A 114,861-nucleotide genomic window follows, 5' to 3' on the forward strand; every position below is an offset into this window, starting at 1 on the left:
CCATGTATTTAATTCCAAGTCCCCAGATGTGAGAGCGACCCTTTTTTTTTTTTTGTTACTTCCCCACCAGAACTCCTTGGACAGCAAACACTGCACAAACACACAATTTCTCCCATGTGCAGTAACTGATGTTTAGCATTGCACATTTTCTGCATGATCTGCTGCTATTTGTCACACTCTTGCTCTCTCCTCAGTCGCCTCTCACTTGTAGCACTTGTTAAACATACTGCAGTACGAGGTGCAGAAAAATGTAGAGATAAGATTTTTTTTTTAAACTGACTCTGGTCATTGGCTATATCTACTTACTTCTCGTAAGTCTTCCATGGCCCATGTAACCTCCCTGTCCTGAACAACAACTCTGATCTTATCTGATATTTTCACCATTTCCTCTGCTATTCGGTGACACTGCCTCTGAACTCCACTGGACAGTTGGCATTTTTTACTCAACACAGGAAACTTACTTCTAAATCCTGTGAATAGCATAGTTGCTTGCACATCAATATGCTGAAAGATTGAACGTCCAGGAGCGACCAGAACTTTCCAAGAACTGCAGCAGCTGGCCAGTGGTTATTACACATTTGAATGTTTTTCTAGTGTTATGTATGTGATGTTGAAAGATATACAAAGTACAGAAAGCAGACACAGTCTAGAGGGGATTCAAAGACAAAGAACATCTGATGTCCTCATTCACACTCGGGGGTCGTTAGCCCATTGACATATGTTTATGAAGAACTAAATGTACACAAAAACAATAGAGGAGACTTTCAAATTACTGGAACGAGTGTCCCCTTAGACCACAGACCTCAACTTCTCTGTTAGCACCTCTGCTATCATATCTGTTCCAGAAAATCCTTCTTGCACCATCTGGTGTGCAGTAAATGAGGAGAGAACAGGAGAGGAATTGGAAAAGAGTTAGAAAACAGTGGTCTGTATAGAGATATCCTGTCGATTGACACAACTGCTTCAGTTTGCAAGTAAAAAACTTACTTTCAGTAAGAAACTGCAAGTAAGAAACTGGAATAATACTAAAACCCCCATTCTCTATGCCTTGCTACGCTCGTTAAATGCCGACTGCCAGATGTTAGTCAGCCACAACAACTTATTTACCCTTTTTTTCTCTTTGTTATGGCCCATTTTGAGACAAAACCTCTGCCGTGATGACACCAACACAGCAGCTTTTAAATGAGGGTGGATGAAGATAAAGAGGGAAGGAAACTAAGAAATGTTGCACGATTCTTTATTACTGACAGAAAAACACCAGTAACAGTTGATGAGACACACCTAAACCACCCCAAAACTTCAGGCCTCTTCAGTTTGTCATTTGTGTTTGTTCATATTTTTTCCAAAACAATTTTGCTATTAACAGAATACCCCATAATAAAAAGGTAAAAGCCATATGACAGCCCACAAATAGCACTGAAATGGCTCTGAGAGCTAGAGGCAAAGAAGTCTTAAGTCTGATGAGACTTAAGAACAACTTCTAGCAAAAAAACAGTCACTCATCAGTTATTTAACACCACCGAGCATGAAGCATGTGGCGGCTGCATCGTGGTAGAATAGATTCTCAAGTTATATCTGCACTGTTAAATGACGGACCACTGTTTACATGTGAAAATCATTTTTGTGGGACAAGCATAGCCTGGTCATTCCATTGGGTTAAACAGGTTAAACCTTCATACTGTCGCCTTCTAGTCTGCATAATCACTCGTTTAACATGTCATTATAGTGCTACAAACTATTTAGTTTGCATTGTATGTAGGCAATTCATATTTGTATGATGTAAATTTATTGGGTCGAGTCTGAATAATTCTTTAAGAGATGGGTCACGTAAATGGTAATCCACAAAAATAAAACTATTCATTCATAACGCCTGCATTTAGAAATCGCTACACTGGCAGTCAAAATAAGTAAATGGCTGCATTTATATAGTACTTTTATCCAAAACAATATGCCTCCCATTCACATAACCACACACCGGTGGCAGCAAGCCACCATGCAACCATCAGAGACAATCTGCGGTTAAATGCCCAAGGGCACTTCAACATGTGAGCTGAAATTATAAAAAAAATGTGCTACCTTAGTGTGGACATGGTCTAGCAGGGAGTAGGGAGACTTGTCTGGATTAAGGGAAACCCACACAGACTCAAATACAGAGAGGTCCTTTGTGACAAGACTCTGAATGTCCAAACCCCACTGAAAATACCATACAAGAACCCCTCAAGAATGCCCTTCAATAACACTACCTATCCAATCATACGGCTGGGCTTTTCCATATACCGCCATACTGGTGCATAGCTCAAACAACTGCTTTAACTGCTGTAACTCAGGCAACAATATTGTTTGTGGCACAAAGAATGCTACGGTCGTAGTATTGAGAGAGGAGCCCTGTGACCTGCATACCCTTCTTACTAACTGTTATAACTTTATAACACAACCATTAATAACCTACAACTAACTTTCTTCTTTTTTTTTTTTTTTTTTTTGGCTTTTTATTGCCTTTATTTGATAGGACAGCTGAAGACAGACAGGAAAGGGGGGCAGAGAGAGAGAGGGGATAACACGCAGCAAAGGGCCGCAGGTCGGATTCGAACCCTGGGCCGCTGCAGGAAGGACTCAGCCTCGGTGCATCATGGGTCGCCAGCTCTACCCACTGAGCTAACCGGGCGCCCATAACTAACTTTCTTTAACAGAGCAAAACAACATGGCATACAACAATTTGTTGTCTGAATACCAGTGTAAACAAGACATTCCATCACAATGTCAGACAGATAAAAGTATAGATTTGAAAAAAGTACTTACAATTTATATAACCTAAAGCATGTGGGAGATCAACTTTTCTCTATCTCATCCCATCCCTTCTCTCATCCAATTCATTCCACTCTCTCTCTCTCTCCAACAATTTTTTATAGTACAGGTAAGACCAGCCTGACGGGCCTCTAAGTGACCCCACCACTTCCATCACGCCAACCCTTGTTCATACTGAGGTGTGTAAGGGGGGCACAGGACAGAACAAGCTTAAATCCCAGTGAAGATGTTTTTGGCCTTGATCACCGTGCCCATCGATCCCTGGCTGATTTCCACTCAGATACGTCTTATTTTATTAGTGGCTTCGGCCTTCTGCCGCCCCATTCCACTGTGATCAATACCAGCATGGGGATGGCCCATATTTTTCTCACTTTTAGTGCCTTAACGCTGTTTAACCGTGTCACCTGATAAACGACAGACCCTCCCCAAACACTGATTTCCTATTGATTTCTCCCTCATTCAGCCATCCCTCCCTTCGTCACTCTCCCATTGTTTTTATCTCCAGTTATCTCCTCACTCCTCCCCCTATACCTTCACCCCCACCAACTTAAATAGAGGATGGACTTGCCAGCCACCTTTACACCATTTCAACCACAGACACCCATTTTGTAATGAGTCAGCTTAGGTTAGGCAAAAGTGGGTCCCGGATCACCTCTTTTATTGTAAAATATTGTCCAAAAATACCTACCAGTTTACCTTCTTACCTACAGCATGTAAGATATAAAGTCGAACCTTAGGAGGGTTGGGCTGAAAGGTATGTTTGTATATCTTATTTTCCATCATTACCCACCAAACAGCCCGCACACAGTGGTGTGGGCAAGAGTGGCAGAGACCTATCTGTGTGCATGCAAGCATCAACAGAGCAGGATACAGTGAGAACCATGCAACAGATGCTATGACAACCTGGAGGGAGACAGCTCCATCCATCATCTGCTGAAGTCCTGATGATCGAAGCAGGGTTTGGACTACGGAGGGGGATGCACTGGGAGTTCCAGCAGGGCAACATACAATCCACTTAAAGGGCTTCTATTGGGCTTTAACTGTATAAACACATTTGATATGTGTACAGTAGATGGCAAGATTAATGTGGAAATAGATGAACAGCCGTGATGAGGAAACAGGATTATGACAAACAAAATGGGGGCAAAAAATGTTGTGGACATTTGAGATAAAATGAAATAAACTGCGTCTGAATATTGGAGAAAACAAATTACAAAAAAAGAAGGATCGAACTGGTATCTGGCTGCACTACCTCTATCTCCCTTTCTCTTCTCAGACTGTACATTATTTATGCAAAATTAAACCTGCTCCTATTCCTGCTTAGTCTGGCTCATCCACTCAGTTACCTCTTTATTGATCTCTCATCTAAGGCACTTCTGTAAATCCAGTCAGTTTCTCCCAGCCTTACTGCCATTAATGCCATTAAATATGGGTCCCTTATCACCACATACTCTGAAGATGTCTGGATCAGCTGTGGCTGGACGGGTCCAGGTCATGATAGTGATTTTATTTTCTATTTCACTGGATAATACAATTATGTTCTAGGTGTGAAACTCCTTTGTTTAGTTGAAGTTTATATCTTGTACAGATATAAGCTATTATCATTTTCTGTGTTGTTTAGTACTTTAACTTTACATTACAATACATACAACTTTGCTGTTAACATTTTTAAACTGCTTTAAGAGAAAACAGCTTTCAAAAGACAAATGATCCACTCTTGGAAATCTGGTATAATTTCAGGTCCACATATGAAGTCTGAATAAGTAAACTGACACTATGAGCATCTGTTAAGGAATCCGATAACATGAACTGGCATCTTTTATTAGGCCTCTCACCCTTTAACAATGGGTTAAGTGATAAATTGACATTTACAGCATGGCCTGCCAAGTACCACTGGGTACAGAGCACACTGAGAAACTGACCGTGAAGTAATAACGAGCGAGTGGGCAAGAGCAGAGATTTTCTATTAACACGAGGGGAGAGGAGTTGAAGGGGTTGTGGGCTATGAAAGGACCGGTTTCTTGAACAAAACTGCCCCGCTTTAACAACCACCCCCCCATCCCTCTGCAAAGTTATTAGGCTACAGCCATGGGAGAGCTTGAGCACCAGCTAGTGGTAGTGGAGTTTCACTGCCAAGACGCCCCACACCAAACACATTAATCATGACCAGGGGAGTGTAAAATTCAATCGGCTCCTTCCATCCATTTCATGTGAAGCAGACTGAAGGCCGGCCTTGTAGTGCCTGAGAAAGGAAGGATGAAAAAAGGGTGGAAAAAAGAAAGAGGAGCTCCCTACACTTCATCAGAACCCCTACTTCATAACAAATGGAGTGTCTCTCTGGCGGAGGAGTGCCATCAGAAACACGCGTTCTCTCTATCCATTTAATTCCGGCAGTGGAGGAAGGGTCAGGGAGGGAGCAGTGGGTGCGTGTTCTGCTCTCCGCTCGCCGCTTCCCCAGTCACACAGTAAACTACCTTTTAGGAATTGTTTCTCAATAAGAAATGATCAGTCCATTTATCTGCACCAGGCGGGCCTGTCTCCTCACCCAGACCTCCAATATTTTTCGTTTGACCTGATCAGGGCTATAAACTAGACCGAGACACTTTCAATTTGTCACCCGAGGAGGCCTCTGCGAGTCCCATGCTACTGATTGCATTCTCCCTCCCAAATGTAAAAATTCCTCCCATGCTTGAAATCTCTTAGATTTCAAGCATCTAAGAGATTTTTTTTTTTCCATGCATACAGCTACTTGGAAATGGAGCCTCTCGTTCATGCCATAAAAAGGTTTTGAGACATAATCATATCCACGCACCATATCCAGAACATGATATTATTTTGAGTTAATGAATAGTAGGCTGAAAAGAGGATTTAATTAATTTATCACTCATGATTTTGTAGGTGAATGCACACATAATTTTCTCTCTCCCTTCTGCAGAACAATCGCACACACTGACACTGAGTAACGACCATTTTAGCATATTTTTTCAATTAATTCCAAGTATTCTAAATAAAAGTATAACTCAACGTGTTATTAAATATAATAGCGTCCCTGCATGTTCATTTTTGAAAATATACTTATCACTGTCACCAGGTTGCAAGCCAGGAAATGTGTGCTTAACTGTCATTAAGTCAAAGCAGTGACTCCTAATGTTATGTCAATGGCTTGAATCTTGTGCATATAGTTATACTCATATCATGATTACACTAATGGATACAATCATTTATTTCAGCATATGTATTGTGATATGGTTCATTTTCTAGAAACTCAATCGAGAAACAGTTTAAGTATAAAATAACAAGACTGGAACGTCTTTGGCTACATTTAAATACCTGACAAATCAACATACCTCGGCACATTGATGCAAAACTCACGGACAAATCCTATATTACCATAAAGCAGCTCTGCTCATTGGCCTGCAACACTGCCCATTATGGCCTAACACGACCAAAGATGTAAAGGGACAGCAAAATTCAGTGGTCTCTTTGTAGGGTATCGCACAATTCTACACTTTTGGGATGAAGGAAACACAAATCTTCAACTCCTTCAACAAACAAGACCATCAGAAAACTGTGAGAAAGCACTTATTAATGGTTGTTCATTGAGGGGAGAAATATTAACCACATTGTTTTCTTTCAAAACATGTACAAACTTTGAACAGGGGGTAATTACAATTCACACATGACTTGCTTTCCCATCAAACCCCTTTAAAACAGTTAAACATTCTTTGAATTGGATGGAACATGTCAATGATTTTTTGACAGCACTGAATTATGGTGAGGAACACTCAACCACGTACACACAACCTGCTCAAACTGCTGCCTCGTCCGAGTCACATGCACGCGATTAATCACTGATACCTCCGGCTGTCACCTCGCATGTATGCGGTTACACAACACTAATGGGCAACTGAGCGGAACTGAAAAACACATGTAGAAATTTAGCCTTTTCCTTACTTGTTTCTGTCCTCCTTAAAGCCATCAGGCAGGGAAAAGGGGCTCCTTCCCGTCAGATGACACAGAGACAGATGCAGCACTGTTTAATTCATCATCATTTCCCAGGATCCCTAAAATACAGGACATACAAGACACATAAGACATAATGCCATATTGAGACAATGCAAATAAGCAAATGTTATAGGCCCCTTAACAGCTTGCATGCAGTTTGGGTCATATTTGTAAACAATAATCAACTGCATCAATGAATTACAGACATGGTCTAACAAGAGGATTTTGGTTGTATTAAGTGTTTAAATATTTGCAGTGTCAATGACACTGTGCAACTGCACTTCATATCTAATAATAAAAAAGTGATATCAAGAATGTTTAACTATATTTTCATAACATTAATGTCTGTTGGGTACACAAAAGGGATGTCATAAAGAACAAGGCTCAGCTTCACAAATAATGCAAATTAAAGTAAATTATAAAGTAAATGTATTCAAGGTAATTCAACAACAAATAATTTTTTAGCTCACTGCTGTTTATCCATATTTGTGTTTCTTTGATCCAGAAAACTCGTTATCTCACTGATGAAGGTGTGCGTCATACAGGCTTTGCAGTAAACATTTTCATAAGTTTCTATTTCTCATTTTTTGGAATTCAGCTGCCTCAGAAATTGCCACACACGCAAACATACTCGACATGATAAATCAATTGGACTGCTTTTTTTCCCGAACACAGTAAAAGTGGCTGCGAACAAGGGCAGCCTGAACACATACAATGGTTGACGGTGGCTCAAAAGTGGTTACCTGAGATAGCCGTAAAATAACTGTAAAGCTGTGAAAAGACAAGAATTGAAAGAACGTCCCTATTTGAATATCAGATTTAGTTAAGAGGGATATTCAGTCATGACTGACTCATTTTTGGACAGCTCTTTGCATTGCTTCTTAATTGATACAGTTAATGCCTGATTACTGCACTTAATTGAATAGTAACTAATAACCCTTATCAATTAACTTGCACTAAAAGCAAATCATTACTTCCTGTTATTTGACCGCTACAGATTGCCATACTCTGTTGATGAGAGATTAAGAGACGCTGTCTTGTAGTCGTGTAGACAGATTTGAACTGTAATGACCAAAGATTTCTTGAGGAATATGCTCTTCATTACAAGGCTCTAGATGTACCAATATGATTTACACTTAACCGTCGTACTCTTTGATACCCAGAAGCCATCTTCATTTGTTGTGTATGTCTCAGATAACTGGCCCAAAGACTCAAAGTCCACACTCCCCCTTTTGTCATCACTGTAATGATAAGCACTGCTTTTCTTGTCCTATACTGTCTCCTTTCTTTCTTTCTTTCGTTCTTTCCTTTCTTTCTTGTAGTGTTCTTTCCCTGACGAACCTGAAGAAGAACAATGCATATATGTTCTGCCCACAACAACTACCTTGTTTTTTTTTCCTTCCTTTCATGAATGCTCTGTGCCTCCTCTTCCTCTCGTTTAGCTTAAATTCAGTGAGAGTCAGTCCCTCTACTGCCCTCCACTGGCTGGCTGCAGAATTACTTAACTTGCACTGTCTTCAATAATGTTTACTGATAGCCAATACTCTAAAGGCTAATTATTATTATTTAAAAGACAGTATATAAATGTATGCACCATAAAAGAGTCTGCAGAAATAGTAAGCTCAAAGTCACTTGGCACAAACAAACTAAGTGCACCCAGGTGAAACTACCATTGTGTTGTAACTGATGGTAACTGTCTCTTAAAAGTGTAGCAACAAAACAAACCAACAGATATCTGGGGATGACCACTAAATTTGGCTTACATACCGTACACTCTGTACATTTACAGATGGATAGAGTCGGGGATTCAGGTTTTTTGCAGTCAGTGCTCCACTGGTGTGGAGATAAAACACCTCCTGTAACTGTGGGTACCCTAAAAAGTTTTTGTTCATTTTTTGTCTTTTCCTTTTTCTTGTTTTGAGCCATAAAGCAAACCAGTGCTCAAAACTATTAAGAAATTTGACCCAGTGCCACACTATCAATTGTACAAACAGTTACATTTCATTATTTGTTCGAGAGAGTCATTGTTTTCTTTTATTACTAAAAAGTAAATATACTGAACAAAATATTGGACAGTAATGTTAACATTATCACATGAAACAGCAAGAGTTGTCATGTTTAATCATATTTAGCTAAGTTAGTTAAATGCAGACAAACAGCAGCAACATTACCAGTTTAGCTAACTACAAAATAATGGCTAGCTAGATATCAAACTTAGAGGGACCATTAGCACTGACATTAACTTCCACACAGGGCTAGTAGCTAGCGAGCCAGTTACTACAGTGCACCTTAAGACAGTCAGGTAGATACATTGTTAGTATACACACCTTATAGACTTCCTATAACACATTAGGTAAGATTAACCTCAGTGTGCGGTTGCTAACTTTACTAACCGTCGAATGTTCCATGGAGTCACTGCGCATTCTCTTTTAGAACGCAGGTCAAATTGGCGCGTATTTTTTTTTGTTTTTCTTCTTTAGTTCGGTGCTGCTTAGCAACGAGGTGCTCAGTGCTTCCACTGGTGGCTGAAAGTTGTATTGCAGCAGCCTGCAGCGGTATCCAGAACGGATGCTGAGAACTTCACCTGCCCCCCCGGTGGGAATTACCCCCTTGGGGCCGCCCTAGGGATCAGTTTTTCTATAGTAAATATATTGTATAATATTGAGCTTCCCAACACCCCAATTCCCAATCTCATTTTTGCCAACCAGTAGTTCTACACTGGAATACAACTACATGTCCCAGGTTTGCCAGTTAGTTTGTGATAATTTGCTTTGTCCCATCTAGGCATAATATAATTTGAAATATTATAAAGACTAGACTTTGACACAGGGCCTCTCTTTAAGACTCAAGGTTGGGACCCTTAAACTTTTTAGTTCTGAATTGTGCTTTTGTAGTGCTTACACAAATTTGTATGTGCAATTTGATTAAACATGTCAATTTAGAAATATGCAACTTTTGAGCACAAAGCTAAAATAATATGTCTAGATTTTGACTCAAAAGTGGGCCAAAGATCCCATCCACCTACCCTCTTTACGGCCCTTATGATGTCAGTTGATGTAATACTTGCATAATAGCAAACAAAACTCACACACAGCAACCCTGGAGCGCTTGACCTGCACATCAACCTTGCACCTGACAGGAACACATCATAAATACAAATAAATGTGGATCTCTATAAATATATTCTTAAATATTTGCTTGTGCAGTGTTTTTTTTTTTTTCCTACTGCATATAATAAATAGATCACTGCAGGTACTCACCATACTGCTTCTCTAAATGGATTAATGGCTCATAAATCAAAGTAATTCTTTGTGCCCATGGTGTGTCAAAAGCAAAATCAACCATTTTGAAGCTACACACTGCATCACAAGGGGAATTATTACATACAGACTCATAAATGCACACAGTCTCACTGATGAACTTCTGAATCGTTTGGGGTAGGCACTGTTTGTGGTACAACAGTGACACCTCCTGGCAAAGTTGTACACAGCATAAAAAAGGTACAGTAACAGTACAATGAATAAAATAAATCAAAAGCTAACTCAGTGCATGACAATAAGGCTTTATTTAAGGATGTGAGGAAGGAATGGCAGGTGACAGTTTTCATCTCAGAGGTGAGCAATTACACAGGTCTACAGATTACTGCTTTGGCTGCATACATACTCAAGAGTATCAGCACAAATGAGGATAAACAAGTCATCTCGCAAATGTTTTCATTTGCAATAAGTCTACGAGGTGATCTTAAAGTGTATAGCTCTACATCAGAGTACCATTTAACATGCAAAGGTGTCTCATTTGTATATCCATCTAATTGGAGTTGGCTTACCTATCTACGGTGTGGTGTGTTGTTCTGTGGTTTGATTACAGTTTCACTGAATCTACAGTAGTAACCTCAAGAACAAGATCTACGAAAAAAACATGCAGGCAGAAGTAAAATTTGGTGACCTTACTGGTAAAATGACAAACCTTTAATATACTGCTCACTGACGCTTTCAGGGCCAAATACCGCTGAAGAAATCAAAACCATAAAAGGTACAAATAAAAACAAAAGCAGAAATGTAGAACGCATGCAGTCAATGTGGGATGGATTGCGGAAATCACAAATAACTGGCCATTTTACTGAACACCTGGTAGACGAGGTTGATGGTAACAAAAAGAACAATAAGGCCCTAAGAAGAAAGGCAGTTACGATGGCCAAAAAGATGGCTGAAATCGAATAAATGCTACTGTTTCTTTGAGGCTTTAGATGCATGTCTGAATGCACTGTATGTCATCACAGGAACAAATGGCACTTTTTAGTTTTGATTTCACAGCTTTTCATTTACAATGCTTGGGCGCATTTACACATTCCATCTGAAAATGAAATGTGAAATAGGCTGATAAAGAAAATTGGCACAGTGTGGTGACAAGGCCACTATGTCTGAGTTAGACTGTAGTTAAGTGGCAATACAGAGTGGAAAGCAAGGATCAAAAAATAAAGCAGTCTTTTCACAGTATCATTATAGGACGTAGGATCTGAGGTTGGCTGAAAAAGATAAAGAAATGTATTTCCTTCTGCAGTAAATTCCTGAAAATATATATATACCAGTACATTCTGTATGAAGGTACAGAAACTACAGAAATTAAAAAATAAACTGGAGATAAAGTGGAAAAAAATGAAAAACATAAAAGGCACCCAGGCTATGGGAGAAGAAAAATAAAAATAACAATGTGATAAGTCTCTCAAAGGGAAACATCCTCACATTCCAGTGTCTTCCATTATTTATCATGCAACAGGAAAATACAGCAATTAAAAAAATAATGAAGCCAAGAACCAGGTGTAGACGGGCCTGTGGCGCAGGAGCCGTTCCCTGGACCTGAGCCTGCTCTGACTATATACAAGTATGAATGAAAGTGAACTAAATGACCACACTTGAATGCGCACTGGTCAGGCACAGCCCGATCTCATCTCACAGTCAGCACCATTTACTCTCACAGATCAAATATAAACTACATCCTTGCCAAAAAAGCAAGACGGACGCTTTCAAATGAAGTCACACGTGTTAACATCAGCGCTAAAAATGGATCCACTTAATCCCATTCTAGCATGGCCACGTAGTGTGGTGGGGTTGTGCTGGTGGACATGGACAACAAATATATATTACATCTTTATATACAATGAAATGGGGAGGGGCACAGTGGCAACTTGAGAGGGGGTTTCTCCTTGTAGTTCAATGAGTCTTCCTGTCTTAACGTGGGGAAATGATGGTGAGATTTAGAGGACCCGGGACCTCTTGCTGGCCAGTGAACCATGCTGAAACAGAGAAGAGACAGGACACGGTTAATGTTAAAGCAGAGTAATCCTGTTAGCAGACTGTGAGAGCAGTCAATACATTGTGGTGTCAGGAGCGCAGAAATTATTATGAAATAAACACAGAAATTATTTAAAATACAACTGGGGCTCCAGCCGCAGTGAAACGAACATTTCAGAACATTCATAACAGCCTTGGATACACTGTCCACAACTGCAGCACGTGTGCATTGTAGAATATCTTGCTTTTTAATTCACCGCCATGTTAACAGGTTTGGTCGAGGTTTCGCCTATTTTTTCCGCAAGCTGTATGCCGTTACCAGCAAGAATGCACAGTGAAAAGGATCCTTTTATAGTCATATCAACATTATACCTTCAACATGTCCATATATCTGTACAATATGTTTCAGACATGACATTTCTTTTTCTTTCTTTTTTTTTAACTCAACACTTCCTGTATCCATTTCAGATTAAAAGTCCTCCAGCATTTATGTGGATAGAATTTATTCATTTAAGGCTTTTATTCTATTGTATTTATCAAAGGCAAACTCAATGTGGAGAGGCAGGCAGTGTGTCCATGCTGTTACGGTCAAATAATAATAAGCTTGTTTCTTTGACCTACCTTTGCCTGCTTGTAAAAGTGAGGGGCCAACTCAACCAACCAGGAAGACTCAACAGCAGTCACATCACGCATGTAGTATTTCGACGTCTGCACCACTTCATTGAAAACGACCCTGGAAAGCAAACAATGGAAATGGTTTTAAGTAGAAATAGGGTGAGGGTAGGAGTATAAATATATAAGATATTGAATGTACGAGAATAACGGAGCTAAAGGAAATTACTTTTATTGTACAAGACACCACATTAGGAACATGTAAAAGAAAATGTACTGACCATTTTGGAGGTTTCTCTCCAAAAAGCACAGAGTTGGGGTGGATGTGAAGCTCGCGATCGTCTCGTAAAGTCCTGGTGGAGCGAATGAATATGAGAGTGTGTCATGTCATTTAACAGCATATGAAAACATAAAAGACTAATTGGCTGGGAAAAGTTTGACATCTAACTCTCACCGATAGGAACCAGAATGGTGAATGCGGGCTGCGTTAGCGAAAAATCCAAACACAATGCACTTCAAGATCACATCAGGATCACCTGTGCAAAAGAAGAAAAAGCAATGAACATGTTAAATTACTATTTTGCTTTAGTTATGTGTAAGACAGATATCCACAGGGCAGAAATGAACTATTTTCCACATTCAAAACATGGTTATTGCAATATGTTGTCATACTAAGAACAAGTTTCTTCAAAGTAGCACGCAAGATTAAAAACAAAAAAAAGAAGGGAGGTCACCAGCTACTTTCGCCACCTCGTCTGAACACATCACTCCATCTACTTGGCGGATACAAACCCGCATACTATAAAGATGACACATACCTTCACTGGAAGTCCGTGGCACCTTAAACTTGTTCATGAGACGGCGGAGTTGTTCTCGTACGGTCACAGCCCGCAGCAGACCCTTATAATTGAGGAAGTGTTCCTGACACCACTGGGAGCTCTTCTGGTGCTGCAGGAAAGATGAAAAAGGTTTCACAGTCTTGATCAGAGTCAACTTTCCCCCTGACTTTTGCTGAGTTCCCATGCCCCTAGTGTTTCCGTGTGTGTCCGCTGTCACCAGGCTGAGCTTTATGCTGTACGTATACACACAGACTATACCTTAATGAATGCTTCATACACATTCAGCATGGTGAGGTGGTCTCCCTCAGCCACTGCAAATTTCCTGTGCTCTCGGGCCTGCAGGGTGAGATAGCAAAAATGGGCTAATTGTTATGCTGACATACCATTTCTGCACGCTACTTTTGAAAAGCCTGTTTTCACTTACAGCAGCTTTCTTCTGATTGGGTGGCACAACAAATAGATTCTGAATCTGCATCATTGCTGCAATGGTAACAATCTCTTTGGAGCAGCCAAAGTTTCCTGACTCTAGGAGCATCTTGGCAAACATGGGGCTGAGAGGAAATTCTGCCATCCGCACACCCATGGGATCAGTCAAACGGCCGTAATGGTCCAGACCTGCCAACAGACGCACAGCTGGTTAAGATTCTGCATCATGTGCAAGGACACCTTAGTGTTTAGATGCCTGCCAGCACAGAATTCTGAACACTGGTCTTGCAGTTGAAAGACAGTTTTCTTTTTTACTTTACCACCCTGCTGACAGCCTTGTTTCTTACCTCCAAGAGCGTAGAGCAGCTCTAGAGCCTGAACCATGGTCTGAGCTGGAGGAGGCTGAAATATTATAGAAAAATGTAAATGCATCTTAACTCCAACATTTACAACGTGTACTCTGTAAGACAGAATTAAAGGAGAAGCTTGTGTACTTGGGAAGTTTGTCATTACATCTTTGAAAGCACAAATACACAATGACAGCATTCATTTTATGGTTTCTATGCATTCTTCCCCAGAGACCAGGGGCCATTCTTGCTAATTAAAATGTAAAGTACAATTCCTTTCACAGTGGGTGAACACAACCTAGCCACCCTGTGGATGCAAAGTGAACTACTTACCGAAAGGAAACTGAACCGCAGCACGTTGTCAATGCCTAATGCTTTGAGCTGCAGGATGACAGGAGCCAAATTGGTGCGCTGCATCTCTGGCACAGTAGAGGCAGGCAGTTTCTCAAAGTCCTCCTCTGATAAAAGGAACAGAAGCAATAAGAAACACAAGGAGGGAACGACAAAGAAAGACAGAAAAACAGGCAGAGGGGGAGGAGGGAGGAGGATAACACTTTGCCACAAATGATAATGAACAATTCCTCTAACAGACGATATTCTACAGCACTTTTCATTATTTTCTGTTCCTGCAAAACTCAAACATACCCGTGTATAGCCTAAAGCATTTCCCAGGGCGGTTTCGTCCGGCTCTCCCAGCCCTCTGGCTGGCTGAAGCCTTGGAGATGGGAGTGACCACCAGAGATTCAATGGCAGTGCGAGGATTATAGGCTCGAAGCTTCACAAACGCGCAGTCAATGACAAATACAACTCCGTTTATAGTGATCGAGGTCTCAGCTATGTTAGTGGCCACCACAACCTGAAAGAAACAGAAGACACAAATAAATTACGTTTTGTAAATTATAGCATTTTTACCAGCTATTGTCTCCTTCAGAATGGCGTCTTCACTTCCTTGATTCTAACATAATATGGTTGATTTACCTGTAAGAGAGGCCATATATGGAAGTCAAAACTTTATGGCACAAATTATGAAATCACCTGTTTTCCTAATCTCAATCACTACAAATACATGGGCAGAACCATTTACCTTGCGAACAGAGGAGGGTGCCCTCTCAAAGACCTTCATCTGTTCTGCGTAAGGTAGACCTGAGTACATGGGCAGAATTCTCAGGTGTTTCTTCATGCCATATCTTGACAGAGTCCTGGCCTGGTCCTGCAGAAGGGACACCACTTTCTCCACCTCTTCCTAAAGGGGAAACATATAAGGGATGATGATAAGAAGATAATTTAAAACAAGAAGGGGAAAAAAGATTGACCAGTCAGTAACAACATATCAAATGTGGGGCTAGCGTAATTAAACACAATCTACACCCAAGTTATTAAATAAAGGTTGAGTAGTATGAAAGATACGGCCACTAACCTGCCCAGTAAGAAAAGCCAAGACATCTCCGTCATCCTCCGTCTCATGGATCTTCAGCACCGTCTCCACTGTGGCTTTCACATAGTCTGGGACAGGACTGAGAACAAACAAAAGACACGTCAGAGTTAAAAACAAAATATGCTAATCATACATAATTTCCTCTGACTGGATTACGTATGATGACTACCTGACAGTGTAGAAGACGTCCACTGGAAATGTGCGTCCCTCCACTGTCAGAATTCCACACGTGTCCTTGTTGGGATCCCCGGACTCGTTCAGGTTGAAGAAATCATGGAATTTCTTCAGATGAAGGTGATATTGGTTAGTAAATGGAACGTTAATGAGAAATTTTAATCTGTATATGTATGTTATATGTTACACAAGCGCCAGTAAATAGTTGATTTGTGGTTATATTTAAAAATAAGGTTAATATTCTTTATATCAACTGTTATTTTTCCTGTTTTTTGCAGCAACAAAGCAAAGGAAATACTCTTGCTGCCCTCAATCTGACATTTTTCAAACTGCCGTATAACTAAATAATGTGCATGTGTAGATGAAAGCCTTTTTAAACAGAAAGTACAGTAGATGTCTGATATGGCATTTCAGCTGACTTGTTTAATACTGAGCACAGTCGTGGCCCGATTGTGTCTTTCTTTCATCAGTGTATCGCAGATGTCAGTACAATGTGATCTGACCTGACATCAACTTTTCCCTTCTGTCTGTCTTTGTTTTCTCTCTCCTCGCTAATCAAGCATATCTGCTCATCTTAATGATGCAGTCACCTTGGCATCCAGAGTGGCAGAGGCCACAATCAGCCTCAGGTCTCGCCGCTTTTTCTGAATCTAGAAGACGAATCGGAGAAGACAAAACAGTGTGAACAGAGAAGTAGTCAGGGTTAAAATGGGAAAAGACAACTTTCTAGGATTGTTTTCATGTTAGTAAAGTATAAATGACAGTGAAATAGTGAAGTTGAATTTCTTCCACTGACAAAACCAACAGGAATTACCTTCTTTAGTAGACCAATGGCTATGTCTGTATACAGGGTTCTCTCGTGTGCTTCATCTAGCATCAACACGCTGAGGATAACAGCACAACAACAAGAGATTGAGATAGATTGAATCCAATAAAGTCTTGATTACAAAAATAAGTCCAGTAAAAGTTTTTTAACAGGAGACATTTTGACATGTCAAAGCAGGAAAAGCACAGCCTGTAAATGACTAAATGAATGATGGCTGAATTCTTTTTAGCTGCCTCAGTTTCAAGGTCCTGGGATTGTTCATTCTGGCTCACTGTCACACTGTCATGGCGTACTGAGACAGCCTGTGATGCATTAATTAGTCACATACCTGTATTTTTTCAAGAGAGGATCAGCCATCATCTCCCGAACCAGCATGCCATCTGTAAGGAACTGAAGCGCACAGGCACAATTAAGTACTGAAAGGAACCAAACACAGGACAGCTCGTAACGAAGACTTCACACATCCGTATATAGGAGCACGTCCAGATGTTTTTTGACTTGGGTGGCACAAGTGGAGCATGGACTTGTGCAGGGGTGGCATGAAGTATGTGTCTCATCTTTCCAGTCCTTCCCAATTTATGCAATTCCAATACTGTTTAGGGACGCCGGTATAACACATTTATACCACACTGCGGGTCAGAGATCGAGGGACCTTTGAAATTGGCCATGCCGGTTTTTCCATCACCAAAATGTAGCCTTACTTTATCTAGCTTTGAAAACGGAACCCACTACAACCTCTGAAAGACAGTGCGAGTGGAAGAGGTGAGGATAATGGGGTGGCCCCTCTCTGTATACCTTGATCCTTGTGGCGTGGGGATCGGAGCAGTCGTCAAACCGGATGGTGTAGCCCACCTCATGTCCCAGCAGTGCCCCCCGCTCCTCTGCTACACGATTAGCTACCTATCAGCAAGAACAGAGGAAACAGGCGTGTGTCCTTCACCTTTCGCAGTGAAACGACATTGGCAAACATCGACTGAGCTGAGTAGTAACATCATCAACTACAGGTCTTACAGAGATAGCAGCCACACGTCGAGGTTGTGTCACTCCAATCACCTTCCCCTCCGCTGCCCATCCAGCCTCCAGCAGGTACTGAAAGGATTCAGAAGGTAGATCAAAAAAAAGGAGAGGAGTACAAAGCATGAGAGAGACACACTGATGTTGCAGAACAGCAGATTCTGCATAAATTAAACCCTAGCTGATGTGGCCCAAACTCTGCTTTAAAAAAAAGAGAGAGAAAGAGAAAAAGAGGCCACTAAGCATCAAGACAAGGTCGTGTAAAACCACGATGGGAGTTAAGCCACATGAAGGGTATCAGTCCACTGCGGTAATGTTGCACCTTTAGCTGGTAGATTTGGTGCATGTGTGACTTTGAGGGCATTTTTCCCCTTTTCAGAGGCAGAAAACAAATGCTACACGCCCGATCTGACTCATATTAAATGCTTTTTTTTTTTTAAGTTGCAAGGATTGTACTAACCTGAGGTATCTGTGTTGTCTTCCCACATCCTGTCTCACCAACTATGATGACAGTCTGAAAGCTCTCCACCAAGTATAAGATGTTGTTTCTGTGCTGAATAGGACACAATTAACCAAAACAAAGTTCATAATCAACAATTAAACACCACTGAGAGACACACAGACACACCACACCAACCCACTCCCCTACCCTTACTGTTACATGCATGTTTTAAAGTCATGTGAAAACCTTGAAAACGGGGAGTTTCTGTCGTTGTTTCTCTATGGAGAGGGCGGTGTGCGGGTTGAAGATGATGGGGGAGCCAGTGGTCTCTGTGTTGAGCTCCCGCTCCTCTGAGATCCCCGGTGCCTCAGACCCTGGAGCAAAACAGATGGTGAAGGGGAAGATAAGATGTTTTATTTAAATGTAAGCAGGTTGAGGATTTAAGAGGATGACAGCCAGGGTTTAGTGCAATGCCAAGACATGAAACGAAGGACCTATAAGCGATGAAAACCCTTCACCGGTGCAGTTTTGATCGAGTAAATTCATGCAGCTGTCGTACTTTCCTGCCTCACCGCTTGTATGTTTTTATTTTAGGCAGGTTATACTTTGATTCCGCAGAGCTATATTATCCGAGCTGAGCTGAACTGGGCTGCAGAGATCACGCAGCGTCCCTGAACGCCGCAGCAGCCAAACCGAGACCGACTCAACTACATCAGCAGCGGTGCGTTAATAAATAAAAACCCCAAAAACGTACAGAAAACGCCGCATTTAGACATTTTTTTCGCACTTACCCGGCTTCCAAAATTTCATCGTGGAAAGGGGAGCCGCCATCTTGGCTTTTACGTCTTTTTTTTTTTTTTTTTTTTTTTTAAACTTCTGTGTAGATGACGTCATGATCCGGGCTTTCTTCGGAGGTTTTTTTATGAATGATGTCAACGCGTTTGCAAAAACAGTCGGCTGAAATTCATTGTTCTCCAGCAGGTGCCGACAAGGTAAAAGTGCAGTAAAGGCCTCTGATAGACTCAAAGAAGGAGTACTGGTCTACCTGTGTGGGAAATAAACGTCTGCAGCAGTAAAACATGGCCAAAGATAAAGTTAGGACAAGGTTGTATTAAGTATTATTAAGGACCATTTGCATACTTAAAAAATCAGTGATATTAGATACTGACTCTAGGACCACCTAGAGCCGAGGGGTCTGTCCGAGGTTTCTGCCTCTTGCCGCCGTCGCCAAGTGCTTGCTCATGGTGGTACTGTTGGGTCTCTGTAAATCATTTTATAAGGAGTTCGGTCTAGACCTGCTCTATTTGAAAAGTGTCCCGAGATCACTTTTGTCACGAATTGGCGCTATACAGATAAAACTGAATTGAAATGAATTGAAAAAGTCAACATTTTGACTATTGACTTTGTACAGTATGTCAAGGTCTTGACCAGTAGCCAATGGTGAAAAGTAATAAAGTACATTCATTCAAGTACTTCTTCACAACATTAATGAGAGACATATTGTCCTTTATACTTCACTACATAAATCTGACTATCTGGCTATATTTACTGTAAAGATCAGGGTTTTACATACAAATCATATACACACACACACACACATCAGTAATACATAATTAATAATGATCTAGTAATATAACTCTTGACAGGAGCATTCCGCCATCCTATGAATACTTTTAATTCTTTAAGTGCATGTTGTCACACAGCCTGATCACCCTGCTGCCGTCTGGCAATCCATACAGAAATATCTGCCACCAGACTACAGAGCAGCTTCTTCCTTCAAGCTGTGAGACTCAACATTGCTCACACTGTACACACTTTATGGGTGTATATGTGTATGCAAGTAAATACTATTTATACTGTTCTAATTTATATATTTGTACATTCTCTGTCTATGTAGCATAAAGGGGCTGCAACTTACATTTCATTGTATAAAAGTAAAATTACAAATGCTCTTTTATTTGTAAGGGATTATTTTTATTGAGTGGTGTTTGATACTTTTCCCACCACAGCTCACAACTTTAATTTTGTATCTCATTGTTTAATAAAGAGTATTTTCATTTAATCGTTTCTATTTTCCCTTTATCTATTTTTGTTTTATTTGTTTTGACATGGGTTTTTATTGGGGTTTTATTTTAATATTTATATATAGTATAAATAGCAGTACAATGCAGTAATTCCACTTTGAAGGTACATGCCAATAAAAAAAACCCAAACTGAATAATCATCTGACAAAAAGTAATACACTAAAAGTTCGATAAAAAGATACCATCTCTTTGAAAATGGAGGCCAAATAAAGCCCATGTTTAATGATTCCCAAAAGATTTGATCAGAAAATACAATCCTTTCAAACACCAGCTGTGTATCTAATATAACAGTATCATTACAAGAACTTTGCCAGAACTGTTTTTAAAAGTTCTTCACTATAAAATACTGAGAAATATGTTACATCAAACAAGATATAACATAAGTACAAATAAATCTGTGTAATACAAGGTGGATTTGACAAAAGGGACATTGTACAGAATTTACATACAAGTTTAAATTAATTTCAAAAACAACAGGTAAGACTTTGATCTGGAAGCTACATGTGAGAAAATAATAAATTTAAATTATGTCTACCCTCCTAACTAATGCCATTATTAAATGACATCTAGATATACAAACAGCAAGTCATGGCAGTACACAGACCAGTTTTTAGCTTAAATCTGTGGACATTTGCATCTGAAACGGCATGCATTGTTCTTCCCTCTTTGCTTTGAGGAAATAATTGAAATGGACAGATAACTCGGTTGGTTATAAGTTCCTGACTGAAGTAACAGCGCTTTGATACTACTGGCAGATACCTGCATCACGATTGGAGAACAGCTGATATGTGTATCTTACCACCAGCATTTGTTTTTGATGTTAAAATTAGTACGAATGAGATCTTAGCTGCGGTTAGCTACATGTTTTTCACATTTGTTGGACACCAGACCCTTTAGAAGAAATAACAATTGACAGATTTTATTCAACAATGCTTTGTTTATATGCAGTGAGAGAAAAAAACAAATCAAAACCTGAGGCTCTGCGTCACCCATCACTATTTCAGGAAAACAGATGAGTCTGCAGACACATACTGTAGCTGGTAACATTAACAGTAACCTATAATGTGCTTACTGCTATGGCACTACTTAACTAAGTATTAATTTATAGTTAATATTTAAGTATTTTGTCAGATTTTCTTAAAAGGCAAACATATCATTTTGAAATTTCAGAGGGGTGATTTAACAGTGGCGCCACAGAATTAATAATTTACAGGTAGTTTTTATACATCCAACATGGTGCGTTTTGTCCCTAAATTAAAAAGGTAACACTTTACACTCATGGACTGATTGAACTCTAACGACTATACGGTGAGAATTTATTTTATTGCCCAGTTCCTGTTACTTAAGTGATGAGCTTATGAGCAGTAAGGATGAAAACACATACTGGTTGTTATTTTTAATTAATATCTGCATTCATGTCACTCTTCTAAAACTGAAGAAAGGCCTGTAGTAAACCAACAAAGACGAAAGAATCCTTATTCTGATTTACATAAAAAAGGTACTGTTCCATCATAAATTGAACTGCAACCAATCTCAGCCGAGCTATTTGCTTTGTGTATTTGTTAGTGTTTAGTCAGAGATGACGACAATGGAGTGAGGAAGGAAATATAACATATGGGAAGTGTAATGGAGGGTGCCTTAAAAAGGAAACCCCCAAATTAGAGAGATGTACAGTATTTGAACATGTTCATCACGGTGGTGTTGCAGGATCTTGTTAATCGAACTAGGATTCCCATGATGCACTGCACACTGAAAAGTCATACTGTATGTAGGAGTGTTGACACCCCTCAGGTCATGGAGTTCCTCTGTCTTGACAATTTACTTCAACAGAAATGTTTGTATTTAAGTGTCCAATGGATTCCTCTCAGTCATAATGTAGAGCTGTGTAAAAGATTATCCACACCACCTGGTGAAGAGACAAAAAGACAATGATTAGACACTAATGATCAAATCATATGATTCAAAAACAGCAGGTTGAGTCACTTCATAGCTGTAAGTGAACTCATTACAGACTGACTAATGATAGGCTAACAATAAACATCAACTAATCCCAAATTCTGATAAGCTCAAACACAAGAAAAAAATGAAAATGTATATCTAATGTAAGACAAAGACCTTACGGCACTTAAACACTGTACGATAACAATCTTGCATATTTTAACTTGTATTTCTAAAGAAACCCTAAACTAATCCACAATACTTCGCAAAAAGTATATATGTTGCCATAAATATTAGCATCCCCACCAGAAACAGAGCAAAAGATGTCATGAAGCCTTCTTTGGTGAGTTCCCACGTGCCACCATACTCTTCCTCATCAATCTGCTGAAAGCTGCTGAAGTATACATACAGGACGCCAGCGTTGATGATGCAGAATCTAAGAAGATAAAAGACAAGAAGATATTCACTTTTCTCTGTTTACTTTGGTGCAATCAGATGTGAGCAGGCCTCTCGGCTCAGTTAAAGGTGCAAGGTTGAGACAGGCTGTAAAGAATACTTACATGGCTATTCCGAGGAATCCTTTCAACGGTGCAACACCCCATATCACACCAAGGATTACTGCAATAATTTGCCGAAGCCAGTAAATCACATCTAAAAACTCGTCCTGTAAAAGAAAAACACAGAAAAATAACTTAATGATGTAACGCCAGTACTGAACAATACCACGACTGGAAGCATTATCTTTGTAAACTACCAATACCCATTTTACTTTTTCTGATTTTACCTATGTAGGAAATGTATTTTACATTGTGTGTAATAAAAAGGCATGTCAACATCTAGCCCTGATGCAGGTTATCAGGTCCAGCTATAGTTCCTTCAACAGAAAAAACCAACAAACTGTTCATACCAGGAGTGAATAATCTAATGTTTTGACTAAACAGCCAACGGTATGAACGGTCTTGTGTCACAGTCGGTTTCTCCTTCAAGGGTTAAGGCTTCACGTAGGGTTAACTCAGGTTATAATTAGGTGTTCCTGAGATGAGTGGTGGGGGTTTGGGGTTAAGGTACGGGGGGAAACAAATGGATGAAGAAACATATTTTGACATAAGCTGGGGAAAGTGATTATTAATCAATAAATGTAAACAAATTTTGATGATTGATGTATCATTTGCCATTTTTAAATGTTTAAAAAGTCAGACATTCTGTGCTTCCTTTCTCTTAAATGTGACATTTTACAGCCTGAAAAGTGAATCAATTAAAAACAAAAAAAACTAACTAATAGATAAATAATGTGAGAGAACATTAAGGAACATTTAAAAAAGGGATTTAAATGAATCCAGTGAAGGGGGGGGGGGGGTTTAAAAGCCAGCACCGTTTCCATATCGTCCACTTCCTTGTTTAGTATTAAACTAAACCCAAACCGCTGAGACAATGAACACCTTTCCTTTCCATTTGAATCCAAATCAGATTAAATCCTTAGCATGGCAGCTAGCTGCAGATAGCCTCCTTTATGAACACCTGCCAGCAAACTGGGTGCACTGGGAACTTTGGGGCAATTAATAGCGACAGCAGCAATGAAAGTGCCGGGCTGGTTTTTTTTTTTGTTTGTTTGTTTGTTTTAAAAAGGGCAACAGACTGACCTTCTCTTCCCAAACAGCATTACTGTTGAAGGCTTTGCTCCATGTGGACTGTTTTACACCCCCATTCAGCAGATGACTTTCTTCTTTCCGCTTTAAACTGCTCGTCATTCTTTGTTGTTTTCCTTCGGCCACACACGTCGAAAAGTTATAATCCAAAGCTGAAGACACCTCGGGTTAGATTTACGCCTCCAGCGCTGTCTAGGGGAAGAAAGTACTGTGAGATATTTGAAGGTATTAGGGGAATGTACGCTCCGCTGATCTGACAGATTTCAGTCGCTAGCCGAAAAAGGACATCTGAGCATGCGCAATGTCGTTTGACCCCAGCCGCCAAGAGCCAATGAGAGAGTGCGACGTTTCTGCGCCGCGGTTGCCGGGAGCTGCTTTAAAATCCACAGCGACCCCCAGTGGTCAGGATCTGTAAGTGCTTTTGGACTAACATTTAAACCATAATCGAGTATAGTATTGGCAAATCAGGCTGTATAAGGTTCACAATGGGTTTAATAAAGCAAAAACAAAATGAAAACAAATGGTTTTTACGACATAATATCTTAGAATGAAAGAAAAATAAAAATATATGTATGGATGAATGAATACTTAAATAAACATTTATTCCCTTGTTGTGGTAAGAACTTCTTTAATCTTTTAATCTTATAGTAGATACAGTTATACATAACACAGACATAAAGCATTTCTACGAAAATCACATTATATTAGGGCTGCAATTAATCATTATTTTCATTAGGGATTGATCTGCTGAATCAATGCTTTTGTCCACATGTGCAACTAAACAGAGATGTTTAATTTATAATAATAGAAGACAGAAAAATAACATAGAGTAATAACATTTGAGAAGCTCAAAGCAGAAAATGTTGGCTTGTTTTCTTGTTAAAAATGATTAATTAATCTAATAAGTTTCTGATCAATTTCCAGTCGATTAACTGATTAATTGTTGCAATAGATATCTAAAAGGATGACAATAAGTAACAGGTGTTCAGTTTTAAAGTCTATTGTCTACAACCCAGGCAACTATGTATTAAGATTTAGTGGACAATAAAGTCATCATCAGCCACAAGTGAAAACAACTAATATAAAACTAAGAATATATAATAAGTTATATATATTTTATCAATATAATTGCAGTTGGTAGTCATGTTGTATGATGATACAATGGTAATAATGAGCAGAGATAAAATCAAAATCAAAAAGAGGAGGCAGATTTTTAAGGAGCTCAGTATGCAACATGTTGCTCCAGGGTTTTCCCTCCGGCTGGGACATTCTCTGTCATAGTTATTTTCTCTCTTATTATTAGTATTATTATTATTAATTATTATAAAGTGGCTAATTTTCTCTCTTATTCTTATTATTAATTATTATTAAGTGGCTAATTTTGAATAGACGTAATATTTGGCAAAGATTATTATCAATACATTGATTAAATTGCTCTTTTTTTACAACCTTCCTTTCACGTGAAGCTGCTGTCATTAAATAAACGTGTAAACAGCATTACATGTCACAGTGGGATATCTTAAAAACTAAACATGGGCTGATCAAACATATACAGCTGTCAGCAGACGTAAAAGGCAGTTTCCAACCTCGGATCTGAAAGAGAGATAAATCTTAATGATCATGAGATTATTAATGGGACAGAAAAGAGTGACAATGTTGTTCCCTAACTAAAATTTGCTTACTTAAAATTTGCTTATTTCATGTGAAATACTGGAATGTTTTACTCCTTCAGGCCTCTAGAGGTTAAGCAAATGAGAAATTCAAAAAAGTTGAGAACCACTTCGTCTTTGCCACGTTACAAATATGCACATACGTTTTATTTTCTGACATCCATTTTTTTTTAATTGTAGCAGTTAAATAAACAAATCAAGTTTCATTAACGTTTTCATTAATGTTTCTCTTCTTGTTGCTACAGTTGAATGTTTACTGTGCAGAATGACGTATGTGCAGAGTTTGACACAGGATGGATGTTTTCACATTTATCTGCTAAAAGTGTAAAGTTTCTTTTGAAGATCTGATTTTTAAGGGGCGGGGCCTATGAGTATGATCTGTGACATTACAAATAGTTTTGGAAGTCAGTCTTGCTCCATTATGAAACTTATACAAGTGTGATGTAGAAGCTTGAATCCACCAGTACACAAACACTGAGAACGGACTTTACAGTGAAGCTAAGGAGACATCTTGTATCCAGATGGAAAACTTTAATCATTTACTAAACTTGCCTATTCATAGCTTTAGATTTGTAACGAGGTAGAAAGAGTAGATGCCTTTTTGTGGATTTTAAAGTGGAAATTAGAGATATCCAAGCACATATCCAAGAAGATGTTTATTTATTTATTTTTTTTATGTTTATGTCTTAATACATGTCTGTAGGTTAATGGTTTGGAATAATGGCATTAAATGATATGGCCATTTTTATTACTGACCCTTGATGGATAAATTGAACTCTAACCTATTTCAGTGAAATCTGTCTGTCGTTCTCTCTTCTGTCCAGCAGAGGGCTTCTTTTATGATGGTGAGCTTCACTACACTTAGTAAAAGTCTTATCTGGCTCCATCCTTTCTTGATCAACACTCTATTTGAGATAACCACAGTTCATATTATTTAATTAACTGGTGTAAGTTGAGTGATTAGGCCATTAATGTGATTAGAAATTGAGTCTTGAGTGATCAGATTTGATGGAAGAAGAGAGGCCTATGAGGTTAGAGTTTAAAACACTGGAAATGAACTGGCTTTGATACATACAGGTTAACAATCTGATCTCACGTGTGGAAAATAAAACTTGAATCAATTTAAATAAGGTCAGATGAATGGAAATACATCTTAAGACTTCTGCACATTGTTTTGAACCAGAATAAAATGGCAGTATTCTCTCATCTCAGAACGGATGATATTTTCATATATTTCTCAGGACATTAGTATCTGTATGTTGTGATATCAGATGCTGGAATCAAGGTGATTATAAATAAATTTGTAACCCCCTGCATATTAGAGAAGGAGGAGAATAAGTGTATTTCAGTTTTTATTTTCAATCTTAAAAATTGACCCACTAAGCATGAGTCATCCAGGAAGATGTGGGAGCTGTGTCGTCATCCTTAATTTGAGTCTAATAGCATACATGCATAATAAACACTGCTTAATGAAAAATCAATAATAGTCTTAGAATAGTCTTATATGATGTGAGTGCAACACTGTAAGTGTACAGTTAACCTGCTGTAACTAATATGTGAAAAGATTTTTTCTGCTATGGTAGTAAATAACCACATGTGCTACTGTAACTGAGTAACTTTTTCATTCACTTTTTTGAGGAGGTGCACAATTGAGTCTAAGACACTCAACACTACAACAGCCCTGCAAAACTAAACCTTAATGTTCAGGGTTTCTTTTATAAGCTGTTTTAGAGAGGTGCTCAACTTTATGGTCAATTTGGAGGGTTGTATTTTGTGCTGCTATACTGGGAGATGTTTATTTGAGCCACCATTAATATCAATGATGGAAAACTAAACATTAGAGATTAGTAGGTGTACCTAATAGTGGAAACAGGGGCTACACAAATGGATATGGTCAGGAGGACATATTAGCCCTTTCACAGGAAACAACAAAGTAAATTTGACTCTAAATTCAAGTCAGTCAGCTTTATTTATATAGCATCTTTCATACAAACAAGTGCTCCACACAGTAAAACTGAAACAACACAAATAAATATAAAACAATAAATACAACTGACTAAAAATCAATACAAAAGAAACAATAAAATGTAAAACATTGATAAATTAAATAGAAAAGCTGTTTAAAATAGCAATTTCAATTCAATTTCAAAGCAATTCAGCTTAATTTCAGCTTTAATTCACAGACACATTACTTGTACACCATTAAGTACAGTGAAAGTTATACATATTTTCTACTGCTATGCATAAGGATTTTAAATGTGTCTGTGCAAAGCTGCATTACCAGCCGAGCGAAGCAGGCAACTGCCCCGGTTCCCCAAAAGGGCCTCAGGTTGAGGTGTGTCAGCCTTTTTCCTTTTTTTTTATTTGTTATTATTGTAGTTTGATTAGTTGCAAATTTGTAAGGGAATTTGCATCTCTAAAGCACAATATCCACTGGATACTACATTCTTACACAGTTGGGGCCTCGTATGAAAATCTGGTCCTCACACCTTGATTTTTTAGAGTTAAATACTGTAGTCACATTATGCATGTCTCTAAATAAAGTTGCGTTTCATGAAATTACCAAGCGGACACACAGAAAATCAAATTGCAGTAGACTTTTGCTGTGTGTGTGTGTGTGTGTGTGTGTGTGTGTGTGTGTGTGCAAAATACAATGAAGCTGCCATCTATGGTGCTTGATGTGAACTTGGAGGCAACAAGGGCGAAATAGTAAAGTCCAATCCATAGTGATCATTATTGTGTATTTCATGTATTTTTAAATAATCGTGTAGCCTATATTAGTGTATGTGCACAGTAGGATACTTATGGGTAAGGCTGGGGTGGGGGGGGGGGGACTTATTGTTTGTACTATGTCTTTAAGAGAGGTCACCTGGGAAAGGGGACAGGTGTGAGCTGCTGTAACATCACGTTTAACAGAGACAGAGGATGCTTCCCCCCCCATCTAGAAACATGACCACGACCCCCCCACAAGCACCCTCCCTGGGTCAAAGTCAGGACGGGATGTCTGACTCACTTCTGCTCTCTGCACGGCGGAGCTCGAGCTCTCACGCCAACTCCACCGTCAGTGACGTCTGCGTCACGTGTCCGTCTCTTCCCTCGGTACGTCCGTCGTATTTTCCTCCCCTCCACTGCCTGCTTTAACACTGAGAGCCACTCGAAATAAACAAGCGCAGAAAAAAAGGGGGGCCGTTGTAAGGACCGGTCTGGCTCCAGTGTCACGTTTATCAGCAGCCGATGGACAGAGGGGGGCTTACACCTATAAGTTGCCATCAGTAAAGCCCAAAAAACCTCCCGTCAGTCTCTGGCTCCACTGAGCCCCATATCACTTTAAACTTTTTTTTTAAAACCCTGCGCTGCATACACTGAGCTCCGACAAAAAGCGAGGTGAGTGTGGTTTTATGATACACATTTATACAAGTATTTCACCTTCCCCCCAAAAAAAAAAAAAACTTGTGCGAGCTATTGTGAAAGCTTTACCTTTGCGGGCTTTTGCTGGCCAGCTGCATGTCGCCTGCTTAAAATGGCGACAGCCAACCGGGGGGGGAGAGAGAGAGAGAGAGAGAGAGAGACAGGGAGAGAGTAGTTTTTTGGGGCTGGGGGCTCGCCTTTCCTCCACTCTTGAATTGGTTACCGTTTTTTAAAAAACCTATAATGCAGTCAAGCCCATTAAGTTGGGGCTCACTCCGCCTAACTTGAGCGGAAGATGAACACGCATCATTTTCGGAAATGTTTGACGCTGCTGCGCTCGGGACTGAACGATACAGTCCGACCACTTCTCTGCTATTTCATTTAATAAAAATACCGCTACTTGCCATCATTTGTGGATACATTGTTGTCACGTTAGTAGCAATTTGATGTTGACGATTCATGATAGAGTCTGACCTGTTTGATTATCGCGTAAACAAAAAGGCAGGATTCCCACAATTCTCCAGGCTTGTGTTATGAATGAAGAAGTTAGAAATCACTTTGACCTCTCCTATGACTAATATTGTTTGTCAGAGTTGCTGCTATGATAATTCATAATGTAATTTACCATTTTATCCACAAGCTCATGTCGTTAGGCCTGTATTATTCTTTTTTATTTTTTATTTATGTCATGAGGTGATAAAAATGTTTGTGTTCATAGACTTTAAAAAATCACGGCTGCCACACTTTTTCATAAACTATAAGCAGAGTTCGTGCTTTTTATTCCATGTTGCCTAACAGCCAGTTATGAGTTGGCAAGCTGTTGTTGCCTTGGTTATTTATCATGTTAGTGTTGTCATGAGTGTGTGACTCCAGGGATTAGAGCGAAGCTTTCCCAGACAGCTAGTTTCTGTCTGATGTCCACGTGAGTCCCTGGCATATAGACAAGCAGCTTAGTCCACCTATCAACCCCGTTACACCTTTCCTAGTGGAATACACCAGTTTCCATACTATTGTTGATTTATTTAAAAAACAACAACAAAGAAAACACTCAATTTGTGTATGTTTTCCTTGGATATGAAGAATTGTCAATCTCTGATGTTCATAACAGCTGTGCAAAAGTTTTTTATTGTTACTGTTATTGTTGTTATTATCATTGTTGTGATGATGGTGATTATTATTATTATGCTGTATTGCTGTATTTCTTTGTGTTGCTTGAGCTTAATGACTGTACATCTAACAGTATCACTCACCCCTCCACCGCCATCTCCCACCCCTCTTTCTCCTCTTTTTCTTCCCCTCAGTTGTAGGTTTGCTGATGGCACAGGTTGAGTGGATTTGTATGTAAGGATTAATCCACCACTTAACTGAAATCATGTTTGCAGGTTGTTCATTTCACATCCTTGAGAATCTTTTTGTTTTGCTCTACTGGTTTCCCCCTTTTTTTTTAAGCATCAAATGATCAGCTGATTTTGTGTGTCAGTCCTTCAGTAATGACTCTTCATCAGTGAGTTTCGCCTCCTCTTACGTGTTGACCCATGTTAAGACAATTAACTTGCAGATCTCTACCAAGTATGACCACAAAAAAAAAACCAGACTCAGCTGCTTGCTCACTGCTGCTTACCCGCCTTTTCACGGTCTTTGGGGGGAGAGCAGTGCGATCCACTCTCACATCCAGAGAGCGAGCAGGTTTGGGTCAGCAGCAGTAGCAGCCTCTTGCTCTGCTTGGCTGGTTAACTGCTTGTGATGTCAGCCATTTTAGGTTGGACAGCACAGAGCATGGTGCTCCGCCATTTTTCTCTCCCTCCCCTCTCCCAACCCAGTTTTAACGCATGCACTGGCAGTGGCCACAGCAATGCAGCCGTTTGCAAGCCCACACAGCCATCCGCTCCCTGACCTGAGAGCAGCCCAAATGGGACTCCGGAGCAGATGGAGTGACACTGTAGGAACACTGTCGTTGAGGTTTTCTTATTGTTGCCAGTATTGTATAAGGTTTGAAATGTAGTGGAAAGAAGTTCCGACGCACAAAATGTGTAAATGTTTGTGGAGTGGTGAGCCACGTTTGTCAGCATGAGGTGTGAGTGTGTGAGACCCTGGAGTTGATTGACAGGAGGAGGTTAGTTGGAGCCATGTCTGTTTTTAAGGTGGTAGTAAATCAAGTAACTAGCAAGACGTTTGTGTTTTGGAACAGAAGGAAACATGGCGAAGGATGTCTGTTTTGGTACAGAGGCTCGTATATGGCGAAGGGTTTGTGTTTGGGTGCAGACTTGATAATTATCTTAAATACACTTGGGGATAGAGATGGTTCATCAGTCCTCTCTGGCAGAGATAGCGTCTGCCAGATTTTCAACCCCTGTTTTTGTGTCCTTGTCTGCATTGCCTACAGTTTGTGAATAGAGGAGCCCTGCATGCCTCAGGCCTCTGAGGCCAAACACAAGAGCCACAGAGAGCAAGGGACAGGGCAGTAGCCCAGGCAGATGTCTGGACAGGGACTCGGGCACTGAGTTAACAGGAAGAGACGGCAGCAGCTCTGGCCAATGGTGTGCCTTGGCGACGGCGACCGCACCTAGCTGGGAGACATCAACACCGCGTGAGGGAGGCACTGAAATAGGAGCAGGGCAGGGACTCTCCAAATACCACTCACAGGGGTGTGTGGAACAAACAAGCCCCGCTAGAGCCAGGGACTGGATGGCATAGGAGATGTGTGTGTGTGTGTGTGTGTGTGTGTGTGTGTGCGTGTGTGCGTGTGTGCGTGCAGGTCTGAGTAACCATGTGTGTGCATGTTTACCCCACATGCATGTGCTTTAGAGAAATGAGCTAGAGAGAGAGAGAGAGAGAGAGAGAGAGAGAGAGAGGAGAGGGGGGGGGTAGGAGGTGGTTGCCATGGGGACAGTAACACACCAGTGGCGCTGCCGACCTGTCTCCCTGGGCCAAACTTGCTCGGAGAGGGAGGAGGAGAAGGAATGGAGGGAGGGGAAGCAGAGGGTGCAGAGACTGTTGAAGAGGGAGGGGGAGTGAGGGTGAAGAGGGAGGAAAAATGACGAGTGAGGAAGCAAGAAATGGAGCAAACAAGGAAACTGCTGCTTGTGTTGTACACTTATTCTCTGTCCTGCTGAAGAGAGCATTTGTTACACACTCACAGATATCAACGTTACACCTGTATTCTCAGCTAGGTGAGGAGAGGAGTAGTTAGCATACAGCTACGCTATGCAGCCGAGCTGTAGGATCTCTAGTGTGTGTGTGTGTGTGTGTGTGTGTGTGTGTGTGTGTGTGTGTGTGTGTGTGAGCGCTATTATTGGCCTGTACTCAGAGGATATAGCCCAGGCCTAGACAAGAGTCAGGCCAGGGGATGAAAGGAGGTCATGCTGGGCTGAGCCATTGATGAGGCGTAGATAATATAGGTTACGAACCAAGAGGACAAAAACATTGTCTTTGTGTGTCACTGGGAGATCTCTGACTCTCGCAGACAGAAAAAATGGCAGCCTCACTACCTCAGTAAACAAGCCTCACACACAGGCATGCAGGCAGCCACCCCCGCACGCCACATACACACACACAAACGCGAGCACACATGCGCCCCCCGCCCACCCCACCCCACCTCCCTTCTCTCCATTCTCAATCTCACAGGAAACCCACACATGCAAATACTGATACATATAACAGACACAAACCCACCATCACCACATGGTCAGTTAACGTATGTGCGACATTCAAGTTAAAGTTACCGGCCGACGCACTCGTACCAGCAAGCAAACAGAACTCATGTGAGCCTGGCATTGCTGAGGCATGAGCTGCCAATTTCAACTCGCTCATAATAGCTCAGCTTGTACTGTGCATTGTTTCAGTCCTCACCTGTATGAGGTCTAGAGGTCTCCGCTGGTTACTCTCCTCGCTGAGGCGCAACTTTTTATCTGTAGATGTGTTTATACAGTTGCGTTTTTTTTTATATACAGGCATCAGTGTGCGATGTGAACTTTGTCAGCATTGTAGCGCTATCACTCAATCTTAATGGCTGTCAATATGTCAACGGGCCGGTTTAATTTTGTGACACCTTGTGTGTTTGCTGTTCGTTTTTTGGTTTGAACAATTATTTTGTATGAGGTACTCACATGCATGTGTGGGCACATACAGACACTGGAGCTGAACTTCAGGTTATGTCCACTGGCTGAAGAGCTCGGGTTGGAACATTCCAGGCTTTGCAGTGGAGAGAGGGAGGGAGGGAGGGAAGGACTGTGATTGTAGTTCGGAGCAAGAAGGGGGCGTTGAAGAGCGGGGGTTAGCAGGGTGGGGTGGTGTTGGCTGGTTGGAGGGGGGTATCGGAGGAAAATTCCTCACTGAAACACCTCTGTGCTTCCTCCACGACTGTTAACACCCCTCCTTCCCTTGCCTCCTCACCCCAAACTGGCTGCCCATCCCCCACCGGCCTCTCCCGTTCGCTCTCCCTCTCCTCTCTCCTCTCCTATCCTCTCGCCTACCCACCCACACCCAACAGAACCACGTGATGGATGGCTGAAGCTGCCCACCCATAAGTCTTTGTGTTGGTCATGTGACCAGCCTGCCTTGGCAGAGTGGTGCCCCCTGATGCAGAACTGAATGGCAGGGGAGTAGGAGGGGTGCACAACAGCACAAGCGAAGGGCAGTTACTCTCTCTGGGGGGTGCACAGGGGAACAAGGGGCATCACGTTCCCTCCACAGTAGCAAACTTCATTTGCCTGTTAACCCCTCACACTCAGACCCAAATAGAAGATCAGTGGAGAAAAACAGGCAAAGAGAACTAATCTGATGTGAGTCCAATTAAGTTTTCATCACAGGCTCAATAAAGTAGCTCATTATAGTTTTGATTATTTAAGATTTTGATATCAAAAATTCTAAATAGTAAAATGTGCAGACAGTAGATCTGTAGATTGAATGTGCCGTTCACATTAAGCTACCAAAAGTTTTACATTGACTCAAACTGAAACTGAGATTACAGGCTCTTGAATGCGGGTAAAGTGAACTCTTCGCTCAGATAATGTGTGCGAGGGCCTGGCCCTGTGAGGGTTAACTGGGCTTTGAGCTAATGTACCATGACCTTTCTGTTGCAAAGCAAGGGTGTGTGTGTGTGTGTGTGTGTGTGTGTGTGTGTGTGTGTGTGTGTGTGTGTGTGTGTGTGTGTGTGTGCGTGTGCGTGTGCGTGTGTGAGAGAATGTGAGAATGTGAGCATTTGCCATTGAACATGTTATATTTCATCGGAGAAGGGCTGGTTTTACTGTATGATGACACTGACTTGGAGTAAGCTGTTCGCCTGACAGAGATGTTGGTGGTGCTGCAGCGGCATTGTGCACAAAAAGGGTATGCTAAGTCTGAAACTAGTCCCACAAAAGTTTGACATTTGCATGGGACTGTTCTGGTTGTGCATAGGATGGGCAAGATTATTTTAGATATGGGCCGTCTACCAGAAAAGCTGCATTGGGTTTGGGTTTGTTAGTACAGTATCTTTGCACAGGGAGGGACTGGACTTCGAAAGGGTTTTGGCTTTTCCTGTTGAACTTCTTTGAGCTGTTGAACTTTGTGTGGGCTTTGCTGCTCTGTGCGTGAGGTGTCATGTCAGTGCAGAGTGACTGGGAGAGTAATTGCCCTAGAGCTGTCCTCCAATACTGCATCACTATCTCTCTGTCAGAGGGAGGGAGCGGAGGAAGGAAGGAGGGAGGGGAAAACTCCTCCACAGGAAGCTTCGCCATTTTGTATGGAGACGAGGGATCTAGGGATGAAGTGACAATTTTTTAGATTCATATTTTTATGCAGGTCTGTGTGTTTCTATCTGCACTTCTTTTGGCTGAGAACGCCACTTTCTCGAGGAACATCTGTTGAACCACCCACTTGCACGATTGTCAAGTACACCCTATCTTAAGCAACACATTCACAAGTGAATATTTCTGTGGAAATCTTTTATAAAGGTGTTTAGTGAAGCTACAGAGGCTCTGAATTAAAAAAAAAAAATACAGAATGTGCTCTCTCTGTGGGGGTGTGTCTGAAAGAGGGGAAGTGAGACAGAGTTGTGTGGGGGAGGGGAAAGAAGGGGGTAGGACAGGAGCTCTCCCAAAAAGCCTTCAGTGAAGAAGCAGACTGAGCTTGTTTGAATGCCCTCATAAAAGAGATAGCCTTCAGTTTCATGTAGGGGGATTTTTTTTTTGATCAAAGATTTACAAGCAACCCCTGATTTTAAAGGCTTAAGCTGAATCTTGTCACAAGACCTTACCTATGCTGTTGATATTTCACCTGGGAACATCCAGCCATGCGTGATTATCGTCCCGCTGAGGAAACTGGCTTGTACTGAATAGCGTAAGATATCCCATCTTATTTCTTTTCCTCTCAATCTGTTCTTTCTCTCCCATCTCCTCCCTCATTTGTACTTGAAATGTAACAGTTTACGCCACTAACCAAACCTATCCAACAGATTACAGGTGTACAATCGGTACTGTATGTGGTTGTGACTGACGACTTGAACTAAAACTTACTCCCTTCTCTCATTTCCAGGTTTTCCCTCAAAATTGCATTGAGAACCACAAGTGGACCTATGGACACGTCCCGCTGTCCTCCTTCCCCCATGCCTGGTCTATAGTCAACCAGAAACGACCCACACTCTCACTCACACCCCATTCTCAGCCATTTGACCAGCCCTCCCCACCCTGTGGTCACATCATGGCCAGCAAAAGGAAGTCTACTACTCCTTGTATGATCCCCAGCAAGATCATACGCCCAGCAGAGGAGGTTGAACAGGACTCTCCTGTTCAACTCCGTCAATCCAGGATTTCTGGAGGGGGCAGACATAGCCCCCTCGACCCAGGAGAGTCTTCCAAACCAGAGGCGGGGGACGCTGTCAAAGATGGTGCTGGCACTTATACCTGTAAGCCTTGTAACTTTGAAACCCATGACCTTAATTTGTTCCTGGATCATGTGTACTCCGGGCACCCGGACTTCCGTGCAGACCCCAGCTTCTTTTGCGTGAGCTGTGGGGTTTCAGCACCCAAGTTTGAGGGGCTGGCCCTGCATAATGCCAGGGTTCACCCGAGCACATTGAACACGACTCTGCAGCTGAGGAAGAGGGACAGGAGAGTAGTGGTGGAGCAGAATCTGGTGACTGGGTCAGAGACAGCTAAGGACAGTGAAATTTCCATCACCAAAACCCCAATTATGAGGATGCTGAAGGGCAAATCGGAGCCCAAACGGATAGTGGTGTCTCATTCAGTCTCTGACGAGTCTTCCTCAGACCCAGTGGCTATATCTGTCTCCAGAGAGACTGAGAGAAAAGAGACTGCTGCAGTGACAGTCACCCATGTTCCCACAATTGTCCACAATGGAACGACAAAGGTCACTCTGCCTTCAGCAATCCAGATAGTCAATGGCTCTGGAGCATTACCAATGTTGAAGACTCCCATCACACAGGTAGGTGGTTACTTTTCTCTTTGTTCTCCTAGGCTGTTTTGGAAAGGTCTGTTTTGATGTGACTTAGATTCTTTTTAAATTTGTTTCTATAGGTGGTCTCAGTGGTTCAAAACAGAGGCCTTCATCAATCTGCACCAATCACGGCCTCCTCAAATATTTCCTCCACTTCTTCGCATTCTTCCTCCAAAAATCTCCCCAAGGTAATTGTTTGGATTTAGTTTTTGTGTACTAGTATTATAAAGTTAATTGTGTATCAAATAACGCAATAGTCTCCCACTCTTGTTTTCTTATTTTTCCGTCCCAGGTGATGATTCCTTTGAGCAGCATCCCTACCTACAGTGCCTCCATGGACTCCTCTTCCTTCTTGAAGACCTCCTTCAGTAAGTTCCCGTACCCCACAAAGGCTGAGCTCTGCTACCTGACTGTGGTCACAAAGTTCCCCGAAGAGCAGATCAAGATCTGGTTCACAGCCCAGAGACTTAAACAAGGCATCAGCTGGTCTCCGGAGGAGATCGAGGAGGCCAGGAGGAAGATGTTCAACACCATCATCCAGACTGCACCCTCCAGCTCACAGAACCAGACCCACAGTCACCGTAGCCCAGCCCAACATACAATCACAGTCTTGCCTGCCTCACTGGGGGCTACTGGGATCCCTCACATCCTGCAGGGCTCTCTTGTCAGTCAAGGAGGGGTAATTGTCACACAGCCTGTAATGGCAAACGGTATCCAGGTTAGCAGTGCTCCTGTGGCCCTGGCTGTCACACCTAAGCCCCAGGCAGCAGCGCGCCCCATGATGCAGGCTCGACCTGCTGCAGCTTTGGTGGCAGACAAGGGCATTAGCATGGTGGTGGGGACAGTGGGCAGCAGCAGTACTGGGAGCAACATCATTAGCAGTAATAGTAGTAGGAGTGGGGGAGGAGGCACAAGCAGTATTATTACAAGCAGTCAAGCTAGTGTCATCAACCTTAGTCTAGGAAGCAGTAATCATAATAATACTAAGGGGAGCAGTGTCAATGGTAAACACAGCAGCTCTAATGCAGACTGCAAAGACAAAAGCAATAGTAATGTTACCAGCCACGTAAACGCTAAGAACACGGATATCAGCAAAGCCAACAACACCAGCATTGTGCAGAGTGACAACAAAGTAACCACAGAAAGCAGAAACACCCCAGACAGCTCGAACAGCAGTAACAGCAAAACGGGCAGCGATGGACAGAAGAGCAAAGATACCAACGGTAGCAGCAACAAAAATAACACAACCAGCACAAGCACAGACGATGTCGACCCCACCCGAAGTGACTCTCCAACCTTCAAGATGGAGGAGGCGTCTTCCCCTGCCTCAAAGTCTTCTTCCCCCACTCCTCATGGCAGCACGCCTGGCTCTCGGACACCTGTGAACGCATTCCTGGACCCCAGCTTTTACAAGGGCAAGAAGTCCCAAGAGCAGCTCAACGCTCTGAAGGACAGTTTTCTGGTCAGCCAGTTCCCCGACCAGGAGGAGGTGGACCGCCTCATCGCCCTGACCGGGCTCACAGTACGAGAAGTCCGCAAGTGGTTCAGCGACCGGCGCTACCACTTTCGCAACCTCAAAGGTACACGCTCCAGCACAGGTGGACAGAGTAAGTCTGGCGCTGCAACGGGAGCAGGGAGCGGTTCGAGTACGCCAGGGAGCGGCACCACTGGCAGTGCCAACCCTATTGATCTGTCCGAAAGTAGCAGCAACTCTGGTGCAAAAACACCCCAGCACAGCTCTGCACCCCTGAGCCCAACTGCATCACAGACTCCAACCTCTCCCACCACACCTTCCCGCCGACTCCCGAGACCTCCCTCTCCAGATTTTACAGCTATCCGCTACAAGGAGAGAGAACCTCATCAGGTAAGACTCCATCCTTGGTGTGTAACAAGCTAAGTGAGTAGGTTATTCAGGTTACATTACTCAGTTATAAGGCTGAGGCTTAAGATTGCTTTTATTATTAATTTAATAGGCCAATTATTTTCAATCAAAGGCGAATTCCACTAGTTTCAACACATCAAAGCCTACAAATGCATTATGTGAAAAAAGTTTTTTTTTTTAAGAGCTGTGCCAAATGTGATTCATTCAGCGTTGGAAAAAAAGCAGCAAATCCTCACATTGGAGAAGCTGGAAACAGAGAGTGTTTGGCTTTTGAGCTTGATAAATGACACAAATGAATAATGAAAATCAAAATTATTGCTGATTTAATGAACTTGATCAGTTCCTCCAGGTTTTTGACCCTGTCCATTCCTGTATGATGTTTAGGTGAAAGCTCTCGAGGCCAGTTTCGCCCAGGACCCTGACCCATCAGGAGAGGAAGTGGACAGACTGCGATCTGAGACCAAGATGACCAGAAGGGAGATCCACGGCTGGTTCGCCGACAGGAGGAAGAGAGCGGCAGCGGAGAAGAAGAAAGAGGAGGCAGAGCGGGTGTTGAGAGAGGAGGAGGAGGAGATGGAAGTTGATGGGGAGGAGAGACAGAAAGAAGACAGCTCAGGAGAACTGAAAGTCAACCCTATTAAAATAAATCTGAAGATGCTGAAGGTAACAGAGGCCAATGGCAGAGCAGAAGGTGAAGGGTTGAATAGCCCCACGCATCATAGCAGCAGCACACCTGTATCCTCCACAGGCCCCACCCCTAAACCATCCAAATCCTCCACCCCAACACCCAAACCATCCCACTCCCCCAAACCCACTGCCATACGAGGTAAGAAGACAGCAGAGCAGCTTCAGTTGCTCAAACAAGCCTACGCCCGTACCCAGTGGCCCAGCGCCACTCAGTACGATGAACTGATCTCAGCTACTGGACTTCCCAGACCTGAGGTAGTGCGCTGGTTTGGGGACAGCCGGTACGTGCAGAAGAACGGCCAGCTGAAGTGGCTGGAGGCCTACCAGAACGAGGCTCTGGAAGAGGACCTCCAGAAGGGGAACAAACAGATCCTGCAGGACCACCTTGACATCCACGGCAGGCTGGAGGAGTCGCAGGTATTTATGACAACAACTTGTTTAGAGCAGTTCAGTGGCTCTGAAAAACAAAAATCTTAGAGGCAGATGATACATTTGTGTTGCTAGGATATATATATATATAGGTTATAACATTCACTTTAGCTAACGGCTCTGTAGGAGAAAATGAATTCACATCCCTGAAATGAGTGGCTCCAGGAAGTGTCTCTTGTTCACACTGACACTTTTTCTTGGGCGGGGGGGATTTGAGAGGTGCACATTCTTAACAGCCTCAAAACCAGTGCAGTTATTTTTATTTGGGGGCTTAGATGTGAATTTCTGCTTAGACACGCCAATTAAATTTCACACATTTCAACCACATTGAATTTCACTTCCTAATTGTATGTGTAGCAGCAGCATGTTCAGCTCAGTAGGGTTGCAAAGGGGCGGAAACTTCCCGGAAACTTTCCATGGAAAGATAAGCTGGGGAATTTTGGAAACATTGAAATAGGCGAAAATGGCAAAATATTATTGAAATGTAAGACTTGCAATAACAGAATTACTTGAAATGTTAGTGTTTCTGTAGAAAAACATTATTATTTCACATTGAGCTTTGTTGAGCCACAAGCAATGACAACACAGCTGCTGCACTGGTGGCATTAATGTTCTTTCCAACTCGTAGTGCCCAAATACAAATGGAACGCTATAAGTGGTACAAGCCAGGCAATTACGTCACGTTCTCGCGTCCGAGCAACTCGGGCGGGGGATTTACAGGACAAATGGATAGCACCATAAGTAGTAGCCCAAACCATTGACCTTTAGCTTAACATTTGATGGTAGCTATCATGCTGCCTTTGATTTACTATTTGCTATGGTTATGGTTATATGCATACAATACAATTAACCCAAATAGGTTAATAGCAATGGGTTATGTATTTAAACCCCCCAAAAAAAAAAGAAAAGAACTCACATATTTAAAAAAATAAATGTTGGCAAGTATATAGTTGCTGATTACTGCGTGTGTGCATGTCATTGACGAATATAGGGAGGACATTCAACTGAAGTTGCATTAAATCAGGTTTTAAACAAGATTATCCTCCAAGATGTTTCTTTTCAACTACATGTAAGTTCCCTGTTATAGACTAACAGTATTATAACAAGCAATATTAAAAATATCCAGTTTATTCCCATTTATTCTCATTAATACCTTTTTATTCCCGTTTATTCCCTTTAATTCCCATGTGACTGATTTTCTCAATTTAAAACAAAGAAGGAGCATAATGTTTTCAAGACCCACAATTTATAATAAAATATTTCATCTACTATGTGCTGGGTTTAAGCTCTATACACCTTTTGTATATTTCCCTCACAATAATTGCTTAGAGGATTGTGTGCTGCGTCAGAAAGCTGCTTGGATATGAAAATACTTCAAATCTTCATCAGAATTTTTTTAATTTTAAGAATTGTAGTCTTGAACTTTTCCTGTTTGCCATTGTTGTGGCTCTTGGCTCCTGACTCAAAAGAGCTGCATTGTTGTTGAGTGTGACTTTTAAAAAAAATAAAAAAAACCCACTTATATCAGTATTTGTATTTTCACTTGAGTGAAAATATCTATTCAAGCTTCTGATATGCTTCCTGTGGAGAGGTACTGAGCTTAAAACCTAATACAGCTACTCTTCCATTCATTTTGTGCTCTATGTGGCACTCTTGTTGATTTGTGTTTACAGAAGCACAGAAAAAAAAAAATGGAATAAGGAGCTTTCACGTTTCTTTTCACTGGGGCACCTTTTTGAAGTTCATTTTCATTCTACTGTATTTGTACAGTACCTAGATAAGATAAGACATAATTGATCCCACACTGGCTAAATTAAAGTTACACAACAGCAAAGAAGACGTACAAAACAGATGAGTGGTATAGTTAAGTAAACCAAAGTCACAGATTATGAGCATTTACTATATAAAATGTGAAGAATGAAAGTAGAAAGAGGTACTAAAGACACTAAATAGAAATAGTCAATAAAGCATGGTCGCTCAATGTAGTGGGCAGATTATTCTTTTATCTGACTGTAAATAGATTTTCTCTCATTATTCCTTAGAGATAAACTATTTGTCTGAAAGCTGTGAAAAGGGTGTTTAATTATTATTTATATTTTTATTTGCAAAGTTACATTAGAGAAACATCTGAGCAATATAATCTCCTTGTGTTTGCTGGTTCGATGTTATTAGTATCAACATTACCATCCTTTAATGACTTATCCGAATGCCTCCAAGTGTCTTCAATGTTTGGATAATGAGATTATTACCATGTTGTTTTTAAAAAAACCTGCAATATGTGCACTGTTCGCTCTGTACTGTTTGAACTGTATATTCTTTTTTTATACCATTGCGCTGAATATGGTCTTATAGAAAGGTGTAAATATTTACATCCATCATAATGACTATATGAGAGCACATAAAACAGCTATAGCTATTGTGGGTGCTATTGTCAGTTTGCAGTGTGCAATTTTCCAAATTTATTTGAATCCATTATTATCTTGATAGTGTCTACACCTACACTTTTATAGAACTTTTGAAAGATGAAATAACACATTCTTCTCTAATTTTTATTGTTACACTTTGTTTTTACCATTATCCTGTAATTGTTGCTGATGGTCACAGTGGCTGCTCTTCAGCAGAAGTTACATTGACTCACTTTATTGACTCTGCAATGCCTGTCCTTTAACATGGAGCTAACACAGGTTATTCTTTATGCACAGTTGCAGGAACTGGCAGAGGCTAGTGGTTTAACAGCAGACTTGGTGCGACATTGGTTCTCCACGAAGGCGTCTTTGCCCCAAATGGAGCAAACTACTGCTGCTGCTGCTATTGTTCACGCGGCAGGACCAAGACCAGTTGCACCAGGTGCAGCAGCTGAGCCACGATCAACAGGATCCTCCCCTCTGGAACCGCAGCCAGGAGGAGGGACGGAGGAGAAAATGGAGCAGTCGGTGTGTGGTGTCACAACAGAAGCAGAGGAGGCCAACGCTGACGTGACTGTGAATCCTACTAAAGGTAGTCTGTGGTGTGACACGTACCATTAAAAAAAGTCAGGTATAACACATTGTAACCAGACCAGGGCTGCAACTATTTTCATTAGTTATCTGCCAGTTATTAAAAAAATTTTAAAATGGCAGTCACAAGCTGAAGGTGCAGGTTTTATCTGAGTAAAAATATTCAATTTGCTGTCATATACGACAACAGTATACTGTCACATTTGAGAAGCTAGTTGCAGATTAGGTTTCTTTAAAATAACCGATCAAAGCAGCTCTCAACCAGACCTGTTATTAAATAGAATATAGGTAACTATTTAGGCTTTAGTATGAGTGGTTCAGTTTTAATTAGGTTTTTGATTGTGATGAGGAAATTGGTTGTGAAATGGTGATAAATGATGATGAATCAGAGATGAATCATAATGTAAAATGGTCTCTCAGGTGAAACATGCAAACGCACAACAAGCACAATAGTAATGAGGCGTGTTGTGACAGGAAAACAAATACGTCTGATGCCAGTACATTGTGTATAATCATGTAGAAAATGCGTACTTCTGGAGTCTGTTGTCAGGGTGATGGATTTTTAATTTCTTCTTCTTAATTACTACAGGAACCGATTGAAGAGGCCTTTTCTCTGAGGATGGAGTTCACAACGCAGGTGGTCTTTGTGTTGGCAGTCTGAGGAAAAGACAGCAGATGTGGTTGTAACAGGATCACTGGATGGAAATGGACCTTGAAACAATTCTCACCCAAACACCTCTCTCTCTCTCTCCCCCTCTCCTTCTTGCTCACACCCCTAGAGGTAGGCCTGACCTCCCCCACTACGTGAGATGGACGCTAAAGCCACTAACACCCCCTCCACTCCCTTCCTCCCCATCCATATCCACCCAGTCCCTCCTTCTCCCGTCGTGTCACCCCCTCCGCTACACAGACTTCTCCAGTATCCTCCTGTTGGCCATTTTCCCATCAGAAGGAAGTTCCAGTAGAGCGGGAGGGGCAGGGCTGACCGCGTTTTTCTGCCGTGTTTGTTCCGCTTGCCTGCTGTGATGGGAGAAAGGAGGAGGAAAAAAAAAAACAAAAAAAAGATTTGGAGGAAGACAAGGAGGGGGAAAAAAGGGAGAAGTGTGGTCAAGAGTCAGACCTCAGCAGATGTTGATCAGGGGTTTGGACAGTTATCTACCAAAACAACCCTTAGACGAGGATCAGCGGAGTGTTGAGACTGTTCATAGTTTGTTTTGGGGTACGAAAAACTGCACAGCTCTTTGCTACAGGGTGCTTGCCTAGGCCTTAAAGTAAATCAAATTTTTTTTATTGTCATCTTCATACTCCCCTTACCAACTTGCACTCATACACTTTGACTTCATGCTTGCAGCTTACTTTAAATGTGCTTGCAAGGTTGTTCAGAGTCTTATGTGAAACACAGCACTGATTTTTTTATTTTTTTTTTGGAACGTCCCTTGATTTTCATTTCTTATCTGTACATATTGTTTGGTTCAATCAGACAAAAAAATAGTTCAGTTCTATCATCCAAAGAAGGCAAGCACCCTGTTGTGTTTAAAGAAAAAAGCAACACAATATAGTAGACTGTATGGAATCTGGTTTGTGTTGTAGCATCAAGTGCTTCTTTACGTCACTGACGTGTACGTACATTTGTTTTTATGGAACTTTCCTATGAAATAAATTTGACTGTAAAAGAACTGTGAACTTTTACCAGAGTTCCATACTTAGGCTTGATGTATAATTTTTACAGATGGTATTTGCAGAATAAACAAGAATGTAATAAATTTCTGGCTATGAGTGTCATTGGGCATCTTCCTCATGGTGTACAATTACAGAAAGGGTGGCGATACTCTAAGTATAACTTCTGCCTGACCTTCAACATAAACTGAAATAATGCTTGTGGTTCGCTGTTCACACATACAAGACTGAAACTTCAGTACTCTTCCTGTGGTGCAGCATCTGAAGATAACGAAACCAATTCTTTCTGTTGCAATTACAGTGTACATTCAAAGAAAAAATAAATCCAAACTAACATTTTAATGCAGTAAAAAATAAGACAAATTAGTATAAAGTAGTAAGTATTTTATTTACTTTTCAGGCTTGAATATGTTTCATATGAAAGGCAAAATTAAAATGAATACTTTTCCTCTCCATATAGTTTAGGCACATTACAGAAAGGCGATTTGTAAATGAGACCATCAGTAACAAAACAGACAAGATTGGAGGAGAAAAAAAAAAAAAGCGAAAACAAATGACACTTAAGGGCCCTGCACACCCACATAGGTCCTTAGTTAGTTATTCCGCTTGATTAGGCCTCTTTACAGGTTGGTGGGAGAGTTTACGTTGTCCCGCCATGACAACAGGTACAACAAACTCAACAGTAGAGTCAGGGACATAAACATGGTCTACACGTGCTCACACAGTGCTGAGGAGGTCCCCATCAGTCAAAATAAGTGACAACACCTGTGTGGGTGTACCATGGCTGTGCAGATGCTTCAAGCCCGGCAGGGGAGGTGAATGATGTGGCTTTAATGTGATGTGTATACAGACGGAGGCACATAAGACATTAGCGGACACGTCAGCAATTAGAGCAATGCAGCATTGGAGGGAGAGCTCTCCACAAAGACCATTCATCGACCACAGGAGGGGGAGAAAAAAAGTAAAATGGGGGAGCTTTGGGATTAATATTGGGGTGCAAACACAACAAGATAAAAAAAAATTTGTTGAGACCTCAAGTATTCACTCCTGTCCCTGCTTTTACCTTAACTTAAATCCTACCATATGGCTTTAGGTGTGTCTCAGTGGTCAAACACTGAGGGAGAATACTGAGTTTACATCATATAGTCATCACATAGGAGCAGAAGAAAACACTGTTTCTGATACAAACCTGGAAAGATAACACCGTTGGCTATATATGAGCTCTATCTGGGCTCACTGAAGGCCCAGACCAAAGATCTCTAACCCCCCCCCCGTACCCTCCCCTCCCGTCCCCAGGCACCTTTGTCCTCCATCAGCCACAGAAACACAGCTACAACAAAGTCTGAAGCTTAGACTCCGCCTCGCTCACACCACAAACGCAGGAAATGACAACTCTGTGCACATTTAAGCGCATCAACATCTACCTCGAGAAGTCCTACCTACCAAGTTAGACAAACATTAATGAATAGAAGACAGAATGACAGTCTATAGTTTTGGGAATGGTGAATGGTGACGTGCAGCGTTTTACATTCAGCCATCAGCCAGTTGTTTACACAAAGTCTGCAAATTTTGCACATTTCATCTCAAATTAATTAATGGGCAGTGGCGATTCGACTGTATATCACGGTAGTGTAACTTAAAATCCTCACTGCTTTCTGGGAAGCAGCTTGGTACTGTGACAAAACTCCCCAGAACACTGCAGCAGCACGAACACAAAAGCTGCCTTATGTCTTTGTGGTGCAGCAAAATGTACCAGCAGAGATCGTAGATCGTAGTTTTCTTTGTGCCTCACACTGGCAATGTGAACCTTCTCACTTGGTCACTGTTGGTCGACAATAACGGATTTCTTTTCAAACATTGGGGAACTATTATTGTACAAATGTAAAAAATATAAAACAAGCTAGTTGCCGCAAAACAACTTGTCAGAGACTTCTGTTGGAACTAAAACATACATATCACAAATACTGAATGAAAACAGTGACAGTTTTTATATTCACTGTAGTCAGAGAGCTGTGTCAGTTATGGGAGTAGTTCTGCTCAACTCATTCAAAACACAGAATTAAAGGGGCCATCATTTGTATTTCAGTAAAAATAACCACATTTGTGAAATATTCCATCATGAATCACGGAAACAGGGCTGCAAATCATGTAATCGCATTACAATCTTAATTTCCATAATTACAGTATAGTACACTGACAAATTTGAAACATTCACGATGTTCCCTGTAAATGAAAATGTGAGTACATAATTGTGTTCCTCAAACCACAGATTTCGGAAATTGATCTAATTATCCAGTTGGGTTATCCATATCGCCATTTCAGCTGTAACCTTGCAGCCTTACGAACTATCCCTTGACTGACAACTGTGCCACCATTAAAATGACCAATAAACATGTTAGTAGATGATACAAGCAAAAATCAACAGTTGTGATCACAATACCATTCACACTCAACATGTATCCCTGGTCCTGCTTTGTCACACAGTGTGGTGCCAGATCCCCTTCAGACATGATCATTGAGGAGTAAGACTATTGAGGGAGACAGAAGTTTGAGTGTGTGAGACTGGCTTTGTAAAGGCGCCTGGAAAATGGAATGATGTGCAGTTTTTAGGAATGTGAGTTAGAAATAATTTTAAAAAAGCCTGTGTGTGTATGTATGTGTGTGTGTTTGTGTATGCAGGCATAACATATGATGCTGCCTGCTCTCTCACTGCTTCCAACACAAACAGGCTATGACTTCTTCCTGTTGCCTTTGAAAAAAAAAAAAAGAATGACGTATTCCTCCAGGTTTAGGGTGTGAGTTAGACTGGAGGCGCATAATTTCCTCCACAAAGCAGAAAAGAGAGAGACATTAAAATTGCCGTAGAGAGCCCTCGTGTTTTACACATACATAAAAAAAAAAAGAAAAGTCACATTATGAATGTTTAAAGGTTTAAATAATTATAATAATTAAAAACATGGAGACAGGAGCTCTTTGAGAGCAGGTCAGCTGCTGCTGTTCTCTGGCCAACAGCACAGCAGGAATAAATACATATATTCATATACGCCAAATAGAGAAGAGCAAAGAAACTTAACCGGGAAACAGTTTCAAACTGATACCTTTTATAACTCTCTCTCTTTCCCTCCTCTTAGCCTCCAGACTAAGCAGCTGTTGTGCACACCTAAAACACAAGAGAGGACAACCTGCCCCAGAAACCACCAGTCCAGAGCTGGAACTTTTTCAGCCTTGTTTTTGTTCTCCTGTGAATGTCCGTTTCTTCTTCCTGTCCGCAGTGGTCAGCTTCCTCTCACCCTCCCCTCCTCCCCACGCCCCCCAAGTGGTGAGGAGGCTGGGTAGCAGGCAGGGGAGAGAGAGAGAGACAGAGAGAGGGAGCTAGAGAGAGAGAGAGGGGGGGGGCAGTTGGAGAATGAAGGGAGGGAGAGCTGCCTGAAATGTAGGCCAAAGCGGTGGTGGGCGTTTCCATGGAAACAGTGTTCACAGCAGTCAGTGACATCATCAGTACGGGGAGAGGCGACTGGGTGAGGAGGGGGTGAGGAGGGGTGCAACAGAAATGCGTCCTGATTGGCTTGGACTTAAACGCGGTTCTCTCCGCCCACTCTGGTCCTCCGCAACATCCTGAGGTAAAGACAAAGACAAGAGGATGTCTAGAATCTTCTCCGGCTTCGAAACTCACTGCACAGGCACGAAAAAACCAACACACCACACCTTTACCTTCTGTTCTGTGGGTCCATGTGGTCCAACAGTGCCTCCTGGGACACCCTGAAATCATCTAGAGGCGACTGGTAGCGGGATTCAAAGGAGCCCTCCCTCCCCCTGTAGGCCGTGGCCTGTGCCGGAGACTGTGGCAGAGGGGACATGTTGGAGGAAGTCGAAGACACTGTGGTCAACTCCCCCGAACGTTCCCGCCCTGCTTGGGCAGATGGTGAAACCGTAGTGGCCCCGGCTGCGAGGAACGGGCTCAGAACCTCTCCGTTTTCATCCTGAGAGAACAGGGGAGATTATTCACATACCAAAGTGTCAACTCCAGAGGCCTCCATTGTTCCGAGTGTTCATGATTTATAGTTAAATATACGCTTCTGATCTGCTCCCATAGAATTAACACACAGGCTCATTTTAAAGGAACAGTTTAACATTTTGGGAAATACGCTTATTAACTTTTTTGTCAAGCTTTACATGTCCGTACAGTAAATATAAAGCTACCGCCAGTAGAGGGTTAGCTTAGCATTAAGACCAGAAACGATAAAGAACAGCTAGCCTGGCCTCTGTCCGAAGGTAATAAAAACTGAAGTATAAACCGACACGTGTCAGATTATTACTTGGCAGATGCAGTATCGTCTTGGAAATGACCACGCCCAGCCAAGAAATGTGATGTGCATATGCTCTAATTACATAATGTATTATGAACTACATTTCAGGGATATGTGAGGACCACAAAAAAATTGTAATTCTGTATGTTTTCTCAGACGTGTTTTTTTTTTTATGCCTGTAGTGTTTTGTTAGTGGCAAAGACGTCATGAGGCGGGTTTAAGAAAGGCTGAGTAAAGAACAGGAGCTTACCCTGCCTCTGATGATGTCCATGTGGACTAACAGAGAAGCCAACTCCAGATCCTCATTGTAGCTGTTCTTCAGAGGTACTGACCGGTAACCTGTCGTCATGTAAAGAGACAGAGACAAATAGCTTTTACAGCTTTTTTTACAGCACTGATTTAAGGTCATTTGAGAGAGCACATTATTGAGCACATCATTGTTGTGTGTACCTGTTTTGAGGCTGTGAATGGGGAATGTGGCCTGAGCCAGGAAGTTTTGGTCATTGAACATGTCAATCTCATAAACCACAAAGCGCAGGAAGGCAAAGGCAGAGTTGCACACTGTGAACTGGAATGGCTTTCGTGGCCATGTGGGGTTCAGACCGTTGTCAGCTGGAGAGGAAAAAATAAAAAGAGGAAAGAGAAAGATGAGTGTACCATATGTATTCATCACAGCTGTTACTGTATAAATTTCAGATTAATTACACTACAGCACACAAAAAAAAAAATGGTGTCAAAGTCTATTATTTTGCCTTAGCTTATTGCTCCTTCTGCTGGAAGAACCAGAGTACAGAAGAGATAACCTTAAATGCACAGGGAAATCCTAATTACTCTGAATCTATGCTATATAAAAGTATTTCATTGTAAACAGGGTCAGAATCAGCTGTCAAACCCTGCAAGCAATCAATCTGTTGTATGAAAACATTCCCATCTCAAAGTGATTGTAAAAGAACCGCATCCCATTAAGGATAACGAAGAGAAAGCCTCAACTTCTGCAATACATGCTAAAACTACTTTACTTAGATCGATTTTCTTTCTTTTCATTCTACAACACATCTATGATACAATCACCATCTTTCTTAAAAAGATACAGTAGGTATACTAATAGATTAGTACACATTTTAGATGGTAAAATTAACAAAAGTAACAAAAGTATTCACTTTTTTTTTTTTATTACCGAGTACAGCAATATTAGAATAGAAGAGTAAAAGTGCAAATACAATTCCACAGCACTGTTATGTGGAAAACTAAATCTATATTATAAACCAACAAAACAAATATCCTTATATTGCAACGCGTCTTCTTTGGCTAAACCCAGAGCATAAAACCTGATGAGAGCTGTGCCAGAACAGACCAATGTTTTCTCTTTGTATTCCCACACATGGCTTAGTTGTTTGTACAACTTCCTGTTTTTCTAGGACCAGACAGGAAATTACACAAGGGTAATGCATCCAGTAAACAGTATCTCATTCCTTTGGTTTTGGCAGAGTATAATTTTACTGGCAGACATACCCATTGTTAAAATTAAAGCAGCACTTACCTTCTGAGTCAGTTTTTTGCTTGGCACTGTCATATTCTGCCCCGCACACCTCAATCTCTATCAGGGGGCAAACTATGCCACGTCCGTGTTTGGGCAGGTGCCGGGCGCCCAAAACCTTCAGAGGAGAAGAAGAGGAATACAGGTTATTCTAATCGATCTTCCCACTACACTTGTTTACATTTTGGCAACCCGGCAAAATTAAAAGCAAGAAGTAGCTATTTGCAGTTCCTGTTTGTAATGTAGCCATGGATGCACAGACACCTGTGACTGGATTACTTTGATACTAAAGAAAACTTTAACATTTTCTGGAGTTATAAGGAGCATCTTTTTCTATAATTTCCAAGCAGATTTATGGGTGTTTATTTGCATAATCATATCCTTGGGAAGAGCAAGTCATACTGAATCTAAAAATATGTGCATACTGTCTGTGTGTGCACATCTGGAGTAATGACTCCTAGAAGACACACATTTGCGGCAATCAGGAGCTAAGGGAGCTAAGTACCTTAATTGCCCTGCATGAATTGTGTCACAGTTGCCGCTGCCACTCCAGTCCGTGACGATAAATGGGTCAAACTACAATAATCATCTTAAGACACCGGCATGCACCTGTTCTTTTCACCTCATGCAGAATCTTTGCCTCACATCTCTCGCTTCACTCCCCCGCTTCAACTCTGGGGCACTACATCCTCACTTTACTGTACCTCTATCTCTAGGGAGACTTGTTCGAGGCCTCTTAGCGTATGTCGGTCAAAGGGATCAAAGCTGTCATCTCTCATGATAGGCGGCTGAAGGACGTAGCCGCTCCTTCCATTCAGCATGAACAGAGCCTGGTTCATCTGCATGGGCTTGTCTGCACGTGGGGAGGGAAGAGGAAGGTTAAAAAAAGAAAAGGAGTAAGGAAGAGTAAGACAACTATGATCTTCTGTGCTATTTTATCTGCTCTGACAAGGAGGTAGATACCCGCTGTCTGGAAGTTGAGTGCTACCAGCTGGGACCCACAGAGCCACATGGGCAGAGGGTCGTAGTTTGAGGAGTCCAGTCTCTGGCCTCTGGGGTAGATCCTGGACAGCTGCAGTCGATTGTACTGCAGAAACTTCTTCCCCTTGATCTTGTTGACGTACTTCTCTGCCTTGGTCTCGGGGAAAGATGACATGTCCCGGAAACAGGCCCGCTCCGTGCCAATCTCTACAGGAAGGAGGGAGAGAGAATACAGATCTCATCTACCTGTATTGATATTGGACATGTGCCTATTTGTATTAGGTCATAGGTATGAAATCAGTCACATCTCTATTCCGTGCATATTACACTGTGTGTTCACAGTCCAGAAAGTGTGTACAATCCTTACTGTCTTCATCAAACGGCACGGGCCTACAGTAGATGACCAGATCGGATAATTCCAGTGCAATCTTCTTCCTCCTCTCCATCATCTTCCCCTCCTCCAGCTGGGCACAGGGACACAAGCTTTAAGTACAGCTGCATCATACAGTCACACACACACACACACACACACACACACACACACACACACACACACACACACACACACACACACACACACACACACACACACACACACACACACACACACACACACACACACACACACAACTTCTCTGTTTGTATTTTCACAGAATTAAGTTTGACGCTAGCCTGAAGCTTTTTTCTTTTTTCCTCCATTCAACAACTACTGCTGCTCAGGAGGTTGTACTAAGCAAAGACAAGACAGCTTCCAGGTGTGAATGCGTGTAACTCTGTGAGTCTGCAGAATGGCATTCCTGATAGACACCATATGTGCTCAGTGCTCAGACAGTGTTTCCTAAATACAGGTTATGGGTATTATAGGGCAAACACAAGTCATGACTGGCCCTTTGAACCCACAATGTGGCATGAGTATGGTATGAGTCTTGGCCTGCATTTTATGTCAGCCATGTGATATATATATTTTACCTTGGCCTCTGAGGTCATGGTGACCTCACGGATCTTGAACACCCATTCTTTGAGTTCTTCTTGGCTATTGGCAGCGACGTCCAGCACTGGTCCCGTCCGCATGGAGGCATTTGGTACAAGGGAGAAGACATGAGGCCTGCTGCCCTTCCCATCAGTACGCACGACTGAAAATAAAATACAGAGAAGGGTTAGAAAAAGGGCATAAAAAATGGGAATGAGGAGGTTTCCTTTCCTATTAAAACTCAAACTGTTTTCCTCTCCTTCTCTGGGTTTAAACTTCTTAGTCGGCTGTAATCTGATTGAACGCACTTTAGAAAAAGGTCAGAGGTGAACAAGGTTAAAGTTTGATCTTTGAGCACAGTAGCATGGCGTTAAAGCCAAGTGATGTGCAACACAAACAACAGCCCTGCTTGAGGTTCAGCGTAATCACTTTCTCCATAGGAAAACAATGGCTTACACTGGTGTGATTCTGCCAGTGGTCACGTGAGGGAAGCCTTGGAACAAAGTGTTCAAGAAGCTCTAGTTAGATCTTTCCCAGATCACCACTAGATGGAGCCAAAGAGCCACCCAAAGACCGAGACAGGGATCAGGTATTAATTGTGTTTAGCAGAGGCCACAACAATGCGTGACAGCATGTGCCAACACAAATGGGTGTGTATTGACTAGACTGGAGGATGTCAATAAAATACCAGATCTGTGCATGTGTGTGTGAGTGAGCTGTGAGAAAAACAGTAATAATAAAACAAAAAAGGGAAAAAATTAAATGATAGAAGAGGCTGAAAATGGACAAGAATTACAGTAAAGAAAGTGGTGACTGTGTCCTTTTGCAGTTAAAAACAAAGAGGGCAGAGATTATGTGCATGCATATGACAGAGAAGGAGGTTGCCCTGTGGCAAGGTGACTGCCTGCTCTGCAGCCCCGCAGCACAGAGGCGAACAGGAAGTGGAGGGGCCACTCACCAATCTGACAGGAAGACACGTCCACACTTCCTCTCAGCATATCTCCCAGAGGGCTGTTTTCTGTCATCTCCTGCTTGACAGAGAAGAGAAGGATTAGGAAAGGAGTTGATGCTCATTTTGAAGCCACAATCCACATTACATACCCATGTGTATCTGTACCACAGTGGATGATTAACAGACGAGACCCAAACTTCCTGTGCAGGACTACAGGAATACTAATTACACTTCAAATATACAAATGTGTATTTGTAGCCCTCTTGGTTTGTGGGTTTGATCCTCACAGTTCTGTCAGGCTCTGCTGTTGATGGGCTGATCTCCTCCACGTAGTTAGCAGGAAACCACAGCTGCTTCTTCCCTCCACAGTCACCCTTCCACCTGATACAAAATAAAAAGAAGACAAATGATATGTTGGGAAGAAAAGGGGGTGTAGTTTTGTAAATATTTATAACACTGTGGCCTTAAAATGATGAACATTGGATCAATATTACAACATAGTCCCATCCTGTATAATTCACCCTGTCATAAGCCTTCGCTCTCTACCTGCACAAAATGGATTTGTCCAAAAGGATAATTAAGAGCTACTTCCTGAATTAATGTTATGCATGTCACTCACCATCCTCCTTCCTGTTTGTCCACATTAGAGATAATGGCGTTCTTAGTGAAGGAGAGCTCATCGTCCCTCTGGGCTTTATACTCGTACATGGCTCTCACTGTGCACTGAAAAGACAAGGCAGACACACATGTTCGTTCTTTGCTATATACAAGTCCAATGGTGTAATTCAAATACACATGAACACACTCACCTTAAATGTTGGCATTTGGTTGGCTTCCACATAAAAGCCAGGATTCCTGCCCTCGTACAGTGACCCGTAGTCTGGCTCCTATTGGACGACAGATTGTGTGTTAATAGGCCTTTTCGCAAGGCTGCAGGGGATTTTACTACAGAATGCAAATTACTGACTTTTACATGTCACATTTTTTCAGATTAGAAATTATCTAATCTGAGGCAGCAGTTCATTAATCTCTACTACATGTGCCATTGATTGCATAGTGGTACTCACAGCAGTGCCTATCTTCTCCAGTGTGTCCTCATTGATGGGATAGCGCAGTTTCATTTTGCGGTACAGAGGGTGCTTCTCATAGTAGCTGATGAGATCTACTAGGCTGTCAAATTCTGAGGTGCCCAGCACCACGGTCTGACCCTCCTGCTGAACGCGACAGTGCTTTATCTTTCCCTCGGCCCTGTGAAGAAACCACAGACATCATATTCATGACTTTGCATTCTTTTCAATTATTGTGTCCCAATCAAGTTTTTCTTTTGTCCCTGATCCCTATCAGTTTTTTAATATTGGGTACTGCAGATAGCGCGACCCAATCCAATACTTACATTTTACTTAATTTTCTTACATAATACAGTACATTAGTGATTTAAGTTATTAAAATCAATTCTATGTATATGCTTGACAATTTATTAGCTTTGCATTGTATTAAGAAAAAAAAAAAGCCTGCATCGAAGTTGTTCCTCAATGTTGTTGTTTTTTTTCTTCTCACAACATAAAGTATAAAAAAACAAAACCTCTCTGAAATCTGTTTGGCCTTGTGGCTGTCTCGATGGTATTTCTCTTTAAGTTACCTGAATGAACTGTATTGTGTTTATTTTCGTAGTTTGTACATCTTTTGTGTGGTTTACATTAATAAATTATTCGTATTGGCTTATTGCTTGTGGGGCTTTTTGTTGCACTTGCAGTGGTGTGGTGAGTGTGGTTGTCATCAGCTCTGTACCACTGTTTGTCTCCCTTCCGAGCACAGGCTGGGCCCCACCTGCAGCAAAATGCTGGTCGTTGGCGTGGAAGAATGGTGGAGAGACAGACAGCGGAGAGTTGACAACAGCTGCACCTGTGGCGTTGCTGTGGCTGAAAGCCTTGCAAGTAAAAACACCAGTGTGACAGCTGATGTAAAATAAAGGATCAAGTCAGGCTCACAATAGCCCAATGAAGATGAAATAAAAAATGCCTTGATCGGTCCTGATACCAATCTTTGAGATCATCCCTAATTTGAATATTAGTTACACTTGGAAACTTAACTGTGGTTTTAATGTAGAATTTCCTAAGACTTATAAGTCTTTGTCGTTCTCTTCAGTCATCCTTGTACACAAAAAATGAAGTTAGACGTACCTAAATGACTTAGCAGGAGGACTAAGTTACCTGAAAGAAATGGCAAACGAATTGGGTTCTGCTCTCTTCCTCACAAGGAAAGCCCCATCACGAGGAACCCTCATCAGCATGTTCTCTGCATGGCTCCTGGAGAGGTTGGCGTGGTACCACCTGGGATAAACAACAAAACATAAATAGACAGCAAATAACTTCAGGGAAGCAACTTTGTCACTTCATACCTCTTCTTCATTCTAGATGACAAAGTCAGCTATCAGTAGACATTGTGAACTGTGGTTATAAATTGTTATTTAGAATTGAAGCAAAAATGGGGACGAACATGAATTTCCAGTTTATTGAATGAGATGGTACACCTTAAAAAAAACCATACATCACTTAAGGTTCTCAGTGCTTTATAATTTTAAATTATTTCCAACCAGTGTGAATGCTGCTTGACTCACTCTTTGCTCTCGTGAGCATTGGTCTGAGGCACCGGCTCAGTCAGCTTCATCTCAAACTCGTTGCAGCGCAGCGCCACCTGCTGGTAGTGGGTGATGAGGGCAAAGAGCGTGTCGAACACCAGGTTGTCAGTCAGGTAGAACTTGGGGCTTCCTGCCTCCTGACGAGAGTGGATACGACAGTGCTGCACCCGCCCTGAACGCCTGACAACAACAAAAAAAAGGATGTGAGGTCAACATTTTAAAAAACATTTTAGTTTATTTACAGGTCATTATAATACTGGGTGGGGTATGGCCAAAGATGTGAGCAGCTAATTCTAAACAATAAAATCACTCTTTTTGAAACAAAATATTTCAAATAACTGTATAAACATTATAAACTGACATAAGATACTCCAAGTATTTAAGTATCCAAAGAGATATTTCTTAAATGTTCAATTGCAGTAAGAAACAAATGGTCAGAAGTTGTTTTGTGCCAGTGTTTTGCCCCCTTAAAGAGAGTTAGTATTAGGAAGGATATGCAGTTGTTAGGGCTCCCCTCTCAATACACCCTATATGCCGACCGTAGAGCTCTTCACAGCAAAAACAATATTGCTGCCTATTGAAAAGTTATAACAGTTGTTTCAACTATGCACCGGTATGGTGGTATATGAAAAATGTATATCATACAGGAAATTACAACCAGTGTACCGATTCATCCGGCACTAGCTCTATTAGTACGTATACACTTCACCATCCCCCTTGTTAACATTGAACATACCATCCTCTGTGTGTCTGAGCATTGTTTCCATACATTGTGTGCAAATCACATACACACAGATTGATTAGCTTTGAGGTACCTCCACTCATGCAGAGGATTTGCACTAAGAGACAGAAGGTAATGGATCACACTTCAGACCGTGACAACAACCTCTTTCAATTAATGATGGAGTGATTGACATTGACTGATCTGCCACTGAGTTGGCATGAGTTAACTCTACAGAACATACAGAGTACGGTCTATTGACACAAGGGAGAGTTTCCCACAACACATACAGCATGAGGCTACATCCAGTCAACATTTACTCAATGATAAAAACATGTATCTGTGATATTATCATCTGTTTCTTATTGTAAACAGCAAATACTATCTGTAAATTTCGAAATTATTATTATTTTTTTAATTATTCAGTTACATGCAGTAAGCAGCATTCACTGTCCATTTCCTATCATTACCATTAACCTTGTATATATTGTCTAAACAGTTCAATATTGCCAAACAAATGCTGTTGAAGTCTGTGTAAAATGTGTAGAAAGTTTGCAGATACTACAAATGCAATATTATGTACACCATACCAGAAAGACAGTGTGTAGTCTCCCACAAAGGTCTCGCTCTCTCGGACCAGGAAGGAGCCGTCAGGAGCGCCAGTCTCCAGGCAGTACTCTGACAGTAACCTCTCGGCTATCTGTCGCCCATCCCGGCCTGCACCCAACTTCCCATGGAACCATTTCTCCGTCACATGCTGGTCCATACCGTTGGACACCTGGATGATTAGAAAAGAGAGGGAGATGTTGGTCATCTGACATCTATAGTGTTTCACAAGCATATGTCTACATTCATTAAGCTGCACCAGCTTAAAATTGTTTCCACGTTTTTGAATATTTAAAAACAAAAATTGCCTGTAATCTCTACAGAAAATACTAATTATATATATATATATATATATAATAAAAATATGAAGTGCAATGTCTTGGGTAGCACATATCCTGTTACAAGTTCAAAATCAGGACTAGTGATTCTCATTTCTATGTATATCAACAACAGATCAGGCCTACTAACCTCTCTGTGCTCCTCCTCATCATCGTTGCCCTGGTTACTTGAGGTCTCTTCTGAGTAGTAGATCTTAGTGCTGGTCAGGACAAAGAAATGAGGGTACCACTCCTGGGGGGGGGGGAGAGAGTTAGTTTAAACGGTTTGATTAAATATTTAGAGGATCCATGTGTCGCACTGAAAAGTGGCTCATGTAGGAATTGAATCATCTAAAAGACTAAAAGACAGAGGAAAGCAGCTCATAAAGTCAAGACCTGGATCTAAAAACAAGTGGGTTCCAGTTATAAAATAAATGTTAAACAGAAAAGAGTGGTATTTAATTATAGCTAAAATCCAAACACGTAAAAAGGTCCAGAGTGTAACATTTAGGAGGATCTATTGGCAGAGATGGAATATAATAATCATACTATATATATATGTATAATCAACAGAAAATAAGAATAGATGCATTTTCATCAACTTAGAATTAGTTTTTTTTTTTTATGTACAGTTGGTGTACATCATGTTGAGCCATCATGTTTCTACAGTACAAACCAAACACTGGGTCTAGATAGGACCTTTTGCGTTTTTCGCAGACACTGTAGTATCTCTTACCCACTAGACTGAGCTGTATTAAAATGGTTGCAACTTCACCGCTAGATGCCACTGAATGCTACACACTGGTCCTTCAAGAATTGGTACAACATGCAAAACAGGTTTGGTATAGAAGCTACTTCAGTGCATCATATTTCGGGTGTCAGCGTCCGTCCTGATGCAGCATCCAGAGTCTATTTACACATGATGAATGTGCTTACATGGTTAATGGGGTCTTCCAGGTAGAGGATGCCATTTTTGATGGAGTTGCTGATATCGTTCTCTGAGTAGGGATTGGAGGTGGATACCTCCTCATAGGCACTGCCTTCTGCAAGCTTCTTATGCTGCAGCATATGAAGGGAGAGGAGGAGAGACAATCAGAAACATTATACCATCAGAACACTTTACAAAGCATTTGTTCATACTTTTTTCCTGCGGACACAAAATGGCACAAAAAGATGATGATTTCTCCGGGTGGCTGCTGACCTTGATGAGGATCTTCCTTTTGAGCTGGTTAGGTGAGGGCAGGCCATCTGCTGCGATATCCACCGCCTTGGTCAGCAGCATGTCTCCAAACACTTTCTTAAAGTAAGTGGCCATATTCCTCTGCTGCACAATACTACAGTGGTCCTCGATGGACAAGATGATGGGATAGCTGTAGGAGGACCACAGATTAGGACTTAATTAAGATGTGCCACTTCACAAAAATTCCCCTTTTATCTGTGTTCCGGTGTGACTTCCTTATCTTATTTTCTCACATACTACAATGATGTCACTGCAGCCTGTTCACATTGTTTCCGTTTGATACGTCTGTTTCTTTATCTTTGTCATCTCATCGCCACTGGTGGCTGTAAAAAATAAAATGGCTTGCGCTCATGGAGACTCACTCAGATGTGACGAAGGCATGCTCTTTGATGGTGGTCAAGACATCACAAAACTTGATTTTTGTTGTGAGGGTGTGTCCGTGGTAGATGACTGGCATTCCATCTGGACCATCCCAGCAGTCCACTGAAAATACACACACACACGCAATGTCATTTAATCTATGCTACATACAAGAGAGTAAGTATACACTCAAGACCTTTAAACTTGAATGCACACAAGTTTATGACATGTTTGTTAACTTTTGTAGGAGGCAAAGAGACCCTTTAACCTACTATAAGCCAGTCCTATTCATGGAAACCTGCTTGACAAGGGTTTGGTGTATAGGCCATACACAGCACTGTTATGTAACAGACAGTGTGTTGGTAAGGGTGTGGCGACTGCATTAAAAGTAGAACTGTAAGGGATAAGAGTTAATTACGAGGTTGAAAGTCAAGTGGTAGTAATTTACTGTACGTAGGGTAAAAGTACAGTGCGTGTTTGTTTACCCACATTCAATACAGCGGCATCCCATCCTCAGACAGCGAGCGTATGCCTCCAGGGACGACTCACTGCATATCTGGTCTCCCGTCAGGTAGCTAAAAATAAGCATGTAACGTCAAAGTACGCACACAATAACACACTAACCAGTCTTTCAAAAGGATTCACACGTCAAGGACTGCCTCACACACATACACACACACACTTTCTATGGTGGTTGCACAAACACATTGATACTCTTGTATCAAAAGGGCTCTCTCTCTTTTGTTGACTAGAATAAACACTTCGTACTCATTCAGTTGGTCAATTCCAACCTAATCAAAGCAACATGGGAAGTTTTCATTCCGCTGCTCCAATGAGCATTGTTTTACAAGTCTAGTACAGAAGGTTATCATCTGAACTGCCTTTCACACACTTTTCAATGGCAGGAAAAATACATTTTCCTGAAAAATACACGCCTAGATTTCATTCTGGAACATAATTGTTAAATAATACACTTTTATCTGATGTATGAAGCCAGTTCAAAAGCCCCGTTTGGTTAGAGGTTTTCAAGAGAGGATGCCAGACTTTAAGCTTTCCCAAGGCCTAATTACAACTGGTTGAACTTGACGGAAGCTTTCTTATATAATAAAATGTACCCATGAAAACTATGGGATCTATCCTTACGTGTTGTGCGAAGAGGAGATCCAGTAGTGGGACAGGGGGTTGTTCATGTTATCAGGACACACCTGGTCCAGGGAGGAATCCCAGATGGTGTTCTCTTTGGAGAACAAGTATGTCAGGAGCTAGACAGGAGAGAGGTGAGCAGAGAGAATGAGGTTGAATTCAAATGTGTGGTTGTGTTTTCCCACACTTGCAGACTTAACTGAGAAACTGTGTTTCTGGGAAGTACACTGCCAGGATCTGATCCAGCCTTAGACCACCCGGATCGTTGAGTCTGTGTCTGCACCAAAAGTATTCTACATAAACAATGTTCTGCCATATTTACGAGTGATGAAGCATCCATATTTAAGTACTGTTCTCTCAAAACCTAAGCTGCAACAACGCAATCAACGTACAATAAACTTACATTGCACATTTCAGTGCATGAATTCACCTGAACTATTATATTGGATTATATTAGAACACATGCATTTGGTAAACACCACCAGTGTGTAAAACAATGCTCAGAACACCATGGAGGAGTTGTCTAGTGGGCAAATTATGCACACATTAAATAAATGTCAGAAGTTAGTAATAAATTAGATCTGATTTTACACATACAGATTATGCATTATCTTGATTGTTTTTATTTGTTTGGTATGATTTGCAGAGGCTTTCATCCAGTTAAGAAAAAACTAATCTGATCAGCTATATTGTAAGAATAATGTTAATATAATATTAGGCTAATGCTAATGTAAAAGGAACATTTTATTGTGCATATCAGTTATAATCCATCTCTTTTTATACTATGTAGAGCAGCAAACCATGCACATATATAATTTGAATACCATTAGAAACTATTGAGAAAATAACTGAGATTGGTGAAACAAAAAAAACGAGCAAAGTTTGAGATCCAGTCCAACAGAGCGTGTTTCTATCACCTCGTGGACAAGCACTCTCGCAGACTTGATACAATGAGCACTTTAGGCTCACAGAATGTCTGACTGAAGTCTGCAAGAGTTCAGGCCTCAAGTCCAGACGGGAGATGTTTAGATTCAACCTGTTTCAAAGTCAAATGAGTAGTGGCATTTTCTGTCCTATCAGTACACAAATTGCTGAATCCCTAGCTCCAGCAGCACGGTTATGTACAACAACAATAACTGTTCTTCTTATACAACAGTTTTTCCCTCTTCAGGGGTTATTCTCAGCATGACCAAGGCCTGTACACCTGCTATGTAACACAATATAATTGAGGGCACATAAAGACAGTACCAACTCTTGCAGGCTGGCTTGCACCAGCTTCCTCTTCTCTTTAGTCAATCATAGCTTTATGGTGACCACAAAAAGCATCCTTCGCTTTCTGCAGAACTCTCAGTCAATAACCTTTTCTATCTGTGTGGGAGGAGGTGCTTTAGGCCGAGATTATGGCTATCCATGTCAAAATCGCCCACCCACAACAACAAGGAGGTGTGTGTTTGGGGGGGCGGGGGGCATCGGAAAACATAACTTGCAAATACACATTAAAATGTTTTCCATTAGTGAGCAAAGACCCAGAAAAGAGCATGAAGAGAATCAAGAAAAAGGGGTAAAAAGAATGTGGGAGGGGTGTTCGTACCTCGTCTTGGTGAAAATAAGGCTGCTCCACTTCTCTCAGGGGGTCTTTAAGGTAACCGAACATAAACTCCTGAACCTTGCTGTTGTCTGTGGCCCACATTTCCTGGATTCACATGAAAACATAGGTGTATTGAAACATGCAAATGAAACAAATCTGCAGGGAACTGGATGTCCAATGACCTGGAGATATTACCTTTTGAGACTCCAGGAGGAAACTCTTGAAGTCGTCGAGGGAGACCCTCTGTTCTGGTCTGTCAATGAACCTGGCAGCAGAGAAAGTGATGGTTCGCTTCAGTTAACACACATCTGTGAGGTTGCAGAGAGATTCACTGTGCACGTGTGTGTGTGTGTGTGTGTGTTTACTTTTAACTTACCTCTGTAGAAATGGGATCTCCATCTGAAAGAATTGGCAAAATGTTTGTTAATTATTGAAAGTGCTGTCCTTTCATTGTGTATAGTATAGGGATGCCGATATTCATTAAAAATGTAATATCGGGAATTATCGGTATCAGGTTTTTATAACGGACCTGTACTTGTATAGCGCCTTTCTAGTCTTCCGACCACTCAAAGCGCTTTTACACTACGTGCCACAGTGATGGCAAAGTCCATCGAACAGAAGCTAACATTCATACACATTTACACACCGATGCACGGCATCGGGAGCAATTTGGGGTTCAGTATCTTGCTCAAGGATACTTCGACATGTGGCACCAGGAGCCGGGGATCGAACCCACAACCTTCCGATAAAGGAACGACCCACTCTGCCTCTGAGCCACAGCCATATAACCGATGTTTGTTCTGTAGGCTTCAGCATTTCCGAGCCTGCATGAACGCAGCATGGGACGTTTATCGGTGCGTTAGATGACGTATTACAACAACAACTACACGCTAGACTGGTTGGTTGCTAACCGTGGCTAACAAGCAAACAATTTAAAGCTGAATGATTTTAATATTAACACAAACACATTAACCAAAGCTAACGCTTAGCTAGCGATTAGCACGTAGGCATAATGTGTTCCACAATAGGAGATATGTTATGTTGTTACCTAACAGTTTTGGTGTAAAAAGCGTGCATATATCGGTATCGGGTGATATCAGTATTGGAAATTGAGAGTTGGACAATATTGGAATATCGGATATCAGCAGAAAAGCCAATATCGAGCATCCCTAGTATAGTACTACTCATGTAGATGGACATCGACATCCTGTAGGGGGCTGGGTGGTTAGTCGTGGGGGGCACTGAGGTCATCCATTTAATCTGACCTCACCCAGCCTGCCTGCCTCCTCATCCATGTGAGAGTGTGTGTGTTTGTCCTAATGGCCTCCACCAGAGGGGTTTGGTGGGTTTTTAACTGGTCCATATTGATCTCGCAGCCATTTGAGAACAGACAGATGGGGGATGAAGGGTGCCTTGGCAGGGCATCAGATGGGGAGCTGGGGGATGAAAGTGCTGGGACAGAACTATCTGTACAGAGATAAAATGATTGCACTTACGTTTTTCTGAGCATCAAACATGAGGCTGCGATAGAGCTGGGCAAACTGGCTGAAGGACACGTCTCCATTCCTCAATTCTGAGTCCTATAAAAAAAAAAAAAACAAGAGGGAAAGCAAAGGACCGTTAACGACAAATCATAAATCTTTAGCCTTTAGCAACATCATATTGAAAAGGAAGTGGGCAGGGAGATGGAGTGGAAGAGGGGGTCTATGATAAGTAGAAGGAGGTTACCGGAAGTTTCTCTCGGAGGAACCTCATGTTGGGCACCCTGTAGTTGACCTGGCTCAGCATGCTCTTCAGATCCTTACAGGATATCCTAAACACATACACACGTTTTGTTGAGAAATCCAACACAAACATAGATATGCACGTACAATAAACACCAAGACTTCTACCAACTTGCACTACATAGATCCTGTTATGGTGCAGAAGTATCAGTTTGAAATTTAGAGACATACTGAAACCGTGCAAACACACGCCCCTCATGCTCTGCTGAGTCTTTTTGGCTTCACTTTTACTACACAGCCTGGAATTCGGGCCAGGGAGGACAATAACCCTAAAGCGTAACAAAGGCATGCGCTTTCGTCAGGGATGTAACAGACAAACATCTCTGTACATCTCCTCCATCCTCTGCAGTCTGTTTCCTGCTGCAGGAAGAGGTGCTGGTGTGTGGCTAAGAGGTTAGTTCCTTCACTACACCTCAACAGAGCTCTTTCACAGACACCTAGCAGCCTAGTGTAGCTAGTCTACTTGCTCTAGATGTTACACAGGGGAAAGGACACAACCGTTTCACCCAATAATTGAGTTATATATAATTACACCTATTTCCTGTGACACAGATCTGATTAACACTGGAGTAACTAAGGGGACTTACCGGTCTTCTCTGTTGCGATCAACGGCGTAGAACTGCTTACGTAACCATCTGAAAAAAGAGAATTAAGAGACTTGATGCATATAACACAAAACAAGGTATAAACGCTGTCTGTCCACTGCACCTTATAATGTGGATGTGATGTGTAGCTACATGTTTAACGTTTACCTCTCTATCTGGAGCGGAGTCGGAGACTTCAGTGTGTCTGCCACGAGCCAGTTTAACCCCCTTACCCACATGGTCATCTCCTCATCAGACGTTGCTGAGGAAAATAGAACACATGACTGATTTTTGACAAATATTTTCAGATATCCTTTTCATTTTTACTTGTTAAAGACTTCCTTCCCCTCTCTGAATCAATCAATGGTTTATGGGTATATAGTGCTGTATAGGGATGCAACTACTGATAATTGTCAATATCCATCTAAGAAATGTTAAACAATAGTGAAAAAAAGATGAATGATCAATTAGCTTGTTTAATGTCATATGTGACAAAGAAAAACAGCAAATTATTACATTTGAGAAGCTGTAACCAGAAGATTTTTGGTGTTTATGCATTAAAGTTCTAATTGGTGATTTTGGGCTACACAAATAAAATTGACTTGACTTGACGGTGGCATCAAAGCTTCCTTCATCAACGTTTTATCATTAAACCAACAGCAGCATTTGTTTTGGTGCAGTAACAAGGTGCATTAACTACTACTATACTCAGAAAGTTACACCAACACACAAAGCAAGGTTGGAAACAAAACACATCAATCGCACTAAGGGTAAACTGGTGGACATTTTCTAGTTCATGACTGTATTAGTTGAGGTATTAATGTTAAAATAGGATGGCAATGTGAAATAATAATAGTTGTATTTGAAGGTATATAAGCCTGTGCTGGTGTCTATACGTACCTGCCAGGCTGAGTGATTTAAGGCGAAACTCTGTGCCATACAGGATGACAAAGCAGTGAGCCTGGTCCAGCCGTGCTGCCAAGTCCTCCACATAGCGCTCAAAGTCCCAGGACTTCTGTCCAGGACGAATCTCCTTGATCTCTCGAATGTCAACTGGAGAGACAGACACACATACAGCAGTTAGCAAAATGAGAAACTGATACTTCCTTGCACATACAAAGATATCCTCAGTATAGCTGGGCGATATGGCTAAAAATAAAACAGAACAAAATAATGATGTTAATATGAATAATTTTCCGGTATCTATGTCACAATATGCAAAGTCCCATGCAAAACAATCCAAATAAAGTTCAATACACTGAACAATGATAATGTTTATTAGATAAAACTCTTCATATTTGTATAACAAAACCTTCAATAACTAATTTGTTCATTTACCAGTAATAGTTTGCTTGGAAATGTTAAAGTGGATGACAGAATTATATAAAACAATAACATTATATGATTGTATCTTCACACAACCACTGAAAGACCATAAATAATGATACTGAATTAGCTTCAAGCACTTGTCCAAAGTGTTTTATAATCTAATTTATTCATAATTTAATTTCATAAATCTAATTTGTTTTTGCTTCAATTCTAACATTAACCTTCCAGCATAGAGACCAACACACAGAAAGTATGAGTACTGCAAGCCCCCCCGACCACATAAAACAGCTGAGGCCGTGACCTAAACCACATATAGGTACAGTACACTTCATGTCCGGACTTACTATACGTACACTATTGTTAGATATGAATTTCAACTGAAGAAGATGATGAAGTTACTGACCCCAAATTAACCCGTTTGATTTTCACCACTGAAATCAACCAAAAATCACTAATTAGTAATCTGAAAACAAAAGACCTTTCATCAGTCGTACAAACAGGTTTGTGATGGGACTGGTCAGGTCTGTACAAAAGAGATTTCCAATAGATTTCAGACACGTTGCGTGTGGGTAACTGTGTTATTTTAAGAATGCTTGTAATGGCTTTAATAATTTTAATAACAGTGTAAAGGTCATCAAAGAGGGACCATAAAAGTGATACGGCACTTACAATCCTGTCTAGCAAGCTCAAATTAAGCCTATAAACAGTAATACGCTGTAAATCTTCAAATTTCCCTACACTGACTGGAAGGATTAAAAAAAAGTACAGCATGGGCTATTACACGAGATCGCTTCATTGTTTATCTTTAGGAATGATACGGCTGAAAAAAGACCTGGTACACACGCACAAGCACACACACACACACACGCACGCACACACTTCTTTCAGCTCCTGCTCCTCTTCCTGCCCCCGAACCACACATCCTGTGCTTTTTGTCGCCTACACACCACATCTGTGCGTGCGTTTAGGTGAACAGTGTGCATTTCTCAAGCATTAAAATAAGTCTGTCTTCTCATACATCATACATCAAATCTGAGTTTACTTTTACCCGTCACATGGGCCAGAAGACTTCCGCTGAGAGCAAGGCATCTTTGACAGGCTGATCTGTTAGACAACACTTTAAGTCATTTGAGTCAAAATATTTGGATCCTGCCCCAGACAGATGCAGGAAATAAAGAGATAGCCAGAGGTGTAACCTTACCAAAGGAGATGAGAGGAGGTATCCTGCAACACACTCCCACACTTCCTCCAGCTCTTCGCACTATTTCTACCACTCCTCCCCATGACTGGGTTTCACTTGAAATATTTCAATAGAACTGGAAATACCAGAGTTTATGTAACAAAATAAATGAAGAATGTGTTTTTTTTTTTTAAATCTTTGAACAAAAGAAGCAAAAGTTTTTAAATGTCTAAACACAAGTCGTACAAATTTTTTGTTTTTTCTTTGAAATATTCAGTTTAGTGCTTAACCCAATTGTTCTATTGGTTTCCAACAATTTTGAAGTGACTTATTCAAGTCTTCCACCAAGGAAAATGTCAAACATGTGCTGGTTCCAGTTTCTTAGATGTGAGGATTTGCTTTCCTCCATTTTGTAGTACTGTAAATGACAGAAGAAATTGAACACACTTTAGACTGCGATGAGAATTCTTTTCATCATTCTCTGACATTGTATAGACTAAGCTATTAACAATAAAACTTTAATCATAATCATACATAGCAAAGAAAGAACTGCATCTTACTCAACTGGAACCAGCAAAGTCCTACAACATTTAATTGTTAAAATCAATTCTGAAGGAAACATAACAACTGGAACGGTGAACTTATACGTAAAAAAAGTAAGGGGGATATCTTTGTGAGAACAAGGGAACTTCTTATGGACCTCTGAGTATCCCACCAGCCCAGCTAGTTTTGTTAACTGAATAAAATAAATAAAAATAATTGAAAAAAATACATAATCCAAAAGGTTAATCTATAATAAAAACAATTATTAGTTGCAGGCAGCACTTGCGGTCTGAAATTGGCACACTTTTAATTCAAATACCTATCTGATCAAAGAATAAGTAACCAAGATTACGAATTCTGACTAGGCAACTGATAACAACTTTTGGAAATTGACAGTTTGATACTTGGAGCTACAGACAGACTAAAAAGCAGTTTGATCACTCTGCCTTTAATTAGTGCATTACAGCAGACTAAAAACTGGAACTGCACAACGCTGACACATAATTATTTTGCTGGATATTGCAGGAATTTCTGCTTTAATGTCAGCTATCACTAATAAAGCAGAAATGCCTTGAGAGACAGGAAAGGCAAGGGAGAGAGAATGGCACGCAGCAAAGGGCCAAATATTTGGTCCATATCATCTTACCATCAGGTTTTCTATTTATAGGATCAATTGTACATGTTCTTTATGACAGTTGTACATTTACATGATAACACCTAGATAATCTTATAATCATGTTTTGTAACTCTATATTACGTAATGCTTTCAGTGACATTAATCATTACACTCAAAGCTATGAATGAATGAATGAATGAACCATTGAACCTGATTTTGTTTTGATATTTACTTTTTTTTTCTGTCTGTATGTTTGTTTGTTTTCATCACATTTGGTTTAGTTATATTGTTGTTATCTTTGGGAAATCTTTTGTATAATCGTGCATTACATGTACCTTTGTCGTTGAGTATTTCCTGAAACACTGGAATACATCATCTTGGAGTTTGGGAAAATATAGTGGGCATGTTGACGAGTTCGAGTTTAATTCACAAAATTAATAACAAGCTACACTTTATAGTTTGAACATAAGACTGTAGCACTTGAAATAGTTCATATTGCAGTGTTCAAGTCACAATGATTCAGTGTGCACGCACACGTCAGCTGATCCATATCAGCTCCTTTGATATCATGTAGGATAAAGTTAAGCACAGGACTTTCCCCCTGACAAATAACCGTAGTGCAGCTGCATGGATTCTGTTCCCCTTTCCGACACAGGGTAAAAAGGAGTATGTCAACTGTGGAGTGCATTTGTTTCCCGGTGAGATCCTGGTCTTTACAACAATACGCACGTAAACAATCTAAAAAGGAGACTGATTGCAAAACTGTGCTTCTGTCTGCGGGATAATAATGTCCCATAAATTTGTTGATATATTCGCCATAAATAAACTGAGCTGACAGCCAAATGTGTAACTAAATAAAGGAGTGGTATATTATCTAGAAATTACATCTTTCTGAGGCGGAGCATGTGTGCGTCATTTGCGGGAGGTATGGAAAAAGCAGGTCAGAGAGATGACAGCCTCCACAGATGTGTGCAGCTAATTCCATCCGCATTAACACGTACAGAAAACAACAACAACAACCCGATGATTTCTAATAATTTACAAAGAAATTTCCAGGATACAGTCGATGACATATAACTACTGGTCTAAATGGGCTCATCCTGTATCATGACAGATAACATGCAGATGCGGTAGCTTGTTTGAATAATTGATGACACTCCTCTCTAAACCTGTGTACACTTTACATTCCCAGACTCAGTGCACCCTTCAAATTAGGGCTGCCGCTAATGATTATTTTCATTATAGATTAATCTGCCGACTATTGTCTCAGTTTTCATTTAGTCTATAAAATGTCAGACAATAGGGTACATTGTCAATCCCAGTATCCCAAAGTTCAAAGTGACATCTACAAATGTCTTGTTTTGTCAGATGAAAAAGGTCCACAGCCCAAAGATATTCAGTTTAAAATGATATACAACAGAAAATAGCAAATACTCACAACTGATCAATTATAACAGATTTTTCCTTCCTTTTCCAATTCAAATAAAAACAAAGAAGCTGTAAATGATCAGAACCATCAACTAGAATCAGGATATGTACATGTACAGATCTGTTCTGCAGTAGCTGTAACATGCTATCATGACACAAATCAGTGTGAAAAATCTTGAGTCTTGTCTGTCAAAGTTAATTTTGGTGTTAGGGGTCACAGTTGTGTGTTAACTGGTTGAGTTAATCCTGCAAGGAAAGCTCAGTGGGAGCGGGACAGACGGATGACGGAGCCACAAGTGTGACTTGAAAATGTGGAATAAGCAATGATTCACTGGTTATCAGAGAAGTCTTGTGGATACATCAACACAGACCCCACATTCAGACTGACAACGTGCGAATCGTTGCTCATCGTTGACACATGTATATCTTACACTTAAGTCGATTAAGGTGCTTAATACATTACAAATGCTTGTCATATAACTTTGTGACAACCTGTGAAAATATTTTAAAAACAACCTAAAAAGTAGTGATGCTCCATCTTGCTCTTTTTGCAACACTTTGTGGACTTTGTTCTTACCTATTAGAAGACATATACGCCAATGCTTGGGCTGGGCAATATGGCTTAAAAATAAAATCTCATACCAAACCCGATTTTTTTGTAGACTGTTTTTTAGTGGGTGTTGGTGGGCTGCGGTCCTGTATATCTCGCAGAGAGCAACATTTCTCCCACTCGGCTGCATGCCTCTGCTTGAGGTGCTGGAATAAATTGGTCGTACTGCTACCTTTGGTTGCAACAGCTTTCAAACAAACTTTGCAGAGGGTCGTGGTTTGTTCGCTGTTGGACGCCACAAAACCAAAAAAGTTCCAAACAACCGACGACACTGTGCCTTTTTTGGGGACGAGCTCATCCTGGCTTGCTGCCATGTTGTGTTTATCTGCGGAGAGGTGGGGGGAGGGGTCAGCGCACTCTGACCTACGGGATCCCAAAGGGAGCGCAGGTGTCGTGGAAGTTCTAGAGAAAACCGATTTTAACTAAAAGTAAATCGTGTTTAACTACGAATTCGAATTAATCAATAAAAATCGATTTATCGCCCAGCCCTAGCCAATGCAGATACATATCTGTAATCAGCTAATATCAGCCAAAATATATCCACCTGGCTGATACTGACCACAAATTTGTATCACAGTATTAGAGAGTTTTCTACTGTCAGGAGTACATGGAATATCAAAACATTTTAATGCCATCAAGTATAATGAAAGGTTTGATTTCCTTTGGGATTTTTCTTGGCCCCACCACAAAATAATACATTTATGAAGGAATCAGAATGCATGAAAAAGATATGCCAAAAACTCAAAGTATTTAAGTATTTAGAAAAGAGATATTCTCAAATGTTCTAGTCCACAAGTAAGAAACTAATTGTTGTTTGCCAAGGTGTCTTGCCCTGCTAAAGAGTTAGTTGCAGGTTTTTTAATTGCTGTTATGAAGTTATATCTGTTAGTGAGAAAAGTATGCAGTTAGGCTCCTCTCTCAATATTGTCTCAACCGCAGTGCTCTTTATCACTGCCAACTTCGAAGAGTTACAGCAGTATCTCCAGCTATGCACCAGTATGGCAGTCAATAAAATGTTTTTAATGATACGGAAATAAAAAACGCGATACCGGTTCATCCTGTATATCGCCCACAGCAACACTGCCCCCGGCCTAATACAACCAGAGATGATAAAGGGATAGCTACCTCTGTGAGCACATTACAGATCTATACTGGTTTTAAAATGCCATCTGATGACCATGATGATCAACATCTGACAGTACATGCGGTCATATCCGGTGCTTAACAGTGAAATCAGCTCCTATAATTGTCGTTTAAAATGAAAAACCTGCAAGTCTCCTACTTCAGTGCTTTTGAGCAAAGCTTGTAAACATGAGAGGATGTGATGCTGTGGTGGGCTCCAAGAACTGAGATGGGAGGTTTCTCTACCAGGTAACTAAAGTTAAATCATAGTTTCAGAGCGTAAAAACACATGTGGACCTTGTTCATAAAAACCTGTGAGTATGTGTCGAAGCCCATCAGTTCACTCACTTTAACAGCTGAGTTTCCTCTCTCAGGATGATAAAGTAGAAAATTATGTGTCACAGTCAAACATGATTCTGAATCACGCTCATGTTGCCTTGTTATCAGTAATATACTCCGAAACCAGAAGTTCTAAAGATGATTTGTACGATACTGGAGATGAACTGGGTGTACGATATGTGATGTTTAGCAACAGTGTCTCCTCTGTCAAAACTAACTATAAACCTGTGTTAAGCCTGATGTAAAGTTTAGGCTAACTTTTTCCCCTGAAAAGATGTCAGCTATCCAACTCTTTATGTTTACGACTTGCCCTGCTTACAGTTCTGTTACCGCCATTTCTTCTTCAAGACCACATCCTGTTTCGTCAAACCAGATATACATCTTATTGCATCACATTTATGATATACAAATATCAATAAATATCTGCTGCCTGTTAGTTGGCGGGCATAGACCAACTTGCGCATGTGCACAAAACAAGCAGGCATGAAAACAGGTCAGGGGTGAAAAAGGTGAGAAGGATATTACCCCTCTAGGAGGGTCCGGGAGCATCGCAAGAAAATTTTTAATATTCCATCAACCCTATTGCCTGACACTGTTATTAAAATTATTAAAACCATCAATCTGATGCATTTTGAGATGCCGTTTTTGCCACCCTGGGGAGAGCTGGAGAAACTTAACTTCAGCCATGAGTGAAAAATATTATGGCCTCCTTACTAAGTATTATCCAGGCCATTTCATGCCAGCCTGGCACATTCTCTACAGAATATCCATCTGGGGGGAGAAAACATGCAAAATACGCTTCGATCAAGGGACAAAAAAGGTACACTTCTCAGTATTTTATATTTAGCAACAAATTTAGAGTGCCATTTCCACAGGTAATGGACATCATTCTCTCACTTCTATTGATAAAGGGGCAAATACAGAGGGCCAAATTGTTCCCAAATGATCGCACACTTCCAGTAAAAACCCCTCATATTCTATTTCTGTACATTAATGAGCGGCCTAGGCCAATTTCACCTCTGCAGGAGTATCAAATAGCAGCTATGAGCTCATGTGTGTATGAAACCCTTCATCGCAGAGAAGATGATACTGATGTGCTAAAAAAAAAAAAAAAACCCTAAGCCTACTATATTTTTTTTGTGTGTGTGTGCTCTTTTTGCTGCATCCGGAGCAGAGTGCAGCTGTGCACAAGGCATCCTGCTACCCGAGAGACAGACGACTTAACGACTCACTGCAGGCCTGTGTGTCCTCAGTTAGACGCGCTGTTTTGTTGAAGATTAACCTGAATGTCAGCTTCCTGGTAAATTACAGTATATTGCTATTAATGCAACAAAAGAATTCCAGGAATGGTGGTTTCTTCAGTCACCAGAGATGACTGCTGAACAATGGGGCTTGTTCGTTTAATAGACTCACACCTGCTCTGTCATTATGTGGTACAATACTACAAAACAAAACAAATAATTGGACTCAAGTCCCTGAATGACAAACACAAACAAACACATGAATGAACCAAATCCTGTACATTTTAGGGTGACCGAATAGGAACAGCAAGAAACTAATCAGAGTTTAAATAAACAATGTAATGTTGATAATGAGAGAAGCCATTGGGATTTTCCCTTTTATTAAGATTGTTATATAGCTTAAATGTTGTCTGTCTCTGTGGCTGCATCATAACTGGTTTATCCGTCTGGAAAGAACAATTAATGCCTCGTGTTTCACTTTCATTTCCACATACACAATCCTTGTTTTTCCAAATTTTCTTGCATATAAAAGATCTTCTGAAAGCACCAATAGGCAGCTTAAATATCATCACATTTAGTCAATAATATTGGGATATTTATTTTTAGCAAGCCCTACAACTTTTTTTTTTTTAGGCTCTGTCAATCCAGACTGACATCAGCCATGTCATCATGTCATGTGCGCTTACCACCTCTTTTGTGAGCCACCCAAGCACCTCTCAACGCTTTGCCATTTTCATATTTCCGAATGCATGTAAACCAACCAGTTCTAGGATGGATACCTTCACATTTACAGCCAGTGCTCTGTTTGTATGTTTGTGTTTGTGTCTACTCACTCTCTCCCTCTATTTTATCCGTGCCCCGAGTCCAGATAATAGTCCTGGTCTCCAGCTTGACTTGAAATGTCCGTCTCTCTGGCCGCTGGGACTTCTTAGAATAAAACAGTGTCAGTACTGTGCCCAGCTCCAGGTCTCGGTACAGGTTGTTCATCTCTGTGTCGTTGTCCATCCACGGAACAGGTCCGTTGGAAAAGAAGCCCGAGGTCCCAGCCATGTTCACTTCCCCTGTTTGTTGTCCGTTTCCTCTCAGAACAATCTGCTCAGTCCAGGCCTAGACAGGGATACCTACAGCAGGAGAAGAGGGGGGAAACCCATGAAACAACAATTCCCTGGGGACTTCTAGTGTGTCGGTGTTGTACACACTTTATACGGCAGTGAAGAGTTGATGTTGTCGGGAGACACGTTTTTAATTAAACTTTATCGTACATATGCAGTACATGTTTAATATACCTGTAGATATGCTGTAAACAGAGTAAAAACTGATTGTTCAGCATCAAAATACATTTAACTTACTCTCATCTCCCTGTTGAAATACACATTTTGTGCAAATAGCTTATTTTGACAAACACTCATACCACTATTTTGACACATATGTGAAATGTTTACTTGAGTCGTACGAGTAAATTTTAATAACCTGAAATATGACCATTTGTATAATCCCATTTATCCAAAATCAAACATAAAATAACTTTTACACAAACTCCTGAATGTTACCAGGGATAAAACACTGTCAATGATGCATTCATTTCATTAAAATAAAAAATACACTGCACAATGTACGAGTTGTGTGCTTTTTATATGATCATGTAAGGTTTGCACATTTAGTTTGACATGAATATGGACCGATTTCATGTTTTATACAAAACAGAACATAGCAGTACATAATGTAGTAATAAAACAGCATATAAATATATATATTTATATAATATAACTTCGTTCTTTTAAATCCATTTGATGATTATGTAAAACAGACACACTGCCTGTTGGCACAAAACAACCTTTCATAACACATATGATGTTATTGATTTTTTCCATAGAGGTAATGGTTACTCTCAGTATTGAGTTGCACTGGTTACACTGCTACATCCCAACAGAAACTGTTACTATGATTTATCATTAACAGGGATGTAAATAAATGAGAGCTGCAACCTTAAAAAACGCCTGACAAGGAGAAAAACGTGTTGATTAAGCTAATCACCCCGGATAACTTTCTCTCCAACATCTCAGCTTTAAACCAGGCAGCAGCGGGGAGGTTTAATCTCATTTAGACTGGTTTAAAAAAAAAAAAAAAAAAACTACCAACAGGCCTTTAACCTGCTGCAGTCCGTCCCAGAGGAAAAAAAAAAGAAAAGTTTCCTCTGGACACAAGAGGCATCACATTATTGGGGGGAATACAACTGGTGGCGAATGGCAGCGGAGTGGGATAACAAGAAACGTCTGGCTATTTTCACAGCGTGGAAACGGGGCCGGTGTGAGCTAGCAATCCGCTGGGCCAAAAGGGAAAGAATCATGGCTGGTTTCACCCCTGAAAAAAAAAAAAAAAAAAAGAAAGAAAAAGCCTAGGTGGCAGTAGCTATTCTGCTCCTCTCTCCTCCCTCTCTTTTCGCCTTACTGTGCGGAGAAAAATCAAACTGGAAAACAACACGTCGCAGGGACGTTGCTGTGCTGTTACCTACCGCCGCAATCTCGGCCCGACCGCACATCTCCAACGGCTGCTCCTCTCTCTCTCCTCTCGCGCTCCCGTCGTCTTTCTCCTACTCCGGTTTGTTTCCCCCCACACCCCGGTTTTTCCGTGATTAAATCATCGCCGGGCCGTGGAAAGGCACTGCAGTCCCGACGACAACAACCCCTGTTTCCTCTTCTCCCCTCCGGCCGTCCATACAGAGGGGCAGGCAGACAGCGAGAACCGTGGTAAGACTACGCAAGTTTGTCTGCTCTCAGATCCAGCCAGCGCAGGCCCTTCCCCCCTCCCTCCCCCCGGCCGACCACCAGCGGTATCAACCGGCCCCGAGTCAAAAACCAGGCTTCCGCTGCGGGATTTCACAATAAAAGTCGTGTCATCGAACTTGTCGCAACTGATGTGGAGCTGACATTGTAGGTATGGTTGTGATATGACTTAGTGTTTTTTTTTTCTAGCCCCGATTTTTTACATTTCATTATCGATTACATTTGATTTAAAAAAAAAAAAAAAAACAACATTGTAAAAAATAAATTAATTAAAATAGAAGACAAAATGTGAAACACACACCATATTTCAATTTTTTTTATCCTCTCCACTGCACAGAGCATTAGTTTTTAAACGCATTTCCTCAAAGTGCATCCTTGCTTGCTGGATGAATAATTATCTATCATATTATACTTTTTATTTTGCATGAAAATAAAGGCTACTATCAGTTATATTATCATGGTATTATTTCAACTGAGATAAAGCAACACCACCAAAGAGTTACGACATCTGCACCTGGAGCTGTAAAACAGCCATTCATCAGACCTAATGTAAATCAATCCAGATAATGTCCAGATATTCAGGTTTTCTGCTCCTTAGATTGGGTTTTTGTGCTTAAATACAAGTCATTTATAAGTACACACATATGTGTTGATTCATTTCTGTTGAGGATATTATTTGGCATCTTCGAAGCTCTATCGCTCCTTATGTTACAATGTCAACATGAGCTTGCCTCTGTCACTAACTACTTCAGCAACATGTTTATGCATTTATTTGGATAGAATTACCCTACTTCCGGTAAAACTTGCGTCTCTCCAGGTAGCTTGACGCAGCTCATCTCTCCAGCAGGAGCGCCTGTTATCGGCCTCTTAAAGAAGCAGACCCCCTGCCCAATACTGTAGTTCATAATTAGCTGTCTCCTCAACATAACTTGTATCACAACTTGTCAAGTAACATTACAGATATCCCCCCCGCCTCCCACCCCCCGGAACGATTACTGCACTTTACAATGTCCGAAGCAATCAAAGCCAAATTTGTTGTTTTGGTCTCATAATTATTTAGTTGTTGTACTTTTCTTCTCCCTGGGAAAACAATCACATTATTTTTTATCTTTTATCCAGTCAAATATAAGTGAAAATACAAAATAAAATTGAGAAAGTAATGTCACAGGGGATATGACCCCTGACTTGAGGGATCACTGCTGGTTACATCACAGATGTGATTGTTTCTCTTTGTATACACAGGGAGTCAGCTTGCTGTTTTAATCCCCCTTTTCACACATAAAGTTGAATTTAAAAAAAGGACAAAATGGACAAGGTTGATGTTTTATTTTGAAAACTACAAAGCTCAAAACAATTAGCATTCAACCGATCAGGAGTGGTGATAAATGATCAAATAGCAAGGAATAGTAATGACAAAAGTTAGAATATCCAGTCACATTTGGAAATGAATGCAAGGAGGAGACTTTCTGCTTAATCACAGCAATACAAAAAAAACAGCACACTACAAGGATAGACTTCTGTGATCTTTTTTGGCAAAATCCACATCCCTCTTAGAAACCATCTCTGTCTGAAGGAACAGTCTCTTTTATCTCTGACACAAAACATCATGAAGTACTTCAGCTGTTTCAAGTGACCAAGAGGAATGTTACATCTTGTTCATCGCAAAACTGTGGAAACAGACACACACGAGTTGCATATGAGCAATGAAGAGCTTTTTGTTGACAATGCATACAGCACACGTTTTTTTTATAAAACACTGAATCAGTTACTGAAAAATGACAAAAAAATATGTACATCCCTGAAATAAAAAAGCAAAATCAAACTCAAAGGAAAAAAAACAAAACGACATTCAGTGTGCTAATAATTATATGAGCATAGTGCTAGGGTTTCTATTCTTCACACTGTCATCAGTCTGTCAGGCTAATTTCATTGTACCAATCTTTCACACTAAAATCCTACAAATTGAAATTAATTCTATTTTATCTCATATTGGTCCTCACAATCTCCCACACAAACATTTATTAATTCATTATTCTATGAGAATATAGAATTTCTCCATAAGTCTGATGGCTTACAAATTTCAGTACAGTCGTATCTGATAAAAGATAATACTAATGTGTTCATAGTTGTTTTGAGCATGGGCAGATAGCTGCAGCTACATACACACTACTGTGATTATTTTATTTTATTTTTTTAAAGAGAGGGTGCCCTTTGGCAGCTTGGTGAAATGGTTCAGGAGTTACTTTCCTATATTCACAACAGATCCATATATACAGCACAATTTATTAAACTGTGGTCACAGCTCCAAATGAGAGACTTCCTCATTCACAGCCCTGCAGTAACCACACAGTGGAATCATTTGACATCAACTACAGACCATCTTTACAATCAAAGGCATGGGTAGAAAAGGTAAAACATTAAGTGCGTTTAAAACTCATAGTCCTTTTCAGCCATGTCAATTGCCCAGGCGAACTTCTCTCGCTGGGTTTTGTTGTAGATCTTCTCAATGGGAACGGCCCATTTCTTGCACCTGGAGGGGAGACAAAATAGACCAGTTAACAGCAAAAAAAAAAAGAAAAAAAGACCTAGCATCCACGTCACTGGCTGCACCACTGTTCACTATTTGCTGTATAAGAAATTCCACAAGGGAGACTAGACAGAGAGTCAGTTGTCACCAGAAAATCTAAAACTATTCGGCTGCTGTGCATTGCATTAACATTGTTGGGACTTGATTAGTGACCATTTCTTGCTTGTTTTGGGGGGGTTTGTCTACACTGAACTAGGAAAAGAGTCTACAATCTAGTACTATCTAGTTTCTTGTATAATCCAGCATCTTTATAGACAGCCCAGATAAACAGTATATGTAAAGTTTTAACAGTAATGTTAACACTTTGATTCCCTCACGGCAGACATTTTGACAGGAAAAGTTCACAGGTGAACCAAAAATGAAGCGTGGTAGTGAGCCAGCATGGATAATACCAGGGATCTGGAAGTAGCCCACCTAAATAAACGCACTTGTTATTAATGTTATTAATTAGGCCTGTGTTTTTCTTGTTATGATACATCAAAGTGTCTGCTGTAAAGAGGAAACACCGTCATGGCTTACTGGGACAGTCATTGTTGACCATCCTCTGCTTTTCCTACGACTGCAAATAAAAGTTAACCTGACTGCGCCAGATTTGATCATGTGAGTCCAGCTGCCCAGCAAGGTTAAATCAAAATGTCTGCAATGACAAAGGGGCTCGTTGGAGAGCTTGGCTCAACCGCGTACATTTTAATTAAAGGTGGGCGTTCTGAACCATTGTCACACAAACCATTTGGGGGAAGCAGTGACTACAAGTGACTTTTATGGCTACTTATACTTTATGTTTTATTTAATAGATTTTAAACTGAAAAATTTATTTATAACCACCATCCCATAAATCCAGTGTAATAATAGTTCAAATTTACCTTATACTAATACTGTTTTTGAGTCTGTAATGAGTCCACTGGAAAAATAATCAAAGACGTTTACAGTAAACTGCTAAAATTCACACTAGCTGTACTTGACTGTTGATTGCGGTGTTAATAGAGACTAATGCTCCACAATAAATAATGTGAAGAATTCTAATGGTAATGATAAAACAGCTCAGGCTGGATTGCCAATGAATAATATGAATATAAATAAATATAAATATATATGTAAACCCCAGCAATATTCTATTTAAAAATATATATTTAATATTTATTGTTTTTGTTATTATTTTCTTGTTAAACTAACTTCCTGTTAATTTTTTTAAAGTTTTTAAGTTATTTTACAGTAACTCCCCAAATAGTACATTATGATGACAGTGCATAGCATGCTTGCAGCTTGCTAATAGCTAACTAAACAGAAAATTGGATCGTTTTAGTGAATCTCTGTACAGTTTGAACCTACTGCACTCTCTAGCAATCAACCCGATTCAACTCAATGTTTTCATCTCTGTCACACATACTCTCACAACTACAGTGTAGACCAGGTTCCCATGCACCACCCTACAAGAGGGGACCCCATCCCTTACGCCTTACAATCAGGCAAAACATGGAGCATTCCTGTATCCATTGTGCTTCAGGAGGAGGCTCTCCATAAATAGCTGTGGGGCATGGGTTAGGGAGGGCAGACCACGGTTCCCCTTCTCTGTGGCCTGGCCCTCCATTCAGTCACAGATAGCTCCTCATTGACTTCCCACATGGAGGAAGGAGTCCTGTTTAGGGACGCTCCCTGGCTTTCAGAAACAAACCCCATTGTTCCTCATGCTCACACGCTTTTCTTCCTCTTATTTTCCTTCTGCAGCCGTTAGCTTTTTTGCTTGTGCTGCTCCTTTTCCTACAATGCAAGAGCATTTCCTGCCTTTCTGTCACCAAGGTAGATATGCACCCCGCGCACCCACCCACCCAGAGAAAGCCGGCCTATTAAACAGTAGGCGGTTTACTCATTTAATGTCTTTTTTTTTTTTTTTTTTTTTTTTTCTGCAGTGACCCTTGCAATCAGATATGCTAGTAGCTGATAAACAGAGGTAAACATCTTCTGCTGTGTCACATAAATACCATGCAACAGAGATGCGTGGATCCAGGTAGTTGAGCTTGGAGGTGCCCAGAGCAATCTGCTTGTTCTCCTCTCTGTCTGTGGCCTGCACCTGGAGCTTCATCAGCTGCTCCTCTATCCTCTGGACAGCTTTACGCTTCACCTCCACAGCCCTGAGAGAGAAATATAGAGGGATGAACAAAGATAGATACAGAAAGAAAGAGATACAGAAGACAAAGATAGAGATGTAGAGAGGCAAAGAGACAGAGACACACACAGGAGGATGCCACTAAATCTTACACACTGGTTCTTTAAGGAAGTAAGCAGTGGTTATAACTGTGACAACCTGTCGCACTGGTTAGCAGGGCTCAGGCATTCTTACTTTTTGCTCTTGTCATCATGGGAAGCCTTGTGATCAGCCTTGGCAGCCTTCAGCTGCTTCCTGGCTGCTGACAGCTGATTTTGTTTCTCGTCAATCTGCAATCACAACAAACATACGCTAAGTGAGGCAGACAATCTGCATCGCGTAGAGAGTGAATGTCTTTATCTTTGGCAATGGCAAAAAAAATCTAAACTTTATCCAAGACAACCAAGATCATACCAAGACATCATTTTGGAGGGCCAACAGAACATGGGGGTTTACCTTGGTCTGAAGGTTTTGCATGGACTTCTCAAAGGTTTTGGGTGGAGCTCTTTGGTGGTTACAGAGGATGGCCACTGCCCGATTGGCTCGGTTGTATGACAGGACTTTAGCCGGGATGCTGTCATCAGCTGGAGAACCAACAATGACAACATAGGAGAAGTTTAAAAGGACTGCAATTTAAAATCACTGATCCACATTTTGCAGTGGTTATGTAATTGATGGCAAATCCAGTCTTAGGCATATACAGTGAATTACAGGTAATTACACAAAACTGGTCAAAATGTAGTTATTCACTGACTGAGGAGGCCTCCAACGTTGATCTGTGTACACTGTGTCCATAGGGTTCCAGTTTAAAGCCTCCCTCCTAGTAAATGTATTATTTGTCCCTGTCAGGTATGTTTTATAGCACACCAGTTTATGTTTCATGTTGAATATTTTATTACAAAGCCTTTTGAGCTATTCTCCTGTGGGAGAGAAGCTACAGGGCAGTTTTATTTACATGGAAGTTTTGCTTTATTATCAGTCCTTGTCAGAATAGATGGATATAAACTCCAGAAACATCCTTGCAGCATCTTAACAATGAATAAACCACCGTACCTACCTATTATATATACCATATAACTGAAGAGACTGATTATTGATAAAATGTTACGCTTCAGAATTGCTTACAGGTCTTAACTCATTGAATGGATTTCAGTATTTTATTTGGTGGTGTGTTGAATTTGATTTTACAGTATGCTGATAAACAATATGATTGTTACATGGGGCTGTCATACATTACTGAAAGTTCCTGTGAGAACATTCGGCAGAATCATCTGTTGAGGTCAAAGTGTACTGGTCCAAAAAACAATACTTTTTGCTATTAGACTTTTTAAAGACTGTTAATTAATCTTATAGACTTCCATAGACATTAAAGAGAACAACATTTTAATAAAATACAGTTCTGTAAAAACCCAAATTGTGTCAAATCCTATCACCATTTTTAGGTCAGAAAAAGGGCAAAAACAATTTTTTTCATGTCTGTGTACATCTCCCAGAGATTAAAGGGTGGTGAAGAGTGTGAACTGTGCTCAGAAAGTCATTCAAGTAAAATGCATGTGACTGGCTAAAGCCACAGTTACTCACAGCAGGAAAGTTCCTTGAGCTGCTGCTGCAGGGTGATGGAGGCATTGTAGGTACGGAAGACCTTGGCTGTCAGGCCATCCATCAGCTCCTGTAAGTGCTTATTCAGAATAGAAGTCTGCAGGAGACACGGAGTAAAATAAGAAGGTACAGTTGGGAGAGGAAGAGGAAACAGAGTGACACAAGTATAACAACCAAGAATGTAAACATTCACTTAGAATGAAGCCTTGGAGGCAGACATTCATGTGTGTGTTTCTTACGTTCAGTCTGTCAAAGAGATCATCTTCAGGCTGCTTGTTCTCCAGGAACAGCTGCAGGTTTTTAAAGACCTGATAGAAAATCAGAAAAGATTTTTTTAGGATGAGATCACTTAAATTTAACACTTCAGACCCACAATGTTTAAGGCTGCACAATCACATTTCAGCCAGTTGGGGGTGCTATATTATTTCTGTTCACGATGTTAAGTTTATTACAGGTTAATGTGTCTTTTGTATGTTCTTCTGTGTGTAAGTGGAGATGCCGAGATTAAGTGTAGCCAAATAGACGGTGCCCAGGCATGTTGAGAAATTTGTAACTGAAAACAGAACATGTCTAGCGTATGTCTGTGTTTGTGCGTCTGTACACTCCGGTTATAGCAGGAAACAGACCACCCTCTGAGGCAGAGCTGACGGAAGGCTTTTAGTGCCTGATCACCTGTCTGTGCAAACATCCTCCTCAGCACTGCAACTCCTTTTCTCATTAACACTACACTCACATACCTGTCAAATATACACCCAATACCGCCCTCATAAAACCCCATAAAATCCCGGTTTTGTGCTTTAATGTGACTCCCAACTCATCCCTCCCTCCATTCCCACGTTCCTCTCCTCAATGTCCCTTTCTTACCCTCTTCTCCACAGGGATTTTGTTGTAGTAGCGGATGGAGTCCTTTCCCAAGAAGTCAAACTCCACCACGTACTCCTGGTCGTCCAGCTTGGGGTACAGTTTGATGTGCTCCACCCGCAGCGAGCAGCAGCCCACCGTGTCGGCTGTCTCACCTTCCTCCTTTTCGTTACCCGCCCTCAGTGCAAGCTACAGGGGAAACACCATGCATCGTGATCAAGTGTAACATTTTTTGTCAGGATTTATTCTCTTAACTTTGTTTACCACCAGTATTTCTCCAGGGGGGGTGAAGGGAACCCTTGTGGTCAATGGAAATGATTAAAGGGAGTCTGTAGGGAAATTAAAACAGTACATTTTGAGGGGAACCTTATTCTGATGGTGGATTTCATCCTCTGCGTTTGTTTTTGTCAAAATCAAATAAAAAGATATGCTGGTGTTTGTAAGTAATCTATATTTTCCGATTACAATTTACAACTGTATTTTCTCCCCACCTTGTCTATGAAATACAGAGCCACGGCTCTCTGTCTGATCCTCATCTCTTTTGACTTCCAGTCGTCTCTGTACTGGGCACGGATGCGATCCACACACTTCTTCAACCGTCGAGCAGTCTCATATTTCTGCCAGTCCTTCTCCCCCTGCACATACACACACACACACAAACTTTTTTAATTAATAGGGAAACAGATTTTTTTTTTCATCAAGAGACAACTGGTGAAATATTTAAACTCAGAAACAGGTCAGGATTAAGTTCCAGCTTGAAGTTCAAAGTGTGAGAGCGCAGGTACCTTGATCCTGGAGCTAGGGTTCAACATGATGTACTTAATGGAGCCCTGGATGTTCTCTGTCCAAGATGCCAGCCAGGTCACCTTGTTGTCATGGCGAACCTCCTTCCATTTTGTCCCCGGGGGAGGTTTAGGGTGCTTGGAGTCCCTACAGAAAAAGAGTCCGGTTTACTATGAATAGGTGTCAAATGTGTTGACAGCTTTTCCCCTATGTATATTTGGGAAAAGATTTCCCACTGGTGAGAGTATTTCTCCGGGTGCAGTGTCTCCACTGAGACTGTGTTTCTACCTATCTGTTGATTGAGGTACAATAAACAGCACTTATTATTCCCTACTGGTTGGAGTATTTCTCTGGGTGCAGTGTTGGCTAACTCCACCGAGACTGTGTTTCTACCTGTGTCGATTAAGGTACAATAAACAGCACTTATTACAGACCTGAAATGAATCTACATCTACAATATAAAATATATTTGTTATATTATATTATATTATATTGTTTTTTTACATTTTAATGGACCAGTCTAAGATTAACTTTATATTGAAAACACTACACCTATCAGACAATAGAATGAGAAATGTCACAATGTAAAACAAATCCCATTATGACCAGTATGTGGGGGTCGACGTGTCCTCCCTGGGCCGTGTTATTGTTTGCACACACAGCGTACTCTGACAGGAAGACTAACTTTGACACAGTGCCTGGTATGTGTTCAAGTGCATGTCAGCGATACATCTGCCACAGTGTACATACTACTAGCAGCACGTACATTCTTTTGTTAATCACTCTGTAATGGCAACTGAATGCTACAAATTGGCCTTTCTGTAAACACTCTCACAACACACACTGCCCCTGAGGCATGGAATGACAGATAAAAGAAAATTATTCCCACTCTCTATAAATAAATCCAGCAAAACATGGCAGTTAGCAGATGGCAGGGAAGATAAATGGGAAAAAAATAAAAAAAGGTTGAAGAGAGGGAGAGAGGGGGGTAAGAACAGGACAATGAATTTGAGGTATATATCTGTATGTGTCCCTTGGCAGATGCACAAGTTTCCATAAGCATCCACTAAATAGATTTTGTTATCAAATCACACCCTTACCCTTAGAATTAAAGCTCTCGTCCTACTATGTACTTTCACTTACTGTAACCTCACCTTTAAAGGTCTGACAGGGCCACCTTGTGGTAAAAACTCAGAACTAGACATAATATTAAAGTGTGTAACCTTTAGGAGGATCTATTGTCAGAAATGGAATATAATATTCATACGTATGTTTCTATACACAAATCCAGTTATCGGTTTGTGTGTTCCACCATCCACCAGCTTACAGCGCTGGCAAGTCGTAGTGACTGCAGTTGGATTGACCACAGTAGGCAGTGGCCTCCAGTTACTGATAAAGGCATCATATATGGATGGCGATGTTAACATTATCCAAACTTTACATATTAGTTAGACATTTGTAACAACAATAGCCAGAAACAGAGAAAAAAACCTGCAGCAATAGGTATTAAAGATTCATTAATTAAGCAACAGGCAGGCAATCATCTTGGTCCTCGGCACGCCCATGGCGTCAATGTAAAGTGTATGGTCTGAGACAGAGGCACTCTTGAAGAAAAATAACTGCACAGGTACTTCACCATTTCCTGGACATTGGTGTAAAAGTAACCCGGATTCCAATCCATGCATACTATAGGGAGACACCACTGCAGTAATGGTGACATGTTTACTTCTGGTACTTCCCTGGATTCGTGCACAGTAGCCCAGAATGGACAAAGCAAACACTAGCTCTAGACAGGGCTTTTCGTGTTTCATGGCCACCGTAGTTTCCCCTACATCCTTGGAAGGCTTAGATGTATTCAGATGATACCAAACTTCCCCAAACCTATGCCACTGAATCTTACACACTGGTCCTTTAGCATAAAAACTAAACTAAATTGGAAACATTCACAGTGGTGGTCAGATTACCCACTTGCTACAATTAATAATGATGTCTTCAGGTCTGATGCGGCGTTTCAGCATGCCCATCTTTGGATGATCACCTCGTCCTCGGAAGAGGCCCGGTGGCTCGATGCGGAAGTTTCCGATCCTCTCCTTGTGGTTGTCCATGATGCAGAAACCGTATTCCTGGAGGAGTCTCTCATTCTCCTCTTTGATTTTCTGTGTATGAAAATATGAAAATACAGTGAGAGATTTCATGTTGTTTTCAGAGTTGGGAGAGTGTGCATGAGTGCAGGCCTACCAGTTTCTCCTCTTTTGACATCTGTTTCCTAGCTTCTGATTGGGCCTTGAAGTACTCGTTCATGTCACTGAAGTTGCACTTGTTCAGGTCGGTGATCTTTGACTTCTCCTCTGATGTCATTTCCTAAAATAACAGAGACGATCGAAAGCACGTCCAACCTAAATACTTGAACTTCACACCCTCTGTAGACTCGCACGCTCAACTTAAGACACTTGAACATCTATTATCTCCTCACCTTCCTCCAGTCCTTATAAAAGTTCTTCCTGAAGATGTCCTTAGTGGTGTACTCGTGATCCAACATCTTGGCAAAAAATGTAGCTACCTCCTCAGCAGGGGCACTTAGTTTCATAGGTTTACCTGCAAATACAGAAAAAAGCAATGAATTATTAAATTCTTATTCTAATTCTTATTAATAAATTATTATTATTAATAAACATTGCAACTTATTTCTTACAGACGGACTCACCATCATAGTAAAATCTGACTTTGTCAGGCAAGGGTTCGTACGGAGGGGCAAACACTGGACCCTTATGCTCAAGGAAGCGCCATTTGGAGCCATCAGTGTATCTTTCCTCCTCCCACCTAATCACCACAAACAACAACAAAGTACAACCCGTGAGATAAAAGACAAATATGGTATCTAGCTGTTTATATTAGCTAACTGTCCTTGTATGTGTAATTTCCTGAGGAAAAGAACCCAAAAATTATCTCACCATTTCCACTTCTCCTCTTCTTCTTTTTTGGATTTCTTTCCCTCTGTTCCCTTTTTGTCTTTTGTCTTCTTTTTGGGCTTGATGTCCTGAAACGAGTGATGAGAACAGAATAAAAAAACAACACTGGAGCCACAAACGGCAGACACTCCAGCCTGGGGGATATGAGAATGTGTTCATCAAAATAGTATTAAGAAGTAATGAACCTCATCCTCCTCATCCTCTTCGTACTCATGTTTCCTCTTCTTGGCCTTTTTGTCATGTTCTGTCTTGACTTTTTTGGGTTTGTATTCAAATCTGTAGACAGATATATTGACAATGACTGTATCTCTGATCACAGAACTGACAGTGACAGAACGGGAAGCATAAAGATGTAAAGATCTGGTTGAATTTGTATGATACCCACTCTTCATCATCATACTCTCGTTTGGAGGTCCTGTTGTGTTGGGGAGAGGGGTAGAAGCCGTTGTCTTCTTCAGGCTCGCTCTTTATGGCAGCAGGACTTGTATCTCTAAGTCATACATTGAAGACAATGAACTGCATATTAGTAAAGTAAAATATCACATTAAACATAAGAAAGCAATAGCTAAGCTGGAAGTAAATTATCTGCTAAATGACTTACGGTTAGGACTGCTTTATAATTACTTTTGTTTTACGTGAGACACAACAAAGTGATGCTGTTTACCTTACATATCCATTTTCTTTCTCCTTTTTAGGCTTGTCTACGTGGGATGATTTGATCTGTGAGAAACAGGGAAAAACATATTAGCATGTCTTTTTATAAATAAAACGTACTTCATCCACTTTCACACCTTTAAATACTAACTCGTAGTCAGAGTCCATAATAAAACAATTATGTAGTGATCATGACAAAACAAAGCTTTTAAGTTAATGTCACAAACTAATAATACTGTAATACAGAAAACACAACATAATACTTACACTAAAGGCCTCTACAGCCTTTCATAAAAGGCAGACTGACTACCCATTAACAAACCTTCTCTTCTCTCCTCTTCTCTTTGTCCTTGTCTTTCTCTTTGTGTTTTTCCCTGTGCCTGTCTGAGCTGCCGTCGCTGTGCTTCAGCTTCTCTTTGTCTCTGTGTTTCTTCTCAGAGTGGTCCTTATGATCGCTGGAACACAGAAGCCACAGAGGTCAGAGATCAATTGCAAGAGGTCAGTCGTGGTCCAGATGCACAGACACAAAAGATGCCATCGACAAAAGCACCAAACCACCAGCAATATAAATGTAACCATTAGTGACAGTGTTGTGGACAGCTGCCAATAAGAACGGCCAAAGTCGTGACTCTACTAACATCCAGCAGCCCACAAGTATTTCAACCCGACAAAAAGAAAACATGACGACTACTCCACAATGGTTCAGATTACTAATGCTCTGCAGATGTCATTCATAAAAGTGGATTCCATGGAGTCCTTGTGATGTATGCTTTCTGATCTAATATGGCAGGCTTCTATTAGTTTCAATTAAAGCAGCAGGGTGATTCTTTCATGTCCTTGTTGAAAAGCTTGCAGACTGGCAGAATCTGTATCCAAGTGCATGGAATTTGTCATTATCCTCTATGTTAAAAGATTCAGTTATGACAGCTGAAACCACTAGTTCAAAACATTTATTTATTTTTTTAAATGAAAGCAACACGTGTAAAATAAAGCATCGTGAGGAGAAGTATGTTAGGAGATAAAGGAAATACTGAAATATAACTTCAGGTGGTGTAGGCAACTTTAATACACAAATACTACAGAAACCTGCATAGGTCAGTTCATATATAAAAACATAAACTCAAGTTCTGCCTGGTTATTTCACCCAAAAAATGAGAGGAAGCTGGAGATATCGTACCTGTTGCTGTGCTTGAATTTCTCTCGCTCCTTGTCTTTCTTGTGGTCTTTGTGTCTGTGTTCCTTGTCTTTGTGCTTGTCTTTATGTTTGTGGGAGTCTGTGATGCAACAGAGAGATCAACTTGTTCAGCAGCATTAAAAGAACAAAAAAACATCTCAACATGTCTATCTGTGAATCTTTTGTTTCTAAAAATATCTGGTTGTAACCACTGTATTAACACAAGCTGACATACAAAAAACACGCAGTTTTGTTCTATATTCCATTCTGCTGTTGAAAGTCAATACGTTTTGTTTCTATAAGCGCTCACTGCCCAACACACATTTGCTGTGGCTGACCCACAATCCCCTCCGAGGTTCAACCACCAGCTTCATCCTACAGGACATACCTGAAATGCATGAAGTGCTTCCCCCACAAAAGAAAAGGGACTTGATCGTGATAGCTGATAATAACCCTGCTATACGCTGTATTTGCCACAAGATCACTGTAATATTCCAACTATACCCTCACAACAATAATTGCCTCTAATATTAAACATAATAGCTTTTGTCAGCGGGCTTTAATCTAACTTTTGGTGTACTTTTTAAAGATACAAAATAATATCAGTAGATTGCACTTGAGAGGAACATTTGTTTTCATACTCTCGGTGCAGCTTAGTCAAATGATTAAGCTGTAATAATTATTTTTACATGAGTCTTCATATTAAAATGTTTCCTGCTGGGTGAAATCCCTCCTGAGGTAGACCTGGCTTGGCTTGATCATCACCTCGTGGCGCCCTGTTGTCATGGCAGGCAGTTTAATAACGGGTATTATCTGCTGTATGAAACAGTAACACACATCCCAGTTATAAACCAAATCAGTCCCCCTCATGCCTCAATGCTTTCCATCACATCATGCAGCAAATTAAGCCTGCAAGAAAAAAAAAAAAAAAAAAAAAAAAAAGTGCTCTTAACTTTTGCAAGAAACTGTAGTGCGGGGACTATAATGTGTAAAAAATGACTGCTCAAGGCATATGCTTTTAATAATGTAGTGCAACTTTCTTTTTCTGTGACTCAAAGTTTTAAACTCGTGTGTGAGTATTCCCTGTTGGCAGTGCAGATAAATGTCTGTACTAGCACAGAGATGGAGGCAGAGCGCAGCTGGAGGTGAGATACGGGCAGGGAGAGGCGATAAGCTCCCAGCTCTCGCCTCCATATCACGGCAGACAGTTAGCTCTCTGATCGGCAGCCCTGGCTGTTACATACAGAAAAAGAAAATGGCGCAGAGACTAAGTCCTCAGCCCCAATTCTGCCACTTTCGGCTCCAAAATTCGTTGCAATTGCACGCACATATTGTCAAACTGGAACATGCAAAATAAACACGATGCCAGGCCCTGTAGGAATACCCCAGCAGATTAAAAAACCGAGGGTCGCAAGTGTGCATTTCAGACCCTCTTTTTGAACAATAGCCGCAAGAGAGTGGAGGAGAAGGGACTTAGTCTCTGGGACGCCATTTCTGTCCTTTAAAAAACTAACAGTAGACAGATCACGATTCCGTTTAGAAATCAGTCAGTATGAATAAAAAAATCCCCATCAGAGGACCTACCGCTTCCTTTAGATCCGGAATTGACCTGGAAATTGTGGAAAAAAATGTTTTTAATATTTCAATTTTGAAAATGCCGGTAGCTCGGTTATTCCAAGTTTCATCTGGCACACGAATATACCTCAGTAATACATGTATTTTACTACAGTAAAATGCAAACCCGCACACATAATCTCAAAGTTTGGACTCTGACGACGAAGACAAACAGCGGAACTTATTATGTTTATCGCTTGCTATCGTTTCTTCACCGTTATTTCATATTGACGATTAATACTCGTCAGTTTTATGTCGTTTATTGCCAAAGCAATTCATACAAAACTGAGCAAAGACATTAATTATTGACCAAGAGGTACCTGAGAGTCTCCATGTCCATGATCTCCGCTCATGGTCAAGTTGTTTTTGTTTGTAAAGCAGGTGAAGTTGTCACTGTAGACAGCTGTTCAGGATGCGAGGCTCAGGGAACCCTCACTGGAATGGAGTCCCAACGTTTACCCACTGCGCATGCTCACAACCAACCTCCAACACAGAGAGAGTACCACACTGCGAGGTCCACACCTGAACCAGCATCAAAACGTGAAACGAGGTACGGCAGTGTGGATGGGGGTATCTTTTAAAATGCCTCCTTGTTTTATTAAGAGTCATTCAGGATACATGTTTATGGTCCAGATTTATAATTTAAAATTATTCACCTAAATGGACTTCTGACTGTTTACATCACACTCCTCCTCCGACTTGTGCTCATCAATAATACAGTACATTAATGCAGTACTGCTAAGGATAAGCAGGCTGAGACTGAACTTGAAATCTGAATGACACATAAATCATTTTACACAATTTCACAGAACAAAAAGCAGTAGAAAATTTAATTCAGTTTTACAACATAATTATACAATCATGACAAGCTCCATTATCAGTCTTCACATGATTAATCCAGCATTTAATATAAAAAGCACATTCACACAAACACATACTTGTATGCACACATTCTAACTACAATCTCACATAATAGCATGGACAAAACAATAGCATAATTCTTTTTAAAACAATCTGTACATGGGTTTCTTCCTCCAGTGAAAATTCATAATCTGGGACAGAGAAACCGATATATCAACTGATTCACAGCGGGAAAACAAAAACATTTACAGTACAGTTCACAGGCTATTTAGACTTCCTTCGTTTGGCCTGGGTGGGGCTTGCTCCAGTTTCTGTAAAACCAAAAACAAAGTATACTGTATTAGGGAAAAGGTTGTAATGTAACATGTATAGCTTAGTTATTATACCGATAGACATCCCATCTTTTACAGCTGCTTATGTGTTTACAGTCACCTTTTACAGCAGCACTGGTTCCAGGCCTGGCTGATCTCTTCCTAATGCCACTGTCCGCTACTGGCTCCTCCTCCACCTCCTTCTCTGCCCGGGAGCTGCGTCTGCTCGGTCCCTTGGGCTTCTCCACAGCAGCTCTGGGAGGACCAGATAGAAAAACAACAAACAACAAGGAAGGAAGGACAACACAGGGATGTGTTACTAAAGATGCAAGGGTGTGAGTTAACTCTGCTCTACTCAGAGAAAGATATAATACCACTCAGGACTCGGCTGTTTTTCCTCGTCTACCACAGATACTGTCCGTCTTCATCCCGACAGCATCCACTACGTCGACATGACCACTGCTTGTGTCTTTGCAGCGCAAACATGTTAAAATACATACCTTGGGACTAAGTTGATGGGCGTCTTTCTTTTCTTTGCCCATCTGTGATAGAAGTGGAAAAACAGCGGTAAACTATAAACTGTGCTGAACAAACATGGCTTCACTTCCCCACCATATTATGACAATCCCCAGGAAAAGAGATATGGCCATAAAGGTCAGCGGAGTGGTACAATTTGCTCTGTGACAGGCTGTTTGTTTAAAATTCTGACATGCATTAGTATTATTTATTATTATATTTATTATTGCATGCTAATCATACATACCAAGTGCTGAGGCCACGTGGCTCATTGTTTTCGCCATGTACCCCCTTGGCCAAGCAAATGAACTCCCTGAGTTTCAGTAGAGTTAGAAATGTCTAAGCATTTCTCCTTCAAGAGCACGGGTCTTAAGACTAGGCCAACTTTTGAGAGATCAATAGTAGGGGACACCTTAATAGACCCCACCACATGAAGCATTACACAATCAATCAATAATACAGCAGTTAAAAGAACATAAATGTTTTGAGGAGTCTTACCCCTGCTCAGAACCTGTTGAGACCTCTTCACCTGAAAAGGACAGAAACAAGAGTTATTTTTCTGCCACGTATTTCAAGTGACTCATGAGATCATATGAAATTGTTTTCTCTTCAAGTACAGGCATTTTAACAACACACACGTACCGGTCTTCTCACTGGCAACAGGTTCCTGGGACTGTGGGACTTCTTGTTGAATAGGTGCTGGGGGAAAAGTATAAAATAGCTCAAATGACACATTTAAATATATGAAACAAATTATTAGTCAGGAATACATATATAGAGTGTTGAGCAGAAGGATTGTGCAACTGTCTCCCCTTGAATATCACCTCGAGTTGGCAACAGTTTTTGTGTAAAGCAATAGTTTTCCTTTGTAAACAAGAAAAAAACAGGAATACCACATATTCTTTTTAAATGTGCAAATCCAGGCAAGCTTAATGCTTACACGTTAATATGGCATTTAATAGAAAACTCTTACCACAGCAGTGACACACCCTATATAAAAAGGTAGTCAAAAGATTAACCTGACCAAGTATTATAGCCAGAATATGGTCATTTACCTGAGACATGCACACACAACAGTAGATTCTTTTAACTCACAACTGTGTGTTTACCTGGGGTGGTCTGAGTGCTTTCAGCAGGTGCAGCTGCTGGTGGTACGGAGGGCTCCATAGGCAGGGGGTCAGACTGAGCAGGTGGAACTCCGCTGGGGTTAGCAACTGGAGAGGACGTGGTAGAGGGAACCTCCTGAACAGGCCCAGATCCAGCAACAATAGGAACAATGGACGATACAGGACTTTGTACAGGAGCGCCCGTAGAGAGCAAGGTAGCAGAAGAGACACCTGTGGTAGTACCAACTACCGTGACAATAGGAGCTTGAGAAGTTACAGGCTGGGCTGGGCTTGAGACTGAAGCTGGTGCAGACACTGGAGCCTGGGTAACAATCTGAGTAGAAACAGCAACTTGGCCAGACACTGGGACTGGAGAGGAGACTGCAGGCAGAGTAATGTTGTTTTGAGCAGCAGCAGTAGTATGGGGAGCTAATGCTTCAATCTGAATGGCAGGACTAGCGGGAGGATGAAAAACCTGTGGTGGCACAGCCCCAGAGGGCCCCTGTGCAGGCCTTTCTACAGGACTCTGCTGAGGGTCAGCTGTACCAGCAACAACTGGAGCAGCCTGTGCAGGTTTACTTTTCACCTGGGCAGTGGGAGGTGGAGACATAGGGCTCTTTCGGATTGTGTTAACAGCTCCAGGACTAGAGCAAGGAGGAGGAGAAGCCAGAGGAGGCTGAAAGGGAGATGATGCTGCAGGGCTTGGATGGGGAGATGGCTGCTGAACCGGGGGACTAGTTTTCTGAGCAGAACCTGCCTCACCTAGATTTTCTGTTTTGAGAACCCCTGGATTAATTTGCTGAGGAGATGGGAGGGTACCAATTGGTGCCGATGAGGGGATACTAGTGGCAACCTGGACCTGTCCAGCAGCACTTCTGGCAGGCTGAGTGCTAGTCATGGTGGCCCCTGAGGACTGGGTGGAGCTTGGGGCAGGAGAAAGTTGAATGTTTGTAGTGGATACTTGAATTGGCCCCATCATGGTGACTGCCTGTGATACCACTGTGGAATTGGGAGCCACAGATGCACCTGGGACCTGGAAAATTGGGTTGATAAATACAGGGGTGGTGGTGATAAACTGAGGAGGTCGGGTGACGGGTGCCTGCTGCCGGATGTCCTGAGGTCTAATGTTCTTGTTAGGGACAGCTACCATGGTGGAAACCATAGATGTGGGTGCTTGGGGAGTAGGGGCAGAGGTGATGGGGTTAGAGGTGACAAACACTGTAATCTGGTTGGGGGAAATGGTGCTAGAAGAGGCAGGGATCTGTATGACTGAGTGAACGCTTGTTACAGGTTTAGGACTAGGGCTTGGTTTTAGAGCCGAACTGGCTGGATTCAGAGCAGAGCTGGAGTTAGAACTGGTACTAACAGTCGAGGCAGGACTGCTCTGACCGGAAGTGACTGAGTTGGGGCTTACACTCATGGTGGCATTAGTGTTAGTACTGATGGTGGGGCAGAGAGTAGGTGTTGGGTTTACATTTGGACTGGGATTGACACCAAGACTGGAGATGGGGTTTTGGTTAAGGCTGGGGGTAGTATTGGAGTTTACATTAGTGCTAGGGTGCAAGCTGGGAACTGAAGCAGGCTGCAAATTAGGACTGCTGGTAGGGATTGAAACAGCAGGTTTGGGTTTAGCTTCTGATTCATTTATAGTGGCAGTAGTCGCAGCAGAAGCTGACATATCTGTATTCTGGGAATTACTGTGGAGTGGTCTCTCCGGATCCAAAGCAGACTTAGGGCTGTCCTTTCCCATGACATCCCTAACAGTATTACTCTGTACGGGCCGAAGAGGCATGTTTGGGATACCCGTGTTATCCAGTAACTGGTTGAGGGAGGTTGGAGCTGTCCTGAGAGTAGGTGAGACCTCCGAGTCCTGCATAGGTGCTGCGTGGGCTGGCTGCCTATCACCTGTGCCAGCCTGCATTTCCAAGTCAGGTTTAGGCTGCTGAGGTGCTGGGAAACGAGGACTTGCCATTCTAGGAGCTGATAACTCCCTCAAAGGCTGTTGAGGCTGAGGCATCTGTCGCTGCTCTGCTGTCATCGTGCCCTGACTTTCCCGGACTCCCTCAACAGGGTTTCCTTGTATCCCATGGAAGGAGCTCTGGGTCTGCTGTGCCTCCATGCCACCACTCACTTGTGAAGGCATAGATACTGGACTTGGGGGTACTGAGGTAGGGTTTAGCATCATGGTTTGCCCCTGAGGGTTGACCAACTGCTGCTGGGGGGGAGGGCAGGCGATTGCCATCTTTGTCCCCTTTTGTCTCCCTGGACTTGGGGTGGCTGACTTGCGGCTAGAGGCTGGACTTGACCTCCGACTATTGCTTGGACTTGCCCGTTTACTCTGCCCTCCAGACTGCTTGTCCTGTTTAGTGCCTACACCTCCTGCTCCAGTACCAGTGGAAAAGGACTGTTGATTGTTGTTAGTGTTATTTCCACCCACACTGCCATTGTTGTTGTTGCCGCCTGGTAGAGTTAGGCTAGGAGGGGCCTGCCCAATGGCTTTCAGAGTTGTTGGGTTAAGACCTTGCTGGTCAAACCCCCTGTTTAGGTTAGGCTGCCTGGGAGGCAGAGGAATGTTGATTTTGGGAGGAAACAGCCCTGCAATAGAAGCATTTAGCCTCTCAGGTGAAAGGTTGATTTCGGAGGGTTCAGTACTGGGTGGACGATTAGTTGGGGTGAGGGGGTGGTGGTATGGCCTGGGGCTGGCTCTGTTGGGGGTTTTGGGCCTGGAACTCTGTGAGGTTGTGGGGACATTCGGGAAATGAAGGCCAGGTATGGGGCCTCCTTGTTGAGGCTGAGTGGGTAACTGTTGCTGGGGACTGGCTCCAGTGTGCTGGGGCATTGATGATGGACCAGGCCCTTGCTTCATCATGTGAGTGTTGGAACCCTGATTGGCCATCATCTGTTGGTTGCCATTTCCAGACTGTACCCCAATTTCTGGGCCACCAGGCCTGTCCTGCTTCGAGTGGGCCCCTCCAGAGGACTCTTCAGATCCAGTGGCTTGGGGACCCTGCCCTACTTCAGGATGGGACATTCTTCGTGCAGCGCCTGCAAGCTAGAAAGGATAAAAAATACAAACAGTATACAGTTTACTCCCAGGAAAATAAACTGCAGTCACAAGTAAATTAAAATCATGTGAATGTTCAAATCGAGTTTTATATGCCACAGCAATTACCCCTTACCTGTGGGTTCACCATCAGGGGCATCCCTCTGGCTTTGTCAGGTGATGGCGGTACTCCCCCATGTCCTTGAAGGCTGATCATTACAGGCATGTTGCCTTGCTGCGATACAGGAAGCCTCTGCACCTCAGGTGGATTGCCCATTCCCCGAGGAGGTAGCTGCCCCCCTGGAGGGATGGACATGCGATTCTTTGCCTGCTCCTGCTGTATTTTCAGCATCATGATCATCTGCTGTTGTTGCTAAAATGCAAAATAGGGTACAACATTAAGTATGAAGAGATACAGTGTGTCGATACCAAACACTGTCAACAAGGTATGTGATGATTATAATACCTGCTGTTGCAGGTGTGGCTGTTGAGTTTGCTGCTGCTGTTGTTGCTGCAGCTGATGAGGGTGCATTTGGGGCTGGCCTTGACCCGCAGTCTGTGGCCCAGTCATCCCCTGCTGCCCTTGAGCATTCTGGAGACCCTGCATCTGCTGCATCTGTTGTATCTGCTGCTGCTGCTGTTGCTGCATCTGCTGTTGTTGTAACTGTTGCTGCTGTTGCTGTATTTGCTGTTGTTGCTGTATTTGCTGTTGTTGCATTTGTTGCTGCTGCTGTATTTGTTGTTGCTGTATCTGCTGCTGTTGCATGTGCTGCATTTGTTGTTGTTGCTGCTGCTGCTGCTGCTGCTGCTGTTGTTGTTGTTGCTGCTGCTGCTGCTGCTGCTGCTGCTGCTGCTGTTGTTGTTGTTGTTGTTGCTGCTGCTGTTGCATAAACTGCATGGGTACTTGCTGCAACACTCTCTGGTCTCCAGGTTGGCCAGGAAAGCCTATGGAAAGTGTAAAGAGGCACACATGTACAAAACAGATACAAGTACAATTTTGGAAAAGTGAAGTTTACTGTATAGTTTATTTAATAAAAATAATTAGCAACTTAATGCAGATACAAAAAGAATGCCAAAATTGATTATGTCATTTACCTGGAGGCCTGTTGGCAAAATCAGGGAGTTTTGGGCCAGAGTTGTCTAAGCCCAAACTCTGTTCGCCACTGAGGTTTGGGAGTTCGGAATCCTCCATGCCAGCAGCTGCATCAAGACCACTAAGAAAAAGACAATAGACAGATGAAGTTGCATCCAAGACTTAATGTAACAGTGATATAATTTATTTTAACTATCCATGATGGCAAAACCAAAACTGTAAAATTATTACCCAAGTCCCTCTACTTGTTGTTGTCCCTCTCCCTCTTTGGGTTTCTTCTTCCGTGCAGGTTTCTTCTTTTTGGGTTTGGCCTGATTGCCCCCACCTGCTCCCTGTTTTCCTCCTGGCCCAAACTGACTGGCAGAGATATCACTCTGCAGCAGGTTAACCAGCAGTGGGCTAGTCAGTGTTACATCCTTGCTGACAGGGAAGCCACCAGGCTGTCCACAGGGTCCCCCCATTGGCATCTGACCTTGGAACTGTGAGTTAAAGTTCATGCCATGACCTGCAAAATGGCCATTTCCCATCTGCATGTGCTGAGGGCCCCCCATCATGCCTTGCTGCTGCGCCTGCATATCAGGGACCATCTGTTGAACCCCCAAGTCTCCTGTCCCACTATTAGGATCTACCAAAGGATGTGGGTGTTGTTGAGCTGCCTGTTGTTGTTGCTGTTGCTGTTGCAACATGGCTTGTTGCTGTTGTTTCTGCTGTTGCTGCTGCTGCTGCTGCTGCTGCAACTGCTGTTGCTGTTGCAACTGCTGTTGGATAAGTGGATGACCAGCAGGGAGCCTCATCTGTTGCCCATGCATGCCCATAGCTTGATTAGGATTGCCAGCAATAGGAACCTGTTGGGGCTGTTGCTGGTTCATCTGCTGGTGTTGTTGTTGTTGCTGCTGCTGCTGCTGCTGCTGTAGCTGTTGCTGTTGCAACTGGTGCTGCTGCTGCTGTTGTAACTGCTGCTGTTGGAGTTGAGCCATTTGTTGTTGCTGTTGTGGAGTCATCTGCTGTGGGCCAACCTGGCCCTGGAACTGAGCCATGTTACCTGGAACGTTTGGAGAAGGGCCACGCATCATCTGGCCAGGCATGACCCCAGCTGGAATCTTGCCTCCAAATGCCTGCTTGTTAACCATTTGTTCCATCATGGAGTTTTGCTGCTGTTGTTGCTGTTGCTGCTGCATGAGCATGGCCTGGTGCCCTTGGCCTCCAACCATCTGACCCTGCCCATGCATCACCCCCTGGCCTTGCTGAGGCATCATCTGCTTGGGTGGGGTCATCCCTCCCCTCTGCCCTTGACTGAGGGGCCTTGAGAGGACAGTTTGACCTCCACCCTGGCCTTGAACCTTCTGGCTGGGGGAGGAGGACACGGGCTGGACCTGATGCTGGAGGCCCATCATCTGGGTCTGGAGGCCAGGCTGTTGCTGCCCCATACTAGGCCCAGCAGTTGTACCAGGGGGCGGACCCGCCATGCTACTTTGCACACCCATAATGTTGGGTTGGGCATGAGGAGGACCCTGCATTGAGTTTGGTGTGGAGGCTGATGGCTGAGCTCCTGGTGTAAAATGGAGAGGGAAAAAGGAAATTATTTAAATGGGTTTTGGTAGGTAATAAGCTAATATGCCTTCTGTAAACTGCACGTCAAGCCATGGAGTGTGAAATTAGGCTGTTGGCACAAAGCAGTTCATCAAATCTAAATGAGAATTGAAATCTTAAGCTACTCAGTGTCAACAAGTAGATGATGAACTGAAAGCATTACTAGATTAAGTGCATTTCTTACAGTTATGTGCTATCACAACAAGTTTATTTTATAAAATGTAAAGTATCTTGTCTCAGTACACGTGATTGTCAGAACTATGTGATAATCAAATTAAACAGATTTGTTTGCAGTGTTGTAGATATTTTACCTGTGTGAGTCATCGCTTGACTGCTCTGTAGCTGCTGACTGGGTCCTCCACCAGGGGTTCCTGGAGTGCTGGCACTCACCTGACCTTGGACAAAGTTTTGGGTTGGAAAGCCCATGGGACGCTTCTGCATGCCTATAATCAGTATTCATTGATGTTTATATTTGAGGCATCAAAGTACAAAATGTAAAATAACGTTAATACACAAATCTTTTAAGATGACCAAAAATACATTTATTTATTGTAAAAAGAAACAGTCACAAACGGGAACTTACCTGGGTGAACTTGGGCCCCAGGCTGTCCATGCTGGGGCATTCCCATAAATCCTTGTTGCATGTTACCCTGTTGGCCGAGGGCTGCTCTTCCTGGTGATCCAACGCCCTGGGGAAAACCCTGTGGAGTTGTAGGTCTCTGAGCCATCATGGGAGGAGTCCCTGGTGAACCCTGCTGAAAAGGAGACGAGGAGGAACCAGGCGACTTGGCAGTGAGGTTGCCCTGTGGCCCAGAGGTTGGTGGAAGGGGTGGAGGAGGTCTGGGTGGTCCCACGACACCACCAGGGCCAGCTTGTGGGCCTTTAGGCTGGGGGGCGGCAAACTGACCCACTCCCGTCTGCTGTTGTTGCTGTAACTGTCCCTGTCCCATGGCATTGAATACCTGCCCAGCCTGCTGGCTGCCGAATGGGTAAGGGGGTGGAGGGTGGCTGGGAGTCTGAACTGTAGCAAGGGAGGGTGGACGTTGAATTTGGGCTTGGGGTGGGGGCTTTCTCCAGGCATGGCCTCCTTGGGCAGCTGGTGGCTGAAGCACCCCAGGGGGCAACTGGTTCCATCCAGGAGGCGCAGCCATCTGGCCTGATGGGTTAAATGGAGGTCTAGGTCCAAGCTGGGAGAGTTGAGCTTGCTGTTGGGCCTGTTGCTGTTGGTGGTGCTGTAACTGCTGCAGTGCACCGGGGTTGAGCGGTCTCCCGGCTTGCAGGGCCTGCATGTGATGGGCAGCCTGAGGAGGCATTGGGCCAGGGCCATGGGGACCAGCCTGTTGGTGTTGAAGTTGCTGTTGCTGCTGAACCGACATACCTGGCATCATTGGCTCCATCACATCTGTGAGTGAAGAAGACGCAGTTCTTCCATTATTGTACTGACCGAGCAGGGAGATGTTCAAAATTACGACATGCATCTTTTGACGTACAAGAAATAAAGACCTGAACCTGTCTGTGAAGATGGTCTTGGAACACGAGGATGCATCTGTCCACTGCTGCCTGGTACCATAGCTTGACCTGCCATGCCAGGGCCAGGGGGAACCATCGATGGGTTAGCCATCCTTACCCCTCCTAATGGAAATGTGCGGATATGTAATAATTATGTATAAAAGAAACAAAATATTTATCAAATGACGAAACACTGAATACGAAAATAACTAAATACAAATCATTAACTAATGAATTGACGTAACACACTAATGAAAACAAAAACCAAAAAGCAATACAGTTAACTAATTTAGGCTCTTTATTTCATGTCTTTATGGATGCAGCTGTGTTAGAAATGAATAAGATCAATCAATGTTTGCATATTATCTACTGTATCATTATCTAAAACAAATAAAAATACTGTTACTACAACTACTATTAATAAAAATAATTACTATCCAATAATGACTCACAGTTTCAGTCTAGTTGGTATAGAGGGACCATGTGTAATCAACTCAGTAAATTAATACCTGGACCAGGCTGACCTGGAAAGCCAACATCCATTCTCATCTGTCCAGGTGCTCCAATTGGTCCATTCACTCGGACTTCTTGTCCTCTATTTGGTCCCACAGCCACATTGATGGCCCCTTCCCCTGAACAACAATAGAGTGAACATCTATAACTTACTTACTATAAATTTACTACAGGTCTAGTTTGTATACTTTATTTTGCTGTGCGACAGATGAAAAAAGAAAAACAAAGCAATAATAGGAAAATAAGAAAATCCTATGTGGGATTTATGATACATGATTTGTAGATTAGGGCATCTCTGCAGCACTCCATTATAATGCTGTTTGACACACATTTTATATTCATAAAAAACTGCAGGCCTTATTGTGATTTTGATAATATTGTGATTAATTGGGATTAAATCTATTCTATTCTATCTATTCTTGAAATGACTGACCAGTATGGCTTCACTGTGGTAAGACTAAGCTGACCTGGTTTGATCTGTTTTAATTAATGCTGCCCAATTTCTCCCATAAACACCTGTCATTTCAATGGTTCATTTAGGCAACAGATTTTCTTCTCATCTGATTGTATTTACCTACTTGTTTTAAGCAAGGTACAGCATATTTTGCCTCTACAAAGGTTTTCTCACTACACAACTGATTTCCTCAAACAGTGGACTGGGATATGCCAGAGATGTCTCTCTCTGGGAGGTCCTAGTATCCAGGAAACTGATGGTGATGAGTAGGCATACTTGCAGGTGGGGTGTAGTGGGATTAGATAATTAAAAAACTGATCTAAATTAAGGCTCCAGAACAGCACACAGGTTTTGAAGGATCTGCCTCTGTAACATAATAATCTTTAATAACTGTAAAAAAAAAAATCATTAAATGGCAAAATAATTGTAGAACATTCCTCTACAGTTTCCATATGGTAAATTATTAATTATTACTCGTCATTATTAATATTTCACAGCACAAAAAGTTGGTTTCTGTGCATATTTTCTAATGTGTGGACTAGAACACACTTAGGAAACTGATGAATGGCACTAAAGTTCTTCAATTGTTCTCATCTGTGCTTTCGAATGATTCATACATGAGGCCCATTGTCTAATTTTTTTGTGGCAAGGACTTTGAAGGCAGTGCTGTTACCTTCTATCTGCACAGAGAGAATCCCCAGGTCTCTGAGCTGCTGCTGGTTGTTCTGGGCCAGCAGTCGGAGTCGCTCAGCAGCATCCCGAGGAATGTTGAAGGTAACTCGCACACTGTTCCACGGCTCCACATGCTGTGGCTGGAGCCTCTCAGAGCCTAAAAAAGGGACAATCGATGGATATAAGTTGCAATTGAAGTGTATACGTGATGAAAAGAATTCTAGAGACTATTGGTTAGAGAAAGACAAGGAAAGTTAAGAAAAATAAAACAGCACACAGAAATGGGGGCATGTCTCAAATGTACACTGTAAAACAGCAGCCCGTGGGCTTGTTTTACAACAAAAAGAAACAAACACAAAGTGGTTGTACGTCAGATATGAAAGTGACAATGTGAAAGTGAACACAAATCTCTACAAATTAACTTAAATAGGGTAAAATTATGAATCAGAAAATAACTAATGGATGTATTCAGACCATTATCTATGCCTACATATTCGTACTGTGACAGTAGTGTAATCTTTTATTGAGCATATCTACTGTTCCATATTAAATAATAAAACATGGAAAGGTCCAAGAGGATAAATGTGTTTTTAAGCAGCTCAGATACACAGCGAGAGGTGTACATTGGCAACAGTACAGTAGACAACTGTACTGGGCAGCTCCCTTTTCTTTGTATTTTCCAATATAAATAAGAGTTGAATAAAATTAAACTAACCCATATCAAGCATGTCTGGAATCCCACTGAGGATAGAGTCAAGTTTTTGTGTGAAATCTTCATCGTCCATATTCCCTTGAAAGGCAACAAAAACTGTAAAATCTTCTCCCTCTCCAATGTTTTCTTCGCTGCCATCTTGCTTGTTGACTTTCTCCTCTTCTGTTACCGTGCTTCCATGGCAACTGTCAGCATCCTCCCCTGCATCATCCCCAACACCAGAGTCCCTGTCGGAATCATTATCAGGTTCCAGGTACTCTGTCCTCTGGGACAGCTCAGGTGGGGTACGTCGATGCGCCATCCTCCCCTCTAACTAGGAGTGGCGTTTGAACCGTTTTATGCTGAAATTGCACACCAGAGAGACACAGATCACTCGTGCATCCTATAAAGCACTAGTGTCACACTTAAGAATCGATGGATGTGACAAAGTGGGTACCTTCAGTATTAGTGTAGTGGACTTATATGTGTGCAAATGCTTGTTAAACAGGTAGCTACAAGTGTCAGTTATACGCTGTAAGCTTTAGGTAAGACAAGGTAAAAAAAAAAAACTACTAAAAACGTACTCTTCCCTTTTGTAAATCATCCAAGTAACTAGATGACGTTATCAACACACCTGTACATTAGTGACATCACTCCGACCCGGCGATTGCTAACGTTTTACCAGCAGACTAACCTCACAAGGTTACAAAAAGGGACTGTAGGTGGTCCAGATAAGGCTTAACTGCAGTGTGATTTGCATTAAAGTCAAATACCGTCATACTGTATATAAATGCACGTCCACAACCGGTGGCCAGCTGGGTTAATGTAATCGGCCCAGCAGTAGCTCGGGCCTTAGCGCAAACGTTAGCGAACACAACGAGATCAAAGTCGACAGGAAGAACACCGATATCACGTATCATTGTGTATTTCCATGCACATGTGGACAGCACTTACAATTCAAAATCAACACGCATTCAGCAGATGATTAGAGGAATATTATGAAAAGAGGAATAAAGTGATGTCAAGGCGGTTCCTGCTGGCTTCTCCGAAAGCTCCAGTTAGCAAACGATAGCTAAGTTAGCTGTGTAGCACTGCAGTTAATTCATCATGAAAACACTCAAACACTGCGTATTAGCTTCCCAATGTGGCAGCTTTAACTTGCTACATACCATAAGCAGTAAATTACGCATGAGAAAATGTAAAGCCTTACCGCATATATTCATCTGAAAACAAAGTTCAGCCAGTCGACATCTGCTAGCCAGATTAGCTAACAAAACATGAATCACAAGCAAGTCAGAAACGATGTCAAGCGAACAGGAAAATAAAATACCGCTTCCGGTGCTGCTTTTCAAAATAAAATCCCAATTAAGGAAGGAGAAGAAGTAATACATAATACTGGAGTAAAAGAAGAATTTACAGTTTTTATCAGTTCAAACCCAAACACAATTACGTTTCCTTCAAATTTCACCTTTATAAAATTAAAGCTTTTTTGATTAAAAATGGTGGTTTTGTTTGTCATTTTTCTGAATTCACTTGTTATTTTTTTGTGGTCCTTGGAGCCAGTAACCCAGCTAAAATACACACTTATACAATACGTACAGTTTAATTGTTGCAGTGCCTCTATATAAATATATGCAGCAGAATCTTGATTGGTGTGCACATTTATTGGACTTTGCCTTTTAATAGTAATAATAATAATAATAATAACAACAACAGGTAATATACAGGCAATGTGGAATTTGGAAAATACATCAGCTCCAGTCCAGTCATCCAAAAACCTAAAGCTCAGTATCTGGAAAGAGCAAGCTCACTTAATTATTCTACAGTAGGTCAGATGCACCAAATGCAAATGTACTGTATGGAGGAACAAATGGGCAACATGCTTCAGCGATAGGGTGTGTGCAAACATTTTATTTCGTGGGTTTGGACGTTGCTGATTTTGATCAAATTCAGATACAACTGCACATGAAATCAAACAGGCATTGTGCAAATGCGTGCCTTAAGGCATGGTACTCTACAGTACAGGAAACAAGCATCAACACTCATATTGCACTAGTGCCCAACAACAGAGTAAATAAGGTTAAAGACATGTTTGATCAGTCAGCACTGGCCATTTTGGAATGCAATGCTTTACAAAAGCTATTGGTTCTTGCTTCAAACCTAATATAATTACACAATACGTACACAAAAATAAACATAAGAGCCTTTTCTAAAATGCTGATTGAATGCATTGTGTTACAACAGTATAAATAATGTATACAGCAAAACAAATGTTCATATAAAAATAGACAGATTACATTCAATCCATCTGTAATGAATCAGATTATTCCCTTTCTAAAAACAAGTATCCCCACTCTAAATAAAAAAAAATGTATGCTTTAATTTAAAACTAAATCATGCAACAGATAAAAAAGTCTTAAGTTATGTATTTAGCCATTTGTAATATGTAATAATTAATTTAATAACACCTGTGAAACAGAAGCAAATCCTTTTGATTAAGGAAATCAATTGACATGTGGAGGTCTTTCCAGAATTCTGTAGGATGTACTTTGTGTAAATAATGTGTCTTAACATGGTCCCAAGGAGCCAACAGTTAAAACTCCAGCAGCTGTACCAAACAACATCTAATCACAGTTACACACCATATAAAGAGCAGGAGGGTAAATGGTTTAGCCTGTGTTCAGTTTAGAATAGACTAATTCAGGTGTGACAATGCAAGGTTTCAATATTGGTACCTTCACCATTCCACGTGTTTTCATGTGTTATGTGGAATAATGGTGAAATGCAGTAGAAGAATTAAAGAGGGGAAAGGTGACTTAAATGCACTGAGGACCATGCATGTGTAGTAAATGGTGGCTTCCAGGTGTGGCATCCTTACTTCTTTTTTTTATGTCTGCCCATTCTTGCACCAAATCACTTTGTTCATCATTCATTTTCATCAGAATTCATAATCTTATATTCAGACTTGAATGTCCTGCTCAATACCCCAGAGGCCAAAAACTAGCTGCAACTCAACACTGTGAAAATAGCTTCAAAAGCTATAAGACATTTCCAATTTTTTTTTCTCACCTGCACTAGGTAAAGTTTATTGCTTTCTTTAAGTGGAACTGGAATGCATCAGATCTTAATTTTATGAACATGCCTTGCATTTTTATGTCCTGCTCTGCGTAATATAGGCTGCAGACTTTGACTGATGCCCTTAAGGGACAGACATACATTTTCAACACTATCTACACTGGGCCTGAACGTTACTTGAGGCTGTGAGAGAGGGCACACCAACATCGGTATGTGAGATGGCAAACTTTCTGTGTGCCAGAAAAAACAATATCTATCGTACGATCCGTATCAGATCCCTACAAAGTCGTCTCAGACAAAGCTGCATGTCTTTTTGTTGACTGTTTTTTTCTTGTCAAACAACTGTGCTTTGCCATTCATTTCTAATGTACTAGCTGATGAGCAGCCTTACTCCCTCACTAACCATCAATCACACAGTGTTACTCTTACCCCTCCTTCATTATGTGTGAGTATGGGGGGAGCAGGGGGGCACTAGGGCATGTTGGACATAGTGAGGGCGGAGGCATCAGCACTACGGGGGTCCTTCACTCCAATGATGAGGTCATTGGTTCTGCGGGTGCCCTCCACCAATGACAGAACCTCTCTCCTCTCCACCTTGTGACCTTTAGCCTGCAGCAGCTCCACGTCTTCTTCTAGAAACTCAGCTGTAGGAGAGAAAGAGACAGTTGGAGAGAGAAGTATGAGCTGAGGTTAGCGGGTAGAATGGAACTAAATATGGTCAAAGGCAAAAAACGTTAAAGGCCCTATCTAGACTCATTGTTTGGTCAGTCTGTTCTGGGCCACTGTAGAACATGGCGGTTCAACATGGGAGCCTCCATAGAAGAGGACATATCTATGAAATTCCATTTCTGCCAATAGATCTTCCTAAATGTTACACACTGGACCTTTAAGTTGCCTCTGACTAAGGCAGATCCAAAACATCCTGATCTGTCCAATGTACTAGATCACTATGGTAATGTACCAGAAGCTGATATATCTCTTTGCTGGAGTCAGCAAGAAATGTGATGTTTGCAATATGGGGTTCACAGGATTTACTAACATATCATCATTGTTTTTTCTACCTCCCACTAAAACTGCAGATTATTCTTTTTACAGCACAGGAAGTCAGAAAGGCATTTTACTGTGCCAAGGTGTTAAACCCTACAACTGCCCCCTTTGTTTTTTATGACAATAGAAGCAGCTACTGCTCATACACGTTGTATAGTATAAACAAAAATGTGATTTTAAGACAATCATAAATACTGGTACAAGGATTGCTCTGGAGCACATATCCAGATGCGTATTGCATGTTAATAGCAGGATATGGCTATTATAATTGCAAATTAAGTCAAAGAATGGATCGTGGATCGTGGATCATTAGGAAAAACTCACAGTCCACAAGGAGGGTGTTGGGCTGCAGCTGTGGGTGAAGTCTACCATACGCTAAGCTGTCACTCATATTTTTACGCGAAGACAGAACATTCATCAGCACCTGTGAGGGATCAGAAAACAGAATAAGACATACAGAATAATAGCACATACATAAATTCATTGTTATTAAATTTGATCTCACAGGGGGGAAAAATGCATTTCTATAAAGATATATATACACACACACTGAGATCTAACAATCAGTGTAGGATTGAAGTTATTCTTCAAGTAATTTAAAAAACAACCTGTGTGATGCCACTGAGAGCTTTCTCTCCATTGGAAGATCCGATGGCTACGTATGTGCCACATAACCCCACGGCAGGCCTCACTGCAGTTGGCATCAGGAAGGACATCGGCCTCTTCCCAGGCTGGAGGCTGTTATGCTACAGCAAAAACAAACATAACCCATGAGGACTTAGTGCAGCAACAAAGAATATTTCAATAAGAAATCAATCAATACTGCATTCACTTAAACAAATACAAAATGAACAATTACTGGGTTTGGTGATGAGCTCCCTGTTTTATTAGGCCAGGAGAAGTCCAGGATCTGGCTATTCAAGAGGATTCCTGAAGGAGTCACTATCCCGCTGCCGAATGGTTTGTTTAGAGAGCTAAAACAGCCACAAGTAAAAGAGAAATCTGGTCTTAGTTTTCCAGTGATATCAATCAACTTTTAACTGTCACTGGGATTTACTTAAACAATGTGCAGGTTAAAGTATGATGTACCTCATAACTGACACAATGTGGTCATCTGGGCCCATGACCATGACCTGGGCAGCTGCTGCACCCTTCTCCAGAGTAAATGATGTAGCGTAATGGCTGACAGGGAAGGCCTGAGAGTCGTTGATCATCTGGCGGAGCACGGAAGCCTGTGATTTACTTGGAGATGGGAACAACAAAGGGCAGGGTTAAATGGAAATGCCTTACTGAATTAGGATGGATATAAACATTATATATTTAAGATGACATGGGGAGCTCTACCTCAGCATCTTGGCGACAATCTCTGAGACAGAAGGGTCATACATGGGGTCTCCCAGCTCACTAGCCAGGGCAAGAGCTATCTTCACAGCCTGGAAGAGAAATGCAATATGAACACGTAGGTAAATATCATGTGAATTACTGCAGTGCAGATTGTTTATGCTGTATAATGGTGAAGCAGTTAGAATGCAACCTCTGCAATCCAGTGGTAGGTGCTGTTCCTGGGCACCTGGCTGGTAATGTTGTAGCCTTCCAGGATGTTGAGAGCTGTGATCAAGGCAACACCTGCATGCGGGGCTGACGCTGCCATCACATGGTGTCCTTCAGAAACAACAACAAATCATTGGGTTGAAAATGTAATTATTTCAGTGACGACATTAAATATAACACAAATAAAAGCAGAACTAGACTGATTGGTATAATGCAAAAGGAAAATTGCATTACTCGAACATAAAACTTTTAAACAAATATTTTTTGAGGGGTTTTTATTTAATATATAGGACAGCTCAAGATAGAGTGAGAGAGAGAGAGAGAGGGGATGACAAGCAGCAAAGGGCCACAGGTCAGACTCGAACCCATGGCCACTGCAGCAAGAACATAAAACCTATAAGTGTAACAATAAAACATTTGCACCATATATGCTTGTTGTATATAGTAGTGTAATACAGAAATAACACATACAACAACGTATCTATATACAATATAAAAATTATATGAGCAACTTCACATAAAAAAGAAAATAAAAAGTACTCCAATATTCCCAACAAATGCGAAATATAGCAGATGAGAAAAACAGAACAAAGTGAGAAACAATTAATTATAAAGCATATATAGGATGAGTTCATGTCCATTAAATTTGCATGCTGGGTAAACAGCAGCCCATGTTTATGTAAACAAAGTATTCAGATGCAGTGCAAATGTAGACTTCTTACACATCAGTGGACATGTCTTTGCCATCAAGTCCATATTTTGAGGGACATACTGTATTTACAGCACTACAAGGAACTAGACAATGTCATTTCTGGCTGGCTGCTGAACGCTGACCTTCATTGTTTGATGAACAGCTGGGAGCTAATGTGAACTGCATTACTGGCTTAACTTTGTATGAAGGAGCAGCTGAAGGAGTATAAAGAGTTGAAATAGTAGGAAAGGGATAAAGGGAGCAAAATCTTTGTTGTGAGAGATAGGGGACAGTGCTGAACGTGTCGCCATAAAATATGCATTTGTGTGTCAAAAATGTGGTAAATACAGCAAGTTAAGAACGTCCCTCTTTCTTCTTTGCTCCAGGAAATTCTGGTCTCAGTTAACATTGGAGTCAATGGGGCAGTTGGATGGTACTCACTTTGAGTACTTTGAAAATGTCTAAGTCTTAGCTATTCACATTGTTAGAAAGAGCATATATTGTTCTTGCTGCAATGACAGAAAAATTATGTATGAAGAGTGGGAACTGAAGGAAACTGAAGATACATTTTAAGAACAGTTTAACAGCTCGAACCAACTCCGCAACTCTGACTCACTTACTCTCTGAACATTATGTCCATTCATTTAAATGGGGGGGGGGAATTTGGTAAAGTTTAAAAGATACATACACTAGTAATTCTGATAATGTCCTCAACGAGCTGAACATATTTAAGTTCAAAAGAAGTTTCTCCATGAGGTAATTAGGTGCCATCGGCTATGATTCAGGTCAAGTCAGCTTCATGTTGGGTTCCAGCTCTGATGTGAAATATTTACCTTGATAGATGATCTCTGCCGGTTGCTGTAAGACCGTGCTGTAGTTTCCAAAGTCATCCTCTGTGAGCACTCCGCCTCTTGTTTGCACCTATTAAACATTCATAGGAGTTAAAATTTAAAGCTGGTGATTGTTGTTTGTCCTGTGCACTGTGCTGTCATTAACAGGTAAAATATAAACTAAAATTTGACCCTCAATGAATATTTAAATTCTACTAGATTACCTACTAAAATGTATTCATAGACAAATAGTGCCCAATGTGAGTTGCTTTTGACGTGGTGTTACATATTGATTAAGGTATGTGTGTTGTATAGATTGAGTTACACTCTAAGGGGACAGTCTGCCTGCATCCCATACCTATATCATGTGTAAATTATTTGATGAGGAGGAATTGAAGGGTTCAAGGTTCATGTAAAATAAATGGGTCCTTAGTGGAATCAAGTCCCATTTCAATGAAACAGCCCAGCAAATAATGACCTCCTTCATGAAGATTATTCCCAAACTTTGTCCAATAGGAGCTGATTAAACTGCATGGTCATTTTTGTTGCACTGCATTGCATTAAACCTCAATGTGATCTATTGTAATGTCTGTAAATGGTTCTATAGATTTTTGCTTTTCCTTTCCCTTTCTTTTTAAACATCATATTTGATTACCATATTGTTTATACTGTATTTGTGTTTTGTCACAAAATATTAACAGATGGCAGCGATACGCAGCAGTAGCAGAAGGTACATTTACTCTCAGAGACGACAAAACAACATGCACTACTAGTTTTTTATATGACAATATCTGCTTAGAACAATGCAAAGAACAAATTATTTTCCATTTAGACAACAGAATCATTATTTTGTCACAATAGGACAGGACTGAATTATTACCTCACCCTAGCCAAAACATAAAAAACTGAGGAGAAAGCCTTGTGTTTAAGTGGTAAAAATGACTCCCCCATGGAGACTTCAAGACTACTTATATAATTACAGTTAGAGAGTTGGAGGAAAAAAATCTTTTTCTTACTGCTGCTGCCATTTCCTGTGTCAGGTTCCCACTGTAGAACTCTGATATCCCCTTAACTGCGACGGCATCTAAGATGGCTGCTAAATCATGACGTCTGGTTAACAGCCCAGGGAGGGGTGCCTGGCCGTTCAGGAGGAACAAATCCCGAAATGCATCTGGCAAGTTTTGGTCCTTAACTTTAGCCAGAGCTTCAGCTAGGGGAGAGAGAGACAGGGCAGATGAGATCACCCCTAATCTTCAAATATGACTTCACCTTGTGTTAATCGGGAACGACACTGAGGCCGGGTGACAATGCTGGTGTTTTTTTTAAGAGCAGGAGTAGTGTCATTAGTCACCCAATGATTTGTACTACATTACACTATACTTACCAAGGTCATGAGTAACATTAAATCCATTTCTGGCCACATCTGCTGCCATGGTAACCACATCCTTCCACTGCATTCTGGGGAGGTCAAAAGTGACGAAAGATCAGTTTAGTTTACAAATGTTTAAAAATATATATATTCACTCTGAACTAATTTTTCTCGATTACTCTTCCAAAATGATAATCCATAATGTTTTAACACTTAGTCTCGATGCATGGATAAAGCAAGCTAGTTAGTTTGCTCTGTAACATCATCCTCATACCAGCTGAGGCATCAGGATCATGGTAATTACACAGCATCGGAGTAATTGTAACCCAGCATTCTGGCTAAAAAAAACCCCACAATGCCTTTTCTTTTAACACAGCTGGTGATACTTTCACTGTGAGATCTCACTCATTTAGCCCTGAACACTGAGACAAGACATTGTCAGAGCTGACATCAAAATAACCGTTTGCTATTCTCGTCTTAAACAGCAACAGTTTTATCTATAAGGGGGCGTGTCTCAAAAACGAAACAAACAATATCAAAGAAGGGTGTAGACTACGACTATTTATGACACGACAATGGGAAATCAAATAAAAACTGTATTACATAACAGTTACTGTACCTGCCATAGAGCTGGTGTGCCTGATGCATCCCACTGAGCATGCCTGGTACTCCCACCAGCAGGCCGGGCTAAGATGCAGCAGCAAGAACAGGGTGCACACATTAACCAGAGTACAAAACAATAACAAAAAGACTCAACATCTCACAGTTATAAAAAAGGACACACCAAAAAAACGCCTTACATATTGATCAAGGTTCGTATGCAGCATCTCCTCGTGGATGGCAGATGGTGCCGTCTCTCTGAAGTCGATGACCCTCGTCTCATTCTTACGGATGTCATGCACCAACATAACTCCACCACTAAATGTCAACACAGCACAAAGATCTTTGTATTCAACCATGTTTAGGAACCTGAGTGGTGGTCCTGTTTAGAGCTGTTTTTATCACTCACCCTCCAATACCAGACGTGTGAGGGTGGACGATTCCCAAACAGAGGGCAGCAGTGATTGCAGCGTCAACACTGGACCCCTGTTTCCCAAGGACGTCAAAGCCAAGAGATGTACACTGGGCCACGTCTGTCACCACTGCTCCTTGGTTAAACACCTTGCAACAAACAGGAGAGCGAAGCAGGAAAGCAGAAAACAGATTGTTAATATACCTTCGAACTGACTTGTGTGGAATAATCCCATAATCACCTGTAATTATTTGCAACACTATTGCAACATGGTTACAAAAGTGCAACTGCAACACACACACGCTCCTACCTGTGGGTCTCCAAAGTAGATCTGCATGATGAGAGCTACAGTGACTCCCGTGGCAAAGGTGAGACAAGCTGTGATGATGACTGTCAGTCCATCTCGCTGGCAGGCACAGTCTTCTGTAAAGGGGTCTACGGTGGTCTCCCGCAGGGATGCGAGATCGTGGCTAGCCAGGTCCGAAGCAGAGGAGGGGAGACGCTGTAGGCGAGCCGACTTCAGAAACAGATCTGGATCTGGAACAAACAACACAAGCCAAAACTCTTCAACTGAACAAGACACAGCAGGACACAAACAATTCTTGATATGTCCCTTATGTTCTTTTTGTGTCAAACCAAATTCCATTCAAAAATGTGTCAATTTTAAGGGTCAGTGCCTACTTTAACAGAAAAACCCAACAAATTCTAAACATTTCTGGTTCAAGCTTCTCAAATGTGAGGATTTTCTGTCATATATGGCAGTAAATTCAACATCTTGGGTTCTGGACCACTTAATTAATAATACAAATAATTATTAGTTGCAGCCCTAGTTCAAATTCACCCTTGAATGACTTGCAACAATGAATAGTGAAAACGACTCCTGGAGATTAGACAATGCTGCTCCATGAATCCACATCCAAAAACCTTAAGACTTATAGTAAATTATGTGTCTGCCCTGGCTGACTCACCTGTATCCTGCTCACTCAGGACGTTGTCGTCATCTTTGCGAGATTTTAAGGTGTTTTCCCCGGACAGCATGTCGTCCTCTGGCAGCCTGGGGAAGCTGGTGATGCTCATGTAGTCCACCGGAGAGTAGGCACTCCCCAAGGTCGTCTCTGGATTGGCATCTTTATCTGCCACGCACCCGGTTGGGTACCCAGCTACAATTTCAGGAGCAGGGCTGTGCATGGCTACTGTTGATCCCGCAGTCACACACTTAACTTATCTTTATCCTTAGGGTGTTCAGGGAGTTAGGCCAGGATATTCATATTCCCAGTCACATCTGGTAATCAGTCACTGACATCCAGATGAGAAATCACCGTAATATACCTTTATGGACCACTAGTGTTGCTGTAGTGCTGAATAATGACTTGATGGGATCTTTAATATTTCATTATATCAACAATTCTCCTGCTGGGATTTGTAGTTTTTACCATCAGCTGCAGTTTTTCTTAGAAAATATTTCTGATAGGCCAAGACACGGGTGTGTAACTCCGATGATGATGCATTTTTTTTTATTTCCTCCAGTCATGTAGGCTGCCACCTGCAGAAGAGAACAAAACCATGCAGATCAACTAGTTTTAGACAAGGAATTACCTTAGAGAAAGCATACACGTAGGCTATAATCGCATTGAAGTCGCATGCTCATTACACAAGGTAAACAGTCTCCCGCAAATATTGACATGCGACAGTATGTCGGCCTCCGTCGGTCGCTGGAAAGCGGTCAGCCAAATTAATATCCAGTAACATGTTTTAAAACAGCATTAATAGCGTGTATAAAGCGCGTGCACGGAGCCAACCCTCTTCCTGCGTTTGTCCCCCCCCGCGCTGTCACACGCGAGCCAAACGCATCTTTCTGCTAATGGTGCCCATTTAATTGGAAGCGAGGCAAGTGTTACTCACCCCGGTGTCCGTCGGGGGAGAAAAAAACAATACGTGTAGTCAAATAAAAATCATCCTCGGCGGTGTTGTTTTGAGGGGGTTTTGAACAGGTGAGGTGAGTGAGTGTTGCTCTCCGTCATCACCGAAAACACCACAAGAGCTCCTGAATCACGACACCACACGGCAGCGGAAGTTGGTTTCACGTTACAGCTTCAGACAACCGGTAAGACTTGTCAGAGAAACGAGCTAGCTGGAATTTAAAATACACCTGTGGCTGTAACCTGAAGATCAAAGGGGGAAACTTAATTTTTTAAATAAATTACAACTAAATTATGTTAGATTACACACATTTATAAAGGATGTAGAGCTGATGGCCGCGTTGGGTTTAGCGGTGCCAATATCAGACTTACTTCAGAGTAGATGGCGTCAGGGCCGTAAAGATCCACTAAATCTCATCTCCACAGCTGATGAACAAAATCATCCTTCACTGCACAGGTGCTTCAAGCCATTTCCCAGCCAATATTACAGTGCAATAGTTACAATAGTCAATGATGAAATTGCCCCAAGGACAAAGTCTCCCTGATGTGAAGCGGACAGACAGGTTATAGCAGGTCTTTGAATAGCTTGACTGCTTCAATTACAAATCTCTCGTCCCTCCCATGAAGCCTAATTCTTTTCCTGCTCCTCCACCTATCCTCAGAGTATCAACTGACTGTGTACAATACTCATGTGATCCCTCAACAAGAAGAAGAACAATTGTTTTGACTTGTTTATCTCAGCACACCACACAAGTTGGACCACTCTGCTGCAAGAAATAGATGTAATATACATAATCACCCTACTGTGCATAAAGCATCTTAAAATGTCCTCTTATAGTTGCTTATTTCTAATTTCTCCCTTTTGACAAGGTCAAGTCACTTTAAGTCCACGTTATGCATAATAGCACCCCGCCCATGTTCAGTCCCAATAGCCTACTGTATTTACACTCTGTTACCACGCCCGTCTGTTGACCTTCTCCATTTTTTTTTTGCATACTGTAAACTTCCGCCTTCATTTATCAGCTGCAGTGTCGACAGTGGTGGAATTTACGTGTAGTCAAATAAAAGAGTATTTTTTTTGTTTTATGCCACTTTATTCTTCATCTCCACTCTGTCTTATTTTATATTTTATTTGACCTAATATTGTACTTACTTTGACAAGGTATAACAAATATGATGCTTTGTTTAAGATTTACCCAAATGTATGTCAACTAGTTCAAATGAGCTCCCTCTTGATCAGCTGACATTGAAATGCTGCTTTCCTGTTAATGCATCAATAATAATGATCAAATAATATATTAACACTGACATTCTGCTGCATAATGCACATTTTAACACATTGTAATGCTTCCCTTCTTTTACTAAGTGCAATTTGCACTTGTAAGTATTAGTAATGGGGTGTTTTTTGACATTGTACATAGACTACTTTTACTTTTAAGTATCTGAATACCATAATAGACAGGGGCTGATCTAGAGGGGTGGCATAGGGTGGCAGTGGCCACTCCTAAAAAATGCCAGACCCCAGTTTGGTGTCAGGCGTCTCAAACTTAACATTCATTTAGTTTAATTTAAACAACAACCAGACATTAATTCAATGATCTGTTATAGCCACATTTTAGACTTCAGTTCAATGGGAAA

The 114,861-nt window shown here is 41.5% G+C and overlaps 7 protein-coding genes across 12 annotated transcripts; 1 reads left to right on the forward strand and 6 right to left on the reverse strand.

Moving 5' to 3' along the window:
• Positions 1–10,356: 10,356 nt before the first annotated feature.
• Positions 10,357–19,064, reverse strand: dhx35 (DEAH-box helicase 35). Its single transcript, XM_051424936.1, has 21 exons — positions 19,008–19,064; positions 18,463–18,590; positions 18,235–18,327; positions 17,772–17,849; positions 17,556–17,660; positions 17,089–17,150; positions 16,749–16,818; positions 16,525–16,584; positions 15,930–16,042; positions 15,743–15,839; positions 15,410–15,568; positions 14,971–15,181; positions 14,659–14,783; positions 14,326–14,380; positions 13,977–14,167; positions 13,811–13,888; positions 13,532–13,661; positions 13,168–13,249; positions 12,995–13,066; positions 12,723–12,834; positions 10,357–12,103 (listed from the first exon to the last, which is right to left on the reverse strand). Exons 1-21 carry the CDS (start codon positions 19,045–19,047, stop codon positions 12,065–12,067), a joined length of 2,100 nt encoding a protein of 699 aa, XP_051280896.1. The 5' UTR covers positions 19,048–19,064; the 3' UTR covers positions 10,357–12,064.
• A 1,424-nt stretch (positions 19,065–20,488) lies between these two features.
• rab5if (RAB5 interacting factor) lies at positions 20,489–24,186 on the reverse strand. The gene is made up of 4 exons (XM_051424947.1): positions 23,879–24,186; positions 22,799–22,902; positions 22,545–22,674; positions 20,489–22,206 (listed from the first exon to the last, which is right to left on the reverse strand). The coding sequence occupies exons 1-4, from the start codon at positions 23,984–23,986 to the stop codon at positions 22,165–22,167; spliced, it is 384 nt and encodes a 127-aa protein (XP_051280907.1). The 5' UTR covers positions 23,987–24,186; the 3' UTR covers positions 20,489–22,164.
• Positions 24,187–28,547: 4,361 nt separating this feature from the next.
• zhx3b (zinc fingers and homeoboxes 3b) lies at positions 28,548–44,153 on the forward strand. 2 transcript variants are annotated; one of them, XM_051424932.1, is made up of 7 exons: positions 28,548–28,938; positions 35,476–36,384; positions 36,477–36,584; positions 36,689–38,260; positions 38,663–39,382; positions 42,097–42,391; positions 42,980–44,153. In XM_051424932.1, the coding sequence occupies exons 2-7, from the start codon at positions 35,641–35,643 to the stop codon at positions 42,988–42,990; spliced, it is 3,450 nt and encodes a 1,149-aa protein (XP_051280892.1). In that variant the 5' UTR covers positions 28,548–28,938; positions 35,476–35,640; the 3' UTR covers positions 42,991–44,153. The 2 variants fall into 2 exon arrangements, with proteins under 2 accessions (XP_051280892.1, XP_051280893.1); XM_051424933.1 differs by lacking the exon at positions 28,548–28,938 and adding an exon at positions 35,048–35,280.
• Positions 44,154–44,436: 283 nt separating this feature from the next.
• plcg1 (phospholipase C, gamma 1) lies at positions 44,437–74,975 on the reverse strand. Its single transcript, XM_051424931.1, has 33 exons — positions 74,716–74,975; positions 73,037–73,324; positions 64,696–64,848; positions 63,964–64,057; positions 63,799–63,846; positions 63,156–63,240; positions 62,924–63,007; positions 61,804–61,826; positions 61,623–61,692; positions 61,431–61,532; positions 59,840–59,958; positions 59,186–59,271; positions 58,699–58,819; positions 58,298–58,466; positions 58,033–58,155; positions 57,248–57,349; positions 56,764–56,951; positions 55,432–55,632; positions 55,025–55,144; positions 53,882–54,062; positions 53,624–53,701; positions 53,434–53,537; positions 53,102–53,195; positions 52,821–52,890; positions 51,862–52,025; positions 51,260–51,356; positions 50,875–51,099; positions 50,616–50,764; positions 49,915–50,029; positions 48,825–48,986; positions 48,625–48,713; positions 47,779–48,047; positions 44,437–47,682 (listed from the first exon to the last, which is right to left on the reverse strand). The coding sequence occupies exons 2-33, from the start codon at positions 73,251–73,253 to the stop codon at positions 47,640–47,642; spliced, it is 3,945 nt and encodes a 1,314-aa protein (XP_051280891.1). The 5' UTR covers positions 73,254–73,324; positions 74,716–74,975; the 3' UTR covers positions 44,437–47,639.
• Positions 74,976–76,297: 1,322 nt separating this feature from the next.
• On the reverse strand, positions 76,298–89,844 carry top1b (DNA topoisomerase Ib). Its single transcript, XM_051426163.1, has 21 exons — positions 89,691–89,844; positions 89,341–89,365; positions 87,760–87,856; positions 86,905–87,037; positions 86,593–86,648; positions 86,314–86,418; positions 86,114–86,204; positions 85,911–85,996; positions 85,664–85,779; positions 85,433–85,554; positions 85,198–85,320; positions 84,928–85,115; positions 82,962–83,106; positions 82,668–82,811; positions 82,180–82,365; positions 81,555–81,623; positions 81,298–81,412; positions 80,173–80,300; positions 79,912–80,006; positions 79,553–79,702; positions 76,298–77,516 (listed from the first exon to the last, which is right to left on the reverse strand). The coding sequence occupies exons 1-21, from the start codon at positions 89,721–89,723 to the stop codon at positions 77,414–77,416; spliced, it is 2,310 nt and encodes a 769-aa protein (XP_051282123.1). The 5' UTR covers positions 89,724–89,844; the 3' UTR covers positions 76,298–77,413.
• Positions 89,845–90,171: 327 nt separating this feature from the next.
• Positions 90,172–103,040, reverse strand: ncoa6 (nuclear receptor coactivator 6). Of its 3 annotated transcripts, none has more exons than XM_051426160.1 (17): positions 102,940–103,040; positions 101,754–102,091; positions 101,040–101,195; positions 99,909–100,031; positions 99,400–99,522; positions 98,474–99,292; positions 98,202–98,333; positions 96,532–97,849; positions 96,303–96,421; positions 95,674–96,152; positions 95,344–95,580; positions 92,168–95,216; positions 91,701–91,757; positions 91,557–91,587; positions 91,043–91,084; positions 90,664–90,797; positions 90,172–90,542 (listed from the first exon to the last, which is right to left on the reverse strand). In XM_051426160.1, exons 2-17 carry the CDS (start codon positions 102,049–102,051, stop codon positions 90,496–90,498), a joined length of 7,164 nt encoding a protein of 2,387 aa, XP_051282120.1. In that variant the 5' UTR covers positions 102,052–102,091; positions 102,940–103,040; the 3' UTR covers positions 90,172–90,495. The 3 variants fall into 3 exon arrangements, with proteins under 3 accessions (XP_051282120.1, XP_051282119.1, XP_051282122.1); XM_051426159.1 differs by having other exon boundaries at positions 99,394–99,522; XM_051426162.1 differs by lacking the exon at positions 91,043–91,084 and having other exon boundaries at positions 99,394–99,522.
• A 580-nt stretch (positions 103,041–103,620) lies between these two features.
• Positions 103,621–113,866, reverse strand: LOC127377883 (glutathione hydrolase 7). 3 transcript variants are annotated; one of them, XM_051426165.1, is made up of 17 exons: positions 113,596–113,866; positions 113,207–113,348; positions 112,273–112,847; positions 111,615–111,841; positions 111,302–111,453; positions 111,093–111,210; positions 110,912–110,979; positions 110,308–110,381; positions 109,940–110,133; positions 108,927–109,014; positions 107,386–107,513; positions 107,196–107,284; positions 106,941–107,093; positions 106,711–106,825; positions 106,460–106,597; positions 106,176–106,275; positions 103,621–105,448 (listed from the first exon to the last, which is right to left on the reverse strand). In XM_051426165.1, the coding sequence occupies exons 3-17, from the start codon at positions 112,490–112,492 to the stop codon at positions 105,276–105,278; spliced, it is 2,037 nt and encodes a 678-aa protein (XP_051282125.1). In that variant the 5' UTR covers positions 112,493–112,847; positions 113,207–113,348; positions 113,596–113,866; the 3' UTR covers positions 103,621–105,275. The 3 variants fall into 3 exon arrangements, with proteins under 3 accessions (XP_051282125.1, XP_051282124.1, XP_051282126.1); XM_051426164.1 differs by having other exon boundaries at positions 113,207–113,466; XM_051426166.1 differs by lacking the exon at positions 113,207–113,348.
• Between the last annotated feature and the right edge of the window lie 995 nt (positions 113,867–114,861).

The sequence above is a fragment of the Dicentrarchus labrax genome, unplaced genomic scaffold (assembly GCF_905237075.1).
Source record: "Dicentrarchus labrax unplaced genomic scaffold, dlabrax2021, whole genome shotgun sequence".
Lineage (NCBI taxonomy): Eukaryota > Metazoa > Chordata > Actinopteri > Moronidae > Dicentrarchus > Dicentrarchus labrax.

What these genes read in the sequence shown, in the direction of transcription:
- ncoa6 (XM_051426159.1), bottom strand. Translation starts at nt 102,051, where the DNA reads ATGGCGCATCGACGTACCCCACCTGAGCTGTCCCAGAGGACAGAGTAC. An exon ending in TCAAGCGATGACTCACACAG is followed by an intron (nt 97,850 to 98,201) that starts GTAAAATATCTA and finishes ATTTTACACCAG; the next exon opens with GAGCTCAGCCATCAGCCTCC. An exon ending in AGCCACACCTGCAACAGCAG is followed by an intron (nt 95,581 to 95,673) that starts GTATTATAATCA and finishes TTTGCATTTTAG; the next exon opens with CAACAACAGCAGATGATCAT.
- rab5if (XM_051424947.1), bottom strand. Translation starts at nt 23,986, where the DNA reads ATGACGAGCAGTTTAAAGCGGAAAGAAGAAAGTCATCTGCTGAATGGG. An exon ending in GGATTCCTCGGAATAGCCAT is followed by an intron (nt 22,675 to 22,798) that starts GTAAGTATTCTT and finishes TTATCTTCTTAG; the next exon opens with ATTCTGCATCATCAACGCTG. An exon ending in CATCTTTTGCTCTGTTTCTG is followed by an intron (nt 22,207 to 22,544) that starts GTGGGGATGCTA and finishes TCTCTTCACCAG; the next exon opens with GTGGTGTGGATAATCTTTTA.
- dhx35 (XM_051424936.1), bottom strand. Translation starts at nt 19,047, where the DNA reads ATGGCGGCTCCCCTTTCCACGATGAAATTTTGGAAGCCGG. An exon ending in GACGTCTTCTACACTGTCAG is followed by an intron (nt 15,840 to 15,929) that starts GTAGTCATCATA and finishes GTTTGTTCTCAG; the next exon opens with TCCTGTCCCAGACTATGTGA. An exon ending in GCTGCTCTACGCTCTTGGAG is followed by an intron (nt 14,168 to 14,325) that starts GTAAGAAACAAG and finishes GTCTGTTGGCAG; the next exon opens with GTCTGGACCATTACGGCCGT.
- LOC127377883 (XM_051426166.1), bottom strand. Translation starts at nt 112,492, where the DNA reads ATGCACAGCCCTGCTCCTGAAATTGTAGCTGGGTACCCAACCGGGTGC. An exon ending in CACACGTCTGGTATTGGAGG is followed by an intron (nt 111,211 to 111,301) that starts GTGAGTGATAAA and finishes GTTGACATTTAG; the next exon opens with TGGTGGAGTTATGTTGGTGC. An exon ending in TAATGTTACTCATGACCTTG is followed by an intron (nt 110,134 to 110,307) that starts GTAAGTATAGTG and finishes TCTCTCCCCTAG; the next exon opens with CTGAAGCTCTGGCTAAAGTT.
- top1b (XM_051426163.1), bottom strand. Translation starts at nt 89,723, where the DNA reads ATGAGCGGAGATCATGGACATGGAGACTCTCAG. An exon ending in ATCATTATTAATTGTAGCAA is followed by an intron (nt 83,107 to 84,927) that starts GTGGGTAATCTG and finishes CTTTTTCTGTAG; the next exon opens with GGACTCCAAGCACCCTAAAC. An exon ending in ACCCTAGCTCCAGGATCAAG is followed by an intron (nt 82,812 to 82,961) that starts GTACCTGCGCTC and finishes GTGTATGTGCAG; the next exon opens with GGGGAGAAGGACTGGCAGAA.
- plcg1 (XM_051424931.1), bottom strand. Translation starts at nt 73,253, where the DNA reads ATGGCTGGGACCTCGGGCTTCTTTTCCAACGGACCTGTTCCGTGGATG. An exon ending in TGTTTGATGCTCAGAAAAAC is followed by an intron (nt 61,827 to 62,923) that starts GTAAGTGCAATC and finishes CAATTCTTTCAG; the next exon opens with ATGGAGATCCCATTTCTACA. An exon ending in CGTGTCTTCCTGTCAGATTG is followed by an intron (nt 52,026 to 52,820) that starts GTGAGTGGCCCC and finishes TTTTATTTTCAG; the next exon opens with TCGTGCGTACTGATGGGAAG.
- zhx3b (XM_051424932.1), top strand. Translation starts at nt 35,641, where the DNA reads ATGGCCAGCAAAAGGAAGTCTACTACTCCTTGTATGATCCCCAGCAAG. An exon ending in CCTCCAAAAATCTCCCCAAG is followed by an intron (nt 36,585 to 36,688) that starts GTAATTGTTTGG and finishes TTTCCGTCCCAG; the next exon opens with GTGATGATTCCTTTGAGCAG. An exon ending in GCAGGCTGGAGGAGTCGCAG is followed by an intron (nt 39,383 to 42,096) that starts GTATTTATGACA and finishes CTTTATGCACAG; the next exon opens with TTGCAGGAACTGGCAGAGGC.